Below are 144,179 nucleotides of genomic sequence, written 5' to 3'. Positions count from 1 at the left end.
ACAGCCTCTCAATAAATTTTTACGTACTACCAAACATTGGTGGGCAAGGAAATATTGTTGGGATGAGCCATCCAATTTATTTATTTTTAATGTGATGTTGACTATGAGACCCAATGCATCTAGCTTTCTCTAGCAAATGCTATGTTGGGGGTAAAGGCGTCTCCGCCGTGCCGCCCCGTGTATTACTACACTGACAGTACCCGCCACTGCACACTGCAGGTGGCGGGCGCCCGTCACGTCACTTTATTCTTTATTCTTTTAGTGACAGTTTGAATAAAGGAAGGCCCAGTCACACATTGTGACTGTTGGAGTTCCCATTTCTTGTCTCTCTCTTTCTTGCTCTTGCTCTCCCGCCATAGCTCGCGTGCAAGCTTCGATCCTTCTCACCTTTCAACTGGTATCAGAGCTTGGCATTCTCTTGCTCGAGCTCGACTCGGTGCTTCCCGACCTTCGCATCGACTCGCTTCACGCATTGGGTCTCCATCCCGGCAGCCATAGCCGACCTCTTGAGCTCCCGACTCTCCCCGGCTTCCCGAGCTCCATCCTGGCCTTCTTGAGCTTCATCAGGGCCTTGCCCTTGAGGTATTGCTTCATGGTTAATACGACCGGTGCTTCATGTATGTCATGCTCTCTCGGATGCGCTTGATGCATTGACAGGGTCACTTATCACTGGTGCTTTCTCTTGGGTTGTTTGAGCTTCTGAGCTCGCTTTGTACGCCTTTTGTGCTAGTGGGAGCATTTTACATGCTTTCTTGACCTTTGACAGTTGCATGCTATTGGAGCACTTACATGTATTTGGAGCAGTTTATGTCTTGAGCAGCTACATACACATTGAGACTTTGGGATCATACTCCGATCTTTATGGATATGCATTGATGTACTCTTGGTTCACAGGATGCTTATGAGCTGAGTCTCATATTTGGATCTTTCTCTTTGAGAAGATACCTATTTGTGTCAGGTTTTGGCAGTTACAGGAACACTTTGCCTAGAGTGTCTGGGGGTGTGCCTTTCACTGGCAGATGTTATTTTGACATGCTTGGTGTTGAGCTCATGTTCTTTTCACTGTCATTGGCCTTGCTTATGTCCGTTTCATGCCGGCTTTGGACCTAGCATTGTTTGCTTGACATTGGATCCTATTTTGGGACAGTTTGCTCTCTAGACTGCATACCTGCAATTTATTACAGCAAGCAGTTATTGGTGGACTGAGGTGTACTTTTCATGCTGAAATATCCTGATTTGGTGTACCGCACCTAGTACTAAGTGGGCAGCAACTTTTGGCACACTTTGCTCACCCTTTGGACCCCGTTTTGGTCATTTTTTGGGCAGTTTCTGCAGTAAAACAGCAAGCAGTTTTGGACTGTTTGGGCATTTCCAGCCTGCATAATGGCGTCATCTTCGCATGATAGTGCCATCTTTAACATTACAAAGTTGGATGGTACCAACTACTCTTACTGGAAGAGTCAAATATGGCAGGTTTTGGTGCAGAAATCTCAGATTAAGCCACTTCGGTTGAGTGGGGAGCAGCCTGAAACTATGGACATTGACGACTGGCTTGAACTTGATGAGCTATGCAAGTCCACGATTGTATTGTCTCTCACTGAACAGGTACATTATAATGTATTTGAGGAAGCACAGAGTGCATGGGATCTATGGAATAAGATCAAGAATCTTTATGATAAGAAAAGTCCGGCGAGTCAGATGTACTGGTTGAAGCAGCTTATGGATCTGCACATGAAGGATAATGCGACTATGTCTGCTCACTTGAGCCAGTTCCATGCTATACTGAAGAACCTGACTTCGCAAGATATCACCTTTGGAGAGGAAGTAACTCCTCTTTTCTTGCTTGGAACTCTGAATGAGTCATGGGATGTATTCCGCACTGCTCTTTGTGCCTCTAGTGCTACTCTAAAATTGGCAGATGTTGAGAGTGCTCTTCTTCAGGAAGAGGTGAATCGCAAAAACTTGGATGCCTCTCGTGGTAGTCATGCTTTGACAGTTAGAGGCAGGAATGACAGGTATGACCGTGGTAATGGCCGAGGCCGTGACTCGCAGAAGGGTCGGTCTAAATCTCGTGGTGGCAAGTCGCGTAGTAAGTCGCGTGGACGCAATGCAAATGTCACTTGTCATCATTGTGGGAAAAAGGGCCATATTAGACCACAGTGTCATGAGTTGCGCAATGAGAAGCGCAAGGATAAGGGGAAAGATAAAGTGCAGGAGAAGTCCTCTGATCGCAGCATAGTACCTGCGAAGTCCAACGTCAAGATTGAGGAAATTAATGTCACGCAGACTGAAGAGTCCGATGGTGGTGATGAGTTTATACTTGCAGCTAGTTCTTCTGATGCTTCACACTTGACTGAGACACCTAGTATGTATGCACAGTGCTGGTTATTGGATTCAGGTGCGTCCTTCCATGTGACGCCTTACCGTGAGTGGTTTCACTCTTACCGTACTGTATCTGGATCAGTCAGACTTGGAGATGACAGGTCTCTTGATATTGTGGGCTGTGGAGATATTCAGTTGCAATTTTCCACTGGCAGTTCCTTTTTGCTCAGGGATGTACGTCATGTACCTACGCTTACGCGTAGTCTTATGTCTGCAGGACAGTTGGATGATGCAGGATTTCATGTCTGTTTTGGGGATTCTGCCTGGAAGATTACCAAAGGCAGACTTGTGCTTGCTAGAGGCGCCAAGGCTGGCAGCCTCTATCCTCTTGTTGTATCTGGGTCTTCTGTAGACCATGTTTTGGCAGTGGGCTCTATCCCACATGTATCACTTTGGCATGCCCGTTTGGGGCATATGTCTTTGAAAGGAATGAAAATGTTATCTAGTTTGCAGTATCTTCTGCCTTTGGATTATGCATGTTTTGACTCATGTGATCATTGTCTTTATGGTAAGCAGAATAGGTCTACGCATAAGAAATCGGGTAGGCCACGCATGAGTGAGCCCTTGGCATTGGTGCATTCCGATGTTTGTGGGCCTATGCCTTGCATGTCTATGGGTGGCGCGAAGTACTTCGTTACCTTCATTGATGATTTTTCTAGGAAAGTGTGGGCTTATCCCATAAAGCAGAAGTCTGATGTCTTGGCAGTTTTTCAGAGATGGCTTGCTCTTGTTGAGAACCAGACTGGGTATAGGCTGAAATGCCTTAGGACAGATAATGGGGGAGAATATGTCTCGCATGCTTTTGAGCAGTTTTGTGATGACAGGGGTATTAAGCGTCAGTTGACCGCCCCTTACACCCCACCCCAGAATGGTTTGGCTGAGCGCATGAACAGGACTATTCAGGAGCGTGTGCGCTCTATGCTTAGCCATGCAGGCCTACCCCCGAGTTTTTGAGCTGAGGCAGTTAGTACGTCAGTGCATGTCATAAACCGATCGCCTTCCAGTGGATTGGATTTCCAGGTTGCAGAGGAAGTTTGGGCTGGTAAGCCACCCTCTTATGCGCATCTCCGTGTCTTTGGATGTGAGGCATTCTGCCATGTGCCCAAGGACAAGAGGAGTAAATTGGATCCAAAGAGCATTAAATGCATATTCCTTGGCTATGGTGAGTCAGGAGAGATGGGCTATCGCCTATGGGATCCGCAGGCGCGGAAAATAGTACGCAGCCATGATGTCGTCTTCCATGAAGACAAGATGCACAGGCAGCCTGAGAAGGTGGTTGAGATCCGCAGAGTGATCTTTCAGGAGGAGCCTAAAGCTCCAGCACAGCCAGTAGTACAGCCTGCAGCAGTTCCTCCACAAGGCCAGGATGTTGGACAGGTAGTTAGACAGGCAGCAGAGCCTGCGGTGAGACGGTCTGCTAGAGATAGACGTCCACCTGACAGATTTCAGCCCTCTATGCATTATGTTTTGGTTACAGATGCAGGAGAGCCTTTCACTTATGATGAGGCTATGCGCAGGGGTGACAGTCACTCCTGGGAGAGGGCTATGCAGTCTGAGATAGACTCCCTGCATAAGAATGAGACTTGGGATTTGGTTGCCTTGCCTAAGGGCAAGAAGGCTTTGCCATGCAAGTGGGTGTACAAGCTGAAAAGTACCCCTGGACACCCCAAGCCGGCATACAAGGCTAGATTGGTAGCAAAGGGTTTTAAGCAGGAACATGGTGTGGACTTTGATGAGGTCTTCTCTCCTGTGGTTAAGATGACCACCCTGCGCTTAGTCTTGGCTTTGGTTGCACAGCTTGACTTAGATCTATATCAGATGGATGTCAAGACGGCTTTTCTACATGGGGACTTGCATGATGAGATCTATATGGATCAGCCTAAGGGCTTTGCAGAACCTGGCAGGGAGCACCTAGTGTGCAAGTTGAAGAAGAGCTTGTATGGCTTGAAGCAGGCACCTAGGGAATGGTATCATAAGTTTGATGCCTTTATGCAGTCACAGGGCTACAGCAGGAGTGCTATGGATCCGTGTCTTTACACGAAGAAAGCCCGTGATGGCAGTTTGCTTATCTTGGTACTCTATGTTGATGATATGCTGATAGTAGGGAAAGCTCATGATGAGCTAGATGCTCTTAAATCTCAGCTAAAGAAGAGCTTTGAGATGAAGGATTTGGGACAGGCCTCACATATACTTGGGATGCGCATTAAGCGCGATAGGCATCAGGGACTTTTGTATCTCTCACAGCGGGAGTACATTCATAAAGTCCTTGAGCGCTTCCGCATGCAGGACGTAAAGCCTATTGGCTGTCCATTACCTTCTTATGTGAAGGTATCACAGGCCGATTGTCCGCAGACAGATGAGCAGAGGACCGAGATGGCCAAGATCCCTTATGCATCAGCCGTGGGCAGTTTGATGTATGCCATGATAGCCACTCGTCCAGATATTGCACATGCAGTTGGTGTTGTGGCACGCTATATGGCTACACCTGGCAGCAGACATTGGGATGCCGTGAAGGGTATCATGAGGTACCTGAAGGGCACAGCAAATATGTGTATTTGCTATGGCAGCCAGGATACAGGGATCGTGGGGTACACTGACTCCGATTATGCAGGACATGCAGATAGTAGGAAGTCCACTTCTGGCTATGTATTCACCTATGCTGGAGGGGCTATCTCTTGGATGTCCAGTTTTCAGAAGTGTACGGCTTTGTCTACCACTGAGGCCGAGTATGTTGCAGCCACTGAGGCTTGCAAGGAGGCCATATGGTTAGGCCGTCTAGTTGCTGACCTTGTTGTTGGGGGTAAAGGCGCCTCCGCCGTGCCGCCCCGTGTATTACTACACTGACAGTACCCGCCACTGCACACTGCAGGTGGCGGGCGCCCGTCACGTCACTTTATTCTTTATTCTTTTAGTGACAGTTTGAATAAAGGAAGGCCCGGTCACACATTGTGACTGTTGGAGTTCCCATTTCTTGTCTCTCTCTTTCTTGCTCTTGCTCTCCCGCCATAGCTCGCGTGCAAGCTTCGATCCTTCTCACCTTTCATGCTATGATCGTAGCAGCTTTCAACAAGGGCACTCAAGCTTCTACAATGCATGTACTACCACCGATGTCCACATCTCACACCAACTCTAGTAAGGGGGCACAAAATTGCTAAATGATATAAAACAAACTGAGAAGAATACACAAGAACCAATGAATAAGTTGGCCACCATAGCACTAAACCAAATGGGTCCTCAAGGGCAAGTCTAATCCTTTTGAAGCTCAGTCTACAAGGAGATCCAAACCTCAAACCTCCTACTATAAACCCAAAGGAAAGAGTTGGGATTATGGTAAATGAGCAAATGCAAAGTTGCAATGGATCTCCAAAGCCCTACTGCAACCACAAGGATAGTACGAGGGTAATCACCAAATTTTGCTTCCTAAGTGTCCCACAAGACTTACCGGCAAGACCACACACATCACAATGTCCATCTTGACACCATCCATATAGTAAGAGAGCTCACTCTAATAGCCCTACTAAATCTATTGTTGAACTCACTACTATGCTCTCCTCTAGCAAAAGACAACACAACACACTAACTAGTCTCTCACCATCAAAATGTATTTCCATGCCATCACAATCAAGCACAATAGTGCATCAACACCATCAAATACCACTATTTTGTCAAAAATGGGAGCTTAAGCACTATGAACCTATGACCTCCACAACGACCTCAAGCTACTCAAGAAGTTAATGTGAATCAAGCATCCACTTCTTCTCAAGCCCCAAGGGGCTAGCGTGCCATCTCCATTTCAAATTGACTCCCATCTAGGACCAAATCGCCAATGCTACCATCATGCACACCATAAAGCCTAATGTGACATTGAGTAACAACCATTGAGTAACAACCAAGCAAATCCTCCACCAAGGTTAGGTAAAAGTATGATGCAAGTATGCCACACTAAACTAGAAGCATCCTCAAAATTATTGCCCATGTACTTTAGGCCTTCCATAGTAGATCTTGCTTTGCAGACATGGATATCAATATGGATGATAGTATAGTCAACAATATCCACTGTCTTGATGATACTTTCACCTTGTTTGCTCACAGCTCTAATTGGATTGACTTGGGTTTGTTAGATGATGACACAATAATGGCAATTAGAATCCTTCCTTGTTCTTGGGAAGAATTCAATTAATCTTCACTAAGCATGCTTCTATCACCAAAGAGTTAATTACCACACAAGTAAGCAAAGAGCAAGCAATTAACCTCCTATAATAGCTACTTAATCACATCCTCCAAGGGTAGCTAAATAGAAACCACAAGGGAAGAAATAACAAACTTAGAGAACCTAGCTAAATCCAAATACACATTTTTGCATAAGTGGTTCACTCTTCGTGCAAAGTGGGAATGACTCGGTTGTTAGATAATGATAAATGCCAAACAATGTCACCATCAAAACAACTGAGGATGACTCCACTTATACTACTCCAACATCATTCTACGTGTTAGCCATCACATAGAAGTCACCATTAGAGGACTATATTCTATTATATCCATATTTGGATCAAATACTCAATGTAGAGGAACTTCACATTGCTAGCTACCTTGGCACAAGGGATTTCCTCATAGTGGATGTTCTCACATACATCACTCGTGTGGGCATTAGGTCAAGTGGTATGGACCATTACACTATCTTGGATTAAATTCTAACTTTTATGATTGGCTTCTATAGCAGCAAGGCCCTACATCATTCAATTAGTCTAAATTTACTTATACTTACATTGTATTCACATTGTAAATGTAGTTCATTCAATGATTTTTCTTTTTTTTAATTTTCATTATTTGATAAGAAATAGAAATCCTTTTCCTTTAAGAATTAGGCAACAAACCATTTTTAAGAAAATGAAGTATGCTAAGTTATGTACTTTGAACTTGCTCTCTCATCACATGCCTTCTTTTTTCTTCTAGATACATTGGGAAATGGCAGGAGTTGATGAGAAGGTCATCCAGAAAAGGCATGGGAAGCCTCACATTCCCTTCATAGAAGCTCAACTAGCAAAGTACAATACAAACACAAACATCCTAAGGAATGGAAATCTAAGGTACAAGAAAATCAAGGACCTTAGATAGATTGTAGATGGACAAAAAAAAGGCCAAGAACTCTTGGAAATGTGCTCCCTAGTCAAATATATGGAAAAGTTTGCAAGCATGATAAACCAATACATGTATAGAGTTTCTGACAAACTACAATCCTAACAAGAGGATAGAGAAAATCACATTGAAAACAAGAGAAGGCATATAGAGAGGAGATTCCCTTTTCTATAGAGTTGGTGCACATGGCTTTAGACTTACCAGAGTGCTTGTTTGCAAAGAGAGCAACTTGGGAGAAAACTAATATTGTAGCAAAATTCCTAATTACAAAGCAAGAAATGGGTAACGACAAGATTAATCTTGAGGAAATCCTTGACCCAAACTTGAAATTGCAGGTTCAGTTTTGATACACACATTGTTCTCTAGTACCCACCACAACTTAGCAATGAACAAGATCCACTTGGGCATGTTTGATTATTTGGTTGTAGAACACCTGAGGAATGTGGATCTTAATGCTTATACAAGGAGCACAATCCATCTAGGCCAAAGCTCAATTATGCTACTAAGCTTGATGAGATCATGATGGGGAGTGTGAGATTTTGAGTGCTAGAATGATGCTATGACAAACCAAAGGGACAATACTAGTTAACCTAGGAAAGAGTAAAATCAATAACCTTAAGATGGAGTAAAGGGCAACTATAACCATGGTCTTCATTGAGCATACTCCAAGCACCAAGCACTCGGCATTTTAAGTGCATTTCTTGATTGGGTGACATGTGGAAAAGTGGTTGTGAGTGTTAGGTGCTTTGTGTGGATTCATTGTTAGTTTATATACATAGGACACTCATGCACATTCATTATAGTCATCATCTACGGATTTATTGATGATTGTTTTCATACAAGTTGAGTTCAATGGCCTGGAAGTGAAAGAGATAAACAAAGGAAACAATTGCAAATGGAGGCAATTGTAGCAAGTGTATGGACTAAAGCATGCAATTTTCTTGATAGTTTCCTTTCATTGATGTGTCAATTTCTTACAAGAGTTCAAGCTCAGGAACAAAGTGGATCTAGTCCTATGTCTCTTGATGATGACAATGATGATTTCATTGACAGTCAGGTATCAACTAATTTGATCTATCACTTGCAATTTTTGTTTTACATTGAAGTTTGTTTTTATTCCACTAAGGAGGCACTTGTGTGTTGGGTGATAGAGTTGGTTTTGCAAGTGGTTTGGGCAACCACAACCAATGACTTCATGCATAGTACCCTTGAGTAAGTAGGAGGGATCAAGGAACCCATCATTGCATACTAGCTCTCCATCGATGGCTTTTCCCACAAGGCTCGGGTCGTTTTTATGGTTTCTCATGAGTTTTGAAACTCCATCTTGCATGCTTGGTATTGCTTTCTAAACTTCTTGGTTGAAGAATGGACATACTAATAGATTCTCTTTCTTCAATGTGCACTTGAAGCAACTCCTCAATCATTTCCCTACTTCTCTCACTAGCTAGTATCTCTTTTGAGTTGGGAATTTACTCCATGCCTTTTCTTATTGAGGATTGGCAAGATCACCCTTGTTGAACATTGTAAGTATCCTCCCATTCAAGTGTGTCACATGTATTCGTTGCTCTACATAATCGACCTTGCATTTTGTTGCTCTTTTGAAAGCTCTACCTGTAATTCTTTCATTTCCTACATGAGCATGGTTTGGGAGTATATGGAATAAGATGGGTAGACTTTTAGTCTCCATACTTGTGAAAATTATACATTTTCCTACGAGAAAATATGGGTTTCCACTCCTTCATTGATGAGAGTGTCAACAACAAGCTCTCTTTTTGTAGTAAGCTTGACCCTAAGATAGGCAAGAGGTATTATCGCATTGTCTTCCTGGTCTAGTCTACAACCCCGACCTTTGCTACTTTTATCACATTCAAGGTCAAAGTTGTTGACTTGATTCATCTTCATATTGTTCTTATGATGGTGTTACATTCTGTTCAAATTGAGTGTAATTTGATTGTAATGTAGGGGTGTTCCTATGGGGCCTAGTTGCCCTTGATGGTTAGCATGGCCTATTGAAGTTCTATGGTCTCCATTTTTCCCTTGTTTGGGTGTGGGTTTTCCTTGTTTCATCCCCATGATTCTTTACTGATATCTATTGCTCTTGGGTATAGCCACTTCTTATTTTGATCTCCTACAAGTTCTCAATTTAATTCGTCTTCCTTTGAGTAGCTATCTTAGTCCCTAATGTGGCTCGTTATTTCTTTATACCATTTTACACGTGCAATTCTTGTGCCTCTTGTTTACTTATCAAGTGAGTCATAGTTTGTTTTCCTCCTCTTGTATCTCTTTTTGAGCTCTTTCCTAAGTGTGTTTGTTGTTGGATTAGTAGTGCATGTGCCTCTCTTCCCAAGATTTTGACATAGTGAGCATATATGCAAATTGGGTTGATCTTTTCTAGAAAATGTATTCACTTACAACTGCGCTTCTATTAGGCTTTAGACTTTCCAATGAACATCATGTTAACATCATACAACTCCCTTAGTGCCAGTGATGTTCAAACACATTGCTCGCTTCTAACCCCTTTGTTATGCTTTTCTCATCTTGTTTTCTTCTATCACTCTTCCCACTCATTCTTAGTGGTCTTTCTCTTGCTAATGACAATGTAGGTTCTCTTTTTCCTTTCAACCTACCTCTATGTTTGTCATGGATGTTGGAAATGTCAATTCAATCTCTTTCGCATCCCTACAATGCCCTCCACACACTTGACATTAATCTTACCAATATGAGTTTTCTAGTTTTCTACCCTAAATCCTCGGTTGCTCCCTTATCTTGTCAAGTCTCAACTATTTGTTGGGTCTAGCCCTATGCAATCTATTTGATAGGATATTCTACTAGCACATGAATCCAAAGGATTGTGATTCAAAGGTGTAAGTGATTAGTGTGGCAATGCCTTGTTGATTGCCTTGAGTGGTTTTGATGGGTTGTTGCCTCCTCTTTATTTCTGATAATGTTGGTTCTCAAGATAGAATTATGAACTATGGTATAAGGGCACACAACCTTAGGGCATTGTTGGCGTTAGTATCCCGAGGAATTTGTTCCCTTAATTATCACATGAGTTTGAGTGGGGCATCCACCAAGGTAGTTTTTTGTGTGCTCTTGAGAGGATTTAGTGGCATGTGTATTTGATGGAAGTGGCATTTCACTCATGTAGCCTAGGGATAGACTCATTTGTAAAGCTTGTCTCCTTGAGGCGATCTTGTCTATGACCAATTGTGTGGCAAAGGGTTGTAATGCCATGATGAATTGTGTCTTGGTCATCTCGAGATGAGTACTAGTCTTATGTTGGCATTGAGGGATGTGATTATAAAATGCATGTGAGTTGACACCTATAGTATCAAATACCCACCATGGTCATGTTGGCATCATTATTGTGTTGGATGCTAGTAATCCTGCTCCGGATGAGCAACTCTTTGGAACAATTGGCACAATGATCCATCCTTTTATGGGACTCCTTTAGGCACAAGCCTCTTGTGGCCAAGGGGCTAGTTCAATGGTCTAAGTGGACTTAATTATCTATCGTAAAGTGAAGGATCATGGTTAAGGCCTCTTGTTCTAGCATGGTATTTTCTCTATTCTAGGCATCATGTAGCCATCGAATTGTAGTTAGGATGTGATCCGATACAGCAAGTACGCATGGAATAGCATCAATGGTGCCCCATTATCGTTGAAGATGAGACAACAATCAAATGTCCTGTAAGATAAGCTAATAGATCTAATGTCTTGTATCTTACACCATTTTTTGCTTTCACTCATGTAAAAAAAGTGTGCAAGAGATAGAAAATAAGAGAGAATTTCTATTTATGTAGAATGTGAAGGACAATACTCTTATTGGGCTCTATGGAAGTAAAGGAGAACATCACTAGTGCCTTTCAAGTGACACAATCCTTAAGGGGTACACACCAAAAAGAGGCCAAACGCAGGCCAAAAACTTCCCAGGCCAGGAAAACAAAGGCTCAAAGGAATGCCCAGGGGGTAGCAACCCTGGCCGTGCAGACCCTCACCAGACGCTCGGGCACTAGGTGCTCGAAAGAGGATAAGGCAGCTAGAAATAATAGGGAATTTGATGAATTATTTAAAAGCATTCTTGAAACAATTGCGGCCATGGACAACACCATTCGGGTCCTAGTCGATATCTTCCCCGCCCAGCCTAACAGAAGCCCACCACCGGCACAACCCCAGTCGTCTGATCACCCAAATTCACCACGCCTCATACGTCTTTAACAAGCGTCGAGGATATGCATCGCAGTCTCAGCACCATAGGATTTTGATAAAGTAATATCTTTTTGTGTTGCATCTGTTCATTATAATTGATGCATGTGACTTGCATATACTCTCATGAAATCTCAAGTGGATGTAGGACGACACGGGTCTTTGTACGAAAGTGTTCAATGCCCAAGTCACCGCAAGACCACCAACCTCACAAAGACCCATGACGAAGCCACACTGCCAAAAGTAAAAATCACCCTTGCATGATCAGTGGCCACTTACTCTGTCTGGGTCAAACTCTACACCTAGCACTCACAGCAGTTGTTACCTCAATTGTACCAACATCGCACGTTACAAAGAGGTTTTGCAAATCTCCAGTGTATCTCCCCATCTCAACAACTATTCCTCTAGCAACGAGGCTGGGACACAATCATTGCTATAATATCCAATTTCGTAGCCTTTGAATCTCAACATTTTCCAATCCAATTAAAAGGTTGTGGCCTCAACGTATTGCAATGGTTGTACTCATGTTATTCTTTTTATTTTAAAAAATTTTAAAAAGGAGAAGTGTGGAAAAGAAAAGGAATGGAAAAGAAAAGGAAAGAAAAAGAAAAAGAAAAAAGCACTCACAATCACAACACGACGCCTAGGGGTCCTCAAATTAGGTACGCCCAATGACCTTGGTTGGCTGTCCCTAGTCCCCTAGTCCTCTACACATCCCCCACAATTGTTTAGGGCACATCAAGGGTAAGACATACCTAGGGAGCTTGTCTCGCCTATGGTTAGACCTGTCACCCTGACCCATTTGCACGATTTCTTTTTGCACTCCACCTTAGTATCATTGCAATCGATCATGGTAAGCACCACACAAATGGCCATGAAAAGTACACCGTACTTGTCGAGCAAGCCCAATAGTTTCCAACTACTGAAAGTTTGGTGTCAATGTGTTCGATTATGCTACATCATGATGTCACAACACAAAGGATGTCTCATACACCTTCACATGTACTTCTCAACATGGACAACTTTGCTTCATCCACACGTTGTTACGAGGAACCAGCCCGCGGTCTTCTAACTACGTAATATCTAAGTATGCACGAGCACTCATATAATATCTGCACCAAAATATATACACATTTTGGGTCCTCAAGTGCAAGACAATACTCTCAGCTTGCTTAGAGTTCGATTTGTCTCCCAAACTAGTTGAACTACGTCTTGTGCACGATAAAAAAGACTAGCACTACCCCTAGGGAGAGACCACATATGAGAGGTTTTCAATCACAGGTATTGAAGTCTCCATCAAATGCATTGTCAGCTCTTCATCATCACTCGATTCTCACCTCTTGACCATTCCTATCATGCAAGCCCACCAAACAATCGGCCTGTGCAGAATCCCCACAAAACACCACATGTACCAATCCCTAGCACAATTCCCAGCAACGAACAGATCTATCCCCAACTCCAACCACCCTACCACCAGCCACCCACACCAACAACGTGGCCCCAACGACCTTCATTGGCCCACCACCAAAAATCCTTTAAGGCAACCACAAACATCCTTGCCACCCATGTCTTCGATGCATGCTAAAGCCTGCTACCTACGACGGTGAGTGCCATGGGACTGGCACTCATCTAGGAGGAGGTAATGCTAACCCTCAGACGAACAAGGTGAAAATTTTGGAAAATCTAAAGGATAAGACAAATACCAGGGCAAAAGTAAATGGAAGATGAAGGCGCACCATGAAAAATATGGAAACACAAGAAGTGCAGAGAAGTCCTAAATAAAGAAAAAAGACGCACAAGAAAAAGCGCAAGTCGATACTTTTGTAAAAGAGCGCAAGCGCATCATGATTTGATTTAAAGAGCGCCAAGCTCTCACCCGTGCAATTTGTAAAGGTAGATGGGTGGTAGGAAGGAAGCTAGGAAGATAGGAGGACAATGGGAAAAAGGGCCCTAGGCCACGGCCATGTAAGAAAGGGGATAAGGGGATGACCGCCCAAAAGGGATTTAGGGTTTTGTATATAAAGTTGAAAAGTGAATGAGAAGCTCATTCTTGTGTGTGGCCAAAAGTGGCTCTCCTCTTCTTCTTCTGCTTCTTCTTACTAGCTTGAGCTTGTGCTTGAGAGAGGGAGTGAGTGTGTGACGATGAGGGATCGGGGAGGAGAAGCTCTCCATCTTCTCCTCTCCTCTCCTCTCCTCTCCTCTCCTCTCCTCTCCTCTCCTCTCCTCTTCTCTTCTCTTGTCTTCTCTTGCTCGCGGCAATGGAGCTTGGAGCGTGGAGCTTGAGGATGGAGCTTGCTTGAAGCTTGCACTTGGATCGTGGAGCTACCGGAGTGCACAGGAGAGGAGGTAGCTCGATCGGCATGGAGGTAAGCTCACTACACTCGTAGATATGGATGGCGCATCGGCTATGTGAGAGGTAGCCATTAGTGCTCAGCTTGGAATGCTTGAAGCAATAAGCGGTCTGTGGGTCTTGGCGGTTAAGCAAGAGCTCCCACAATGCATCAAAACATAGAAGATAGTAGATAAACTCAAATCTCAGATCTAGAAGTATATGACAGGTTGAAAACTATCATAAAACTGTGGACAGCAAGCACTCATTGCTCTGAGCATACATCACCTCTTTGCACACTGTCCACCTGATCTTATCCTTCTTCGAAAATAGATACAATGAATGTTTCACCTATAGCTTTAAAAATGTACATAGGACAAGGATGCAAATTAGTAGCCTTGAAAATATGCAGCAGAAAACATGAATGGAGAGTTCCATGGATCTTGAAGCTTTAGATAACTTCATGGGGCTATGAATATCATTTCACATTTTTGTTACCAAGAGTTGCATGCCACTGATCGAGGATTGGCCACTCGATTGAGTCAAATGGCAGGCAAAAAAGAAGAACAAGAGCACCATATGGATTTATAGATGTAAGTACCAAGTACTTATAATCATAAAAGAAAATTTTCGAGTAGAGAAGGCTTTGCAAAGACTTTCTAGCCATCAAATTTTTGCCTACATCAACATGCAAAGCTTCATAGGTTCCATTTAGGCTCCTCAAAGGTTGTTCCTCTATTAAATTTAATGGAAAAATATTTGCAAGGAGAGACTATACATGTAAGTAGACGAAGTTCATGACTACAAAGAAACTAAACCAAGAAAAAAGGTATTACCATGGAGACTTACAATTACATGGGAAGATATGATGTGAATTAGGAGGAGCCAAGTTTCAAATCCTTTACTATGTAAACATGTTGTACTATTGCAACTTAACCTCTCTCTCAAATCTTCTTAAACTCAAGCAATCTACATTTCTAGTGATTCTTTAATAAATCACGACATCTACTTAATGAGGGTGTGTTTCTCTTGATTGCATGTACACCCATAAGCTTTTTTTGAATGTTTCTCTTATCCATTGTCCATGCTCATCCTTTGTATTATGAACATAGAAAACTTTGATCGAATCTCAAGGATGCCATTGATGATGTGCAGATGCCGTTAGAATAATTCGATATGAAGAAACTTGTAGTTCTTGTGAGGAAGGCAAGGAGTTAATTGTAAGGTGAAGGGAGAAATGGTGACTCTTGAGTGCCAACTAATAATGAAGGATACATGTCATCTGTCATCAGTAGTCATATACCTCAATGTTTGCTTGAGATCGACAGTATTCTTTCGATTAGGTGTTGCACTCATGAAAAACTACCCATAGTTTACTATGGAGGAAGATGTGGATAATGTCGTCCACAAGGCCCTTATGAGCTGGCCTAGTTTTTTAAACTTAATCACTATTTTATTATCTCTAATATGAGATTTCATGCTATAACTATGATTTGTATCCTATTTTTTATCGACGATATTGGAAAATATGCTTAAATAGGATTGCATATTGTCTACTAGTAGAAATCAATTGAGGCCCATTTGATCCACCAGAAGTTGAGGCAGAACTTTGCAAAGCTAAGCAAAAAGAAGCAAAGCAAAACAAGAAAGAAAGTCTATAAAAAATCAATAAAAATAGCATAACAAATGAGGGATATGACAAAAGGTTGGCCCTTCAAAACTCGACTAATGCTTATAGAAAATGTTTGCAATGCCCAGACAATACATTGATGCCTCGAAACACTTTTGGGTTGATTGAAGCTTGATCAACTCAATTATTGAAGTGTTTATTGTTCTAATTAAAGTTCGGAAAGCAAGCATACAATAGTGAGCTTCATGCTTTGAATGTCAATTATGCCTACATAATATTTCAGATATGCTACATGTCTACGGTGATGTCCACCATTGATATATGAGGCTAGATATGGTTATGACATACTTTAGCACTTCGATTTAAGCTACATTTGATGTAATTGGGCTTCGGTCAGTGCTTTGAGATTTCATACTTATTACTTACAAGTATTGAAGCTTCATTGGACACTTATACTTCCGGATGTATTTGTGATATGCTTCAACTTCTTGGATACTTTAATGTATATGTCTTGAGCTTTGCTTGCTCACTTTGCATTCTAGATTTGCTTCTAATGGGAGACTCTTGTACTCACTTGGCAAAGCTTAGTTCTTTCAGATAATGGAACTCTTAGTTTATATATATGCTCTCATGTATGCTATTGGATGCAGTTCCTCCAGCTTATGGGCTGATTTGATTCCGTATGCTTTGGACAACAACACTTACCTCTATCAATAGTTTGTCAATGACATATATGCTTATGGGATGTATGCTTTATTGACACTTTGACTTTGTGACATTCTTTGGTACCGGTGATCTATACTTAGTCATTGCTAGTTGCATTGACATATACTACTATCTTTATTTCAACATTGTTGTAATTATAGTTTTTAGCATTGTCTTGGAGAGCATACATTGTACTTTGGCAGCCTATTGCTTGCAATTGGTGCACAGTTCTATACTTTGGTATTCTCTCTAGTTTTTCCCTTATTTTGGTTGAGCTTTGGGTCTTGATTTGTAGTCATTTACAACAACAAATTCACTTGGATTTTGCATTGGTATACTATCATTATGGCTAGTTCTTCAAATGATAATGATATTTTCAATATTGAAAAGCATGGTAGCACAAATTTCACCTATTAGAAGACATAGATATTGCAAGTATTGTTTCAAAAAAAGCATGTTAGGTTGTTGAAAACTAAGAGTGTAAAGCCTAAAGGTATAGATCAAGATGATTAGGATGAGTTGGATGAGCTATGTAAATCCACCCTTATACTATCATTGTCTTAACAAGTTTACTTCAATGTTGTTGCACTTAAGGATAATGCATGGAACCATGCGAAAAGATATACAATATTTATGACAAGCAAAGTCTTGCATCATAGGTGTATTGGTTGAAATAGCTTATGGATCTTCACATGAAGAAAGGGACTAGTGTGTCCACGCATTTGAATGAATTTCATTTGATTTTCAACCAATTGACTTTTTAGGGCATGGAGTTCAAGGATAACGTGCCTCCCTTGTTCTTGCTTCTTGTGATATTTTCTAAATTATGGGACACTTTTCATATGGTCGTGTGTGCTAATATGCTTAAAGATGGCTTGAAACTCCAGGATGTTGAGGATGCTTTACTCACAAAGGAAATAAATAGAAAGAATGTGGATGCCTCTTATACTTCTCATGCATTGATTGTTAGGGGCAAACATGATCGTAAGAGTGGCAATGACTGCCAGAGTAAAGACTCACAAAGGTCTCTATCTTGTGAGCAGTCTCCTAATACATCCCATGGTCATAAGTCCTCTCTTACATGTCATTATTATAGGAAGCAAGGTCATATTCAACCACATTGCCATAAGATACATGATGAGAAGCGCAAAGAGAAAGGCAATGGTAAAGTGCATGAAAAGTCTAATGACCGCAGCGTTGTCCTTAGTAAGTCAAGTATAAAGATTGAAGAGATAAGTGTAGTGCAACTTGATTCAAATGATAAGTACATCTTAGCAACTTCCTCTCTTGATGCTTCTCAGTTGACCAATACTTTGTCTACATATTCTTAGTATTGGTTGCTTGATTCTTTGGCTTCCTTTCATGTTATCCCACATAGGGATTTGTTTCAGACCTATCACAGCATATCACATTATGTGAAACTAGGAAATAACTTAGCATTGGACATTATTGGCATTGGGAATGTATGTATGTATGCAATTTCCTTTAGGCAGCTCTTTTACTCTGTATAATGTATGTCATGTACTAGCTTTGACTAAAAGCCTTCTATCTACTAGACAATTGGACGATAGAGGCTATTATGTATCTTTTGGGGATTCTATATGAAAGATTACACATGGAAATCTCGTCTTTACTTGAGATACCAAGCCTAGCATCCTCTATCCTTTATTTGTATATGGGTCTCTTGACCATGTTTTGGCTATGGCTAATATACACCTTGGATAAATTCCTTAAAGGGAATGAAAAAGCTTACTTGTTTGCAATATCTTCTACATCTTGATTGCAAAAGTTTTGATTCTTGTGGCCATTGTCGTTATGGCAAGTAGACACACATTTCTCATATAAGAAGTCTGGCATTACATGCATGGATAAGCCTTTGGCTCTTGTGCATTCTAATGTCTGTGGTCCCATGTCCTTTCAGTCATTGGGTGGTGCGAAGTACTTTCTTATAACATTCATTGATGATTATTCACATAAGGTCTAGGCATGTCCTATGAAGTAGAAATCGGATATCTTATCTACCTTTCACATATGGTCTAGAAAACCTCCCTCATAAGTGCATCTTAGGGTCTTTGGATGTGAGGTTTTCTGCCATGTACCCAAGAGACAAATGCAATAAACTAGATCATAAGTTAGTGAAATGCATCTTTCTTGGTTATGGGGATGCATGTGAGGTAGAATATTGCCTATGAGATTCATAGGCTTGAAAAATCATCCATAGCCATGATGTTGTCTTCCATGAGTAGAAGATGCATAAGCAACTTGAGCATATACTTGAGGTATGCAAGGTGATCCTTCAAGAGGAGTCTCTTATTATCATATAGCCAGCTAGAGACCCTATAGCTAATGTTTCAATAGCCCATGATCATGAGACTAGATAGGATATACGGGCTCCACATCCTGTTTTGAGATGGTCTAATAGAGATAGACATTAGCTTGATTGGTTTGTACCCTCCATGGACTACATTATGGTGAAAAATTCTAGTTGAGTCCCTTACTTATAAGGAGGCCATGCACAGAGGTGATAGACACTCTTGGGAGAGGGCCATGCAGTCTAAATTTGATTCATTGCAAAAAAAAAAAGGGATTTGATGTCTTTGCCCAAGGAAAAACATACATTGCCATGCAAGTGGGTATAAAAGTTGAAGAGTACCCTTGGATGCCTCAAGCAAATATATAAGGCCAAATTGGATGCTAAGGGTTTTAGGCAGAAGCATGGTGTTGACTTTGATAAAGTATTTTGTCATGTGGTTAATATGGCAACCCTATGATTAGTTTGACCTTGGTTGTGTTTACGGACGGAAATGGATGTCCGAAACTGCGCATAATCCTTTCCTAGACCATTCAAGGTCACAGAAACTAAATCATCATCTTCCACTGGTGACCCAATGGAAGCAAGTGCATCTGCAATCTTCTTCACCTTCATATGGTAGTCGTTGATGCTCATATTTTCTCTTTGCACATTGTGCAACTCTTGCTTGAGCTGCATTTTCCTGGCTTGCGTATTTGTGCTATACATCTTTGACAGAGTATCCCATGCCTCCTTTGGCGTACTTGCATCCTGAATATGCACAATCATAGAGTCTGAAATGCTGATAGACAGTCAGTACATAACTTTCCTGGCTCTCTCATGCCATGCTTTGAATGCCTGCATTTGTTGTTGATTGGGAACATCAGGAAGAACTGGTTCTTCTTCATTTCCTGCAACAAATTCCCAATATCCTTTTCCCATAAGCTAAGAGTAACATTTCACTTTTATGCCTAGGGCCATCTGCCTACTCGACTAGTTATTCAAAAAAGTGTCACAATCAACAATCAACTACAAAATAGAGTAGTAGGCAACCATCGATCAATCTATGGACTTGTCTACATGTAAGTCAGTTGTGTATATTGATGTAATATTATACTATGTGAGAGGATGCATAAAGGATTGTTGGCAACACATGCAAAGCTGCAGAAAAACAATAAGGTTTCTATAGAAAAAGTAATCATTTTCAGCATGTGTAAAAATTCTATAATATATTCTAGTGTTTTGTTTTGCTAGCATATACCTTATAAATATTTTTAGGTTGTTGGTATTATAACTTCACGTGATGAAAAGACATAATCAAATTCTTTGGCTCATCCACTTGAATGCATGTTGGACATCCCAACGCCTGCAACAATCATCGTAGACATTCCTATCCGCCACCATCACATGCTTTCCCCCCAAATGATCCAAGAGATGTAGCTCCTTTCATAGTTGTCATAGTCCATAGTAGATAGCCATTTGCTACATCATATAGTCACTTCTTGTTTGCCATGCAATAGGCTTCGTAGTCATGGTACATTTCAACCTCTATCTTGACTTTGCAATGATCTTTCAAAGGGACCAAGTCAAACCTTCTAGTTGATCAACATTGGAGATATGATGTATATATTGTCGATATCCATGATGCTATTGGATGGCTATTGAAACAATGCTAATAGTGATGTGATTGTCAAGATCTAAAATAGACCTAACAACGACTCTCCTACTCTAAAGCTCGCTCTTGAGCCTCACAACCCAACCTCCCACAGCCCTATGGCCATGAGTGATTGGTTGTAACTTAGAGGGATACCTTTAATACTCCAAGAGACTTGGCATTTGTGTAGTCCACTTAACTTATTGCCTAGTCCTAAAACTCCAAGTAAGAGCTACCTCACAAATTGGTGTACACATATGTACACACATTCACCTCCCTAACTAATTGTCATGGCCTTTATCATGGGTGTCCTCAAACTAGCTAGGGTTGGTTCCCACCAAGTCTCATATTTTATTCACCTGAGTGTAACACGTGTATCATCTCTTCCTCACTATGACCCACTTAACATCCATGATCCTACTTCTGGCTTGGATCTCCTTGCATACACTTAGTAAAAAAGAAGACAACTGTTATGCATTGGTATATGCAAAAATAATGGTTTAACACATGCAATTATAGTTTTTTCTTTAAAATCTCTAAAAAACTAGCATGTGTACCAAACATGTCTATCATTAAGCATATATTTCCATAATGTGAAACTATGTAACAATGCAGTGTTGAAATATCATGTCATCAAGCCCACCAATCTCATGCTTTGATCTTCTTATCTCAACATTAGAAAAGAAGTCAACAAATATATTAATAGGCATGAACAAAGTAACTTTGCTTAGCCTACTTGAGATATTAGGTTTTAATACTCTCTGTATCTCACAAAATATTTTACATCTATAGCCCTCACTAGTAGCTGGACTTGGCAAAGGCCACTCAAAGCTTGAAAAATCGGCAAACCGGTTAATGAGGTTAATTGGTTATCTCCTATTGTTGTGGTGCCCAAGAAGAATGGGAAGATTCGAGTCTGTGTGGATTACAAGAAGTTAAATGTAGCTACCATTACAGATCCCTTCCCAATTCCTTTTACTAACTCTCTCCTTGATGATGTGGCAAGCCATGAGATGTACAATTTTTTGGATGGGTTTTTAGGATACAATCAAATTAGGATGCATCTAGAAGATATGGATAATACAAATAGCAATGTGCTAGCCTGGTAACAATAATTCGGACTTTCATATGACCTTCTCTAGTTGCTTGCTCAAGAGCGTTGTAGTGATCTACTCAACTATTGGAAGAAAAGGCTTGGGAATGGTGTATGCTATTAAGAAAATTTCATACTATTTGTGGAACAGTTCATTCATCTTTTTTTTTTTTAAAGGTCTACTTTGCATTTTAAATCAACCTTGTGTGGTAAGACAAATAGCACAATGGCCACTTTTTTGCTTGAGTTTTATATTTTAGCAATGGTATAGAAGGGAAAACAACAGTATATGACTAACCATATGACTTGAGTGAAGTAGAGAACCCCCAACTATCAATGTTAACCTTATTGACACTCACCTATTTCAATTTGATGATTGAGAGACTTAGTTGTTTAGGGCCAAAAATGTCACCTCATATTGGATAGATGACATGGTGGATGAACATGAGGGGAGATAGTAAGGATATAAATAATGATGGTTTTCTCTTGCACACGTGAGGGTCACATCTTAGATCATGCATACCATGTTCATGTATACCTAGCTTGATGTGAAAGATAGAGCATGAGTGGAAGCATATAAGCAAAAGCAAGAGCAATGGCAGATGGAGCAAGAGAGAGAGACATTGTATGTGGGAACTCCATTAGACACAATGTGTGACTTGTCTTCCCTTATTCAATAGTCATTGAAAGAATAAAGAATAAAGTGACAATAATGAGACGCTCACCACTTGCAATAATGTATAGGTGTGTGGTTGAGTGTGTGTAGCAAATACAGGGCGGCATAGGCATATGCACCTTTACTCCCAACAACCTCCCACTTAAAGGGTGAATGTGCTTTTGAGTGAGGAGAGAATAATAAAGTGACAAAGTGTAAATATACATAAAGTATAATAAGATGAGGAATAGACATCATCTCATCCTACACCCTTAATCTTCTTAATGAAGGTAAAATGTTCCGTTTAGAGACTTTTAGTGAGTAGATTTGTAGGATTCTCATGAGTTGAGATATTGACAAAATCTCAATAGACTTGTCCTCTACCACCTCCCTAATGAAGTGATAGGACCCCTCAATGTGCTTTGTCTTTGCATATAGAAGACTAGATTCTTGGCCAACTAAATAGCACTCATAGAACTCAAATGCAATGTAGGAATAACAATAATACCAAGGTCTACTACCACTAGCTAGTCTAGGTATATGGCCTCCTTGCAAGCCTTGGTGGCTGCAATATACTCTACCTCAATAGCAGACAAGGCCTTGCATTTTTGCACCTTGGACATTCAAAAAATAGAGAACCTTCAACAAAAGTGAAGATATACCTAGAGGTGGACTTCCTACTATCTGCATATCTTACATAGTCAAAGTCTGTGTAATCCACAATTATAGTTGGTGATGCTAATATAAAGGTTTGGAGACTTGACATTGGTCATTGTTCTAAAGATGACCCAAGTGATGGTCATTGTGGTCACATGTGGATAACACTTCCCACATAATAAAAAATGCAACATGGTGGGTAGTCGTTTGCTTCAGGGGTAATGGGCACCCCCGAGGCATACGTACCCTAGCAAAGCTAGAGAGGTGGTGTTTATTAATCATCCTAGACATCTATCCTAAGTAGTATTTTGGATCCCACGAAAGCATAGAATTAGCTAGTTATAGGAAGATTCTAACCCAAATGTAAGTATTGTATCATAGGAGCAGCTTTTGTCTTGACCCACAATGACTGCCTAAAAAGGTTCCTAATGACTTTCTATGTCTAGTAATGGCTTTTTAGCACGTAGCTGCCCAAGAAGGATCGTGTTGAAATCAATCAAGGCTACAAGTAGGCTACTACCCCACTTGGTTCAAAGAGAGTGATTGATGTGGGGGAGTAGAATTTTGACCCCCTTGACAATTATAATAGGCATTATCTCACTCTGATTTGTTAAGGTAGGACTAAGTCTAGATCTATGACAAAAACCCTAGTTAAGTCAATGTTTATCCCTTATCCAAACCACATTGAGAAGCCACTTGATTAATCAGGTCTGCCCTTTCATACAGTATTACTGTCAAAGGAGCATTGTTCCTTCACATAACTTAAGTGATGAACACGAAAACAAAAGTCAAACAGTCCTTTTAAAACAATTGTAAACATATGTATAATCTATACATTCTCCAAGGTACAATGCCTCATCGACAACCATACCTACACCAAGACATGTATCTATAAACATAAATACTGGGATCCAAAACATGTGGATACTATTAGCCTATCCCTTTATTAGTATAGGAGCCTTTCAGTTGTGGTCCCCATGTGCCTCAATATTAGCGTACAACATTGCAAAGAGATCTCTCATAATTGGCACCTGTCCTAGCATCCAAGACAAGCTTTGATTCCTTTAATGAAGGAATCATGGTATGAAACTCGGGGTTAGTCAAACTCACCCCTTGTAATTGCTTGTACACAAATATTTTTTCTTTCTGGTAGTAAACAATTCTAAGGAAACCAACCCTCTTCTTATCTAGAAAATAGTTCCTTTATAAGCAAATTTGGCAACTCTTCAAATATTCCATTAGCCCATGATAAATAATCCATGCATATGCCCCTTAGAAGGGATATTTCAAATCATAAAATCCTTCTTTAAGAGAGTAACAACTTAAGAACTCAATTCTTTCTAGTAGAAAACAATTCTAAGGAAATCAAGCCTATTCTTATCGATGAAATAATTTATTTGCAAAGCAAATCTAGCACAGTTGTTTTGAAGCTCATATAACCTCTCTTTTTTATATGCAGGTGATGCTTTTTTGCTTGAAGATGACTCCTAACATGGAATTTTGGGACATTTGCATATCTTACTTTGTATAAGAAAATTTACATGTGGACTATGTGACTCATCCAATGTCAAAAGACAATAGTTAAACTTCTAGCATGCACTTGATAGAGCTTCAAGGTAGTAGCTTCTTTTTGTAGTACGAATAAACCTACCTTGTATGATTCATTCGCTCTCTCTTTATTATCTTGGATCCATGCTTGTCATTGAGAATGCCAACTATAATACAAAAACACAGCCACCTTGTATGATTCATTTGCTCTCTCTCTCTCTCTCTCTCTATTATCTTAGATCCTTGTTTGTCATTGAGAATGCCAACTATAATACAAAAACACCTCATTTTGTGATAAGCTCTAGCTTGCAAATTAAAATTTTTAGAATGCAAGATTATTTAGTACAAGGTTGATGATAGTTAGGTTATGAACTTGAATGTAAAATACCTTAAACTTTTAAGTAATAAATGTGTGAAATATAAATATTTATGAATGTCTACTCAATATTTATATTTCACACATTTTAAAACATGTCTAAAGGTTTTTGTGTTGCCTATAAAAAATGTTTTTAGTGAACACGTACCCTATACGACCTTGCCCAAAGGTTTTCGTTGCATTGACCACCAAAATTGTGTTTTGTCAAGAGTACCCTCCGTGTTCAAGGCCCAACAGGCCCCACAGGGTACATCAAATGCTACGACATCACACACGACCTCCCGTCCTGTGTCCTCTCTCTTCATCGGAAGGAGACTGCAACTCCCGATTCTCAGCAGGATCTCATTCATTATCATATCATGAATAATCTTACAATCATCTGACCGATCAGCACACACAGAGCGAGAGAGAGAGAGAGAGAGAGGGGGGGGGGGGGGGGGGTTGGGGGAGCAGGGAAGCACAAGCAAGCTTGATGCCACCATATCATGACTTCCTTCCTTCTGCAGCATTCTCTCAAGAACTTTCAAGGAAACATTGGAAGTCCTTAGTGGGCATCAATATAAAAGCACGATCATTGGAATTTTGGCATAATAATTAATCAAGTTGATAGGAAATACTCACTTGGGTTGGCCTTCATACACTGGGGCATCACGCAATTCTCAAATTCCAACTCCATCAGGATGACTGTGAGATCCGGCAACAGCAGCAAGCTTGTGGATGCCACTCTTAGCAGCACCACGCTTGGGGTGCGGCTGTCCGAGCATTCGCGGGCTTTCCAGCTTATTTTCTGCTGCGCCATTATTTTTGTTGGGTTTCTTGTAAATGGCATTTGTGAGGTGAGTTGGGAATCAGAAACTTGGTATGTTTGTCTCTGTTTCACAGAAGGTTTTGACATTTCACCATGTGGCAAAAGGGACTCTTTTCCCTTGTTTTCCCCTATAGTGTTCAACATCACGAGCTTCTGCGCAGAGGGTTCAAGGTTGGCAGCCCCCCACGGCACCGAGCTAGGTGCCTGGTGCCTCCCTAGCAGAAATACATGATGTTGTTGTAACTCACAAGTTGGGAATTACTGTGGGAAGTTGTCTAAAACTTCTTGTGTTATTGAATCAGGGGAACATGCTCACAGTAACTTATGATTGCTATTTGGATTGTTACAGGAGTATGTATTCCGCCAGCTACAGTTCAGGTACATCACATGCCATTAAGCAAGACAGATACAGGGATGGACATCTCGAAGTGGTCTAAGTCAATATAAATCATTCACTGTCTTTGGTGGTGTGGTTATATTCTATTAATACTGGTTTGGAGATTCTTCACAGCTAACTTGGTCAATTCACCTGATGCAGTTATGCTTGGTATTTCACTTTGGTGCAGTGCTCTGTATACGTCATCTTGGCATTCTTGCAAGGGGGATGGCAAAGAAAAATGACTGCTCCATGGAGAACGTACTTTTTATTATCTTTTGTGTGGGTTGGAAGTGTTGGTCTAACTAAAGCATCACTCAGATACATCAATTATCCAGCCCAAATTATGTTCAAATCATCCAAGGTGAGTTTTTTTTTTCAATCATGGAATGGGTTTTGGGGATTTAATGGTTTATGTGCCATGTCTAGATCTCAGTATTTGAGGCACAAATTGATCAATGATATCATGCTCAAAGTCTTCTAGCAGTATTTGTCTATGTGCATGTAATCAAAACAAGGTTTTGATGAAGTTCAAGTCAACAGGAGCCGTTTTGACTTTTAGGTTGTGTAAAAATTGTTTTTCTAGGTTTTTTGTGTGTGGTAAACACATAGAACATGATAAACAGGACCTGCTATTGAAGGTCAATGGTCCTTCTTAATGTTTGGCATGAGCTTTGACTAGCTTGTGGTATAGGTTGCCTTCTTGAGGAGAGACAACACTGAAGTAGTGTGGCACATTGTTAAATACCAAAAATCGTACATGTTATGTAAAGTACTTCAGCAATTTTTGTGATTGATTGGGAAGGCTACAAGATGAATGAGGAAAAGTGTCATAAGTTTGTATTATGAGAGTAGAATGGGCTAGCTAGTTCTTCTTGTATATGGCTTTTTTGTAAGGTGCAGTAGTGGGTTTCACTTAGACTATGATTAAAGCATAATAAATTGAAATCTTATCAATATCATAATAATAAGAATTGAATAATAAGGGTGAAAAGTCTTCTCATCACTCATTTGAAAGTGGTTGGGGGAATTGGCTAAAACAAAAGGCATGGCCACAAACTAAGGTAGTAAAGAGTGTATTGGAGTGTCTCGTGGATTTCAATAGGGATGGTGAAGACATGGGCTGTCCAAATTGTATTATTGAAAGGTTTGATAATCATTATTGTGTCTTTTTCAAACTTTGTAATAGATAGCCAAAATTTCACAAATTTGTTTACTACCTTTTTATACTTGGATGCATCATCAAAGAAGATAGTGACTAGTTTACTTTGCATGTTACATGTAGTCAAGATACTCTCTTTTGTGTCCAAGGTTATGCCTTAGAAGCATAACATTTTACTAGAATGATAGAGCTTTAGAAGTGGGAATAGAGAAAGTAGTGGGTTTTGAGACTATTTGATTAGAAGGATTACTTTGTTAACTTTGGATCCTTAGAACAACCCTACTTTTTGTGGCCACTTTGTTGTATTGGAATCATTTGCTCCCTATCTTTTGAGCTTCGACATTGTCATGAGGACATGTATTTTTGAAACCTCACTTAACATGTGGATTAATTTTTAATCATATGATTAAGTAAATGTTGTACATGTGAGGTGCAACTGGGATTAGAGTAAATTTACGAGCCCGGGACTCGAGAAAATCACGGGATGTCAAAGTAAAAAGTTGCTATAAGTTATGCTTCATAGGTACTTGGTGGTATCTGGTGTCAATTGTTGGCCTAAGTCATTCATTTGGCCATAAGTGTCAATTGGTGACATTAGAGATGTGGTGTTTCATGGTACCTAATACCGATCTAATGGTCAAAGACAAATATAGCACAGAGAGACTCCGGAGTGGAAGATGCCTAGCTAATTTAATTATTGGGTAGTCATATTATTTTTTTGGCATGGAAATAATTATTAGATTAGTTTTTCAGTAATTAAAGGTTGAAAATTAATATTTAATGATGGATAATGTTGGAAAAACCATTTGGGAAGCTTGCTACTTGGCAAACTTGCCCGTACAGGCCGGTAAAAGGCTGAAGAAGAGGAAAAATGAGAGGATTCTTGCTATAGCAAATGTGGGAGAGTTGTGAGCAGCCATGGCCAGTCTTTTCAGCCAGCCACGAGTGAGTTTTGAGGAGGCGATTGCAAATTTGGACCCTCCACAGCTGGGCGATAGCATCCAAGTATAAGGTGACAGCTGATTTGGATGTCTCAGTTGTAGGCGACATCAATTAATGTTGTTGTGGCAAGGCAACAACTTCATTTGACTGATTTTCAGTCATTCTTCGTGAGACAAAACTCTGAATTTTCTCTCTCATCTCCCAGCCATTTCACAACCTTGATCTGAAGATCTCAGCATTTGGACCCTTGGAGGCTGAGAAATTGCAAATATCTTTGCTGTAAACCCTAATTTACAGTAGAAATTAGGATTTAGCAGTAGCCTCGGGAAGCGTGCCAAAATTGGAAGCTCCAAGATTTGGATTTTTTAGGGCTGAAGGTGAATTTCAACTAAATTCAGGTGGAAGACTAACCAGCTATTGAATTTGGGGCATTTCCATCGTCTATGAAGTGGGTGAAGGCCAATTAAGTGCTCGAATCAAGGGGCGAAACAGATTGAAGACTTGCTGGTCACTTTGGATAGCAAGGGGAGTTTGGATTGCGAAGGGGATCGGGAGAATCCCATTGTAAATCAACTTCTTCTTTAATAAAGCTAAAGAAATACTGAAAGGGGCGCCAATTTGGAGCCAATTGGGTGTGCATTGCCCAAGATCAGTAGGTAAATTTGTATTTTCATATTTACATTTATTGTTTGCTGCTGTAATTAAGTTGTAATCAGGGATTTACCACCCATCCACGAAAGGAAGGCTGGTTTCAGACATATTTACAACTAGACATCTAGCTTGCTTCTCTACAACAGTCGGAAAAGTCTCCTTTTTGTTGTTTTGGGTCTTTTGATCCTTGACTCCTTGTTTGCCTTCGAAATCTCCACCTTTCTAGTTCTTGGAAAGGATTCTCCTTTGTGGCTTTACAATACTTGGAAAAGTCTTGTTGTTTTGGGTGTTTTCATCCTTGACTTCTATTTTGCCTTGTAGATGTCTATCTTTCTAATTCTTGGAAATGATCCTTCTTTGTGGCATTTTTCCAAGAAGAGAGATTTTATAAAAAACACACGGTTAAAAGGCAGTTTGGAGCTATTTTAGAATAGAGAAGAAAAACATATAAAGGGATGACATATCCTTGACTCTTTGCACAAGGGCCTAGGGGTGGGTGTCAAGTGTAAGCTCGATAGAACAACCAAGGAAGTCCTTAATTACAATAAAATTATCATGCATTTTGGCATAATTTAATTCCCAAAAAATAGCCCCCATTTTTTTCTAAAAGAAAAAAGATATTTTGTTTTGTGGTACGACAAAATGCTTAAAGATCTCCTATAAAAGGACATGTTGTGGGGAGTCCCTGTTTCCACATTTTGTGCAAGCTCTCCATATTCATTACCATCGTTAATTTCTCCACTAGCATCGCCTCGTTGAGCCACTAGTATTAGGGTTTGCACTAATGCTTAATTCCAAAAATAAATCGCTTTATTTTCGAATAGTAGGACAAATCCTCTGTATGTTAGTTGCTTATGCATCCTTCATCCCTTATTCATTACACTCAACCCTCAACCATCAGCCCTCACATTGATGCCCACACCCAATTTGGAGGAGCTGCTGGTTGTTCTTCAGCCTATCTTCATTATCTACTTGCTGCTGCCTGCATGGAGATATCATGATTACTGGAGGATTCACTCTAGCTGCTGCCACACTTACCTAGGAGCTGTTTGAGCCTGCCATGACCTTTTTTGGGGGCATTCTACAGCAGGCGACTTCACGTCTGCAGCTAGTGACATCAGTATTCAGCAAGCGATTTCATTCCTTTCCACTTAGTTTTGTGTTTCATCATCTAGAAGCTGCCTTGCTGATTTGGGGCCTTCACAACCTATTGTAAAGAAATGCTGGATTACAGAATACAAACACAGTCATATGACAAACACACAAACTGATAAAGAAACACAATTAGCGTTAAGGTAAGGGTAACACAGAAAGAATGAATACAAAGATGAAAAAATCTAAATAATGAATTAATACGATGCTTAATGCAGCAAATATACCATGCAAAAGCTTTTGATCCTTGATTTGATTTAGCATTTAGTGTGGGTTTTCAATTAGTGTTCGTCCTATTGAGTAAGTTGTGCCTCTAGGGGAGAATAAAAGGGATGGTTAGATCCAAGACCTTCACAAGACAGACAAGCTATCCCAATGACCACTAGGTGTCAATGACCAGGGAAAAAGCTGTGAAGAAGCTATGGGATGTAAGGGAAGAAGCAAAAAAGAAGGATGGAAGCAAGCAAAGGAAGATTGCCCTAGGAGATTGCCAATTGAGTTGTTGCGAAAATGGTGGATCTAGAATCGACGACTCTTTGATTGACAAGGGGGTAAATATGCATAGATGCATTCTTACAAGAACAAAATGCCAATGCATGTGGCAATGCAAAGGGTATTGCAAATTGTTATGCTCATGAAATATGCTATGCAACGATGCCACTTAGACAATGCTCTTGCAGCGAAGCAAGGGAATTGTTCACTTGCCTAAGTGTCCTTTTACAATCATAGTCATCCGAAGGATGCGAATAATGATACAATATATAAAAAGTAATTGCCTGTTAAGCAAAAATGAACCAAAATCGTGTCATTCTCAAGAGAAGAAAGCCGTCTCTCTCAAAGTAAAAGGGAAAACTAGAGGGAATCACCCTCTCCTTGTCAATTTGAAGTAATAGAGGAGGGGGCACCCACACCGATCTTAGGTAGAAGATATTGAAGGATTGAATGCTTGAGCTACTTGGTCAAGTTTTTTGCAAAATTGTCCGATGAAGGCACAAACTTTAGGTGAATGGTGCCTACCCTAACTTGCTCTCTGGTGAAGTGGTAGTGTTATAGTTGCTGGGGTTTTCAAAAATGGGAGGTATGAATTGGGTTTTCAAGGTTCCATATGAGTTTCCTAAAACATAAGAAACAGGTTCCATTCAAGATGAACACTTTAAATTATATGTGTGTGTGTGTATGTGTATGTGTGTGTGTGTGTGTGTGTGTACTTTAAGTCCCATGGCCCATAACAAAACACATATTGCACATGATTCAAGAAGAGCCACTTGCTAACTCTTTGGCTCAGAGCTATGTAATTTGTTGTAAATATAGATGCAGAATGTGGCATAAGATGCAAGGTGGGCAAATCTTCGAGGGCCCTCCTAAGTGGAATTTGGTGGAAGAATCCTCAAATCCCACATGGTTTGCTATTACTAGCAAGATAACGGGTCTCGGAGAGGGGGCTTGGGTGTTGAAGATTTTGTAGGTGGGTCAGGAGTGGATAGCAAACTCGACTTAGATGACACTATCTCGGATATAGTATGGGGAGGATTCGGTTCAGAGGCCAGTGTATGGGGTTGCGCAATCTCTCTCTTAGAAAAAACAACCTCTCTTTGAACAATCAATTTGTTTGTCCAAGGATCAAAGAAATGATAGGCCATTGCCTTAGAGGAATATTCAACAAAGATCGGAAGCTTAGGTCGGGGAGTGAGTTTGCCTATCTTATTGTTAGGAGTGTGCATGTAAGCACAACACCCGAAAAATTTGAAGAGGAAAATCATAGGCCGAGTGCCAAAAAATGTCTCGAAAGGGGTCTTTTGAGGGATTGCCATAGTTGGGCATTGGTTGAGTATGTATACTAAGTGTTAATAACCTTGACCCAAAGGTGCTTGGGGAGCTTTGTTGCGATTAACATAGAGCATGCTATGTTCACCACAGTCTAGTTTCTATGCTCCATGAATCCATTCTAAGAGGAGGAGTTGGTAGAGGCAAGTTGGCGAGAAGTGCCATTGTTGTGCGGTATCATGTCTAATGGATGAAACAGTGAAAGAGTCTACCTTTATGGGGAGTTCAATTATACACCTACTGACAGTTGTTGGATTGTTTGCATAAGGAGTTGAGTTAGTTCTTTGATTGGACATGGAGATTCAACAAGTGGCTTATATGCTTGGTGCAACTTTAGTCTTCTTTATGTTACTTGACAAGTTCATGTTGTTCATGCTTAAGTTTATATGCCTATAGGATATTTTACACACAAAGAGTTTTATCTAGCCTCAATGCACGCTTTTGGAGAGTCTAGGAAGGGCTTTTTGGGTTAAAATTGGATGTGAATAAGGGGAAGGAATTGAGGGCAACTGTCATGAGGACATGCATTTTTGAAACCTCACTTAACATGTGGATTAATTTTTAATCACATGGTTAAGTAAATGTTGCACATGTGAGGTGTAACTACGGTTAGAGCAAATTAACGAGCTTGGGACCTGAGAAAATCACAGGATATCAAAGGCAAAAGTTGCTATAAGTTATGCTGCACTGGTACTTGGTGGTATCCGGTGCTAGTTGTTGGCCTAGGTCATTTATTTCGCCATAAGTGTCAATTGGTGACATTAGAGAAGTGGTGTTTAATGGTACTTAATGCCAATCTGACGGTCAAAGATGGCGCAAAGACATTGGATAATGGAAGTTGCCTAGTCAATTTAATTATTAGCCAGTCGGATTTCAAGGCACCAAAATAATTATTAGATTAATTTTCAGTATTTAAAGACTAAAAAGTAATATTTAATTATATTTAATTATGGATAATGTTGGAAAAACCATTTGGGAAGGTTGCCACTTATCAAAAATGCCCATGCAAGACTGAAAAGCGTCTTTAGAGGTTGAAGAGAGGCATTTTAGTGGGTTTAGCCTACAAGAGAGGGGGAGGAGATGCTCCTGGTCTGATTTGTAGCCATTGGAGGATCTTCTGAGGCAACTAAGGGTAGGAGAAGACCAATCAACGGCAGATGACAACATCTACAGGTTGTTGAGACAAGGCAATAACAGTAAATGACTGATTTTCTTCAGTTCTTTGGATCTACAAGTTGTTAAGACAGGACAGTAGTAGCAAATGACATCTCTTCATTTCTTTACGAAGAAAGTCTGAAATTTCTCTCTTCTCAGCATTCTCTCTCATCTCCAGCCTTTCTATAGCCTTGCTTCGAAGATTACAATATTGAGATCACTAAAGTCTGAAAAATTTCAGATTTCTCTGCTGTAAACCCAATTTGCAAGCAGAAATTAGGGTTTAGCAGCAGCCTCAGGAAGTTTGCCAGAAATTGGAAGCTCCAAGACTTGGATTCAACAAGGCTGAAGCTGTTTTTAGCATTTTCAAGTGGAGGGACCAGCAAATCATTGAATTTGGGGCATTTTCCATCTCCATCAAAGCGGGTGAAGGCCAATTGATTGCCTGAATCAAGGGGCAAATCAGATTGAAGAATTGCTGGTCATTTTGGACAGCAAAGGGAGTTGGAATACTGAAAGGGATTGGGAGAATCCCATTGTACATCAACTTCTTCTTCAATTAAGTTAAATAAATATCGAAAGGGGCACTAGTTTTGGGGCCAACAGGGTGTCCAATGTCCAAGATTATATGGTAAAGTGTGCATTTCAGTTTTGTGAATTTGTTAATTGCTGTAAATAGTCCTTAATGAGGTTATTTACCACCCTATCTGAGGAGGAAGGCTGGTTATAGCAACTTCAAGGAGAACAAGGGTGCCATCTGCAAAGAATTTGGTGATAAAAAATGTGAAGGAAAAGAAAGATATCTCATTCTTTTTATTCATGAAGATAAGCAACTCATAGCAAGGTAACACCAAGAGAGAGCAAAGCTTGAAGAGAGTTTTTGGAGGTCTTTTATGGATTGGTTTACATCAGATCACTATTATAATACAAAGTATATAGGCTGAGTATTGTAGTCCATAGCTTTGGTAGTCAGAGCTCTCTTGATCTAGGTGCCTTCTCTTACCTATAGCTATCCTAGTGAGACATAGTATGGATAGATTTGAAGATTTCTTTATTTACTATTGAAGGTCTTGATGTAAGGGTTTCCTTTGGGCTGAAAAAAATGTCTTTTGAAAGCTCCAACACAGAGTAGTTGGATTTATGTAGGCTGCTTTGTCTTGAATGAAATCTATGCATATACGGGTTTTGTTCCTGGCAAAGGGGTCTTTGTTTTGATTTTGGATCATGTGTACAACAATTGGATTGATGTATATGGGGTATTTTTGAGCTATTGTCTTAGTGAAATTATCTTGAGCTATTGCCTCAAACTTGTTTGAATTGGATTTATGTCTATTTAATAAAATTTGAATCAGACTCTTCTATATTTGGGTTTTTGATATTTCTTATGTCTCTATTGGAGAAGACATTCTTTCTTTTAGATATTTATTATTTTTCCTCTCTATGATCTCTTCTTACTAATCCTTGTGATTTAAGGCCTTTCATTTAAAACTTGTTGACATTTGGTGAACTTGATGTAAAAGCCATTTGAAGAGTTACTAGATGAGTGATGCTATGGGATCTTTACGAGGTTCTTTTGATGAAGTAATATAAATATTGTAGACCTTTAATACGTATTTGCAGTAGCAGCAACAACAGTTGCAAACATTTAGAAAGCATGAATTTGTTGTCACTAAAGGTTTGCAGACTGTTGAAAGTCAGTTGAAATTGTTTGATGGTTGGAATGTTTCAGCCTACTTAAAGATGTATGCAAAAAAGATAGATCTTTTTGGGATAGCTAAAATTAATTAGATTTAGTATTTTGTATGGCTCATAGTGCGTGAACTAAAGCCTTGTATCAGTGCGTTTGAAAGACGTAGGCTGGGGTGAGTTTAAGAAAGCATTAGGGAATAATTTTTTATTGAGGACATAGGTTTGGTCACTTATCAAACTTTAATAGAATGGATTACTAAGCTTATTAAATGTCTTGTAGCTAGAGTTATTATGCGAGTTTGAGTGTAGGTTTGATTAGTTGGATGTTGTTGAGCAACAAGCTATGAGACGGAAAAGATAGAGTTATTTTTGCAGGTTGTAGATCCTGCTTTGTAGTTGAGCTTGGAACAACTTTGTGACAGCTTCAATGGTTGTTTGAGCAAGGCAACATTGGTTTTTTAGTCTCTCTCTTGATGAAACTCTCAAATTTCTCTCTCTACAGTATTTTCTCTCATTTTCCTGCCATTTCTCAAGTCTCGTTAGCATTTTCTAGTAGTTCGAGTCATCAGAGGAAGAGATTTTAGTCAATCTTTGCTGTAAATCCTAATTTATAGCAGAAATTAGAGTTTGAACAGCCAACTTGGGATGCATGCTCAAAATTGAGAGCCTAGGACGGGAATTCCAATAGCTGAAATTCAAGAATTTTAGGGAGATTCAAGAGGCCAACCAGCCAATATCGGATTTGAGGCTGAATTTGTCTTTCAAGGAGTAGGATGAAGATCAATCTCCAAGCAAACCAAGGGGAAAATTCGTTTGAAGGCTTGGATTAGTGGAGGAGACCCATCCATGTGCAATAAAAGTTAAAGAAATACCGTAAGGAATGCCAATTTTGGGCCAAGAGGTTGTCCATTGTTCAAGATTAAAGTGGTAAATTGTGCATTTTTAGTTTATGTGAATTCTATGCTTGCTATAATTATTGACTAATCAGGTTATTTACCACCCTCTTTGAGAAGGAAGGTTGGTTTCAAAGAATGCATGTTGGGATCTTCTCTCTTGGGTGGTCATCCCCTTTTTTACATGGCTAGTAGACCCTTTTTCCTATTGTCCTCCTATCTTCATGGCTTCCTCCCGAGCATACATGTGAGTTCTCATCTGTATTGTGTTCTTCAATGTTCTTTCTTTCCCTTTCTCTTTTGTCTTGTGTTTCAATAGTTTATTACAGCATATGTTCACGCTTCCATTGTTGCTCCACTTTTGATATGGTATCAAATTTCAGGTTCTGTCCTCTTGCTGTGTTTTCTTTGCTGATTTTAGGATTGTTTTGACCAATAATAATCAGGCGATTGCTGCTCCAACCAAGCAACCTGTTTTTCCTGCATTTTTGTTGACGTCAACATTTGTACCACCTACGTCAGCCCCTCTCCTACCTGCATGTCAGTTCTAGCCTATGATTGGTGTTTCTACATCTCCTCCTAGAAACAATGTGATGGATGAATTGGTGAAGAGTATGCAAGATTTGCAACTTAAGGTTGCAAAGCTTGATGAAAAGGGGTGGGTTGTAGCTCCTAAGGCTTCAACTCGAGAGGGATTTGTTTGTCATTGCATTTGGTGTGATAGTCCTTTGCATGAGCAGAGAGACTGTGATACGTATTGGGATGCTTTAGAAAGAAAGTTGATTTTTTGGGAAGAGGAAAAAATTCATTTGCAAGAAACATGTCTTCTACTTGACTTGAATTTTGGGTAAGGTGAGATGCAAAAATTACTTGAGGATATGGTTACTAGGAATGTATATGTAGCAGTGGAAGTTGCCACTTTTGGGCTGCAAATCGAAAAAGCTCCTAGATATGGTATGTCTAGTAATAAAGTAGAGATTTGGACTCATGTAATGCACATAGCTGAAAAGGGTAAGATATCTATGCTTGAATTAATTAGTGCCAGTAAGAGCATTCGTGAGATGATGGGTTGGGATGCGCTACTAGATTCATTTTCAGCTTAGGCTTATCTTGCCAGGACTTAGACATGGATGTGATTGTGGAAGAGACAAAGAAAGGGTGAGGATAATGCAGGTACTTCTAAGAGAGTGACTCATGGAAATCCGGATCAGCCTAGGGGTTCTGCGAGGCTTACTCCATAGCATGTGATGCAAGATGTGTCTTAAGAGAAAAAGCAAGATGGGAAGAAAATGGAAAAACAGCTAGGGTACAAACGACAATCAGATATTGAGATTGCAATTGATTTGAAGAAAGTTCTTGAGGAGCGGATCTTGAACAATAGGGTTGAGTTTACTCTTGGAGAAGTACTTGGAATTACGAAAAGAGAATTTCATGAAGAAATTATTGATATCATTAAAAGAAAATGACAATTTCTCGGGGAACCAACAAATGTGATGGTGTAGGAAGAAAAAGAGCTTGATTTCCAGGGCATATAGGTGGATTATGAGGATGATACAAGTGTTGTTTTAGATATTGTTGATGTTGTAAATGTGGTGGTTGAAGGTGCAAAAGCTGATACATTGGCTGAAAAATCAGTAAATTGCAGCAATATATAAAGGGGAATGAGTTAGATGCATTATAATGATGATGAGACTCCAAGTTTGATTCCTAGAAGTCATTACACTTGAAATCATTAGGCTTGAGTGATGGCAGAGATAGTTGTGAAGATTGGGGAGCTTGAGACTCCATGTATTGTACTTATGGACCATGGGTTATAGATCAATGTAATAGTTAGAAGTTTGTATGAAAATGACGAATGGCTAGTTGATGTTGATCATGGATGTAGGATATGGGTAGTAAACATTTCTTTAGGGGATATTAATGTAGCTTGTGTGAATGTGAGGGTTACCACTAGTGATGTGCATGATGATCAATATTTCTTTGTACAAGATACTTTCACTTATCCGATTATTTTGGGAGAGCCATATATCATTGTTGTCCACATGGAGGAAAAAGTGTTGGTGGATGATGGGTTAGCTTATGCACGAGTCAAACATAGAGATGGGAAAAGAGGTGTCAAGTTCTTGACTGTGTGTGAATTGTGCCAAAAATAGAGACAGCTAAGGGACTCTCTGCTGCCACCAAATGTGAAAAAGTTTAGGGATGTGGGTTTTCAATGAGCGTTCCTATAAGGCAGGACTACATGGTACTGCATTGAGAAAGCTCTCGCCTCCTATTGTAGGTACAAGTGCTTTTTTGGTAGGATTTACTGAATTTACAGTAGCAAGTTCCGTATGTTTTCAAAGAATTTAGTCTATGAAGAGGGTTGAAAGACTAAATATATGCAGGGCTGAAAAAGACATGAAAAAGCATGGATTATTGGCAGTAGATGAGAGCATCTATGGCATGTATGATGGATTGATTTTTGTGGACACAATAGCTGAAATTTCAGCAATCCTGAAATGTGAAAATATGGTTGAAAAGAGCATGATATAAGAGGCATTTCCCAACTCATAAGAAAATTCATAGACAAAGTGCATTCAAGTTAAAGCAAGCAAACTTGGAGAAGAATTCCAACCTTCTCTTCTCATTGGATATGTTTCAAGTGTTAGAGGAGTTTGTCAAGCAGGAAGGGTTATGTTTGAATAAATGGGCTGAAGGTGTGGTAGAGACAAAGTACAAAATTGTGGATAAGAAAGTTAAACTTGTTGCAATGTCACTACCACCAGAAATTGAAGAAATATATGATTTGGTGTCTAGACAGCCAAGCTTAAGGGATCAAAAGGGAATTGGTCACAAATTTATTGTGGAATCACTCAAAGAGGTAAGCATTGGTTGTAATGAATTTCTCTTACCTGCAGAGAGGAAATGCTTCGAGGAGATGATATCTAGGCATGGTAATTTTTTTTAAAAATAATGTGAAGTTAATATAATGTAAAGATATGTACATCAGCCTAAAGAGGCGACTGGTCAATTGTTGAAACAGTTACTGCTTTTTAACAAAAAACTTGGAGTAAGCCTTAAAGATAGGGTTCTTCTTCCCTAAACCCTTAAAAATAGTCAACACTTCCTCCTTACATCTCATTACATCAAAGCCACTAATAGAATGCTTATTAAATATCTGCTTATTTCTAAAGCTCCATATATTCCGAATTATCACAGCCCTCAACACATCCCACAGCTCTGCTATTGCCTCATTAAGGTGCCCATAATTGCCAAACAGAGCTACTTTAAAACTAATTTTGCTAAAGAAACCAGCCCTCTCAACCCAATTCATAATCACCCTCCAAATACTTTGGATTTCAGGACACTCCTAGAAAAGATGTTGGACTGATTCCACATGATATTTGCAGAGAACACAAAGAGGAGAACATCTGCCAGACTTGGAAAGATGCTCCTATGTCAGCCATTTGTTCACTGTTGTTTTCCAAAGGACCATGTTCAGCCTATGGGAAGGAGTACTTCCCCAAACCCTCCCGACTCTTCTTTTCCAAGTTCTAATCTTGGTTCTGGGACAAATCCTCTTCCAATACGCATACACCTTGCGAATGTGTCTTATGTCTCTTCCTTTGAAGTCACTTCTCCTGTCAATCCAAAAGCATTTCAGCAGGCTAACATCTTGTGGGGTGTAGGAGGTAGGCCATGATTACTTAAGTGTTGAGAATATTATTTTCAACAACATCACCTCTTTGTCAGTGTGCCGAAACAGGCTTTTAGCTTCAACCTCAGAATACCAGTGAGATTCATTCTTCTCCCATAGGTGTCCCCAGCAATGCAAGCCCTTGCTGAACATATGCTTAGCAAGTCTGGGTTGACCAGCAACTGGCAGATAATCTCCTTTAAAGGCTTTAGGGGAGAGCCAAATAACTCTCAGTAGACTAGGGTCACCACACCCATCCTGTATCCCACACCAATCAGCCTCACTAAGCAATGACTTCGACTCCTTAATCATGCTCTGAAAAAGTTCCGATGCATCAACTTGGATGTGGAGTCTTGAAAAGGACATTGGACCACCTGAGACCTTCCCATTGGCCACTGGGGATCTTGCTGTGAGAGAGCCAATACCTTATCACAACAGCCCATGGCTGGGGGCAATCAATTCTCTTTACCAACTTAAAGAGGAGTCTCTTTGCCTTATCTCTCAAGAACTCAACATCGAGACCACCTTCAGCTTTTTCTGCTGTTACAAGCTCCTGAGAAATGGAATGCCATTGATGCTTGTCACCAAAAGAAGATAAAAAATTGCAAAAGATTCTTTCCAGCGAATTCCAGCATTGGGCACTAAAGGCCAGAACAGCTGCTATACACAATAGTGGGCACAAGCATTGAGCTCAAAATTACCAACCTACCTCCAAAGGTTGTCTTTTTAGATGCCCATTTGACAACCTTCCCTTGAACCTTGGAGAGAAACCAGTTGAACCTTTGTTGTTGTGTCAAGCCAAGCCCTAATGGACATCCTAAGTACTTGAAAATTTCCTCTTTCCTGGACTCTGAAGCCAAAGTGATGAATCCAATTAGGTGGATCGTCAGCTCCTAAATATAGTAATTCTGTCTTGGTGCGGCTCACTTGAGATCCAGACACTTCTGAGAACAGCTGATACACTTCAAGGAGGAGCTCAACCTGATTCTTATCAGCTGAGACAACATTGGAGTTGTCATCTGCAAACAAGTGTGCCACCAGGTAATTGTCTTCAGGAAGCTGCAATGGCTTGAGAGATCCTCTCTGCACCAACCAGTACAGCCTCCTTAAAAGAGGGTCAATCACAATAGCATAAAGGAGGGGTGCCCCTGCCTAATGGATCTCTTAAGATCAAAGGATTTAGTTGAAGAGCCATTGATAGAAATCTGAGCAGAAGCATTACTAAACAAGGTACAAACCATAGCAGTGCAGCTTGAGCCGAAGCCTAAGGCCTCCATGGTAGCCGAGATAAAGTCCCAAGAAATGCAGTCGTGAGCTTGTCAAAGTCTATGTTGACTAGTGACAAGTTCATGTTGACAAGGATGGATGTTTGACCATTGGAAATTGCCCAATCCACTGCAGAGGCCAGATTGAGGGATTGAGGATGGCATCTTGTATTTTCCGCCTGTAAAGAAATCCAAATTGATTGTGATGTATGACCCTAGCCAAGATGTACTTGAGTCGCAAGGTTATCACCTTTGCCATCAGCTTATAGGACATGCTCAGCATTGTGAGGGGATGCCACTGCCCCATCTTCATTCTGTCAATAGACTTCGGAATAAGCTTGATCAGTCCTGCATTAATTACAACAGGGATAGAGCCAGCCTTCATGCATGCATCGAGGAAAGTTGTGAAGTCTTTGCCATATGTGTCCCATATAGACTTGTAAAACTCTACAGGTAGCCCGTCAGGGCTGGGTGATTTCCCATCCTTCAAACTGTGTAAGGCAAACTCCACTTCTTGTTCAGAGAAGGGCTTCCCAAGGTGTCATTTGTCCATCTCCGTCAAGAGCACTTCACTCCCCTCAAAGGTTACTAGTTTCTGTTTGTAATCGAACAAGCCATCATGGGGCTGTCCCCGACTATAGCAGACAGGTGACCATAGAATGCTTGTTGGATTTATTTAGTGGACGTGAGTTTAGCACTATCTGTAGCTTCAATGCAAGTAATGAATTCCCTTTGCCCCTTCTTTTTAAGTGCTTGAAAGAAAAAATCAGTTGGTGCATCCCCTAGAGTCATCCAGCTAGCTTTTAGCTGGATTTTGGCTGCCTGCACTCTCTTGGTCTCCTGCATTTGCATGTACTGTTCAACTTCCTGCAGTAGAGTAACCAGAATAAAATCATTGTTTACATAGCTAAGGGCAGCTAGAAGAGATAGTCTTATTTTGGCTGTGTTATCCATATTAGTCCTCCTTTCCCAGCAGCAGCCCTTCCATAAGCTTTGGAGGCTGCAACAACTGCTGCATTGCAAGATACCCAAGAGGAAATGGGATCAGTGCTGCAACTCCTTGTTGAGGACCATGTAGAGCAGACCTTGCTCAGAAACTTCAGGTCAGCCAGAAATGAGGTGTTTAGTCTGAAGGGCGGGGGCCCATCATGTGCATCTCCATCTCCTTGGATCTTGAAAGTAAGAAGTACAGGGGAACGATCCGAAGAAATAATGTCAGGAATGACTAAGATTTTGGTGTCAAGTGATAGCCATCATCCTCCATTATTCACATAAATCCGATCTAGGTGAGCAGCTCTCCAGTAGAAGTCTTTTTGATGGTTGTGCCAGGTATACAAAGATTGCCCTCCCCCATAGCTGACAGCAACATCAGCCCGGCCATGAATCGTGATAAGTCTGTCCCAAGCATTTCTTTCCACCAACATCATTTGGCTTGATCCATGGGAGTGGTCTCCAATCTCCACTGTCATGTTCCAGTCCCCCAACATGACTGTGGGAGTTGTCTGAATCTTGTCAGCAATCATTGTTCACTGTTGGGCTCTCCTATTTGAGATGTTGGCTGCATAGATAGAGATAAAGGTTATCAGCTCTCCTTCAATAGTCTCTTCAATTCCCAGGAGTGCTTTGAGTCTTCAGCCCACAAAAGCTTAAGGACAAAGGAGTCCTTGATCAAGATCATCGAACCCCCTCGGCCCCTCTTACAACCTTGAGCCAGAGCCAAATATCCAGGAAATGAAAGCCCTTGAGCCTCTTCAGCATCAATCTTAATCTCTTGTAAGGCCATGACATCTAGCTCTTTTCTTCAAAATGCCATGCAGATTTTTTCCACGATTAAATCTTGGACAGCACGTATAGGAGCCACATGGCAGTTACTTGTAGGAGTCCTACTTGGAGCAGAGACTAATCTTGGAGCTCTGATAAAGATCTTGGAGAGATTTGGCCAAACTGTGGCTAAAATGGCAGGTTGTGTATCCATTACAAGCTATTTCGAAGGTAGCTTGGTGAAATAGGGTTTAACTGGACTTAGAAGAAAAACAAACTATGGTTACTTTTCAAAGAGAGGGTTCTCTTTCCTCTTTCTCGAAGCTTCCCTGCAGTCCATGGGCAGCCATGAAAGCTTCAGTCCAAGCTTCAACTTCTCTCAAATTTCTTGAAGATTCTTAATCATTTTAGCCTTGGGATTCATTCCAGTAAAGATTTCTTAAAGAAATTGCCAGGATTGAGTAAGATTGGCCCAAATTCAACCTCAAGAGCTTCCATACGGTCAAGATTTAGGGGAAACGGGTCCAATGCTTCAATCTTGAGCTTCTGAGGTTTCAAGATTGCTTCCAAGCATCCAGGGAACAAGGATTGAAGGTTATTTCAACAACATTGAGCAACTGGAGGCTTAATCAAGCATTTGGGGATCATTCAAGCCTTCATCAAGCTATACAAGATCTATTTCTCTTCAATTCTTGCTCTCTCTCATTTATCCAATTGTTGAGTTTCATCCATTTGGTTTAGAGATTAAAGAATTGAAAATTTCCCATTAAATTTCAGCCCATCATTGGTTAAATCAGCCCATTCATGGAGTGCATTGCTTACTTGACTCAAGAAGTGAATTAGAAGCTCTTGCTTGAGTTTTCAGCATTACATTCAATCCTATTTGTCAAAGATCAACTGATTGGTTAAATTGCTTACTCTAATCCAATGATTTGCTGATGACTTTGATTCATGGCAAAATATATATTAATCCATTGTAAAGGATAAGTTAGTAGTGAGTCGCTCCGTGGTAAGACCCTCTCCCTATTCATTTTTCCAATTTCAATCCTATTGCATCTTATGGAATGAGCTGAATGGAAATTTCAGTAATGTATATCATGTTGATTGATTAGAGTAGCATGTCATTGCCATGTTGAGATTCCCACCGAGGAAAAAGGTGGATGCTGGGGGAGATAGTGGAACAATGGAGAGGTGACCCTCCCCCACTATCAAAGATCCCGAAGGGGTGTAACCAAGTGACCTGGGAGGGAACTTCATCCACCTCTCGATCATTTGGAGCTCATGTAGGGAGCCTAGCTTGTCTTACCGTTTTATCCCTCACACAGGTACCGTGAGCGGAGAATTGAATATTCAAGTATTCTCAAAGATTCAAGTATCTTGAGATCAAAACAAGGTGAAACAGGGCTTTTATAGGACACTGCAGGGTATAGATAAGTTACTACAGGTACTATTTTCATCATTGGGATATATGTGCAGGTACTACAGGTTGCCCATAGGTCCTATTCAGCTCCCCATAGGGTTTGGAAGCCCTTAGGTACAACCATTTTGCTCTCATAGGTGGAAATAGGGCACTTACAGGTTAAAATAAGGTATAGGTGTAACAAACCTTTTGTATATAAATTATTACCAAGACATATTGGCTCAATGATTCCAAATTAATTTGATACTTGAAACCAACCTTCCTTCTCGGATAGGGTGGTAAATAACTTGATTAAGCACTATTTACAACAATGAATAAATTCACAAAACTGAACTGTATACTTTACCATATAATCTTGGACATTGAACACCTTGTTGGCCCCAAAACTAGTGTTCCTTTCGGTATTTATTTAACTTAATTGAAGAAGAAGTTGATGTACAAATGGGATTCTTCCAATCTCCTCGGTATTTCAATTTCCCTTGTTGTCCAAAGTGACCAGGAAGTCTCAATCTAATTTGTCTCTTGATTTGCGTAGTCAATTGCCTTCACCTGCTTTGATGGAGATGGAAAATGCCCCAAATTCATTGATTTGCTGGGCCCTCCACTTGAATTTGACTAAAAACAGCTTCAGCCCTATTGAATCCAAGTCTTGGAGCTTTCAATTTTTGGCATGCTTCTTAAGGCTGCTGCTAAACCCTAATTTCTACTGCAGATTAGGGTTTACATAAAAGAAATCTGAAATTTCTGAGCCTTTGGTGATCTCAATGTTGTAGTCTTTGGAGCAAGGTTGTAGAAAGGTTGGGAGATGAGAGAGAATGTTGAGGAGAGAGAAAATTCAGACTTTCTTCGTGGAGAAATTTGAAATTTCTCAGCCTCTTGTGATCTCAATGCTGTATCTTTGGAACAAGGTTGTAGAAAGATTGGGAGATGAGAGAGAATATTGAGGAGAGAGAAAATTTAGACTTTCTTCGCAAAGAACTGAAGAAAATTTGTCATTTACTGCTGTTGCATTGTCTTAAGAGCTTGTAGATGCAAAGAACTGAAGAAACTCAGTCATTCACTGTTGGTGCCGTGTCTCAATAGTCTATAGATGCTGTCACTTTGCTGTTGATTGGTCTTCTCCTACCCTTGGCTGCCTCAGAAGATCCTCAATGGTTGCAAATTAGACCAACAACATCTCCTCTCTCTCTGTTGCAGGCTGAATATACTAAAATGTCTCTCTCTAGCCTCTAAAGACGTTTTTCAGTCTTGCATGGGCAGCTTGTAGATGTTGTCACTTGTTATTGATTGGTTTTCTCCTGTTTCCCCTGGCTGCCTCAAAAGGTCCTCTAGTGGCTGCAAATCAGACTAGCAGCATCTCCTCCCTCTCTCTTGCAGGTTGAATACACTAAAATGCCTCTCTCCAAACTCTAAAGATGTTTTTCAGTCTTGCATGGTCATTTTTAACAAGTGATAGCCTTTTCAAATGGTTTTTCTAGCATTATCCATAATTAAATATTAATTTTCAGTCTTTAAATAATTAATCTAATAATTATTTTAGTGTCCTAAAAAATAATGTGACTTGCCAATAATTAAATTGGCTAGGCAACTTCTATTCTCGAGTGTCTCTGCACCATCTTTGACCATCAGATTGACGTTAGATACCATTAAACGTCACTTCTCTAGTATCACCGACAATTGATACTTCTAGTCAAATGAATGACCTAGGCCAACAAATGACATGAGATACCACTAAGTACCTGTGCACTATAACTTATAGCAACTTTTACCTTTGACATCCCGTGATTTCCTCAGGTTCTGGGATCATAAATTTACTCTAATTTCAATTACACCTTACACGTGTAACATTTACTTAATCTCATGATTAAAAATTAATCCACATGTTAAGTGAGATTTAAAAAATACATGTCCTCATGTAACTTGAAAGACGATTTGTATTATTTAAGTATTTTAAAATATGATTAAATGTTTATCTTTTTATTTAATGGTGGCCAATGGTTAGAACGCCCTATAATTATACTTGGGTTATCATTGACAAGATACCCAATAGAAATTACAAGTTTTAGTCTAGCGGTCAGATTGACTAAAAAGCTCAGATGACTAAGATTTTTATACTCAGATAGTCACATTTACTAGAAGCCTATATAATGAGCGGTTTCAGAAAGTGAAACCAAATGCTCATGATATACGAAACAAACCATGAACCAGTGAATCTATTTAATGAAGCTCTCTAAAAGCTAAATTTGGGAACTCCTAAAATTTAGGAGGTTACTATTTTTTGGAAGTTGCTTAAATGGAAATTTTGTTCAAGTCAAAGGCTTTGGAATTTTGCAAGAAACAATTTTGTCTTCAACAGTTATCTCAAATTCTTAACCATTTGAGAGATTTTTAGAGTTTGCTAAATGACAGTCTTCTCAAATGGTTTTTTCAGCATTATCCATAATTAAATATTAAATTTCAGTCTTTAAATACAAAAAATTAATCTAATAATTATTTTGGTATCTATAAAAATAATCTGACCAGTGAATAATTAAATTGGCTAGGCAACTTCCATTTTCAAGTGTCTTTGCGTCATCTTTGACCATTAGATTGGCGTTAGGTATCATTAAATGTCACTTCTCTAGTGTCACCAATTGACATTTCTGGCCAAACGAATGACCTAGACTAACAACTGGCACTAGATACCATCGAATACCTGTGCAACATAACTTATTGCAACTTTTGCCTTTGATATCCCGTGATTTCCTCAGGTCCCAGGCTCATAAATTTACTCTAACTGTAGTTATACCTCACATGTGTAACATTTACTTAACCACATGATTAAAAATTAATCCATATGTTAAGTGAGGTTTCAAAAATACATGTTCTCATGATAATGCTTATGTATCTTGAAAGACGATTTGTATTATTTAAGTGTTTTAAAATATGATTAAATGTTCATATTTCTATTTAAGGGTGGCCAATGACTAGAATGCCCTATAATTATACTTGGGTCGTCATTGATAAGATACCCAAGAGAAATTAAAAGTTTTAGTCGGGTGGTCACATTGACTAGAAGCCTATATAGTGAGTGGTTTCAGAAAGTGAAACTAGATACTCATGATATACGAAACAAATTATGAACCGGTGAATCTATATAATGAAGCTTTCCAAAAGCTAAATTTGAAAACTCCTAAAATTTAGGAGGTTACTATTTTTGGAAGTTTCTCAAATGGAAATTTTGTTCGTGTTAAAGGCTTCGAATTTCTCTAGGAACAATTTTGTCTTCAGCGGCTATCTCAAATTCTTAACCATTTGAGAGATTTTTAGAGTAGAAGGTTTGGAAGCTTCTTTCTCTAGAAAAGTGACATGTGGAATCTAGAAAAGGACATGTGTTATTTTGAAGAGAGTGTCCTTACATTTGTCATTTTCAGCAAACACTTATCATTTGTAGCCTTTACTTTTCAATTTTGAGCATCCAAGCCCTACACCTGTATATTGGAGGCCTCTCTCTTCATTTAAAATAAGATCTCGTACTGAAATTTCAGTCGCATGCCTTGTATTCTCCTATCTATCTCTCATTGAAGGAACACTTTCTACTTAGCTTGATCTAATCCAAGCACTGAAGAAGAAAATCAACTTGCTGCTCGGAGTTTGCAAAAATTAGAGTTTCAAAACCCTAATTTTTAGAATTACAGTAAATTAGCCCTTTTGTATATGGCTTAGGCACTTGGAGCCCGTGATTTTGTTTCAATAAATTCCTAAAAAGGGGGAGGGGCCGGTTCCCCTCTTAATGTAGTGTCGACTCTTTGAAAGTCGCGAGCTTACAGATAAGGAAATGGCTATGAATATCTATGACCAAGAGATGTCGGCTATTTTACATGCAATAAAGAAATGACACCATTACTTGTACGGTAGCCGGTTTAGAGTTCAAAGCGATCACAAGGTTCTAAAGTATCTCCTCACTCAGTTAAATCTCACTCCTAAGCCATGTAGATGGGTAGCTAATCTACAAAATTATGATTTTGACATCACTTATACGAGGAGTAAAGACAATGTGGTAGTTGATTCTCTTTCTCGCATGTGGGCATGTAAAGTTTTAGCTATGATCGAGCTACATAGTGATTGGATTGAAGAATTATAAGAAGCCTATCTTTTGGATGATGAACTCAACCATGTTTTTCAAAAATTACAGCAAGGTCTCATGGAGAAAAGCTGACATTATCAACTTAAAAATAGCCTAATTTGGTTTAATACCAAGATTGCTATTCTCTCTACTTCTTCTTTCGCACTGAAAATTATAGAGAAGTTACATTCTTTGCTTTTAGCTGGACATCTTGGAGTTTTTACAACCTATGATAGGATCAACAAAAGCTTTTATTGAAAAGGACTATGGAAAGATGTTAAGGATTTTGTTATGAAGTGTATGCCTTGTTAGTAGCATAAGGAGAACACCCATAAGCCAAGTGGTTTGTTGCAATCACTACCTATTCCTAAGGGCAAGTGGACGCACATTACCATGGACTTCATTATTGGTTTACCTACTACCAAAAGGAGATGGAATAGTGCTATGGTAGTGGATAGACTCATCAAGGCAACCTACTTTATTTCTACCAAGACATATTTTACTCGCATAGGTGGCTAATCAATTTATGGAGCATGTCTTAAGATTACATAGATTATTGCAGGTGATTGTACATGACAGGGATTCAAAGTTCATGAGTAACTTTTGGCAGACATTATTCACCTCCATGGGTACTAAATTGGCTTCTTCTACATCCTATCATCCACAGACTGATGGCTAGATAGAAAGGGCAAATAGGTGGTTGGAGACTTACCTTCACCATTTCTGTCATGATGTGTAGCACGCCTGGGATTCTTGGTTGCATTTGGCTAAGTTTGCCTATAATAACTCCACTCATGCTAGTATTGGAGTTTCCTCCTTTGAGACTATGAGGCTATGTATGGTTATAAGGTGCCCTTATCCACAATCATTTTCAATGAGAAAATCAATCCTCATGGGAAAGAAAAATTGGAAATAATGCAAACCCTTCTTCAATAGTTTAAGATGAATCTTAGGAAGGCCCAAGATCAAATGAAGATGTATGCAGATGAGAAGAGACGACCTTTAGATTTCCAAGAAGAAGAATTAGTTTTGTTGAAAGTACTCGAGTCTTGTTACTCTACCTTGAAGGATGGATCTAGTAATAAGCTTGCTCATAGGCTTTATGGACCCTACAGGATCTTGAAGCGCATTGGATACTTGACATATAGATTGGAACTACTCTCTTGTACTAAGATTCATAATGTATTCCATATTAGTCAGCTTAACCTCTTCTATGGTACTCTTGTGGATATAGTTGATGAGCTGCCACCTATAGACAAAGAAGGTCTTATTCAGTACATCCTTGAGGTGATCATAGGTTGGAATGAGAAGAAACTTCGCTCTCGTTCTATCATTGAATATTTGATTAGATGGAGAGGTTTACCACTCGAAGAAGCTTCTTGGAGGCCTAAATCTATATTAGATGAGTTTCCTTATCTATGGGTGTTAGCTAGTCATTTCCTGGACAGTGCGGACATCAGTGCCACATCAGCAGGTGCCACGTCAACACCTGCAGTCGGATAGTATTTACTGCAGTCAGCTGCATTTAATGTAGCCGACCTGCTACAATTATTTTCTATTTTTCGGCTATTTATAGCCGGTTTTGTGGCACACTTCAACATTTATTATTCAGATTTTGATCTTGAGATCTGTTGGCTGAGACAGATGTGCTCGGGCTGACGGAGATCAAGGTCATCAAGTTGGAGACATACGCAGATATTTCCTTTGCCCCCTTGTGTATTTCTGCACTCTTATACAGCATACTACACCGCAGATTTTCTGTGTTTACACTGTCTCCTTTTCTCTCTCTCTCTCTCTCTCTCTTCTCTCTGTGTTCACTCTCTCTTCGTCTTTGTCCTATGCTTCTGCATCGCTGCACTCTAACATGGTATCAGAGCGGTGAAGATGGACTGGCTGAGGGCTGAACCTATCTGAAGAGGAGATTTCAGCGCGACACAAGGCTGCGTTTCCAGGTTTCAAGGGCGAGCGGGAGGGTTGCGTATCGGATCAGGGCTAAAGTGAGCGTGGGTGTGCGGGAAAGGAGTCTAATCGGTGAATTTGCTGCAGGCTATTGCTATTCGAAGGGGAGGAAGGCTGCGTTTCAAGCCTTCCATTGCAGATTTTACTTTTTCATCACCTCCGGCAGGTGAAGAAGGTTTGGGCAGCGGAGAAATCAGTCCTAGAAGGCTGCGTTTTCACAGTTAGAGGGGGGCTGCTTTTGTGTTTGTGCAGGTATTGCAGGTTAACATGTCTACAGAGACTGATTTGGAGTTCCAGGCGATCATGGACAAGAAGGTGCCTGCCCTACCAGCTCTTCCAACGGATCAAAAGCTTGATGGTGACAATTACCGCATTTGGTGGGTCATGATGTTGGCCATTTTAGAGTCTTATGATTTGGCAGAACTAGCGATGAAGGAGATTAATAGGCCCTCGGTGAGGGATGAGTCTAACTCTCTTCCAATGCTCGTGCGGAGTTGACCAAGGCCCAGTCTCATTGGGACAAACTGAATGTCAGGATTCGATCTTTTCTGTTTCTGTCTTGCACCATAGCCGTGATAGCTCACATAGAGCACTTGATGATGGCTCGTGAGATATGGTTGGAGCTCGACCAGATGTACAACCGGATGATTCTGATGAAGAGGGTTTCTTTGGAGGTGCAGATGCGGACTTTGTCCATGAATAAGTCTTCTTTGCTTCAGGAATACATCAATAAGCTTTGATAGCTTTAGATGCAGGTTCAAAATGCGGGGAAGTCTATTTCCTCCGAAGATATGGTGATCACTTTACTATCCCAGTTGCCGCCACGATACGGTACTTTTTATTCCGCTCTTATTGCTTCAGGGCAGGAGTCGACTCTTCGGTGGGAAGAGTTGGTTCCTATGGTCTTCGACCAGGAGGAACAATTGAAGGGATAGAATGCTTCCAAGTCGGAGGCATTGGTTGGTCAAGCCTCTCAGAAGAAGGGGAAGGACCAAAAGAAGAAGAAGAAGGAGGACAACAAATCCAAGAAGGACAAGGAGAAGGAATCAACTTGCCATATTTGTGGTAAGACAGGTCATTGGAAGAAGGATTGCCCCGACAAAGACAAGAAGGATACCAAGAAGGACACGAAGGACTTTGGAGCGGTGGCTGCACCCTCATTAACTGCTTTTCTACACTTAGCAGTCATTGAGGACTCTACACCGACAACTTTTGATGTTGCGATGACAGCTCCCCAGGCTCGAGAGTGGATTGTGGACAGTGGTGCCTCACGGCACATGACTCCTTCTTCCGTTGGTGTTGCCCATTTGCGACCTTCGCGTGGGCAGATTCTCATTGGAGGCAGCTCTTCTGTGTCTATTGCTGCGCGGGGTGAGATGCAGCTTATTCCAGATGGACGTGGTGGTACCCACACCTCTGAAGTGTTGCATGTGCTAGGATTGGGGTATCATTTACTTTTGGTTCATAAGATTTGTGCTCTTGGTCTCTTGGTGGAGTTTGACAGTGATTTTGTTCGAGTCCTTGATCGTGGATCGAGGAAGGTTCTCTCTGCCAGGTATGAGGAGAATGGAGTCTACAAATTGAAGTCTTCTTCAGCTCTTACTTCTCTTCTTCTTACTTCAGACACAGTCCGAGCTATGGCATCCTCGGTTTGGCCACCTGAACTACGAGTACCTTCGGAAGGCATCGCGAGGGTCCTTTGTCTGAGGCTTTCCGGACATAGCGGTGAGCCATCAGCCATGTGTCTCTTGCATTCGTGGGAAACTACATCTGGACGCGATTCCCAACAAAGCTTCTAGGCGGTCTACTTCACCTGTGGAGCTTGTATCTACGGATCTTTGTGGCAGATGAGGACCGAGTCCCTGAAGGGGAGCTTGTACTTCATGTTGATCGTAGATGACTACAATAGGATGACTTGGGCCTATATCTTGACTTTGAAGTCGGAGGCTTTCTCTCATTTCAAGGATTGGCTTCTTTTTTAGGAGAACCATTCTGGCTGGCGAGTGAAGACCTTGCGTTCAGACAAGGGAGGTGAATTTATGTCTAATGAGTTTGCTCATTTTTGTGCAGATAGGGGCATTCATCAGGAGTTTGCTAACACCAACACACCCCAAGAGAATGGCATTTTGGAGCGGAAGAACCGAAGTGTGATTGAGACGGTACACACCATGATGGAGCACCAACAGACATCTCAGTTTCTGTGGGCTGAGGCAGTGGCTACCGCAGTTCACATCCTTAATCGATCTCCCACTTCGGCCGTTGACAAGATGACACCTTTTGAGGCTTACTTCGGGACTAAGCCTGATGTCTATTATTTTAGGATCTTTGGGTGTGACGCTTATGTGCACATTCCGAAGGCGTAGCGTGATAAGTTCGAGGTGGCTTCTCGACGATAGGTTTTTGTTGGCTATAGCTCCCAATCCCAAGGTTATTGTTTGTTTGATCCCGTTAAGCGGGATGTCTACATGAGCTGAGATGTGCGGTTCGTGGAAGTACCGGCCACAGAGGGGGGTGAGGAGCACCTTATCCTTGGAGATCCAGGGGAGAGTTGGGCTCCCGAGACAGTTTCTTTGGAGCCAGATCCTCTTGATGCAGATTCTTTTTCGGATTTAGAGTCTTCTCTTCCACCGGGCACCCTCGAGGAGCTTCCGCCGGTGGAGGTTTCTGAGTCTTCAGCAGATGGAGAGTGATGGGGAGAGGTTCGTCCTCCTCCTCAGGCCCGTGACACCCTCCGAGATTCAGGGATCGAGGGGGTTCCTAAGGAGTGGGCACTGTAGGATGGACCGTGGAGGTCACGGAGGAACCAAGCACATTCTTCGGAGCTTGTTTGCTCCAACTATTGTTTGCTGACCCGTGTTATGCAGGATCGAGAGCCCACTTCCGTGAAGGAGGCTTTGCAGTTTGATCATTGGCAGAAGGACATGGAAGCCGAGTTGGAGGCTATTGAGAGGAATGGCACTTGGTCTCTTGTGCCTCGTCCCTCTCACAAGAAGGTGATTGGTATCAAGTGAGTCTTCAAGACCAAGTACCTTAGCGATGGTTCCTTGGACAAGCACAAGGCTCGCCTTGTTGCTAAAGGTTTTGCTCAGCGCCCAAGCATTGATTTCCATGATACTTTTTCCCCCACTGCTCGTATGGCGACTATTCGAGCTGTTCTTGCCTTGGCTGGCCATAGGAGATGGCCTGTTTATCAGTTGGATGTGAAGTCCGCCTTTCTTAATGGTGACTTGCAAGAGGAGATCTATGTTGAGCAGCCTCTTGGCTTTGGATCCTCGGATGGGAAAGTTTACAGATTGAAGAAGGCCTTGTATGGCCTCAAGCAGGCTCCGCGTGCATGGAATGAGAAGATCGACTCATTTCTTTAGTCGAAGTTGGGATATCGGCGCTCCAAGGCCGATCCACAGCTTTATGTGCACACTTCCAAGGTTGGTCGTGTGCTGTTCGTGTTGTATGTTGATGATTTGATTTTGACAGGGGATCATGTATAGAAGGTCCGAGAGACCAAGACAACTTTACATCAAGCATTTGAGATGAGGGATTTGGGGCTTCTTCATTTTTTCTTGGGTCACGAGATTTATCAGTCTCAGAAGGGGGTTTTCATCTCTCAACAGATGTACATTCAGGAGCTCTTGGTGACTTTTGAGAAGGAGACTTGTCAGCCCATTACTACTCTTATGGATCCGAATTGGAAGGCCACTTCACACTCAGATTCTCCCGTGATAGATGCTTCTCGCTACCTCAGTTGATTGGATCCTTGATTTGGCTTCTCAACACTCGTGTTGATCTTTGTTTTGGTGTGGGTCTTTTGGCAGGGTTCATGACGGAACCCAAACAAGTGCATTGGCAGGCTGCCCTGAGGATTCTTCGGTATTTGAGGGGGACCTCTGAATAGGGATTTCTTCTCCCGCAGGTACAGATGCTTCCGATCTGGTTCTTGCATGTTGGAGTGACTCAGATTGGGGGTTGGAGATGTGGACCACCGACGGTTTACTACAGGCTACTGTTTTATCTTGGGTACATGTGTTATCTCTTGGAGTAGCAAGAAGTAGCCCACGGTAGCCCTTTCTTCTACTGAGGCGGAGTATCGAGCTACGTCTTCCACCACATGCGAGGTTGTGTGGCTTCAGAGATTGTTGGAGGAGCTTGGCTGCCCCCAGACTTGTCCTACTCTTCTGCGGTGCGACAATGAGAGTTGTATTGCCTTGGTACGGAATCCACTATTCCATGTCCGGATGAAGCACATTGAGATCCAGTATCACTTCATTCGGGAGAAGCTTTTGGATGGGACCATTGATATGGAGTACTGCAAGACTGAGGATAATCTTGCAGATTTGTTCACGAAGGCGCTTCCCCAGGCTCTTCTTCGGCAGCATTCCAGATCCCTCAGCCTTTTCAGCCGTCCAGGATCTGAGAGGGGGTATTAGCCAGTCATTTCTTGGACAGTGCGGACATCAGTGTCACGTCAGTAGGTGCCACGTCAGCACCTGCAGTCGGACAGGTTGCTGCAGTCAGACAGTATTTACTGCAGATGCAGCCGACCTGCTGCAATTATTTCCTATTTTTCGGCTATTAATAGCCAGTTTTGTGGCACACTTCAGCATTTATTATTCAGATTCTGATCTTGAGATTTGTTGGCTGAGACTGACTGTGCTCGGGCTGACGGATATCGAGGTCCTCAAGTCGGAGGCATACGCAGACATTTCCTCTGCCCCCTTGTGTATTTCTGCACTCTTATACAGCATACTACACTGCAGATTTTCTGCGTTTACACTGTCTCCTTTTCTCTCTCTCTCTCTCTCCTCTCTGTGTTCACTCTCAGTCTTTGTCCTACGCTTCCGTATCGCTGCACTTTGACAATAGGATGCATTGATGGCTGAAGGATAACTATAGTGGAGCCAATTATGGAGGAGATAGGGTCGTGACAGCAGTTTGTTTTAGAACAGTTTTTATTTTGCCAAATTTTCGGACGTATGCCACCTACATAGATCAAAGTACTCTTCAAAAGCTACGTTTTGACATGTGGCACGCTTCATTTGGACAATTCTACTGGAAGTTATGGTAGATTTTGTTCAGCAAGGTTTGTTTTTACAACAAGCTATCCTCTCATTCTTGAGCTTATTTCTCGAAGACTTATAGGCTCCAAACTCTTTTAAAGACATCGAGATCATGTATACAGCTGAGGCTTACCTTCACGTCTTCATTTCAATCAATATATCTTCAATCTTTCATTCATTTTCAAACTTTGTATAGCTAAAATCAGAGTAGTACTCGATTTCATCTATCCTTCCCAACCATTATAAGTTTGTTTTTGTAGGCAAAAATCTTTGGGAAGGATGGATTGTAAGAAGTTGGAAAGAATATATATTTTAGTGTGGAATTATTAATAATACCTTATCACACTGACATAGGTATAAAATGGGTGAGACATGTAAATTTTCACATCTTTGAAACATCAATACATTTATTGTCTCTTACCTCACCTTCTTGTTCACATCCTCTATAGCTTCTCTCTTCTTTCCTAACTTTCTAGTCTTTCTCTCTTGTCGTCACTCATTTCTTCCTCCTATGTTATTCTTTCTCTCATCTCTCAGTTCTCTCCTTGACTCTCAATATCTTGTAGATACTGCCGCCTGCTCTTGAGGACCCTCTCCTTGTTGTCACTTGCAATAAATGCTGCTGCCACAGCCCAGATGCTGTCGCCTGTAGTTTGGGGGTCCCCAGAAGCTATCGCCTACAACCAACCTGCTTTTTCCTGCTAGAAAATGGAGGAAAAACAGTCCCAATCAACTTCAATAGCTCCCCACAATTCACAATAGCCAAAAGGTCACGTTTTTTCTCTTTTTCAGCCTTCCACTAGTCTTCATGGGCAAGTTTGCCAAATGGCAGCCTTCCCAATTTTTTTTTCTAGCATTATTCATAATTAAAGATTAATTTTCAGTCTTTAAATATTGAAAATTAATCTAATAATTATTTTGGTGTCTAGAAAAATAATTTGACCGGCCAATAATTAAAATGGCTAGGCAACTTCCATTCTCGAGTGTCTCTGCACTATCTTTGACCATTAGATTGGCGTCAGGTACCATTAAACGTTACTTCTTTAGCGTCACCAACACTTTTGGCTAAATGAATGACCTAGGTCTACAAATGGCACTAGATATTGTCAGAAGTGGAGCAGCGGTGGAAGCATAAACATGTGCTGAAATAAACTACTGAAACACAAGAACAAAAAAGAGAAAAGAAAGAACACGATACAGATGAGAACTCAGATGTATGCACGGGAAATGGAATCCATATATCTGAACACAAGACAGTCGCATACAACAGTGAGTCACTGGCTGCGTGGGCACTGGCACTGGCTCCTCTCTCCACAGAGTCTGCAGATGGTGAAATGAAGTGACTGACTGAGGAGGAGCCACTGAGTATAAATAGGCTGAAAAAGTGGGGAGCAATAATGCTGGTCGGACAGCATTTAATGCTGGCCGACTGGTGCATAAAATGCCCCAATGGCATAAAATGCCACACCAGAAAAATACCTAAAATACCTAATAAAAATGCCCAGCTCAGATCAAGCTCAGACTCACACATGAGCTGACAAATACTCTGCTAACACCCTCTCTCAGATCATGAGTGATCTGATACAATACAATAGTACAATGAAAAGGGATCAGAAACTATATAACATAGAACCACCAAGTAGAACCATGGATACCCAAGCAGTGGGTGATCAAGCCACCACCAAGGTGTCTCGGAGAGAACTTGATGTCGATGTCGATTGTACCAAACACCTGAAAAATAGAGAAGATCATAGCATGTCTCTGTGTCCATCACTAATGTCTCGCAGTAGCATACAAGACCATCCTGTCAAAAATGCCCCTGAACATAGGTGACCACGGATTCCCCGCCTTCGGCCAGACCGCCAAAGTGTCCCCTCATGTGAGCTCCAGACGAAAGCCTCCCGCTCTCTGTCAGATAACCAGCTCAGCATGAACCTGGATGTCAATCCCAGCTCCAGGATTTGATTCCACCAAACTGAAGTCGATGTGTCAGGGACGTCCCTCTCTGGAATCTGTGCACCTGTATAAAAGTATAGATGAGGCGCGGTTGCCCCATCTAAACACCCGCTCACACTCCCTCTCTGGCACAAGAGAGTCGTGAGGGATGACCTCATCACCACCACTAGAAAGCAGCCGAGGAAGGGGCCACCAAGCCCTTCTTGCGATCCAAAGAAGAGGATCCCTTCCGCGCCTTGGACTTCACCTTGGTTGGAGGATCGGAGTCGGAGTCTGATGAAGGAGAGGACTCATCGGTAGAGTCAGCATCCCGCTTCGTCTTCTGCTCCTTCTTCCTGGAAGCCGCTAACTTCTTGCAGTCCTTCTGCAAATGTCCCTTCTTGCCATAGTGGTAACACTGGGCCTTCGACTTCTTCTTCCCGTCACCCCTCTCTGAAGCTACATAAGCCTCACCTCCATAATGTGCCGGAAGCCGCCCCTGTAATCTCAAGGATGCCTCATGCTCAAGAAGCATCGAGGTCATATGTGTAAAACTGACAGGAGTCGATGATGTCTGCGCCCGCAAAGCATTGGCCACTCCATCAAACTCCGGGGGGAGCTTGTAGAGAACCGTCCCGACAAGATGCACCTCGGGAAGAGCAGATTGCGTGTGCCGAAGCTGGTCCTGTACCTGCGTAACACGAAGAAGAAAAGACTGAATAGTATCTTTCGGCTCAAACTTCATCTGCTGGAGCTGGCCATAAAGTGTGACGGCCCGCATGGTGGAAGGTGCCTCGTACATCTGCTGCAACTTCTGCCATACTTCAGGAGATGTCCTACAAGAGGTAACCGCCGGTAAGACCGCTTTAGAAATACACCGAAGCAACGCCGAGTAAGCACGGGCATCGTCCGAGTCCCATGTGAGCACCGCTTCCTCATGGTTGTCCTCATCAAAGTCTTCAGGAAGAGGAAAAGGACGGAGAGGTCGAGCAATAGCTCCACAGACGATGTACCATAGCCGCTTCTGCACAAACCAAGCTTTCATGACAGCACTCCATGTGAGATAATCAGGTCCATGTAACTTATCATCAGTGGAAGTGCACGGAGGAGCCATATGGAGAGGATAAGAAGAGAAGTAGAGAAGAGATGGAATTTAGAGAGGAAACACAGCCAAAACACAAGCACAGACTACAGAAAATGAGAGTTCACATGCAATATAGAACCCAAAATCTGATCAATAGAAGACAAAATCTGTTGCAGAAAGTTAAAAAATCAGTCAAAAACTGCCAAAAACAGCAAAAACGGCCTGAATTAACAATCACCCAGCCACAAGAGACGCTGAATCAGCAAAACGCAGGCTGTAAACAGGAGAAAAAACAGGTAGAAAACTGTCGCCAGCAGCTGCTGATGAAAAACGCAGGCAGCAGAGGGTGCGGAGGCAGCAGGCGATGGCAAAACTGCAAAAAACGCAGGCTGAAAACAGCCCCAAAACAGGTCGCCTGGCTGAAAACAGCCCCAAAACAGCCCCAAAAAACGCAGGCTGAAAACAGCCCCAAAACAGTCCTGAAATCAGCAAGAAAACACAGCAGAAACACAAATCCTGAAAACTGATACCATGTCAGAAGTGGAGCAGCGGTGGAAGCATAAACATGTGCTGAAATAAACTACTGAAACACAAGACAAAAAAGAGAAAAGAAAGAACACGATACAGATGAGAACTCAGATGTATGCACGGGAAATGGAATCCATATATTTGAACACGAGACAGTCGCATACAACAGTGAGTCACTGGCTGCGTGGGCACTGGCACTGGCTCCTCTCTCCACAGAGTCTGCAGATGGTGAAATGAAGTGACTGACTGAGGAGGAGCCACTGAGTATAAATAGGCTGAAAAAGTGGGGAGCAATAATGCTGGTCGGACAGCATTTAATGCTGGCCGACTGGTGCATAAAATGCCCCAATGGCATAAAATGCCACACCAGAAAAATACCTAAAATACCTAATAAAAATGCCCAGCTCAGATCAAGCTCAGACTCACACATGAGCTGACAAATACTCTGCTAACAGATACCACCAAGGACCTATGCAACATAACTTATAGCAACTTTTGCCTTTGACATCCTGTGATTTTCTCAGGTCCCGAGCTCATAAATTTACTCTAACCCTAGTTATACCTCATATGTGCAACATTTACTTAACCACGTGATTAAAAATTAATCCACATGTTAAGTGAGGTTTCAAGAATACATGTCCTCATGATAGTCCTATCCCTTAAAATCCTTGGAATTGTCCTCGATTGCATTGCCAAATGTATCAAAAGCAAAATAGTGGACTAGAATTTCCACAAGGCATCATTGCGCACTATTGGTCAACCATTCCATATGCCCAACACATACTGAAAATTACCAGCCAACATAACATAACATAAGACTCACAAAGAATCTCAAAAACATTACAAGATTATAATGTGACATGTCTATTTCTCATGAGCTTAACTCATGTGGCAAAACAAAACCATAGCATAGCATAAACCGTGGCTAAAATATCAATGGCATTATAACATATGCTGTTGTCCACAAAACCAGCTGAATACCACTGAATATTAGTGAACATACACTGAAAACCAACATTCATTAATTAGTCCTTGATGATCATTATTAATACAAATGTATAGTTTCAGAGCTGTAGTGAAAAATAATACCCATCTGCATATTAAACATAGTGACTAGTACACTGAATAGTGATCTTTTGGCAAACATACTGTCATCTATAATACCTTGAATGTATGCTGAATACATCTGAGATCCACTACATCTAGAGCTGTCCATCCACTGAGGAGCGGAGGTGCTAGCTCTCTCACGAGCATTAGGTAATACTTTGGACCCCTGCTTTGTTGAACTTGATTGAGCCCAAGCTAAAGTCGGCTCTAACTGGAAAGGATCAAGGTAAAGCTGCAACAACTGAGGATGGTCTACTAAGTAATCCTCTCTATCCATTTGGCATCCATTGGTGAATAATTGTGAAATTTCACCAAGTATCTTTTGGAAACCTTACTCCTGATCTTGTGCTCTTTGTGTGCCAAAATCTGCTTTGATTTTCAGCTTTACCCTTTTTCTCAGCCTTGGCCTTAGTGACATATGGCTTGGTACCACTATCTTGGAATGCTGCATCCTTTCCTTGCAGCAATGTGTTGGCTGTAGTAGCAGTTTCTATAAGCCGAGACATGCTGGAAATAGTGGACTTGATGCAAAAAACTTGAATACCCTTTGGTAAACCACAAATATACTTTTCCACCTGCTCATGGAGGGGTACTCTGTGATAAGAAGTAATTGGCAGCAATGTATTCCAAAACTTCTTATTATACTGATCCAAGTTCTTGCAATCTTTGGAATTCAACTGATTCCAAGTTGTCATAATGTCTACTTCAAAGGTACTTGTCAACCAATTTGAAGCAAACATTTGCTTGAAGTGGACCCAAGTGGTAGGTGACTTCCCTTGAATAAGAAGTGTAGACCACCACTACAATCCATTTCCCTTCAGAAATGTGGCTACCTTTCACATCTTAGATGCTTGTGTGAAGTTGCCCCTGGAGTAGGTTGCATCAAACTGCTTAATAAAAACAAGTGCTTTCAGCCTATCTTGTGCACTATTGAAAGGTTCAAACTTCACACTTTTACCACCTTCATCATAGTCCTCTTTGGCTGACCTATGGGAGCCAAGTTATCATAAATAGACTGCTACAAAAAGGGTGCATTTGCTGTATTTACATGATAACCAACACTATCAGATTCTCCTACACGACCAGCACCAAATCCTTGTGCTCCAACAGTCCGTGGGAATGCAGATACATATCCATATGGCCCGCTTTGTGCCCCAAGCATCATGCCTATGCTGCCATACAAGGGATTAGGCAAGGATGCCCCCTCTCACTTTTTCCATTGCCTTCCGGAGTATAAGCTGATGTCAGTGCAAGTTTAATCCCTAGAAGGCTCTTTCTTCAACTTGATTAATAAGGTCCTCATGAGCAAGAACAATGTACCTTATCTGCCAAAGTCCCATAGGCATAGTCATCGAATCAACAACCACATTTATAATGCATAGAAAGAGAGTATATAGGATTCAAACCATCTTTGTGTCTCATAGCAGAATACTTCTGACATGTGCTGCAATTCTCTACAAAGTGTGAAACATCTCTATACATAGCTTTCCACCAATATCTCTCTTTGAACTCCTCAAAACTAGGCATGATGGAATAACTACATGGTCCACTAGGAATTTCTATGTGAGCAAACTGTGGAATCAACTAGTGCATCTACACCTGGGAAAGCTTAGGTAGGTACTCCATGTAGTGAATATCCTGAAGATGTAGGTGGAGGATAAATCTCCCACATAGGTATGTATACACCACTTGGAAGTTTGGGTATAGGTCCTAAGGGTCGTGCTTATATTTAAAGAATCCCTTGGTATGGTATTGTAATGTGACATGCGGTGCTTGAAAGGGAAAAGTGAACGGTGTGAATGGAAAGAGAGATGGAGTGGAAGAAATGGGTGGGTTTTAAAATTGAAGTATGAATGATATAGATATGGATTTATCGAATTGATTTTGTTGATTTAATGATGGAAATTGAAATGAAGATGCACATTGCAATGAAGATGATTTGGCAAAATCTTTTTGAATACAAGAAGCAAAATTCAACGAAGAAAAAGGGAAAGAAGAGTAACTCAACTTTTTTTAATAATCCCCTCTATATATGTTAATATTCAAGAATTGATTGCAAAGGAGTAGAAGTAAAAGAAGAAAAAGGAACATAAGTTGACACTTGTGTACCTTGCACAAGAGTGGAAGGAAGAGTTTGAAGAAAAGGAATACACTCTAGATCTCTTTCTCCAACAAGGGGCCCATTCTTGATGGAGGTCTCAACGGCCCTGCAACATCATTAAATTTATGTGTAATATTTGAAGAGAAAGAATCACAAATACCTTGACTAAGTATCTATTCTTAAAGTCTAATTCTTTTGTCAAGCTCTTCGATCTTATTTGCTTTGTGAGCACTGATCAGCTCAAGCTCCTCGTCTGTAATTAGATATGGGCTAGTTTCTCCAAGATAGTTAATAGTATCTCCACTTGTGTCGGAACATTGTGGGGTAGGCTATGGAGCCCGCTCTTGTTTTATTCTTGGCATAGGTTGCTTTGGAGATTGAGTTGGTTTGGAAGTGTTCAATATCATCTTCCCTTTGTTGTTCTCGTTTTTTAAAGATCAGCTTTTTGATTAAGGGTCGAGGTTTCTTCAATGAGTACTTAGCTCTAATAAATAGGTAATGAAATGCTCAACTATAGAATACAAACACATTGGCACGACAAATGCACAAACCGATAAAGAAACATAGTTAGGGTTAGGGTTAGGGTTAGGGTAATATAGAGACAATAAGTATAGAAGATAAAAGAATGTGAATAATGAATAAATACAATGCTCAATGCAGCAGACACACTATGCAAGGTTTGTAGTTGGAGTGACAGCCTCCTCTCTCTGTCTCTCTCATACAGCTTACACAAGGCTGGAATGATTCTCTCTTAGCCTCCAAAATCGTTTTTTCCACTTGCATGAGCAAGTTTTGCCAAATGGCAGCCTTCCAAAACAATTTCTAGTATTATCAAGCTTTATTAAATGAATTTTTGAACTTTTAATTGTGAAAATAAACTTAATAATGATTTATGCCTTAAAAAACTAATCTGATTGACCAATAATTAAATTAGCTAGGCCAATTTATCACCCAAGTGATACTAAGCCTCCTCCTCCTCCTCCTCCTCTCTCTCTCTCTTTCTCTCTCATACAACTTGCACAAGGTTGGAATGACCCTCTCTCAGCCTCCAAAAACGGTTTTTTCACTTGCATTGGCAAGTTTTGCCAAATAGTAGCCTTCCAAAACAATTTCCAGCATTATTAAGCTTTATTAAATGAATTTTTAAAGTATTAATTTTGGAAATCAACTTAATAATGATTTATGGCTTAGAAAACTAATCTGATTGGCCAATAATTAAATTGGCTAGGTCAATTTATTAAGTGATCCTAAGCACTCATTAGTTTGAAATTGGTATTAATTAATCAATTAATACCAATTCTCTAGTGTCACCACACTGAGACTCAGGGCTAATTGAATGGTCTAGGATAAATTTGGACACCAGGTACTATCTAAAACTCGTCTAATATAATTTGTTACAACTTTTGCTTTTGACACTCATCGATATTTGGGGGTTCCAAGTTCCACATTGTGAAATAACTAACGTGCATCTCACATGTGCAAGCAACCTGGATATTGCACTGCAATGTGCCAAAGCAAAACATATTGCATTGGATTTTTCCAAAAAGCATCATAGTCAGGTGCATTGGCCACTATTGTTTAACCATGCTAAAGCCAATTACTTTGCTGAAAAATTTCAGCCAGCAAAACCATAATGCAAGAGTTATAAAGAATCCAAAACTACTACCAGAAACCCATAAAACACAAAATCAATCGTATGATAAAGCACAAATTGATAACACAGTACAATTACGGTTAGGGTAACTTAAAGATAGTGAACACAATGAATAATGAAGTGAATGACTATTGAATATATAGTGCTCATGCCGTAAATATACTTTGCAGTGAATGCTGAACCTCGAACTCATATCTTTGGGATCAAGATAGAGGTTATGAGATGGAATGTATTGTACTCCAAAATAGATCCTGAAATGTAGCAAGGTAGCCTTTGTGTATCAAACACTAGCAAACGCAGCCAGAGAGGTTGGATTTGATGCAAACAGGTACTGAGGAGAGAGAAAGATAAAAACCGTAGGTACTTAAGGAGAGATAAAAATTGGGCAATAGCTGGAGGTAGTAGACAACTGTGCAAGAAGTGTAGGCGACGGCTAGAGGAGAGAGAAACTCAGCAAACTCAAGAATATGATGATGGTGACAGTGTCTGAGTAATAGTGATAGCTCTAGCTGATAATGTTAGCAGCAAACACAAGCTTTAGACTGTAGGCGATAGCTCCAAGATACTAGGTGATAGCTCCTAGATACATGCAAAAAATAATAAGGTTTATTCGTTAATTAAGCGTGTTTTGGAGTTGTTTAAGTTACGCTAACGCATTGTTAGCTTAACACCCCCTTTTAAGCCCAAAACTGAGCAATGAGAAATAAGCCCTTTCGTTTATTTTCTTTTATCCCAAGGCATCCCACCCCAAAGTAGCTATATCATTGGGTAAAGGTTGTACGTCGGTCGCCTAGTGACCCACCAAGACTACAGAGGTGGTGGTTATCTTACCAAGGGAGCCCAAGTGATTACCTAGAGAGACCAGGGCATTGAACCAAGGGTGCTCATCGGCTACTTGGAGGCCTACCAAGTCTTGCAAAGGTAGATGAAATTAATAATGGACCTTTTTTTTTGGATTGTTGAGATTTTCTTCGAAGGGATTTGTTTTAGTTTGTCACAAGATTAAGCATTAAGTGAGAGTCTCAAATCAGTGTTTGTCCCATTGAGTCACTGTGCCTCGAAGTACGGGCAATAAGGATGGATGGCCCCAAGACCTCATAAAACAGACAAAAGAATTCCACACACTACTAGGATAAGTGCCTAGGGATTACCTAAGGGTGTGTGCATGCCAATCATATGGAGAATATGAAGAGAGACAAGCAATATGACAGATGAGCAAGCAAGACTGGCAAAGCTATTATACAAGCAAATGTTAAAAAAATTGCCTTTGGAGACTACTATGAGCAATGCTACGAGTATGGTGGGTTTGGAGTCGACCACTCCAAGGGTAATTGAAAATGGATAAATACGCATAGATACATGTTTACATGAATAGAATACCAATGCATGGGGTAATGCAAAGGAAGATGTAGGTACTCATGCAAAATGCGATGCAATGGTGTCACTTGGATAGTGCCATCGCATGGGAATTGTTTACTTATCCAAGTGTCCTTTTACAATCATGTCATCTTGATAGTGTGGATGAAGTTACAAATGTCCATAATGTACAATACAAAATAAATAAATATTCGAGAGTGAAAAACTGTAAGCATCATCATTGTTACTATTAGGAGAAGGAAATCACTCCCTCTCAAACTAGAAGAAAAGGCTTCCTCTTTTCCTTTTTTTTAAATAATCCTCTCGTCCTTTGTCATTCCCGGTCTCTCCTCTAGCCCTAATAGCCTATTGTCTCTCTCTTTCGATCCTTCTTTTTGGTCCCCTTCAAAGGGATTCGCTATTGTCGTTTGATTTTTTTTAGTATAGAGAGTCCCGTCGGATATCTTAAGGTCTTGGTCCCCTTCAAAGGGATTTTCTATTGTTGTTTAAATTTTTTTGGTATAGAGAGTCCCGTCAGATAAGTGGCACAAAACGACAATGCGCCTAGTGGGGCAATATTACTAGGTTCCTCTCGTTGGGAAATATGGGCGCATGGAAGGCGCTCAGTTGTCAGACATTTTTTTTTCTGTGAGCCTTATATCCAAAGACTTTCCCAAGGCAACCAAATTCTTTCGGTTAGTGAGAAAATATTCCATTAGAACAACCGGAATAGGCAAGGCAGTATGCTGAACCATTTGAACAACAACTTGTTAATGTAGATTTGCAGGCTGAACAACTAGTAAACATTGATCATTGGGTCCCTAGGTCGACCAGAAATATCAAACAGCCAGATAGGTTTGTTCGTGGTGCAAATTATGTTGCTAATTATGTCATGTTGACATATTGTGGTGAACCATCATGCTTCAAGGAAGCAATGGACAAAGAGGATAGTAAGAAATGGCATAAAGCTATGCTGTCAAAGATGGAATCTCTAAAGAAGAATGGTACTTGGGATTTGGAGCATTTGCTCAAGGAACAGAAAGTATTACCATGCAAATGGGTTTACAAAATAAAGGTCACTTTTGGTTCCTCGCCTGAGTACAAAACACGATTTATTGTAGAGGGGTATAAGCAAGAGCACGGGATTGATTTTGACGAAATCTTTTCTCGTGTAGTCAAGATGACTACTTTGAGAACCATATTGGGCTTGGTTGCATGTGAGGATATGGAACTCATATAGATGGATGTAAAGACTGCTTTCTTACATGGTAGTCTGCACGAGGACATATATGTTTAACAGTTAGAAGGCTTTGTGGCCAAAGGGCAGGAAAAGATGGTATGTAAACTTAATAAAAGCTTGTATGGGCTGAAACATGCAATGTGTGAATGGTATCATAAGTTTCATACATTCATACAATCTCAAGGATTCAAAAGGGGTCAAGTGGATCATTGCTTGTATACCAAGAAGGCAGCAGATAGCAGCCTTATTATGTTGGTCTTATATGTGATTGACATGCTAATTGGTGGTAGGGATGTTCATGCTTTGGACACATTGAAGTATAATCTATATAGCAGTTTTGACATAAAGGATCTTGGTGAGGCAAATCACATTCTTGGCATACGTATACTTAGGGACAGATCGAAAGGTCTTCTTTATCTGTTACAGCTGGAGTATGTATCCAAGATTTTCAGTGTTTCAATATGGAGGGGGGGAAAGCAATTGGCATACCATTTCTTCCATATGTGAAACATAGTGCAGAGGACAGCCCTATATCTGATGATGAAAAGGCTAAAATGACCAAGATTTCGTATGCTTTAGCTTTGGGTTGCTTGGTGTATACTATGGTTGCTACACACCTTGACCTAGCATTTGCGATGGGAGTAGCTAGCAGGTATATGACACATCTTGGTAGAAAGCATTACGAAGTAGTGAAATGTATCATGAGATATCTTATCCTTTGTGCATCTGCTTTGGAAAGCAGGAGGCATTTGTCGTTGGCTTTACGGATGCAGACTATGCTTGTCATGTTGACTGTATGAAGTCTACTTCAGGGTATGTATTCACCTTCAGAGGGGGAGCAGTTTCTTGGATTTCCAGGCTACAAAAGTGCATTGCATTGTCTACTATAGACGCAGAATGTATGGCTGCCATTGAGGCATGCAAGGAGGCTTTATGGCTTTCACGTTTGGTGGAAGAGCTTGGCACTACCGAGACCCCAGTCCTCCATTGTGATAGTTAGTGTGTTATCATGCTAGCACAGAATCTTGGCTTTCATGCAAAGACAAAGCACATACATGTGAAGTATCACTTTATTAGGGATATACTTAATATCAAAAGCATTGAGCTTGTCAAGGTACAGACAGATAATAATCTTGCAAATCTTCTCAGGAAGGGTCTTCCAGCAGAGCAGTTTGCTCATTGCCGATAGACGATGGGAGTTGGATAGTATATATATTTCAGCTTTGTACATACTTAGACTTAGCTGATTCTTTTCTTCAATCTCAAGGCATGTTGCCTTTAGGTGGGAGGTTGTTGGGAATAAAGGGCCACTGTGCCTTTTATACATGCTCGGGTGTGAACGCACCCTTAGCACTTGTACTTCACATATCTATCACAAAAACCTAAAAGAGGTACAACTCATTGTACCCACACATCGTATATCTCTCACACACTCTACTCTCTATTGTTGCTCATATCTCTCTCTCTCTCTCTCTCTCTCTCTCTCTGTGATTGTCATTGCTGACCATCGCATCTCCATTGTGCATCCGACACTTCACTCAAAAGATTCAACATTGTAGGGTTTGCCTCTTCAAACTGATTATTTGTCTATGGATGGAAAATTGAAGAGAGTTTCGACGTAGTATCTATATTCTCAAACAACCCCTTTCAAAACAAATTGGTCATCTGTGGATTTTGATCACTCATGATCAACTTAGGCATGCTATGGTGCTTAAAGATATGTTGCATAAACAATCGTGTAATATGATCAACCTTGATCTTCTTCTATTTGGGAATAAGGTTTGCTTATTGAATATTAAATGATAGCTCAAATCCCATCATTTCTTGTAGAAGCCCTCAGAAGATCAAAAATAAAATCTATAGTAATGCTCTACCAAGGCCTATCAAATATAGGTAAAGGATGCATCAAGCATGCAACCTTTTGCCTATTATACTTGACCTTCTGACACACAATGTATGCACAAACATACTGCTCTAAATGATGTCTCAAAGCCAGCCAATAGAAAAAGTTCTCTGTTGCCTTCATTGTAACATCAATGCCTTTATGCTTTGTGTATGGAGGAGCATGACTTTCTATCATTACTTTTGGACTCAATTGCTTTGTGACACATAGCTGCCCATGCATTTTGAGAGCCATCTCTAAGCGTAAAATGTTCATACGTCTGGCCGCTACATAGCTGCTCATACATATTGGCAAAATCTAAATCAGCAGCGAACTAATCTTTCATGGCATCCGACTCAGTTTGGATAAACCATGGTAATTGCTAAAATCCGAGGCTTCCTTGATAGTGCATCTGCCACTACATTTTTCTTACCATCAATATGTATTGTCTGAAAGTGAATAATAGAAGGTAAGTTCGCCCATCTTATATGCTTCTTTTCTTAGATAACTTGGCTCGAGTAAGAAAGTAAAGCAATGTCTAATTATCTGTTTGCACAATGAAATCAGCCCCTAAAAGAGAGTGTTTCCATGTGGAAAGTGCATGAATTACAACAAGTAAAACTCTCTCATAAACTTGCAATTCTTTTCAGCACCATGGAGAACATGGCTCTCAAAGGCCACAATACAATCATCTTGCTATAAAACAGCCCCAATGTTGTTATCACATGCATCACATTGCACTACAAAAGACTCCTTGATATTGGCCAACATTAGCATTGCATCTGAAGTCATCTTTTCTTTCATCTTTTAAAATGCTGAAAATTCTATTGCTATCCACTTCAAAGGCACTTCCTTCTTTTGCAAAGCATGCAATGGAGATGCATTTTCAGCAAAGTTGTGAGTATCATCTAATAAAAACATAAGCCCAAGAAGCTACGGATCGCACGTATAGTTTGCAAGTGTGGCTTTGACCGTATTTACTATTGCCTCAACCTTTATGGGATCCATACGAGCGAAAAAGTGGATTTCATGCAAAAAGAACTCACTTTTCTTGTCATTGATGACCAACCGATGCTTACACACACTATGTTAAAATTCCTTTTGTGCTCCTTATTCTTTGAATGTACTACTATGTCATCAAAGAATGTGCTCATAGAAGCTCTATGTGATTTGGTTCATCATGTGATTGAATGTGGTAGGGCACTTTAAGCCCAAATGGTATGACAAGAAACTCCAAAAGTCCAAATGATGTCCTAAAAGCTATCTTTGGTACATCCTCTAGCCTTATGCACATGTCTGATGGTATCCACTTTTCAAATCAATACAACTGAAAATAGTTGACCCTTGCAATCTATCCATGGTATCATTGATCCTAGGAATTAGAAATGGATTCTTGATTGTGATCTTATTCAATGCATGGTAGTCAATGCACGAATGCCATGCAGTATCCTTATTTTGCACCAAAAGTATTGGTAAACAGAAAGGAAATGAGCTAGGCTGAATTAGCTCCTTTTCCAACGGCTCATTCACTCGGCTAGTTGAGTGTGAGTGAGAGTATTCCTCATTTTTGGCTTTGTTTCAAGCATGTAGAACTATAGGCTGTAAGTTTGGAAACACTTGCTTAAGTGTGAAGAGATAAATTGGAACTCAAACAGCTCATTTACTTTGCTAGTTGAGTGTGAGTGAGAGTAGTCCTCATTTTTGGCTTTGTTTCAAGCATGTAGAACTATAGGCTGTAACTTTGGAAACACCTACTTATGCGTGAAGAGATAAATTGGAATGAGTTTATAGAGTATGTATTATTTGCTTGCATGTTGAATTTCTTAAGTCTCTAGCAGCATGTCAACTTCTAAAAATTGGTAATAGAATTGGCTAGAGTAGACATCGAGTTCCACACATATCCTTGAAGTATTGAGTATACTCTTTGTGTGTGATTTTGTCCAGATAATCCCTGTCATGATTATGGGAGCTGTCATTCCAGGTCTCAGGCGCACTTATTCCATGTTTGAATACCTTTCAGCTGTAACCCTCGTGATTGGTTTGATCATATTCACACTTGCAGATGTGTCAGTGACCCCAACTTTTGAAATAACTGGAATTCTCATGATAATTGGGGCATTGATTTTTGATGCTTTTCTGGGGAACATTCAGGAAGCTTTGTTTGTATCGTATCCAAACGTATCTCAGGTCCAGTTCAATTCTGATACCTACTTGCGTAGTACTTTAATTTACCAAATATTGCAGCATCCCTATTTATTGTCTCATGCTTTGAATCTGCTTATAAGTTGATTCAACTGATCTATTAACTTATTGAATATATCTTGTTGTGCTTCCTCAGGAAGAAGTCTTATTCTGTACAAATTTTCTGAGCATTCCTCTTCTTTTTATTCCAATGGTTGGAACGGGAGAAATATGGAGTGCATGGCAAAGTGGGATTGAGGTGTGTGTGTGTCCTGCCAGCCGTCGCCCCCCCCCCCCCCCCCCCCCCCCCCCCCAAAAACAAAAGAAAAAAGAAAAAAGAAAAAACCAAGCAGTTTCTTTTCTTGCTCAGTTTGGTATGAATCACAAAAGTTCTCAATGTGCACCATACTGCAAGTCTCAGTTTCATGCTTGTCTGGAGCACAAAATGCACACTTTATATGTTCTACTTCTCATCTGTTTCTTTTCATATACTAAATCCTCATTTCAGTTAGAGGCCCAAATGCTTACAGTAACATGCTTGGGGTTACAAAGTAAGTCCATGTCTTGGCTATCATGTTGAAACTAAGAAGAAGCTTATTCTAGTCAAATGCATCCTATGATTAGTCCATATCTAGCATGCTATGAGAGTAGAATCTGTGAGAGTGCATAATAGAAGAGAATCACGAACACAGAGAGAGAAGGAAAGAGTGAGAAGAAAGGACACATAGAATGAAGAAATGGGACTCCATGACTTGGATATCATGTATAAACCAAAAATAAACTAATTATATTTAGTGCATCCTATGCCTAGTCCATATTTATCATGCTATAAGAGTAGAATTTGTGAGAGTGTGCAATGGAAGAGAATCATGAACGTGGACAGAGAAGGGAGAAGAGCGAAGAATGAACATAGAGAATGAAGGAATGGGATTGAATTGTCTGAAAATGAATGCTTAATACAAGGCTGGCCTGATCAGCCCCTACACACAGCTGGTATGCATCAGTGAGGTTGCGGGAATGGGCAGATAGAAGATGAACAGAAGGCTGGAAACTGAGGGATTGCTGGTGACTGATGGGATGTGTGCTGCCTGGCAGGCGGCAGCTATAAATAGCTGAGAAAGGAAAAACTGGCCAACCAACCATTAGGGAGGGTGAAAATGCTGGCTGACCTACAGCTGGCCGTGAATCTGGCTGACCAGCTGGTAATAAATGCTGCCCAGCCTGTCGTGTGTCAAAACTGCAATGCACTCAGCCCTAGAGGTGTGAACGGTACTGACTGACTGACAAACCTGCAAACGGAAATGCAAAGCATTGAGTTCCTTGGTTTCTGTCAGCCTCTGATGGAGCTCACAACTAGGAGATGACCAGCAAGAAATTCTAACACTCCCTCTCAGATCTTGGAAGTGGCTGAAGGCCTAAAGTGTGCATATGCTAAAGCATGGAAACTCGAGAAAATGGCTTTGTGAAGATGTTTGCTGCATTGTCCGCTGTAGGACAGTAGATCACCTCTAACTCCGACTCCAAAGTCTATTCTCGAACATAGTGATATTGCGCTTCATGCGAGCATGAAACACCAGGTTCTTCATAAGAGCAAGAGCACTTTGGTTGTCGACTTGTAGTAAGGTAGGTCTCACCGGAGGGAAACCAATCTTCACAAGCATGTGATGGAGCCACATTGCCTTTTGAGTGGTGGAGCACAATGCTTGACACTTGCCCTGCATCAATGAAAGAGCCACACTAGGCTTCTTCTTATTGCTCCAAGAATTTGCACTGGGTCCAAGGGAGAAGGCAAATCCTATAGTTGAACATTGAGAATTGCTTTCTTTAGCTGAATCAGAGTCACTACAGTTGTTTAGAGTAGCTCCCTCTCAATACATGATCTTGTAGGATTGTATCCCATGTAAGTACAGCAAGAGGGGGAGAGCGGCTCACCAGGGAGCCTGAAGAGGAGTCTTCATGAAAGAAGACAATAAGGCTACCATGTATGAAATGCTGGGCTGAGTATGGATAAGCTAGATGAGAGATCCAATGAGGTACCAATAGTGGGCACCAGGTAGTGTTTGGAAGGTGATTGCTTGTTGAAGTAAGTTTAGACTTGGGGAGCAAGAGATAGGCTTACAAGAAGTTATGCAAACTTCATTAAAAGCTTGGAGAAGTCCTTGTGTTGTGAAATGAAGATGTTGTAAGGAAGTTGATAGGCCTTAAGTCCGAGGAAGAAGTGGAGCAAATTGAGATCGACCATGCCAAACTCTTGGTTGAGTATCTTTCCCATATGCTCCACCTCTTGTTTATGGCTTCCCATCAGAATAAGATCATCTAAATGAGGATGATGAGAACACACTCTTGACCTTCCAATTGAAAGTAGAGATTGGGGTCATGATCCAAATAGTGAAAGCCATGCTCAAGGAAGAAGCAATATTTGTGATGCCAAGCTCTTGGTGCTTGCTTCATGCCATAAAGGCCCTTAGGAAAGTGGTACACATGATCATCCTTACTAGACACATTGAAACTTGGAGGTTGAGATGAGTATGTTATCTTGCTATTTGCACTTCATGGCTGACTTGATTTGACACACTGATGTGATACCATGGCTCAAAGTGTTGACACAATAGGTTGATTGCTAGTGGAGTACTTTGAAACATCCTAACAAACGTTTAATATATACATTTCGAAAGTGGTAATTACAACATTTAAAAAAAAGATGTGGTAGTAAAACAAAATACCTTTGATGTTCTTCACGTAGTTGTTAAAGACTTTATAGTCACTAGCATTAAGTACATATTTCTTTGTTGTGGGATCGTATTTCAAATGCACCCTTGTGATACTGATACCAAGGGTATTGGTTGATCATCCACAAGATTGTACGTGTAACTTCTTGTACCCTTGACTACTTGATACCATGATAGATAAACCTTCACATTTGGAGGATGATCCAGAAGATCAAAAGGACCATATGCCTCGTTCAAACTACCTCCCAACTTTCTCCTCACGCTTACTACTCTTCCCAAGTACCATATCAGTTTGCATACTCCTTGACTTGTATTTGCAAATTTACCTCTTTTTTTTTTCTTTTTTTTTTGCGTCTTTTGATGATGTCTTGTCAAACAAAATGGCACAATTTGACTCTACTTTAAGACGATAGCCACATGACAATAGTACATTGATGCAACGCTTGGTTGTGACACCCCATTGCTTGTTTAGCCCTGTTGACATCTTCCTAGCTTGGTCACTATCATTGTGCTCGCTTGCCTACTTGCGCGCTTGCTGCCTCCTTGCATGCCACCATTGCTAGCTTGTCGCCTTTTTGCCCACTACTGCCTGCTCGCCATCTACTTGCCTACCACCACCCTAGTCATCGTCTCTGCTATGCCACTGTTACCCTCATTCTACCCAATACTTTGCTTGTTTACCCACCACCACCCTGCTTGTCAGCTTGCCATCATCTTTCTTTGCTCGTTGCCATCTCTCTCCAGCTTGCCATCAGTCTACTTATCCAACAAGCTACTTTGCTTTGCCCCACTATCCCATTAGTTGTGCCCTCTGCAAAAAAAAAAAAAAAGGAAAAGAAAAAGAAAAAAGCTCTGGCCATAGGTATCCTCTTTCATCAAAGCCTTGTTCACATTTTACACATGGACACGTCTTCATGTTCTCCATTCACTTTGGCAGCTTTTGTTTGGTTCCTCCCCAAGTTGCATCCATCTCCCATAGGTAGGCGAAACCCACTTATGCGTTGGAATCACCATAGTAGAGCTTTGTACCAATTGTCAAGATAGCACCAATACCTTAGACACATAGAGCTCGCGAGTCACATGAGATTGTAGTTGGTCCACCAACATTGAGGGACTCAAATGCAGCCCCTCGAACAACAGAGCTGAGAGTGAGAGTGAGAGAATCCCAAGATGAGTGTACCAGTTAGTGTTTCAGTACACAAAGAACAAAATGTGTTTATATGTTAGGGTACAAAATAAGGGCGTGTTCACACCCATAAATTTATACACATGGAGATTAATGGAACTTTACACCTGAAGGGACTTTACACCCAACAACCTCCCACTTAAAGGCCTGAAGTGGTACCTTTTAAGCTAGCCAACTCCCACTAATCGAATGCAATGCTCGTGCTGAGCCTTTGCAAGATTTTTAGTGAGAACATTTGTAGGGTTATCTTGGGTTTTGACCTTAGTCAGTGTGACAAGACCATCATCTAGGACTTGTCGAATGAAGTGATACTGAACATCGATGTGTTTGGTAGATGCATGAAACATGGCATTCTTAGCCAGATATACGACACTTTGGCCATCATAACCAAGTACTAGAGTATGTGAAGAAAGATCAAAATCCTTGACCAAATGGCCAAGCCAAATAGCTTCCTTAGAAGCTTCTGTGGTTGAAATATATTCGGCCTCTGTAGTACCGAGTGCTACAATTTTTTGCAACCTTGAACACCAAGAAATAGCCCCACCATCCAAAGCAAAGACATATCCATTGGTAGATTTTCTAGTGTCAAGATCTATTGCCATTTCTGAATCACATAATCCCTGCAACTCTAGTGTACCCTTCCCATAGCATATATACTTTTCTTGTGTACCTTTTAAATATCTAAAGATACGTTTCACTGCTTCCCCATGTGGTTGCCAATGTTAGACATGAATTTACTAACAACTCCCACTGCATAAGCAATGTGAGGGTGAGTTGCAACCATGGCATATATCAAAGAACCACAAGCTGATGCATAAGGTATGCTCTTCATAGCAGTAACAGTTGCATCATCTTTTGGGCAATCAGCTTTTCTAAGCTTTGCATATGGTGGTAAAGGCGCACCAAGAGGCTCAGCATCAGTCATATTAAATTTGTCAAGTACTTTGCTAATGTACTTGTCTTGTGAGAGAAACAACATGCTATTCTCTATCTCTTTTAATGCGCACACCCAAAATGTGTTCAGCTGCTCCCAAATCCTTCATTGAGAAGGCTGAACTTAGCTTCCTTTTAGGAGCATTTAAAGTATTCTTATGCTTTCCTGCTATCAGCATGTCATCCACATATAAGACCAGCACAATAAGGCTTCCATCATCAGCTCTTTTAGTGTATAAGTAGTGATATGCATGATTGCGTTTAAATCCATAGTTGAGCATAAAAATATCAAACTTTTTATACCACTGTCTAGGGGCTTGTTTCTGCCCATACAAGCTGCGTTTCAGCTTACAAACTAAATGCTCTTTCCTTGGAATAGAAAAACCTTCAGGCTGTTTCATGTATAGCTCTTCATCTAGGTCACCATGAAGAAAAGCTGTCTTCACATCCATTTGATCCAACTCTAAATCCAAGGATACAATGAGAGCAAATAAAACATGGAGTGTAGTTATCTTCACCATCGGTGAAAAAACCTCCTGGAAGTCTATGCCTTTTTTTTGTGTATAGCCCTTAGCAACCAAATGTGCCTTGTACTTGGGCTTTCCATCAATACATTCACCTTGTAAACCCATTTATTAGGAATGGCTTTCCTATCATTGGGCAAAGATACAAGCTCCCATGTGTTATTTGCATATAGAGACTTTATCTCTTCTTGCATAGCAAGCTCCCACTTTCTCTTGTTTTCACATGACTGTGCCTCTCTAAATGTTAGAGGCTCACCTTCATTAGTCAATAAAATGCAATCCAAAGATGGCTGAAACCTTTGTGGCTTCCTTCTGACACGTGTAGACCTTCTTACCCAATGATCTGTATTGATAGGCAATGGACCTACATCCTTAGGTATGTGCACACCATCACTTGGTGGCTGATTTTCAGCATTTTCTTGCTGTTGTAACCCGTTTTCAGCATGTTCTTCTTGCTGTCCTATTCCATCATGTGCACCTATTTGCTGTCCATTATCTTCTGGTTGTAGCACAATAGGTAGCTGCTCATTTTCAGCATCAAAAGGGATAGAATCTTCAGCTAATGGTTGCTGAATGGTTGGTTGTTCATGCTGAAATTTGACATTTTTTTTGTCAAGGTCACCATGTGTAGCATTTTTCAGCAACTTTGCCTCATTAAATACTATGTCTCGGGTGCATACTATATTCCTATCCTGAGGAAGCCAAACTCTATCCTATGAAGATACCCTTGATGGATTTCACGTCTAGTTTAGTTCTCTGATTTACAAGAGTATGCACAAAGGCATAAAAAATGGTCATATGAAACGGGTTTGCTAGACCAAACCTCTTTAGGAATGCTAGTTTCCAATGCAGTATTGGGAGAGTGATTGCATACATGAACTGCAGTTTTAAGAGCCTCTTTCCAAAACTGTTGCGGGAGATTAGTTGTGGACAACATGTATCTAACTCTCTCACAAAGTATGTGATTATATCTTTTAGCCACGCCATTTGATGTAGGATTGTAAGGGGTTGTTAACTCCCTCTTAATGCTATACATCTCACAAAACTTTTTGAACTCATTAGAAATATACTCGCCCCCATTATCCGTTCTTATAGCTTTTAACTTAAGCCCTTTCTGTGTGGTAACAAAAGCATGAAACCTTTAAAGGTATCCAACACTTCCTTTTTTGCTCTTTAACACATATACCCATGAATTTCTATTGAAATCATCAATGAAAGTGACAAAGTACTGTGCATCCCCATGTGAATTAACAAGCATAGTGCACACATTAGGGTGTACTAAGTCAAGAGCATTGGACTTCTTAACGACTCTAGAGTAATAAGGAGACTTCACATGTTTTCCATATGCAATCATTACAAAAGTCGAGACCAGAGTCTTTTATATCAAATCTCCCTAAAGAGAGAGAACCTGAAGGCCTTTCTGGTTCATATGGCCAAGTCTTTTGCGCCAAAGTTTCATTTGTGATGAACTTCAGCTATAGCCAAAAACTTGCCAAATAATGCTTTACAGTGCAAATAAAACAAAGTCCCCTTTCTGCTACCTTTAACAATCAACATAGAGCCCTTGTGGACCTTCCAAGATCCACCACCAAAGGTAGTAAAATATCCTCTTGCATCAAGCTATCCAACTGACAATAAACTTTTCTTTATGCCAGCTACATATTTGATATCTTGCAAAATCAGCTCTTGGCCATTCTCAAGGGCCAAGTGAATGGTACCTACACCCTCTATTTCACATACATAATTATTGCCCAAGTAAACCTTGCCCAGGGAATCTACAGTGTATTTAGAAAATGACTCCTAAGAGGGAGTAGCATGAAAAGAGGCACCGCTGTCCACTATCCATGATTGGGATAGCCCATCATGAGCTAAAAGTAAGGCATCAATTATCTCCTTTTTAGTGATGTGCATATCATATGCTGCTGCCATAACATCTACATCATTACATGACGTTGCAACAAGTATCTCTCCAGTATCAGAGAGCTCTTCAATGACCACACTAGATGCAATATTTGTCTTTGTAACTTCTTTTGAGGGAGAGTTGTCATCATCTTTCTTGTCATTCTTTTTTTTCTTTCCTTGCCGTTTCTTTCTTTCTTGCTCTTTCTTGTAGTACTGACAATCGAGCTTTTTATGCCCTTTAAGTCCACATTGATAGCAAGTAACATCTTGCTATTTGCCCTTGCTTTTACTCTTGCTTTTGTCTTTATTTCTTGCATTACCCCTATTTTTTGACCTGCCTTTAAGATGATAGGTTGAACCACTGCTTTCTCCACTGGACTTTTTTCTAATCTTCTCATTGAGAATAGAGCCCTTAAAACTGTCAAAGGTTAAAGCAGGGTTGTTGCTTAGTGAAAGAACCAAAGAATCCCAGCTACTAGGCAAAGTCATCAATAAGAAAATAGGTGATAAATTGAAGGGCTGCAAACTAGTCCTGCAACAGACTCAAAATCCCTATGAAAGCACTTAAATGCTCCGATGCTTGCTTAGACTCATCCAACTCCATGTTTACAAGCTTACGTATGAGATGCACTTGATTTACTGGAGTTGTATTTTCATAAGTGTCCATCAACTTTTTCCATATGGCATAAGCCCTATCAAGATGCTCAATGTTTGTAAGTACATCATCAGATACAACCATTTTAATGTATGCAATAGCCTTCTTGTTGAGTCTAGCCTAATCCTCATGTGTCATAGCTGCATGCTTGATTCCCAAGAGAGCATCATCACAATCCTTGAGAAACAAAATGCCTTGCATCCTATCCTTACACAAGTCAAAGCCAATGCCATCAAACTTCTTGATTTCAAGAAGGGATTTAGTGTCACTATTGCTAGAAGCATTAGTGGCCATTATTTAGCAATGTGCCAAGTACCAATGCTGTATTTTATGACATATCACCAAACAACAATACACCACTGCAAAGTGACTCCCACCTCAGCAATATCACCAAACATACATTTGCAACAATCCCAGATCTACAAGTGATCACTAAAACTGCTGCACCATGAATATTCAACAATACATCAACTCAATGGGAGTTGCCAAACATGTGTATTGTATACATATGTGCCCAAAAGCACTTTTGATACACAAAAAACACCAGAATTCTTTCACACTTATAAGTTTATACACACGGAGATTAATGGGACTTTACACCCAACACTCTATAGCCTCTATAGATACTCCTCCCACCACCACACTTCTACTGGCTAATATAGTGGTATGAATAGGGATACATTTATAGACCTTGTGGTCACTAGACATTGTTCAAGCCATAATAGAGAATGCTAGATATGGCCTCAATGTTGTTATAGAAGTTTACATAGGTTCTATCCAACATGTATTGAGGATACAGGGATCAGTTCTTTCTTCAGGGAGGTGGCCATGAGTTGGAGACAAGGTTCTCTAGAGAAGTAGAGGACTGCTACAACATCATTGACTGCACTACTAAGGGAGGATGAGAGATGTTGAGAGGATGCATATTGGGAGAGTAGAGATTGATGCCATGAAGGAAGCTAGATTAGAGAACAACTTTCATGCAAGAGTATCCTTCTAGACATAGTTTGGGGACATGGCTAACAAAGACTTCTTTCACACTACAAGGCCTTTTGGAGGGGGATAGACCTACATAGCCTTGCTAGGTTCTACGACTAGACCCCCTGACTATGAAAAGGGGTTTTCACGAATAGGATGAGTAGACATTTGATAGCCTTTTTCACGAAGAAGTTGGAGGATGCACTTTTGGCATCGTTTATGAGCTACTTTGGATCTCATCAATGCAAGCCTCATCTTAGCTTTCCAAGAGATTACAGCATCAAGGGTTTTGCCAATGGGACTTTTTGTGGGATTGATTCATCTCATGTCCTAGGGAAGTGGAGATAGATTGGAGACCACAAAGTGGAGATTGATCACTTTGCTTGGAGCTGTCTACAAGATCCTTGTGAAGGTGATTAGTCTCAGACTAGCCCCATTGATGCAAGATATTATCCACCCCACCTAGATTGGCATTGTTCTAGAGTATAGCATCTTGGACATCTTCAGCTTTTGGGAGTCCATTGTGCTTGCTCATTTCAGAACCATGAACTTATTGTGCTTCTTCTTGACTTTGAGAAGGCATATGACTGTGTGGATTGAGAGTTCTTGGAGGGTATATGATGTTGAGGATGGGATTCTTAGAGCAGTGGGTTAGGGGAGTAGTTGCTCTCTATTCCTTAGTACACAACCGGGTTATGATTGGTGAGGTGAGAGGAGAGAGATTCAACATCTAGAGATTAGTGAGACAAGGCTGCCCATTAGCCCCAACCCCCTTTCTTGTTCTTATTTGTAGTAAAGGCCATGAGCTCCTTGAGAGAGAAATCTGGTGGTAATTGCTTGGTAGATCTGGTTAGGTCTAATGTGTGAGTCATGGTTTGTGAGAGCAATTGGTGGCCAAGAGATAAGGCAATGCAGGGTTGACTGTGAGAGTTGATACTAAAGAACAAGTTGTTGATTAGGGAATCCTATTGGTTGAAAACATTTTAGAGCAGAATTAGATGCTTTGTATCCAATTGGAACAACTCAAATATCTTAAAGAAATACTAGAAGGGGTGGGCTTTGGGGCCAATTTGATTTTGTGACTTTGAGTTGGTCATAGCTAAAACAAGAACGGGGAACACGATGGTAACACCAAGGCTCCATTTTGAGAACTCTTAGGTTAATAGTAAAGTGTCGCCCTTTACGTTTTGAAGGCTATCACAAGGATGTGAAATTTTGATGCTTTGCTTAGCATTTGATTAAGTGTTGATCAAATGTGCAAATGTGAGGTGTAAGTAAGTTATTTCACAATGACTGTTGGCCAAGGACCCCTTGATATCAGTGGTGGGTTTCAAAGGAAAAAGTTGTAATAAGTTATACTTGACAAGTACTAAGTGGTATTTGGTTACAAAATTTGGCCTAGATCATTTTATTAGCCATTAATGTCAGTGGACATTAGGAACTAGACATTAATTACTTAATTAATGCCAATTCAAGGGCTAATAAACGCTCAAGAATACTTGGATGAGAAAGTAGCCTAGTCAATTTAATTGTTGGTTGGCATAGCTATTTTTAAGAGCAAGAATTAATTATTGAATTAATTTTCAAAATAAATATTTTAAAAATTAATTTAATTGGGCTGGAAATCACTGAAAAATGCAATTAGAAGGCTGCCACTTGGCAAAACTTGCCCATGTAACTTAGGAAAGGGCTATTAGAGGCTGATGGAGCCTCATTTCATCATGGTGGAGGTTGGGAGAGGAAGAGAGAGAACTATTGTTGCAAAATTCCAGCCATTGGAGACTATTAGAGAGTTTCCCTAGCTAATCTAGGAGGCAATTGGAGGCAAGTGACAGCCCTTATAAGCTGTCTACTAGGTGACAACAAGTTTGGAGCCCACAAGGGCAGGTGATTGAATGTGGGGCTCATCTTAATGGTGGGCTGCAGTAAATCAGCCATTCATAGCAGGGCTGCATTAAATTTCAGCCAATTTTGGCGATGCAACTATGAAATTTCTCTCTCTAGCCTCCTACCTATTCCCTCAGGCAATTCACAGCTTCCCTCAAGAGATCTCAGCCAAATTCAGTCCCAAGAGGGTGCAATTGAAGAATTTCTGATGCTAAAACCCTAATTTACAGTAGAAATTAGGGTTTACCAATCACCCTGCAAAGAGTGCTCAAAATTGAGGGCTTAGTACTTGAAATTCAATAGCTGAAATATGGGGATTTCAGAGAATTTCAAGAGGGCAGTCAGGCAACATTAAGTTTGGGGCAAAATTTGTCATCCAAGGAGCAAATTGAAGGTCAATGCCCAAGCAAACCAAGGGGCAAATTGGTTTGAAGGCTTGCTGGTCATTTATGACAGCAAGAGTCAATTGGAGAGCGAAGGAGATTTAGGGAATCTCATCCTATTCCATCCAAATTGCAATTCAAGATAAAGACATACCACAAGGGGCACAAGTCTTGGGGCCAACAAGCTATCCATTGTCCAAGATTAAGTGGTAACATTTGCATTTTCAGTTTATGCGAATTTTATGCTTGTTGTAGTTGTTGATTAATGACGTTATTACCACCCTCTTCAAGAAGGAAGGCTTGTTTCAAAAGGTAGGTTTTATGATTCCAGTGTTAAGACATCACTATCTTCTCTAAGGAGGTGAGCTTGTGGTTGTATTTGGTGCGAGCACTTTAATTATATTTTGATATTACATTGGGCATAGTTCAAAAGACGTCTTAGAGTGATGATTTGTATGAGGATCTGATGTCATCCAAGCACGTGTAATCATAGCTCAATTTGTTTCTTTCAGTTTGTGTACGTGCAAGAGTACTCTCTCTCCCCCCACTGCACTCCCCCCCCCCCCCAAAAAAACCCTCTCTTTCTCTCTCTGTCTCACATCACCATGGGATTTCATCCACCATAGCTTGCCGGTCATATGTGAGCTCCATACCCAACAGTGGTATTAAAGCGGGTCAATAGGTCTATGCCAACAGCTTTGCCCTCGTAGCTAATAGCTCTGTAGATGTTGTTCCAACAGTTCCTATCACTACAGCCATTGCCAACACATACCAGGCTTTTATCTTGAAACAACTGAAGAAGAAGAAAATGAAGAAAATGAAGAAAGAGAGGCCTAATACAGTCGACCTGTTTGACCAGATTCACTTGAAGAAGTCTGCTGCCTTGTGAATCGGTTGTGTGTGACCTACAACATCTGCCACCAAACACCTGGAGACACCCCAAGTCAGCACCATTTTGTCCACTACTTGCAGTTTGCTGCTCTGTGCAACATGGCCTTTAGTTGTGCCCTATCTATCACACATAGCTTGCTGCCCTTCCTGGCTGCCTCCATCACTTGTCGCAAGCTCTAGCACTATGTGCAACATCTCCAACTTGTCTAGGTGCCTTCTCAACCTATGGTGGACAACCTCGTCACATCTACCTGCAACTTGCCTTGTTTTGCCACATGCCTACTCATATTCAACATTGTCAACTAGGCACACACATCCAGCCACACACCTTGATGCCATGGCATGATCGTCCATCTCTTGTTGACCTGCACACGAGTGTGATTGGCACTATGGTTGCCTTGCCATGTCTCGATTATCCATGTCTCGATTATCACCAATCCATCAAATCTGATTGAATAGATAAGCTCAAAATAAAATTCCAATCAAACTTTAATGATGGAAGTTCAAACATTGGATTGTTAGGGGTTGTTCACATCTATTTGTGGTTTTTCCAATGTGAGCTCAATTTTTGTAAATTTCTCTATCAAAATTTGGGGCTTTTATGTTGGAGCCTTTCAACATCTAGTAGAAGTGCCCAATGATACAATCAAGACCATCCGAGTGCTAGCTGTTGATTTCGCACGAAAAATGACTCACCAAGTGTCAAGTGCTTGTCAACATCGCCACAAGTGATTGACATCCACCGCATTACCTTCAACATCAACATCGAGGGGGATTTTTATCATGACAAAAAAATTTAAAAGTTAAAAAAAATCTAAAAATAAAAAAAACTTAAAATTAAAAAAATCCATCACTCATTAAATAATACCGTGTTTTTGGCCTTTGGTCATGTGTCTAGTGCCTCTTTGAGCCACACTTGCTTTTGATCGGTTTTTGAGCTAGGCACACACACCTCTGAACCATGTCTTACATCGGGTCCCTGAGCTTCTTGGTAGACTATGTCGTGACAATCCTTACATTGTATCTCTCTCACTTATGTATTTCCTTTTTCAGAATCATTGTATGGGATTAGACATTGCCTCTTTGAGGTAAGACCTTCCCTTTTTCTTTTTCGATTGTTTCATGTCACGGTTTCAATTATCCATGACCTGAAGGGGGGTTTGTTAACTTTATTAATCCTTGTGTGTGAACACATTATTGTGTGTAAAGTGCATTTTTAGGTGTAAACACCTTTTACACCACTTATTATTAAATGAGGGTCAAAAGGTTAGCTACACAACTTTGCCTATATATTCAAACCCTATTACTTGTACTTATCTCATCTATCATTATCGATCTATTTCTTTTAGTTTGTGTACGTGCGAGAGTACTCTCTCTCTCTCTCATAGGCACATGCACACACCTCCATGGAGTTCCATCCACATAGGCTGTTATTGGTCACACAGGAGTCCATAACCAACAAGCAAAAGCTCTAGACCAACGATGAGATCCCAAATACCTTGAGATTTAAGCACTTGTACTGCATGGAGTTTCACCAAGTGGTGAAATTAAACCCATTAAAACGAGTCTTATTCCTGAAGGCATTCTTGGCCATAGCAACATGAGTGGTGGTTCTATAGGATATGAAAGGTGGGTAGGGTGGGGGAGTGGAGTACACTTGGAAATTAATCTGAGAGTGCCCATGGTGCATGCATGAAGCATATAGTGGATCCAAGAGTGAGAACGAGTTGACTAGGCATGGGCATTGTGACCATATGAGTAGCCCTTGGAGGAGGGATAGGGACACGTGTGGTAGAGGGAAAAAATCCTAGCATGGGAGTGACCCATGCAGTGTGTGATGGTGCATCACAAGCAGAAGATGGGAATCCCTATGTCAAAGAGGTCAATAAATGAGGAGATGAGTGTCCAGGGAAGTGAGGGGGATACACATCACCGCTGTCCCACGGTAAAAGGATGCGCTCATTTGCAGAAATGTGGAAGGCACAATGTTAAAGGTTTACACATGAGGATAGGTGATATGGGTTGGGTAGAAAGAGAAGAAACTAGGAGCAGAGATGGATGACCCAATTGTTAGCAGTCCTATTTGTCATGCCTTATCATCTCCTGCCTATGAGTCTCAATCTAAGTCAGATGAGGACTTTTGGAGCTCTAACAAGTCTATCATGTGTTTTGATGGGGGAGGCTACTCATTCTAGAGTAGCTATTTGGGTGCATTTCTTTTGTTTGTTGGGTTCTAGTGTGTTTTCCATGAGCAGTTTTTGCATTTCTCAAGTTGTCCACATCTGCTGGACATTGTCCTTGCTAGTTGGATTTTTTGGTGGCCATTTTCTAGGCATTTACTATGCCACAACCAACATTAAATGCTGGCCGACCAACATTTATGACATTTCCAGATTTCAATAGGCTAGTTTAGGGGTTTTTTTCCTTCTTCCAATGCACACTTCAACTTTGTCATCTTCCTCCATCTCCGGTGCTGCCTCATCATCAGCATGATCTAGTGCCCTCATTGACGTCGTGGGCTGCGTGCAGGGAGCGATCAGCCCATCATCATTGTATCATCATTCTTCTTCACTTAGTGGAGTATTCTTTCCTCATCTTTTGCTTCCTTTCTCTCTCTCTCTCTCTCTCTCTCTCTCTCTTTCTGCTTCTCTCTGTGTTCATGTTTCTCTTCTGTTGCCCACTCACACCAATATACTCGAGTGTGGATCATTTGGTATTGCAATTCGCCTCTATGGTATTACCTAGTGGACCATCCGATCATCCTGTGGTGTCCTAGCCAACATTTGGACAAGGCTATTGTGTCCTAGTGCCTCCACCTACACCCATGGTATCCTATGGACTCGCGTTTGTTTTGGTACTTCCGTGGGAATTGGTACTCATTGGACATCAACAACCTATTTTTGCTTATTCACCTTTATCTCCTACTTCTTATCCACCACCACCACCACCATATTATCCTCCATCTTATCCCATTTATCCATCTTCACAGATACCTCATGGTTCTGGTTCCTCATCCACCAAGCATGCATTTAATGACAAGACTCGTTTCAATGGGTCAAACTACACCACCTTGTCAAATTTGATGAGGCATGTCTTAGACTCTCAAAACCTATGGGATCTAGTTCAAGGGTTGGAATCCCAACTTGATCTTGCCGTTGTTCCATACAAGGTTGTCCGCTCAATTTTGGGACCTTGAAGTTTCGCCACCTTACCAACTTGGAGAATATTGTCAACAGGTATCCTAAAATTGGGGAGTTGGTGGCTAAATGTGGGCTAATCGACTATATTAGAGTAATCAAGGTCTATTCACTGTGCCAATTGCTACAGCTTTATTCAAAACTACTATCCTAAGACTAAAACAAGTAAGATGAGTTACTGGGACGAATAAGGGCAGCAAATTGGGGAGGTAGCACTCACTTTCAAGCTGATAGAACAAGCCTTAGGTCTTTGTCGAGGGTCTCGTGGATCAACGGTGGAACGGTAAGCCTAATGTTACTACTGATGGAATATTGTTCTCTGCCATTGAGGAGTTGGATCTTAGAGCCACTGCACAGGAAGTGAATCCCAAGGAAACAATCAATCCATACTTAAACCAAAATGGCAAAATGTACCTAAAAAGAACAGGTATTGTCTACATTGTCAAAAGGTTGGCCATTATGATGATGAATGTCGATTTAAGGCAAGAGGCTTACAGCTCAAATCCAAGAATCAAACCCCCATACCCCAGTTGGGTAACCCCCAACAAGGGAAGCAAGGTGGTGGCAACCCTTAGGAGGGGCAATGATGAGGTCACACCCACACTGCCACCTGTCTGTCATCATAGTCAATGAACTACTCAACTTCAAAGGGTTTGTTTGATCGGTCTGCAAAGGTACACATCATCTCCTTAGAGACATCGGATACAAGTCTCGTTCATATTTGCGAGTTGCCTCTTGATGAGGTGCCTGCAAAGGCCCACTCGTCATAGCCGAACACATCAGCACTTGTTTGGCTTGTGGATAGTGGAGCTACCTATCACATGACTCCTAGAGCGGACATTTTTATTTCCCGAGTCCTTGCAGCTAGAAGTGTTCGCGTAGGAAATAACTCCTCAGTCACGATTTAGGCCTAGGGTCGCATCAGTTTTCCCACTAACGTGGGTTCAGATCTCGCTTTGCTAGATGATGTCTATCATGTCCCCCAACTTGGGGTGAACTTGTTGTCCGTTTAGTAGCTTTGCCAATTGGGACGAGCAGTTTTCTTCATAGTGACCACAGTCGAGGTCCTAGACTCTCAGGATGGTTTAGTGAGTGCTCGCGGCAAGGCACAACCTAATGGCCTTTACCACACGATCCACTTTCTTATCAAGCGAAGTGTCGATGATTTGGAGTTCCATCACTTCCAGGCTTTGGCCACTACACGGGAGTCCACGGACTTTGAGTGTCTTTGGTATTTTCGTTTAGAACATCTTTTCTATGACTCTCTTTATGAGTTGTCACATCAGGGGATGGTTGAGGGCCTTCCATGCCTAAAACTATCTCAAGAGGTCTATAAAGCATATTAACTAGATAAGCAACATTATACACCCTTTTCTCAGCAGTCTCTCACTCGTGCTGTTGAATCCCTTAGGCTCATTCATGTCGATCTTTGTGGTCCCATATCCACTGCTGCCTTAAGTGGCACACTATTCTTCTTTTTGATAGTGAACGATTTCTCTAGATACATATGGGTATACTTCCTCGAGCACACATCTGATGCTTTTACTCATTTTAGTGCTTGGGTGCTGTTGGTCCACAACCAAAAACTGGTTGTCGTGTGGATACTATGAGGAGTTATCTGGTGGCGAGTTTATCTCCCATAAGTTTTTGAGTTTCTATAGGAGTAGGCATTGCACATCAACTCACCTCTATGAACTCCCCTGCACAGAATGGAGTCATAGAGTGTAAGAACCAGACTGTCCTAAATATGACACGCTCTATGTTGTTCGCAACAAAGCTCCTTGAGCACCTTTGGTTCAAGGTTGTTAATACTTCAATGTACATCCATAATCGATGCCCGACTACGGTGATTCCTAAAAAGACTTTGTACGAGGTACTTTTTGGCTCTTGGCCTGTTATTTCGCACTTTAGATTTTTCGGTAGTCGTGCTTATACGCACACTCGTAATGACAAGATAAGAAAGCTCACCCCTAGAGTAGATCTTTTGATTTTTGTGGGCTATTCTTCCAAAGCAAAAGCCTATCGTTTGTTTGATTCTCAAAAGAACAAGGTGATTCTTAGGAGGGATGTCATCTTTGATGAGAGGGACATCATGTAGTCTTTTGCACTAGACTCTTTGTTCTCCCCTTTGCTCATATCATTTGAGATCGTGCCTATTGAGTCAGTTCTACCGCCCGCTCTTGATCTTCTTGCAGATACTTCAGCTCCCGAATGTCCTCCTCAAGACCTGTTACCTCACTGTACTAGTAGACCATGCGAGATTCAAGGATTCTTCCATCGGATTTTACTTTGAAGGGCCTTAGAAAGGTTGCTCGGCTCGCTCCTCATGCTTTATATGTATCGTTGTTTATAGTTGATTACATTGCACATTCTGAGTTGGACAATTGGTAGAAGGCTCTCCAGGATTGTTTATGGCATGAGACCATGGAGAAGGAACTGTATAGTATTGATCGAAATGGACTTGGACATTGGTGGATCGTCCTCATCACAAGCCGATCATTGGGATGAAGTCGATTTTAGGACCAAGCTAAAGGCTGATAGTACTTTAGACAAATATAAGGCTTGCTTTGTAGTGCAAGGTTTCCGACAAAAGCACAGCATTGACTATGAAGAAACTCTCGCACCTACTGCTCAACTAACATTATTTCGTTTGTTGGTTATACTTGCCACTCACCACAATTGGCTGATCTATCAAGTGGATGCCAAAAGTGTCTTTCTCAATGGTTATTAGGAGGAGGAAGTCTATATGGAGTAGCCTCATAACTTTTCTTCCGTTGACCGAGCTAACAAGGTATTTCGCTTGTGGAAAGCTCTTTATGGGCTGAAGCAAGCACCGAGATCTTGGTACCATAGGATGGATGAGTTCTTACGGACTCATGAATACCATTTTACCTCCTATGATCCAAATCTCTATGTGCACACTACTAGTGCGGGGATCAACTATATCCTGCTCTATGCTGATGATATACTACTCACTGGCTCAGATCTTGCACCTTTAGTAGAAATTAAGGTATAGCTTTACGCTATCTTCAAGATGACAAACTTAGAATTGTTGTCTTATTTCTTGGGAATTGAGATTGTTAGATCCAAGGGAAGTATCTTTCTACCACAACATAAGTATGGCCTATACCTGGTGGAACAATATTGCACTGGTCAGACACGGCCAGTGGGCATGCCTCTAGATCCCACTGTCTATCTGCATAAGGATCCCTCGGGTCAGCCTTTTAATGCTCATACTTATCGTTCTATTGTAGGGAAATTACTTTGGTTGATTCATACTAGGCCAAATGTTACGTTATTAGTTAGTTTGCTTAGTATTTTAATGTACCTAGAATGTCTCATTGGGTTGCTTGTCTTCGTGTGTTAAGATATTTAAGGTGTACTTATAATTTTGGACTAACTTATGGACATGGTTTATGCTTGCAGGGATACACTGATTCTGACTGGGTGGGAGACCCTAATACTCGGCGTTCTCATAGCGGCTACCTCTACACCTTGGGCACAACATCCATCTCTTGGACAAGCCGTAACCACAAGATGGTGGCAGCTTCTATGGTCAAGGTAGAGTATCGGGCTCTCTTCGATGGCACTACGGGGGCTATCTATTTAAGGAACTTGTTGGCTACACTTCAGTTCCCTTGTAAGTCACCTACATTTGTCTACTGCAACAATCAGAGTACCATTGTCCTTACGGGCAATCCTATCATCTCTCCTTGAACATGGCACGTGGCGGTTCACTACCATTTCACCAGAGAGTAGGTCGAGCTAGGCAGCATTCGCCTAGAGTTTGCGCTGTCAAGCAACGCTTTTGCATATATTTTGATCAAGGTGATCAACTAGCCGGTTCTATAGTATCTTCTACTGCGAATCGGCTCGGGTATACCCTCTTTTACTTCTCCAGATTGACGGGGAGAGGATACTTCTCTCTTACTTCTCCTTCCAGTTTGAGAGAAGGCGGTTTTTTTATCTTAATAGTGAGGGTAATGATGTTTACAGCTTTTTACTTTGTCATTTATTTCTTATGTGTTATATATTATGGATATTTGTAGCTTCATCAGTATCGTCAAGATGACATGATTGTAAAAGGGCGCTTGGATAAGTGAATTCTCCTCCAAGGACACTGTCCAAGTGACACCATTGCATCACATTCTACATGAGCATAAATATTTACATTTTTCTTTGCACTACCCTATGCATCGGCATTCTGTTCATGTAAACATACATCTGTGCGGATTTATCACTTTTAAGTCTCTCTTAGAGTGGTTGACTATGGATCCATCACCATTATCGTGGCATTGTACATGGTAGTCTTCGAAGACACTCTTTTCCTATGCTTCCATGTTGGCTTTGCTTGTTGTGCTTGCTTTCCCGTTTTGCCTCTCTCTCCACATACTCTCCATATGATCGGCACACACACATACACACTTAGAAATCCCTAGACACTTATCCTAGTAGTGTATGGGATTGTTTTGCTTGTTGTATGAAGGTCATGGGACAATCCATTCTTATATTTCCGTACTTCGGGGTATAGTGACTCAATGGGACGAATACTAATTTGAAATCTTCACTTAATGCTAAATCTTTTGAGCAAATCACACGAAAAGTCTTTTATTAAATTTTTTTAAAAAAAACACAAAATCCATCGTTGATTCCATCTACCTTTGTAGGACTTGATAGGCCCTTGGGTAACCAATGAGTATCCTTGGTCCGATACCTTGGCCTCTCTGGGGTGATCACTTGGGCTCCCTTGGTAAGATAACTATCGTCTCTATAGTTTTGGTAGGTCATTGTGGGCAATCAATATATACCCTTTGCTCGATACTTTGTTTTGGGCCTGGGATGTTGAGCTAAAAATATATTGGTGTGACTTAAGTAGCCCCAAAACATACTTAATCAATGAAAAAAACCTCTTATTTTAAAAAGAAATGTGATCCTAGAGAGTTATTGTGTCCCACATACAAAACCCTAATTTGGGTGCCTCAAACTTTCTATGAATAGGCATGCAATCCACTACCCTCGCTCAATCTTATTTTTGTAGGTTTCAACAGTCATATCTTTGCTGTCTACAACCTGTTCATAGAGGAGATCGTGGTCAGAGCTTCCACTAGCCACCTGCTACCGTCTAGCGCTTGATTCTAGCCTTCCTCCAGTTAGGTGCCACCGCCTACAATTGACAATTGTCGAGAAGTTCCAGGAGCTGTCGCCTACAATTGGTAGCTATCACCATCAGTTGGTTGTTGTCGCCATCATCTGCTTTCTTCTTTGAATGCTGCGTTTTGGTTTTCTGGCTGTCGCCCTTAACATTCTCTCATCACTATCTGTTGCGTATACACCTAACAGCTGTTATGTAGATTTTCTCTCTCCTCAAGTGCTTGCGTTTTTAGTCTCTCTCTCATGCACTGCTGTTTGTATTAGATCTAGCCTTCCTTGGCTATGTTTGCTAGTGTTCAACACTCAAAGACTGCCTTTGCTATGATTCGAGATCCGTTCGGAGTACATCACACTCTATAGCTCATAACCTCTACCTTGATCTTAGAGATACGAGAGTTTAAGGTTCAATATTAACTACATGGTATGTTTGCTACATGAGCATTGTATATTCATTATTCATTCACTTTATTATTCATTGTGTTCACTATCTCTAAGCTACCCTAACTGTGTTTTGAGTTTATTAATCTGTGCTTTGTCATACGATTGGTTTCATGCTTTTTGTGTTTAGAGTGTTTCTTCACATGGTAGCCACATCTAGGATATAAGAGGGGGTGTTAGCAATCATGTGTATCATGCATAATCATCTCGCCGATGAGCTTCAATCTAAGTTAGATGTAGATATTATGAGCTTTGACATTCAATTTGTCATGTGTTTTGATGAACGAGCAGCTCTAGTTAGAGCATGCATTATTTTTCAATCAGATTTAGGAGTGTTCACATTGGTTGGTAGTTTTCTACCTCAATGCATTTTTTTTTTAGTGGGTTTTGGACTACGCTCACACTAGTCAAGATGAGGCGACCAATTAATCCAGTAGGTGATAACATATTTATGGCCAATTTGACGAAGTTGTCCGAATTTGGCCATTATTGCTATTTATAGCAGGTCCAATCATTTGGCTGATTACTTTCAGGTTTTTCTTTGCAGTATGAGCACACTCCAACGTGTAGGGACTATTCTCTGTTTTCCGGTGCTACCTTTTGTCATCAGTTAGATTTGGTGTGCTCTCACTAACGCCTTGTTTTTATGTAGGGATTGATCAGTCCTCATTGTATTCAGCTTGCTTTCAGAGAACAGTGCATATTTTGTCCTTCCATTGGAATCTTTGTCTTCCCTTCTCTCTTTGTGTTCGTGTTTTCTCTTGTGTTTCACACTCTCACAGTAGAAGCCATGCAAGTTTGGCAATGGATTTCGAGCTACTGGAAAGAAAAGTCACCTAGACACTACTTGAAGATCTTATGAACAGAGAAAGGCTTTGTGGGCAAATAATAAATGCTTCATTTGTGGAGAGGATGGTCACATGGGTGATGAATGTTGTCATGAGGATGCAAAAATTTGATGCTTTGCTTTGCATTTGATTAAAGAGTTAATCAAATGTGCAAATGTGACTTGAACATGTGAGGTTCTGGTTAAGTTATTTCACAATGTGGGACTTGGGACCTCGAAATATCAATGACTCTTAAAGGCAAAAACTATAACAAGTTTTATTGGACAAGTATGAGGTGATGATTGGTGTTAGAATTTAGGCTAGACCATTTAATTAGCCATAAATATCAGTGTTGGTGACACTAGAGAATTGACATTAATTAATTAATTAATGCCAATTTTGAGCTAACGAGCACTTAGGACCACTTGGGTGATGAATTGGCCTAGCGAATTTAATTGTTGGTTGGTCAAATTGTTTTATTGAAACATGAATAATTATTAAATTAATTTTCAGAATTATTATTTTGAAAATTAATTCAGTAAAGTTGGATGACACTTGAAATTGTTTTGCAAGGCTACCACTCGGAAGACTTGCCCGTGCAAGTGGGAAAAATGTTTTTGGAGGTTGAAAGAGTGTCATTTCAATGTGGTGCAAGCTGAGAGAGAGAGGGAGGAGGCTGCCATTGCTACTGCAACACTTGACAGCCATTTCCAGCCAACAAGAGACCCTCCAAGAGTTGGTGACATGCCTAGAAGAGATTATAGCAATAGCGGTGACAATAGTTCGCGGGCTGTTTCAGCCAAGTAACATCATATTTGGGGTGTTTGACCAATGGAGACGGCTTTTTATGGATGTCTAGATAGGGCAATAGTTGATTTTTTCCATTTTCTCGCAATAGAAGTCTGAATTTTCTTCTTAGTATTCTCTCTCATCCTCTAGCCTATTCTCATCCTTTTTTAGCAATTTCCAGCAGATTCAACCATTGAAGGTGTGAATTTTGGCGAATCTCTATTGTAAACCCTAATTTATAGCAAAAATCAGGGTTTGATAGCCACCGCAAGAAGCATGCTCTAAAATTGAAGGCCTAGAGACTTGAATTTCAATCACCGAAATTGGGGCAATTTTAGGAGATTCAAGTGGCCATTCAGCCAAAAAACTTTGGGGATGAATTTATCATCCAAGGAGCATAATTGAAGGCCAATCCTTGACCAAACCATAGGGCAAATTGGTTTGAAGGTTTGCTGGTAATTTATGATAGCAAGAGACACTTGGAGAGCAGAGGAGATTGAAGAATTTGTGTACTCCAATCTCCACCCATTTGCAACAAGTGATAATGAAAGACCACAAGGGGCGCCAATTCTTAGTGCCAACAAGCTGTCCATTGTCCAAGATTAAGTGGTAACATTTGCATTTTCAGTTCATGTGAATTTTATGCTTATTGTCATTGTTGATTAATTAGGTCATTACCACCCTCTAAGAGTGAAGGCTGGTTTTAAATGTCCCAAGAGAAACCAAACAAGTGATGATAATGAGGTGCAGAAGGGCAAGAAGGAAAAACCATTAGTTGGATTAGTGCATGGTTTGGTGGGCGAGAAATCCGATGGAAATCCAATGGAGTTATGCAGAGCATGGAGCAAAGTTAGGGATCACCCATTGATTTTCTTAACCTTGGTACTAAGGAAATTTGATTTCCTCAAAGTTAGCAGACAAGCTAGGCATCTACTATTTGTGTAGAAGAAATACAGCTTGAGAGTGAGGTATATGCATATCTTGCCTTTGTCATACTTTGCCAAATACTACTATGATTGCAAGTTGCATGCATATGTTTTTATGTTTGAGCAGTTTTATATCATGCCGCTTGAGGGCTTTGATGTTTTGTTGGGTGTGCCTTAGTGTCTTAGGGTTTGGGTTGTTGTGGACACTTTTAGTGGGAAGATCACTTTGCTATTTCCTGAATTTGCAACCAAGTTAATGGCTCGCAGATTTATATTAGATTGTTGCTCTTTGCATTTGTGAAGGTAGGTTTAAGGTCTATCAAGAAGAATGCTTGGCTAGCACGCAGCTATTCCCAAGCCTTTAGTGGTTGGCACATCTTTGGGTTATGGTGTGTATTTCTCACCACATTATCCATAGTGTTCATTGTGGCACGTGTCTTGGATTTCTTTGTTAAAGATTGTGTTTTATCCTTTATTTGGATACTGCTCACTATGTGACCTGCTTGATCCACAATTGAAACACTTCCATTCTTTCATGCAATGTTAGTTTTATTCTTTGGAAAATCGCTTTTCTTATGGATACATGTTGGAGGAGAATTGGGAAGCATTATGAGCTCATAAGACTTTATCGTGTTTTAGCAACGGCTGCTTTTGCTGCTATGTGTGTGCTTCTTTAGGGGCTGAGTATTACTCTTGTCAACCACTCACTTTTTATCATTATTTTGGCATTATTTGTTGCCATCAGGCTCCATTTTCCATGTCTCAGCATGGTTGATAAGTTTCTAGAGACAATAAAAATCATGATAATTGAGAGTGGCTGCCAGCTCAAACTTTGAAATGTTAACCACCTTGAAATTCCCTCAACTTCTTGAAGATGATGATTCTCTTAAAGTGTTGAAGCTTCAAGAGTAGCTCCCAAAATCCATTTGTGTAGTTGTCAAATGATTCATTCTTCTGTTACCAAAGCCAACCCCATTCCATCTTTACACGTCTTTTGAATTCGACATGGAGATATCGGTCTTGTAACATGTAAATGAAGGACCTCCAAGACTTTAGAGCATCTTGATCATACAACCTTATTCGCTAAGTGTGGCCTAGGTTGGTCAAATGTAGAGATACAAACTTGAGCTTTTCTTTTCTTTATCATTATCACAACAGTATAGTATTTGCGATTAACAAATAAACTCAAGCAAAGATCAAGATTATATTAATTATCATATGTACTAAATTTAATCTTCTTGTCAAGTTGGCATAGTGACCTAGTCTTCTTCTTATTATTATGAGGTTGAAGATGTTAGAGATTTAGTCAACCCTTGGACTAGCATTGTCAGGCCACAATTGTAATGTTAGCTTTCTTGAGCACAGTCTTGATGGCATGCAACTTTGCTGGAGGAAGCCCTAGCAAGCACTGTTTGTAGAGTCAAAGGGGGCTGCTCTTGTTTTTGTGTAGGTGATTCAATTGACAACGTCTCTTGAGATTGACGTGGAGCTTTAGGCTATTATGGACCATAAGGTCCCGGTGTTATCAACTCTTTTTTCAGATCTAAAGCTCGATGGGGAGAATTACCACATATGGTGGGTAATGATGTATGCCATCTTGGAGTCCTATGATTGGTGGAGCTCGTAACCGAGGCTATAGACCATTCTATAGCTCATGATGCCTCCAAGCTTTCTACTGATGATAAAGTTGAGTTGCTCAAGGTACAGGCACATTGGGATAAACTAAATACCCACATCTATTCTTTTTTCATCTCTCTTGCACTCTAGTCGGTATTGCTCACATCAACCACTTGGCCGTGTCTCTAGAGATATGGTTGGAGTTGGATCTAATGTACAATTGGATGATTGTTATAAAGTGTATGTCTTGAGAGGTTTAGATGTAGACTTTAAGTCCCAACAAGTCTTTTTCTATGTGGGAACATGTTAATAAGCTTCGATGTTGGAGTGGATTGTGGATAGTAGCCCTTCTCACCACATGACTCCTCCTTCAAATGGTATTACCCGTATGCTTCCGATGCATGGGAAATTTCTCATAGGTGATAGCTCTTTAGTCCCAATCAAAGCCAAAGGTGATATGCAACCGATTTTGGATGGGCAAGGTAGTGCCCACACATAAGAGATTCTCTATGTGTAAGGTTTAGGGTATTATCTTTCACTGAGCTAGATTTTTGCTCTTGGCCTTAACAATTGAGTTTGACAAGGACTCCTTCCGAGTTCTTGATGGAGCTTCTCGATGGGTTCTTTGTGCATCATGAGAAAAATGGAGCGTATAAGATGTGGACTTCATCAACATTTTTTTCTTTTATTCTTTTTTCTCAAACTTAATCTACCTATGGCATGGTCCGTTTGGCGATCTCAACTATGAGTACCTTTGGAAGGTAGCTCATGGTCAACTTGCATGTGGATTGCCAAAGATTGGGGTGAGCCACTGGCCATGTGTATCTTGCATTCATGGGGCAAGCAACATAGAGATGCTATTTTCAAAAGGCTTCACGTAGGGCTTTGGAGCTCTTGGAGCTTGTTTCGACGGACTTATGTGTCACCTTTGCACCTACAACTCAGATGGCGACCATTAGGGTTGTTCTTGCCTTAGCTAGCCATAGGAGATACCCAATTTATTAGATTGATATGAAGTTTGCTTTCCTTAATGGAAATTTGAAGGAGAAAATCTATGATGATTGTCCATATGGCTTTCCCTCATCTATAGGTTAAAGAAGCTCCTTTACGGCCTCAAAAAGGCTCCATGTGCTTGGAACGAGAATATAGACTTGTTCCTCCAAGGAAAGTTAGGCTATCAACATTTTGCTTTCAATTCCCAATTGTATGTTGACACCTCCATTGGAGGGCACACATTGTTTGTGCTTTATGTGGATGATCTCATCTTGACAGGTAACCATGCAAAAGGTCAAGTAGACAAAGGATGCACTATATGAGGTGTTTGAGATGATACATATGTGCCTTCTCCACTTCTTTCTAGGTCATGAGATTTGACAGACTTTGGGGGGGATTTTCATCTCCCAACAACAGTACATGTAGGAGCTTTTGACTACATTTGAGATGGAGGAGTGTAAGGCTATTTCTACTTCTATGGATCCACACTGGAAGGCTATGGCCCATGCAAATTCACGGGTGGCGAATGCTACGCACTAAAGGTAGTTGATTGGGTCATTAATATGACTCCTTAACACTTTGATTGATTTGTATTTTCTTATAGGTTTGCTTACAGGGTTTATGAGTGGACCCAAGTCGGTTCATTGGAAGGTTGCTTTGAGGATTTTGCAGTTTCTAAGGGGGACTCCTGATCTTGGTATTCATTATCCAGTAGGTATTGGAGATTTGCATTTGGTTCTAAAGCTAGATGGATTCAGATTGGCCCGAAATGTTGACCACAGGAGGTCAACGACATCATATTGCTTTACTTCGAGTGCAGGTGTTATCTCGTGGAGTAGCAAGAAACAGTCAATAGATACCCTTTCTTCTACAAGGCAGAGTATAGAGCAATGTCTTCTACCACATGTGAGACAGTGTGGTTTTAAAGTTACTAGGAGAGCTTAGTTGGCATGGTGACAAGGAGAGTTGCATTGCTTTGGCATAGAACCGTGTATTTCATGCAAGGTTGGAGTACATTGAGATCCAATACCATTTTTTAGGAGAAGATATTGGGTGAGACCATTGATGTATCATGTGGTATGCTGGAAGACAGAGGATGGTTTAGTAGATTTGTTTACGAAGGTGCTTCCTCAGGTTGTTCTTTGACATCACTCCATATCCCTGAGCCTTATGCCCCATCCAAGATCTAAGAGGGGGTGTTAGAGATTTAGTCATCCCCTGGATTGGCATTGTCGAGCTATAGTTGTATAGTTAGTTCTATCAGGCACAATTATGCATTTCCTGTTAGTTTGGGCATTTTCCAGTAGTCACCAAGAGTAGGCACCTTATGTCGGGCAGGTCAGGCAGGCGGCAGTGCCACATGGCACACCTGGGGCAAATCACAGTTTTTCTGCATTTTTAATGTGCAGTCAGCCATTTTCAGCAGCTGGTTGGCCAGATTTAGCTGGCTGACCTGGTCATTTTAGTGGCCTATTTTTAGCTATTTATTGGCAGCCTTTAGCCAGCCCACTTCACTTGTCTGCTTTTAGGTGGAGAGAAAGATTGGCTTGCAGAGATACTTAGACAACCCATTTGTACATCCGCCTTCTTCATTTCAGCATTCATTTACTGCAGATGTCTGGTCCTACTGTCTCTTTTCTCTTTCCCTCTTCTCTCGTGTTCATTGTCTTTCAGTCTTGTCCATATGCTTTTGCATTTGCTGCACTCTAACAGGAGAAGTGGCAAATGGGGATAATTGCAAAGAACACTAATTCCTTTGTCGATGATGAGATCTTCCATGAGAAGGGTGGGACTCTTTGTTACTTGATGATGATCCATCAGAAAAAGGCACTGAAGAAGAGTATGGACATTAGCAGTACCTTTTTCTATTGAAATATGACGAGCCCTTTCATTTGACCCACTTCGCCTCATGGAAGTTATTGCAATGAGATCATATTCAGGATTTTGGCTAACTTATTTAGGACTTCCACATGATATCGTATTCATGTTGCATGCATGGGGGAAGGATGGGAAAATTTTTCAGGATTTTGGCTAAGTTATTGTTGTATGGGGTAGAGACATATGGCACACACTAGCTCTATGGGAATGAGATAAGGTGGTGTGAGTGCGACAAGACCTCAAGGGAATTGAAACTTTAAAGCTACTTTTTGGTTTGACTGTACTATTGCTGCAAGTAGCTTTAGGTTGAGGAGGCAATTGAGAGTCCATCACCATTTCCCTAGGCCTAGGTCAGCTAACAGAGTTGTGCATCTTTCAAGGTTAGCCGTACATAAATAGGAACCTTGAGGTTATTTGTAAGGGAGGACTCTTCACTCTTAAATTAAAATTCGAGAATCCAAGCCTTGGGTTAGCTCGATGCCTACAACTGAGGGGTGCGGACTGGTGGTATGGTGATGTGATGGTACTACCCTAGGCTCAAAGGAGAGCCAGAGAGTTTCTGCAGTTTGGACATGAGTTGAGATGGCAATCGCTCTGTCTTTTCAGCTGTGCTTGTTTGCCGTCATGTTAGGGTCTTGAAGGCTGGCTAATCTTGGAGGCGAGGCCTCTCTGGCTTCCACAGCCTACAAACCCCTAATACCATAAAAAACAAACACAATGCTCAAAATCATAGGACTATCTATCTTGCTCATGAACTGTAGAGCCTCTTTGACTCACCCATGAGCCTGAGGTTAGCATTATGATTGGGCCTCGGATTTCAAAACTCAAAGTGGTCTCTCATGCCACAATCCCATACAATTGACCTCCTCAACTTTGGGGCACCATCCAAAGTTCACTGACATTGGCTGCTCATTGCCAACCTCAGTAGATGCACAACTCTTGTGAGGCTCACCTATGGATGGCCATTGGTGGTGGGAAAAAATGATGTTCTGGGTGTTTAAATGCACTAATAGTGCCTTATGGCTAGTCCTCCTTTCAGGAATTTCTGTATTGGACTTCTTGAAAGTAATGTTACTTTACTATAGTAGATGACAGTTTCATACTTTTCACCTTTGCATTAGTGTCTTCAAAGAGGAAGGTGTCTGCCATGTAAATTTCCAAGTTTGGTTTGCAGTCTCTAATGGTGAGCACAAGTAAAAGTTGACTTCTCTTCTTATTTGTACAACTATTTTTGTATTTGTGTAGTACCCAAGAGTGTATATTATAATCGGGTTAGCTGCAATAGCCACATATGTTGGACAGCTCGCCATTCTTGCTTTGATAGCTCTTTTTGGTGCGGCCACAGCCTACATGGTATCCTCTTGTTACACGCATCAGAGATGTATGCTAAATAAATTTTCCAGTTCCGTATGCTTAGTACTGAATGTAATTTTTGTTTGCAGGCTACTTCACTTCGGAAAGTGTTCACTCTTTGCCTTTCTTATTTGATTTTTACAAAGCCATTCCAGAGTGACCATCTACTGGGAATGTTGCTAATTTTTGTCTCTATAGGCATGAAAATGCTTTTCAAGACTCAGAAAACTAGCACCACAATAAGGCATGATGTAATGACACCAACAACAGCAGATGAGGAGCAGATTGAATTCAACCCATCAGCATCCGGAGAGTTCAATTTAAAGGACAGAAGATAAAATAGGGTGTCTTTTTGTATCAATAGCCAATCTTCATTGTATCCTTATGTGAGAGGGCTTTGAAAAAAGTCAGGTTGTATTACCACATACAATACGTGAATGATGAGTTACACAAAATTCTTCCTGCTCTAGAGCTTCGAGGTAGTAGGATCTACTGTAATGGTTCAGTAGTTTTATCTAACATGGCTGCTAGACGTGTCTCAAAGAGCCATCATCAATGGCAGGGTTCATTGGAACAAACTTATCTACTGTTTCACATAGGCTCATGTCACCAACTGGTGCATTTACATTGTAAGACTCATGAATGTAGATTCAAATAGGCACAAGCTATTGCTCAAGTGCATGCTCAGAGATGCAACTTCCTTGAGCTCCTACACTTGGCTGAGAAATGATAAAAGTAACTGTGGGTTTGTACAGCTTTGGTTTCTTCAATTTATTCGTCTTGAGAAACTCTTAGGGCTCGGAGTGTTTTTTCGCTAATAGCCCAAGGTATGCCTTTGCTTGTTTAGTGAGAATTGATTCTATGATCATTGAGAGAGAACTTGCATACCAGATGAAGCGGAAGTGACATCTAATTAGGTGCACGTTCATGAGAAAGCTGTGCATGTTCATGCTTTAATAATACTCCAAGAAAATGCATCAAGAGGCAATACCAGGAAGGCACAAATGTTATATTTCATTACAATATGCGAAACTGATGCAAACAAGGCTGAGAAAGGAGAGGCTGCGCTTTAAAATCACTGTTTTTGACAGTAGTAAGCTCCAGGCAACCCCAAAATCTTTGAGGAGGGATCAAGAAAGCTTGCTATGCAAAGCTTAATGCAGTAACAATAGGGATGGTGACAATTGGAAGTCGTGTCTTTTGTTCAAATCTCTGAGGAAATGATGTATTTATAACCAAAGGCAGCTTGCCCCAACACAAAGGAATCCAGCTCCATTCCAAATGGAAAGCTTGTCAAGTTGCACATTCCAAGACAACAATTGATGAAAACTTGATAAACTTGCCAGATGTGGTTTTGGATTTGCAATGAATCAACAAGACATGATACTGACATACTTGTGTTCCGATGGTCCATAGAACATCCATTTTGATGCTTGAGAAATATATCTTGGCCAAAATGAGTATCTTACCCCAACATTCTTGGCTTCCTGTCCATTTGGATATTCTCTTAAATGACTGAAATTCTCCCAGAAAGCAAAAGGCATACCAAAAGGAAAATCTACGGTCTAAATAGTTGTGTTTGATCTGTGGACCACAAAAAGTACATCAAAAGGGCTCTGTTTAGTGGCTAGATAGGATTGAATTGCAAATGAAATATATGAGCGAGCTAGCTTAAATTGATAAGCAAAATGTCAAAATTCTCTCTCAGATGTGTAAACAACCATTTTAATTTGAAGCATGAATAGACTTGTTCATTTTGGTTGGGCACTAGAAGTCTATGAACTACTTAAATCTTAGAAATGGTATTGAATTTGGTCAAACAATTTTATAGGTCCATGCCCATTTCAAAAGTTCATACCTCGATCTAGATCTAGATATTTTGGACATGCAGATTATGTTTTTCTTGTGAGTTTCATTTGTCAAAGATTGTTCTTCTCTTGATGTGCCATATTATTGGTTGGTTTGCTGTTGCCTCATTCATGTTTGGCTATGGAGGGATTTGAAAAGAGACATTAATGGCACTATGCACAAGGTTGGTCCATCAATTTATAGCCTTATGAGAAAGCAAATATAATTTTGATACACAATTTAAAATGAAAATCAAAGTTTCTCTATTTTGAATCTTAATGTGGGAGAATTCAATAGTTGGCTCACTAGGGCATAATAGTAAGCAATATTATTGATTGAGGAATAGAAGTGGTATAGTGGAGTCAAGATTCATGCAAAACAAGTGTCTATGCATGAATGTTGTGTGTCAAGTGGATAGAAATATAATATGCAAAGTAATAAATGAGTATATCAATCTCTTGGTTATGTCATCTTTTTCCACCATTGTCACTTTGTGTAAATTGCCTAGAATCACCTCTAAGTTTCTCCATGAGTTGATGACATACCTTGTGAGATCTTACAACATGTATTTTAGAAAGGTTAGTTATTGTAGACAATGCTCCTAATAAGATCTTTTTCCAATTGGATGGTAGTAGTAGATTATATTTCCACATTTGTTGAGAAAATCTTAGACACCATTTTGATATGGTAGGTAGTTATTCGTTTTAACAAAACTTTAATTGTACTTTATTGAAGAGATTTGAGTACAAAGTAATTGTATTATCTTTGCAAAATCAGAGCTTGAATTCGGCTCTAGGTCACTCAATGGAAGAATGAACACATAAGCTTTAATTGTTCTACCATTAGATAATGTCTAGATAGCATAAGTGGTAATAATCCTAGGACATGAGTAAGATAATTTTGATAGGGAGGTTTCACCTTTCTAGATGTATAGTCCATAGGAAATCTAAATCATAGCTAGTGTCAACCACAATGTGTAGGTAACCTAAGGAGTGAGCTTGAATCTAGTCCTTAACCCATACACTTCAAGAAAGTGGGCAAGGGTCACAATTCAATTGTTCATAAGCATGTAAAGAATATTTTGGAAGCCAAATAAACAATGGAGGTTGATTGCACTTGAACCCTCTTCCTTAGGTGACCCTATTACGAGGATGAGAACTGAATAAGAGTTTGAGTACGAACCTTGCTTGGGTTGGTATTCAAACACTAGCTCAAAGGCCAAATGAACAAATATTTGAGTGGGCAAGGGCCCAAACTTCCACAAACACTCAAATAATTTGAGGAAAGATGTTTCTTTTCATTCAATAGCAACATCAATATCTTAGAAATTTCAATTATGCAAAAGGTGGTCAAAGAGGAGTTGGTCATGTTGTTGTACGTGGTTTATTTCCATGTGGATAAAGCACCGTAGCTACCATTGATTGTGGTCATGGAAAAGACAAATGTATTGCAATGGGGTTGTAGCCCAAGTAGTTTGACTATGTGGGTGTGTACATGGGTGTTGTAGGCGAGCTCACGCTTAACCGCCAAGACCCACAAATCGCTTATTGTTCAAGCGTTTCAAGCAAACACCTATGGCTCTCTCACCTAGCCGACACACCTTTGGTCCTATGAGGTATAGAGAGCTTGCCTTGATGCCCAAACGAGTTGCCTTCTCCCTCAAGCACACCGATAGCTCCACGATTCATGATACGAGCTTAAGCAACCTCGGGCCTCTACCTTCAAGCTCCATCCTTCATAGCCGCATGTGAGACAAGAGAAGAAAGAGAAAAGAAAAAGAGAGGAGATGATGGAGAGCTTCTTCTCCTTGATCCCTCACCCTCACACACTCACTCCCTCACACTCTCACACTTCCTCTCTCAAGCACACACAAGCAAGTAAGAAGGAGAGAAGAAGACGAGTCCACTTTGCCACACACCAAAGAATGAGCTCCTCGTTCACTTTTCAACTTTATATACAAAACCCTAAATCCCTTTTGAGCGGTCATCCCCTTATCCCCCTTTTTACATGGTCGGATGCCATTTTTTCCATTGTTATCCTCTCTTACTAGCTTTCTTTCTGCCGCCCATCTACCTTTACAATTTGCACAAGAAGGAGCTTGGCGCTCTTTTACAAAAAGTTTTAGGGACACCTTGTATTTAAAAATGTGCTTTTGCCTTTTGACTTAGCTTTTGAGGCCGCCCTTGCTCTTTTAGTCGTTTTCCTTCTTACTTCTTCCATTGTGTTTAATTTCCTTCTGGGCCGCCTTTTTAGCTCCCAACTTGCACTTTTCCTTTTTTTTTTTTTGCTTTCTTCTTATGTTGAGGTTAACATTACCCCCCTCCTAGCCTAGTGCAAGTCCCATGGCACTGATGGGTAGTAGTTAGAAGGTGGAATGTGTGTAACCATATGGCTTTTTTGAGTTTTTATACAAGCCCTTGCGGGGGATGGTGTTGGATGGATCGGCCCTTGAAATTGAATATGGTGTTGGGATTGATCCCTCTTGATGCTCACGGTGGGTAGATTGGTCCTTTGAAATTTAAGATGGTGTTGGACGGATTCTCTCTCAATTCCGAGGTCATGACACCACGAGCTTAACATGGCTTTTCATTATTCCCTTCAAGTTGCCTTATTCCTTCACCTATGTCCGCTGAGACTTTACCACTTGCACAAGAGGAAGTCTGTACTTCTTATAAATGAATTACATTGTGCCTCGTGTTTTCCCTGCAAGAGTTGTTAGAGGTTCTTCCTAATCCTTGAGAGAGCCTTGCAAGAATATTCAGTGCTTACCTTCATCCTGGAGAGAGCATCCTTCATCCTTGAGAGGACCTCAGTAAAGTAGTTGAAGCTCCCCTACGTTTTTTCTAAGATTGCCATCTCTTGCACTGTTCCGAATGAGCTTCTTCATTCACTTTTTGATTGGGGCTTCCTTGGTCTTCCTCTGCTTCGTTTTGGCTATAGGGTGACATGTGCAACAATGGTACTGTAAGTTGATGATGATGTGGTTGCGTGGGGATTGGTCTTTACAAGAAACGGATCAACCAATTGAAATGGTGGGGGCCAAGAGTGTATTGCAATGGATGATGGTGTCTCCGAAGGTGATGGGTTGCAGCATTTGTATTTACCTGAAAATAAAATAAGATGCACTACATGGGGGTGTGTCTACCTTACCGTGTGGTGCATTGTGCTTGTGCTAATGGAATTGGGAGTTGGGTCAGGACCACAGGAAAGCTTGGGTGATGTCCCACGCTTGAGAACCTAGTTTGTGCATTGTTGGAGGTGCGGTGTGTGGCTTAGGGAGACAGGTCTAACCATAGGCGAATGTGACCTCCCTCGGTATGTCCTGCCCTCGATGTGCCCTAAGCATGACGTGGGCAATCAAAATGGGCTAGGGGGTTAGAGACAGAGCCGGCCGACTGAAGCCATCGAACGTTTCTAACTTGAGAACCCCTAGGTATAGTGACTGTGACCTTCGTGCGTTTTTTTTTTTTTTACACATTGATCCAACCATAGAATAAATATATTGGCTGCCATTGGAGGTCAATAAGAGTGGTGGGGGTATCCTTCTTATAAAAACATCCCTCTAAGGAGCCGCTTGTTGAGATGTTTGCAATCACACCTACTTCAGTCTCTTTGGATGGAGCAGTGAGGGCTCAGGACAAGAATCCCATAAGCACAGTAGGAGGATGTGCTGCCTAGACTTTCCTATAAAGCATTGTACTTGCTTCCTTTTTTCAATGAAATGATAGTACTCTTTTATTTTCAATAAAGTGTATATGTCATTGTCCATACACAAGATTGTGTTTATGAGTCCAAGTCTCAATCTTGGAACCTAATTCACTTGTGTGATAGTTGGTCTTGTATGTGTCTATGTCTTCATGAGTTTGGTCTTTATCTTTCAACCTCCATAGCTTTAGCATTGCTATCAGAGCCCAATCGGGCATAGCCTAGCTCAGCTTAGCTCATGACTTCACTTACAGCTTCATTCTCACTCCTCTCAACTTAGGCCCAACTTATGAGTGCATCTCTTCACTCCATCTTCACTACACTCTCTTGACAGCCATAGCCAGTCAGCACCCTGGCTTGTTGGAGATCCTGGATCTCTCCATCCAAGCAATATTTTCACAAGCTCTCTTTTAAGAAAACATTTATTTACTTCTGGCACAACTCCCTGTCACGTCACAGCCCACCGACATTGGCCAACCATAGCTCCATCATTTTAGAAATTCATTGTCGCGTTCTTTGAACAGGTACAGCATGTTCATACCATCCCTCGCTACGCGCTGCAATCTGAGCCACCACCATGGGGCTTTAAAAGCCCATGAGATAGGCTTTCTACCCATATGAAAAGGTTGGGAAATGAAAAGTCAACAATGCACAGTGAACAAAAAACCAGGCCAGCACAAAAACTAATGAAGACTCCATAGCCATTTCATTTCAAGCTCTCTTTTTTACTTAAGTTCCTTACTGTTCCCGTCAACTTAAGTTCCAGCCTACTAAATCTAAAGTTCTGAGCATCAAATCAAGGAGGGGAAGATTTGGATTTGGAAGATCTTGATGTTTTTGGAAGATCCAAGCAGATGCAAGCATAGTGTCTATTGGCACTCATTCAGTGACTTTTGCCACTTGTGTCCTTTGACACAACCAGCTCATTTTCTGATGTGATCTAAGAATTTTTGTGATGATTTGCTACCTCTCTAGCCATCCAACATGGGAAAAGACTCTCCAACAACTCATTCAAAGGAGTTCAATTTCACACAAACCCGCATCAAACTCATCCTAATGAAGAAGGGCCTATGGGCCATTACCACTAGACAAGAAAAGAAGCCTCAGGATGCAACTCTTGCAGTTACTTGGCATAATAATGATGACAAAGCACAAGCCATCATCAAATTGGAGTTGGATGATAGCTATATCCATCATGTAGATGCTTATGACATGTCCCATGACACTTCGGATAGATTAGATACATAGTTTGGTGCACAATCCAAGTCGTGTCGAATACATCCTTGGCATCTCATCTGAACTACATGGAAAGTCTTCTAACCCAACTTGCAGGGATAAATCTCAAAATGGATGAAGATATTTGTATGCCTTCTGATTATGATAATGTTTCAACCACCTTAATCAATATGACAAACCTTAAATTGATTGACTTTAAAGCTTCTTTGCTAGAGGAGGAAAAGAAGATAAAGGTCGAATGAAGAACCAAGCACCTCTAAAGATGAACAAATGATGCATGTCAGTACAGGAACAAAGGAAGAAAGGACCAGCTATTTTGTGACTTCTGCATAAGGACTGGACACACTGAGAAGTTATGTCATGCCAAGAAGAGGTCCCAAAAGGCCTATCTAGTTGATGTTAAAGAAGAAGAAGACCATGGAGCAAAAGAATAAGAATAAGAATAAGAATAAGAAGACCACCAGGAGAAGAACCTCATCAATTCTTCTATTCTGATAGACTTTGTTAGCCTTGTATTGCCTAGCCCTAATGCTTCTAACATAAGCTTGTAAACTCCTCATGTAACCTTGTTCTACAGCCTCTGTACACTTTGTGAGGCCCCTGTTATAGCCTCTAGATGTCCACCATGTCTTTGGTACCCACACTTAGCCTTTTTTGCGATAGCCTCTAGTTTTTACCAAGTTTGTGGTGTGCCCACACTTTTCAGGTGGTTGCTTACTAAAGCCTCTACACACTTTGTACTTCTGGTTGTGATTGAGGAGGGGTGTTGAGATTGCAATCACACCTACTTCAATCTCTTTGGATGGAGTAGTAAGGGCTCAAGACAAGAATCCTATAAGCATGGTAGGAAGATGTGTTGCCTAGACTTTCCTATAAAGCATTGTACTTGCTTCCTTTTTTCAATGAAATGATAGTACTCTTTTCTTTTCACTAAAGTGTCTATGTCATTTTCCACTCACAAGATTGTGTTTATGAGTCCAAGTCTCAATCTTGGGACCTAATTCACTTGTGTGACAATTGATCTTATCTGTGTCTACGTCTTCATGAGTTTGGTCTTCATCTTTCAACCTCCATAGCTTCCGCATTGCCATGTCCTAGATCCATGTTTCAACAACACTGCTTGCTGCCCCCTTTCAAAACTCGGTTATGTGTCTTTGGTCGGCCCTCACCTCTCTTTTGTCCTAGGTTGTGGTGGCTCTACTTCTGTGGGCCCTGCAATTTGTGTTTGAATGTGTAGCCCGTGCCTTAGAGCTATGCGGGTGATCTCCAACTTTTTCTTTAAGGACTCAACGGCCTCCTCTTCCTCAGATTGTGTGGCGTCCAAGAGAGTGCAAAGGAAGGCGCGTTGTTGGGCTTTCAAGGTCACCTGTGCGGCCTCTGCCCTATTCTCTGCTAGCACTTTGTCGCCTTTTGCAAGGGCTAGTTGGTGCGCTAAGGTGCTCACTTTTTCTTCGCTTCTGTTCACCCATTCATCTGCTTTTTTTCTCATATCTTGCTAGCTTTCATAGTGCTTGTAGGCTAACGCTCTTAGCCGTTTCTCCTATTCTTCGATTTCTCTTTCCACGCACTATTGTTCTTTAAGCTCTGAGGCTAGCCTTTGTTCTAGATTTCCTATATGCTTTAGGTGTTGTCGGTTACTTTCTTCTTCTATTGCTGCTAGCTGCTTTGCGGCATCTCGGATTTTTTCATTTTCTTTTTGCAAATCCTTGTACAGCATCACCAACTCATTAAAATTGCCTTGTAGGCTCATGAGGTTGTGTGTTTCTACCACGAATTTTGCTTGCCATCTCTCGTCTTCTCCTCCTTTGGCCTCGAGCTTTGCTTCTACTCCTTGATCTCTCTTATAGATGACCACTTAACGGGTTCTCTCTAGTTGAGAGGCTACCATTAGCTCCCTTTCAACCTCAAGCTCAACTAGGGCTATCTTCTTATCTTCCTTTTCTTATTCCTGTTGTGATCAAAGTTCTTGCACATAGGCATCGTGGGTTGTGGACAATGACAGTGCAGAGGGACCCATGGTTATAGATGCCTCTATCTTCAACCGTTTGAAGTCCCATATGGATTCCACGTCTGTAGAGTTGCTTGTCTTCTTGCTCCCGTCACAAGGGTTCCTGCACTCGCACCTTGGGTTGCCTCTTTGTTGATCAAGAACTGCACCCATGCCACAAGGTTGCTAGCATCTACTGTGGTAGAGGAGTCTCGGGTGGGTGTAGTGACTGGGGTGGTGGGTAGTAGGACAATTGGGATAGGGTGGATCAAACCCTTTCCCTTTCCCTCACTCACTGGGGGTGGCAAGTTTTTGGATGTCTTGCAGCTTGTGCTTGGACCTTCATGTCGGGGTGGGCTCATGGCCACCAACTCTTCTTGTTTTGAAGGTTGCTCCACTGAGAGGCGGATAGCAAGAGCTATGTCTTCTTCCTCCTTCTTCTTGAGCTCCGCCTCTTCCTCCTCAGCTCTTCTCTTTCTTTCGTCCTCAGCTCTTCAGCGACCCTCTTTTATTCTCTTCTCCTTGTCCCTTTCTGCTTTCCTTCATCATTCTTGCATGCTTTTGGACACACTTTGTGGTTTGTGTAGGTCTGTTTTCTCCTTCTTCTCCCTCTCTTCTTGGGCCTTCTTCTACGGAGTCTCTTTCTTTGGCTTCTTGGCCCTTCCTTGGCCAAATTGTGCTTCTTGCTCTCCTTTGTCCTCACTCACGGTCCTTTCGTTAGATTGCTTATCCTTGGTGCTAAAGGGACATGTTGGCATCTCACCAACTGCCTCACTGTCTTGTACGGTCCCTAGTGCCTCTCTTATGATGGCTGTCAAGATTCTTTCGAAGCCAATAGTGGAGGCCTTTGAGGATGACGATTTCCTAGCTTTGGACGCTAAGGATTCTCCCATCGCAGGTCTTCCATCGGTGGCTAATGCCTTTGCCAACGTCTCTATCGTCTTCCTCATGAATCCATTGAGGTTTACTTCGTCGAAGGACCGAGTAGCAATGCTCTCCAGCATTGATACGCTAATTCTGTTCATTAATGCATTATACCGCTCACTGGAGAATAGAGCGTGCACCATTTTGGTCTGGATTTGAACCTTGAGGTCGGGGATGTCGGCTAGACTGATGCGATTGTTGGTGTGGACTATCACTTTGTCCATCTTTAGCATGTCATGCACATCTCATTTTGGCAGTCTCTCCACTTTGTTTGGTAGGCCCAATGCTTTCTGTGCTAGCTTAGGGCTCAACTTGGCAGGATTCATTTTCTAGATGCACATGACAGTGCCTCAATTTCTATTGAAGGTCCAAAGGAACTCAACACACTTCTCATAGTCAATGGCTTGATTGACTACCTCTATGTACTTCGGAAGCTTGCATTACTTTACCAGTTGCTGGATGGTTGCTTCTTCCATGATTATGTCTTCTAGATTCAGGATATACTTGAATTTGAATCGATTATAAGCCCTCATCTCCAACGAGAGGCCGTACTTTACCTGCTTCTCTTCTAAACATGGGAGTTTGCTGCTTTTATCTTGGCATGCCATAGTGGGTACTTGTCATAATGCTGCCATAGTTCACCATTAGTGCCCTTCAAGGTAATTTCTTGCAGAAAGGCGACTAGGAATTGATTATGCTTTCTAGGGAAGAATAACATGCTTAATACAAAGAAGTGAATTTTTTTTCCTTCAATCAGTCCATTTATTCCAAAGATTTTATGACTTTTCATCAGCTAGTCACACGTGGTTTCATTCACCTTGCATGTTCACATATTTGATTCCACCTTGCCCCAGAATCCTTCCTAGCATTAAGGTTTGAGGGGTCAAGGGCATTCACCGCTGGCTTGCGGTGTTTTACTTCCGCATGAGCCAATCATAGAATTTCGCATTGTATTCAAGATTAGCATGGTGGTCCATGTCGGAAGGGTGGATGCCTATTTGAGTGATGTAAGTGAGAACATCTGTGAGGAAGTCACCGGAGTCGATCTTGCTAGCAATGTGTAACTCTTCCTCCTTAAGGACTTGATCTAGGTAAGGGTGGCTCATGACATGTTCTTCCAGTGATGATTGCAAGCAATGGCCAATACCCTAAAAGAGGTAGGAGCTACGTAAGTGGGGTCATACTCGGAGGTCTTAATGTGGTGCATCGCCGCTCAAAATTAGTCATGATTTGGCATCCTTCTTGTTCCCACTGGAGTCTGAGAGCATACCACTTCGTCAAGAAAGATCAGTCATTATCAGCGGAGTTCATTTGGCTTTTGGTAGTAACTCTGCTCTTGCTGTAGGAGGTGACTAGCCCGTTGTTTGAGGGCTTGGTCTCAAGATATATTGGCATTGGCGATCAATTCCTCTGTGACCGTGGGGGTTTTTACCGTCACAAATTCATATTCCTTCCAAGTGCATGGCATGGCACAGACTTCCAATGCTAAGGATGGGTTAAGTAGACCTAGGTCTAAGCACTCATAGATCTTAAAAGTGGCATCTAAGCGCTTAATGTAGGTGATCAGGTCATCTCCTGTGTTTTCAGCTAGGTCCTTAGCCAATGTGAGGATCAATTATCGTTCGTAGGATGGTTTAAGACTTGTGGGCAGGTAGGGTTGAGATAGGCTAGACAAGTTGGTAGCTAATGGTTGCGTCTTTGGTTGTTCCTGAGAGTGTGGTTGGGCTTCTTGTGTGATGGGCTTAGCTAGAGTCGAGGATGCTATGCTACTAGGCACTAGCGAGGTTGTAGGGGCACTAGTAGGACTGGTGGGTTGGATTGAGGCAGTGTGCGAGTAGTAGGGTGTGGCTTTGGTCGATATACTTGTTTAGTCTTTGCCAGCTTCTGTATTTGAGGCTCTGTGGGTTTTGCATTTTGAGTCGTTTGTGGCATTGGTGCCTTGTCTGTCACGTGGCTTTGTGTGGTTAAGTTTGGGAGTAGCGTTAGAGTAGGATCCTTGGCCATTCTGGTTTTAGATACCCAAATCTAGGTGTTACCCTTGTAGTAGTGTTGAGCTTGCAATAAGGTTTTGGGGATCCATCACGGCTTGACTGTTCGTCTTCACCTATATCACCTACTCTACGACCTCCTAGTTCTTGGGCGTGATTCTTTTGCGTTGTGAGGTCATGTGTGCCTGCTTCTAGGAGGTGGGCCTTTGTGCTTAGGCATCCAATTGAGGTGTGGTTCCTAGGCCTTGGTTTTGATTTCTATGGTTTGTTGGGATTGAGGTGTGGCAGGTTGTGACAAGTCGCGATCTCCCTTCTTAGGCTTGGTAGTGGGTTGCTCTATCAATGTCTTGGTAGGTTGTAATGGAGCTGAGCTGCCCTTGTTGAAAATTGTTACTATCCTAACATTGCCAATGGCAAGATGAATGCATTGTGAGTCATATTTGACCTTGCAGTGCGCTTGTTTCTTGAATACATGTCCTAGTAGGCAGCGATTCCTTACCGATGGTCTTAGTGTTAGGCATCACATAGAATATCCCAGATAGACTTTTAGTCCAATAGAGACCGTTATTTTGCATTTTCCTAATAGTGAGTAGGACCATCCTCCAAATGGATTAAGCTTAGTGTCGATAGGATGCAGTTGGGGTTGACTAATGAGAATCCAATGATCATACACTAGGATGTTACAGTCAACTCCCTTGTCAATGAGTACATAAAATACGTGTGTCTTTTGGTCAGTTCATTGCTAAGTATAGGTAGGTAGGTGCCACCACTTCCTCGTCTTCATCTTCAATTTCTGTGATGGTGGCCACTCATACCTTGACAGGGTTGGATTGTCTATGCAAGCTTTTGGCCATCATGCAGACTGTCATAAAGGGTGTATCTCCAAGCTTATTAGTTTTCTTAGCATCTTCTCGTACTCCTTGCTATCCGAGAATGGCAGATCTATTGTGACAAGCATGTGCATCCAATCTCGATCATCTTCGGGACAGGGGATATATTTGGTCAGTGGCCCATAAGACTTCCTAATCTGTGTGTCACCCTTCAGCATGGTGGAGATGGCATCCAAGTCAACTGGTGTGGTCTTCCATGTATACATATCTACTCTTACTATTCGATTTCCTAAGAAGATGAACAAACCGTTGCCCTTGTCTTCTATGACCCGTGCATTACGCATCCAGGGTCGCATCCAAGGCGGGCCTAACAGGATGTCATAATCCACTCCCTTCATGACTATAAAGTCAACGGAGAATTGGATTCCTGCAATCTTCAAGGGCTAGTTCTTTAACACTTCAAACGGCTGCACTTTCATTCCATTGGCTAGGGTAACATTGAACCTAGCATTCTCAACAGGGGTTACCCAGTCCTGGAGTACTGCATGGCTCAGCACACTAAGTCTTGCTCCTGTATCTACAATTCTCTTTCTCGTGGTGTCCCCCAAAGCGAAGATCGGTAAGACTGCATGCCTTTCGATGCCTTTCCAAAAATCATTGATGTGCAAGGACTTGGGCACCGAGTGCAGCGTCACAATGGGTATCTAAGTTACTGCCTCATGATTGTGTAGATCAGTTGCCCCTTGCTCCATTGGTCCTTCAACCCACTGTTTTAGTTCTTGCCATAGCGTCGGATGCTACCTAAGCAGATCTCCTAGGCTTACAGTCACTGGGGTGGTCACTGGGGTGGTGAGGAGGTCGTTGATTGCTTGCCTCCCTCCTAACTCTATGTTTCTTAGCCAATGGCCCTGACTAGTTTATTGACCCACAGTGTGTAGGCTCAGTTTAAGCAGCACTACTTGTGGTATAGCCGCATTCCTCGACCTTGGTCCCGGAGGCGAGACTGTTGTGCTTACACTTGAGAGATAATTGATCTCATCTTCCAATATGGGCTTAGCATCTTGTAGGTGCTCCTAAGCTTCTTTTACCCACTCCTTGACCTTTTCAATAGCCTCAAGTTGGTGCTTCGGGTTGGGTTACTCCCCGACCTTTGCACTTCCCTTCTCACCTATTTTTGGGGCTGACATTTTTGCCTCTGCATCTGTCATCTTTTTTTCGGTAGGTAGTGTCATGGCACTCTCAGTTTTTAGCGTGACCTTGGCATCATCTTTCTTTCTCCTTTGCCTACGGCTCTTCTTTCTAATTGAGGCTGCATCTAAGTTGCTAGGTCCTCATAATGATGTGCCGGCCCCTGTTTTGTCTGCACGCAGGTCATGACATGCAATGGGATGGGTGTGTCCTCTCCGTTAAATGTCTCAACCCCAAACAACCCCAATGGTACATATGGCTCATTTGTAGCACTAGAGGGTGGTCTTTGTCTAGGACATTCGACAAATAGTTGAGTGATTCCACGCTTTGGGCATCTAAGATTAGCCTTTTCTTGATTAGCCTGCTCACGTTCAAGGGAGTGTGAGGAGATATGTCTTGGGTGTCCACAAGTCCAACATGAGATTGGTTCTTGGGTCTGCCCTCCAAAGCCTCTGCCTCTACCTCTACCTAATGCCATCACTAGTACATGTTGGTAATCCATAAGGATTGCATTGCCCTCTTGGCCATATGATACATAGAGGTGCACATAAGACTCTTTGTCATTCGGATCCTCCACATACTGGACTGGCATGGCTTGATGGATGGGTTACCTAGGGTCTAGGTGGCCTAGGTATGTCTTTGGGATTTATCTCCATCCTAGAAATGGTTGGTTTGGCATCATTAGGTGCCGGGAGAGCCACTAGGACTCCCCTCTCAAAAAAGTGTTGCGGCCTATTTCCTACTAGGTAAGTCTATTCGTATAGTTGCGAGTATGGGAGTCTCCTCATCAGTAGTTTGCATAGTGCATGACATCGTGACTAAACCTACCATAGTTGGCACAAGTTCGGGACCTCTGTCCTGACACTCGACTAGCAAGGGGTTTTTGCCACAATACATGCATTGGACATGAGGGCATGTTAGTTGTCTCATCATTTCTTGTAATTTGGCTAGCTCCATCTTCATCTTTGCTAGCTTGTGTGCCCTTCCCTTTATCCTGAGTACTTGGGCCTGATCTTTCACTTGACATTGAAACTCTCTCAGAGTTTCTAGCATTTTTCTCCTCTCGAGTTGAGCTCTTGGAGCTTCTCTCTTTGAGCTAGTCGTCCACTCTAATCACCTCTTCAAAGACCCTAGCTAGTGCATCTCACTACAAGCTTGAATTGCCTACCAAGGCATTATAGAGTTCCTCACTTCTTATCCCATTGATGATTGATGAGTATGGAGACCGCTCTTTCAGTGGGTTGCTCACCAGTCAGGATCCTCTTGAAAAAACTTTACATGTGGGTGATGTAGTCTCTTATGTTCTCCTTGTCTTTTTGCTTAACGTTCATCAGCCTTACTAGAAAGTACACAGGCTTAGAGAATCTCTTAATGAAGAGACTCTTGAGGTTGTTGAAGTCAGTCCACTCATCAGTGTCTAGATTCGTGTACCAAATCCTATCCTTGTCTCCTAGTCATAGATCGAAAGCTTGTGAGCACAGAGTAAGATTTGTGAGGCCATTGGCCTTGCAAACTTGCTCGAAGTGCTCTACAAAACTATATGGGTCATCGTTTGGCTAGTACTTGTCTGTCTGCTTAGCCACTACATGAATTCTTGATTGGCTCCTAGAGCCCTGGTTGACTCCTAAACCTGCAAGCAACGAGGTTGCCATTGCAATGGCGCTCCTTGCTCTACTGACGATTTGTTTAGCAGTTGCTTCGTAAGAAGCTTGCTCAACATGAGATTGCCTTCCAACACTCTTTCCCTTTCTACGTCAGGTCCTATCCTATTTATGCTTACTAGGGCTAGCACTTACTGAATCTCACACATTTCTATGTTCTGTCACAAGCTTCTAGCTTGTTGTTCCTGATTGTAGGTCACTATGTCCGGCAAAGCTTCTTGCACTAGTCTCTTCTCCTCTTCCAGGTCCGCTATGATATCCTTGGACCTCCTACCTTGGTGGTCTGTGCGGGCACGTAGGTCGTAATTCGTGACTAGCCGCTAGATTTCTATTGGGAAACCACCTAGGTCAAGCTCTTCGCCATGTCTATGGTTAGTGCTTAACTCTGCCAATGTCATGGTCTCGTACTCCACTAGGTTGTCAATGAGATCGATCAAGTTGGGTAGATCCACTCCTCCAATCGTGTCAGTCCTTACAGCATCTGACTCCTAGGTCGCGTCCGTGTTTGGTCCTATATTTGGGGTTCTCAATCACTCGACTATGTCTTAGGGTCTTCTCCTACTAGTGGGTTCATTCTGATTGTTAGGTCTAAGTGAGTTCTTTATTATGTACAAACAATCCTTAATTAAACTCACTCGATGTGTGTGCGTGCTCACTTCTGTGCACCATGCAAAATCAAGCTTTCAGCTTTTCTTATGTGCACTTCAAGTGTTGGAAAACAATGTGGGTGCGAATACAAGGTGATAATTACGGCTCTCGTACTCTCATCTATGTACTCGGCCTAATGGGACTCTAAACTCCATTCCTAGCTATTTCCTCTGGTCTCTAGGGTGGTCTATGCTATGACGTTCAGCTTGCTTAGGGTCCAATGGGATCTACTGGTTAGCCTATGGCTCCAAGTGTATGGAATATGCTGATATGAGTGTCAGCACTGTGCCTAGTCGTTTGGCTATGATTTCTAGGGTTAAATTTGCCTATAAGGCTTTCGATGAATTCCCCTCTTGTGGGTTGTATTCTCTATCGTTCCGGATGCGCTAATTTTGCCAATTTTGATGTGTCAGATTCTATAGAGTCCAATTTTGCAATGTCCCCTTCCAAGAATCGAACGTCCAATTTGACAGGTGTTTGATTCTGTATGGTTTGATTTTTGTGTCCGATTCTAGGATGTCCGATTCTGGATGTCCGATCAGACAGATCATGCTAGTTTGAGTATGTCTAATTCTGAAAATTGGACAAGGTCAAGTCCAAGTGATCCTAGGATTGAACACGTGGCAGTGGTCCAATCAATCGATCGGACGAGTCCGAGTGGTCATGGTCTAATTGTAGGCTGTCCAATTCTAGGAATTGGACGAACCTAGGGCGTCCGAGTGTCCGATTCTGGGAATTGGATGCCTATAGATCGCATCCAATTCTGTCAGTACGTAAATTGTGGGAATGAAAATCGCTTCGTGCCACTGATTTCTGGTCACGGGTGCTAGCAAGATTCACCAAGATCAAAGGTTAGATGCACAAAAAGGTTTCTACACACTAATCCAAGCAATAAACTCATGTGGCCTTCGATTGATTCGCTAGAAGCACCAAGGTCCTACACAATCTCTCTCTCTCTCTCTCTCTCTCTCTCTCTCTCTCTCTCTCTCTCTCTCTCTCTCTCTCTCTCTCTCTCTCTCTCTCTCTCTCTCTCTCTATTGCAGAACCTAAAAATGAGGTCTCCCTTTGCTAGAAAGGGTCCTAAACCCTTGTTGGACTCAACCTTAATCCCCGTGCGATTCCAACACCTCCAAGCACTCCTTTTTTCCATTTTTCTCCCTATTTGTGCCCTGTTTAGGCATGTTCAATAGCAGAAATCCTAAAGCATTTTCCTTCAATTTATTGGTTCCTATCCTACTCTAAATGCAACAAAAATCAAAAATTAAAAATTAAAATGCTTCCTCCTACTTGCCTAATCATCAAAAAACCAAAATACTTAATGGTTGCAGAGATTAGAAACCCAAAACCTTCTACCTATCTCAAGCTCCGGTTTGGGGAAGAAACCCTTACTTCGTTGCTTGATTTGAGATGCACAAGTACTCAAGCTTGAATTCGTTGGTTCTGGCAATAGAACCAAAATGTATAGGTGAGCTCACGCTCAACCACCAAGACCCATGGACCGCTTACTGTTCACGTGTATCAAGCGAATACCTATGGCTATCTCTCACCTAGCTAATGCACCTTTGATCCTACTAGGGTATAGTGAGCTTGCCTTGATGCCCAAACAAGTTCCCTCCTTCCTCAAGCACACTAGTAGCTCCACAATTCGTGATGTGAGCTCAAGAAACCTCAAGCCTCCACCTTCAAGCTCCATCCTCCATAGCTGTGCGCAAGACAAAAGAAGAGAAGAGAAGAGAAGAAGAGAGGAGATGATGGAGAGCTTCTTCTCCTTAATCCCTCACCCTCACACACTCACTCTCTCACATTCTCACACTCCCTCTCTCAAGCACACATAAGCAAGCAAGAATGAGTGAAGAAGAGAAGAAGATGAGTCCACTTTGCCACACACCAAAGAATGAGCTCCTCATTCACTTTTCAACTTGATATACAAAACCTTAAATCCCTTTTGGATGGTCATCCCCTTATTCCCCTTTTTACATGGCCTGCTAGCCTAAGCCCTTTTTCCCATTATCCCCCTCTCTTTCTAATTTTATTTCTACATTTAAAAATGCGCTTTTTCCTTTTGACTTAGCTTTTGAGGCTACCCTTGCTCTTTCGATCATTTCCCTTCTTACTTCTTCCTTGTGTCTAATTTCCTTCTCGGCTACCTCTTTTAGCTCTCGACTTGTGCTTTTCCACTTTTTTCGCTTTCTTCTTGTGCTGAGGTTAACAAGTGTGGAGGCTATGGTGTTCAACTCTATTTGTGGTTTAATAATTTTCTCTAAGAGAGTAACTTATTAGAAATCAAACACTTTGGAGTTATTCACAAAAAAATAACATCATCTTTGTTCTCCCCTTTTCCAAATGGCTTTAAATATAAGCATTGTATATTTTTTTCATAGGTCTTCAATGCACACACATGGGCATAGTAGGTTTGTAGCTCCCAATTGTAGGTTCAAAACCTAGGTACATAAGCAAGTTTTCCCAAATTTAGGGTCATTTTTATTAAGCATCCCTTTTCCATCAGCAGGAACAGGTTCAACCCATTATGAGTAGTGGGGTGATATTAATAAGCATTCTTGTTGTAGAAAATTGCCTTTGTGTGATTGAATGGAGCACATGACATATCTATATGTAATGTGATATAAGTGTTGGGGGCAAAAGGCACATGTTCTTACACTACCCCATATTTACTACACACACCATGACCACACACCTATACACTACAAGTGGTGGTGGGCACCCATCACCATCACTTTATTCTTTATTCTTTCAGTGACTATTGAATAAGGGAAGGCCAGTCACACATTGTGACTATTGGAGTTCCCACATACTCTCTCTCTCTCTCTCTCTCTCTCTCTCTCTCTCTCTCTCTCTCTCTCTCTCTCTCTCTCTCTCTCTCTCTCTCTCTACATCGATAGCAGACTGAGATCCGACGACACTCGACACATTGGATCTCAGATCTCCAGTTTGCTCTTTCTCCGCCGCCGATGTACCACATCCTGCATCCAAGAGGGATCACCTGCTATTAGCGACTTCGACGACTGCTACTACATCCCAGGATAGTATATCTCCCTACATCTGTTACATATACACATTGCACCACTTTATCACAGCCGACAATTGTTCCCCTATCACAGCCGACATTTATTCCCCTTTTGTAGCCATTATCTGGAGTACCAGAGCTACATACACACATACACATACACGACACTTATCACACTCACAGCACCGTATTTTCAATTTCCAGTTTTTAGCTTTTCATTCAGCACTTTTATTTTGGATAGCTGGACCTCATCAGTTGTATCACAGTTTGTCTCATAGGCCAGTTTTGGTCTTTAGAAGACGTTAATATAACTTTCTTTCTTTCTTTCTTTTCTCTCTTTCTCTCTCTCTTTGCCATAGCTTTTGCTTTCACTTGTGTGCTTCCATCATGCTCTATCTTTCAATTGGTATCAAAGTGGATATTCAAGGAGCTTCTTCATCCTTTGCTTCAACCCAAATTCAAAGCTTCACCTCAATATTTCATGGTAGCCATTGTTTTTTCCTCCTAAGGTATGCATTGAGTCTTCCCTTCTTTCAGCTTATTCTATCTTGCTCTCCCAACTTGCCGAGGAGCTTCCCACAGCTTAATTGAGCCTTGTTGAGTGCTTATTGAGTTGTGAAGCAACCATTCTATCCACTGAGTGGATATAGAGTATGATGCAAAAGTTGTGGACAACTATGGCGGCTTGATAGCACTTTCATTTTTTGGCCATAACTTTTGTATATGATATCGATGGATGCAAGTATTCTGTAGCTAGAAACAAAGAATGCAATGAAACTATAGATTTCAGTACTTGCATATTTAACTCTATATAGTTTTTAGTTCTCTATTTTACACAAAACAAAACAGTTTCGGTTTGGATAGTAAACATTTGATTAGTTTATGCTCTATTAATACTTATTTGGAATGTTTGTAATGCCCAAATGATACATTGATGCTTTGCAAAGGATTTTGGAATGATTAGAGCTTGATTAGCTCAATTTTAGAGGTTTATTGCTATCATAACAATTTGGATAAGCATACAATAGTGAGCTTCGTGGTTTGAATGCATATTGTGCCTACATGGTATTACAAGTATACTACATGTCTATGGTGATGTCTAGAATTGGTGTATGAGCCCAGATTTACTTATGACATGCTTTGGCACTTGGATTTGAGCTACATTTTACATACTTGGACTTTGGTTAGTTGCTTTGAGCTTCCATGCTTACTCACTTATGGGGTATTGAATCTTCATTAAATACTTATGATGTGCTTGGGCTTCCTAAATGCTTTGATGTACATGCCTTAAGCTTTGTTTGCTCACTTTGCATTCCGAATCTTCTTCCCGTGTAAGATATTTGTAGTTACTTGGTAGAACTTGGTTCTTTGAGACAATGGGACTCTTGATTCATGCATACCCTCTCATGTATGCTATTGGATGTAGTTACTTCCGCTTGTGGGCTGATTTCATTCTGTATGCTTTGGACACCAGCACTTATCTCTATTAGTGATTTGTTAGTGATGTATATGCTTATGGGATGCATGGTTTATTGACACTTTGAGTTTGTGATAGTCTTTGGTATCAATGGTTTATGTTTAGTGACTATACTAGTTGCATTCTTTGTATCTTGGTTACCAATCAAATATCCCTAGTAGTGGGACCTTGCTTTCTTGGCTATTTTTCCACAATTGGATTTACATATATTGCTACCTTTATTTCAGCATTGTTGTAATTATAATTTTTAACATTCTCTTAGAGAGTAGACATTGTACTTTGGGAGATTATTGCTTGCAGTCGGTGGATAGCTGTATACTTTGGTATTCCCTCTTATTTTGCACTTATTTTGGTTGAGTTTTGGGGACTAATTTGTAGAAAATTACAACAATCCATTCTCTTTGGTTTTGCATTGGTATACTATCATTATGGTTGATTCTTCAAATGATAGTGCTATTTTCAATATTGCAAAGCTTGATGGCATAAATTTCACATATTTGAAGATGCATATATTATAAAAATTGGTTTAAAAGAAATAGGTTAGGCCATTGAAAACCAAGAGTGTAAAGCTCGAAGGTATGGATCAAGATGATTGGGATGAGTTGGATGAGTTATGTAGATCCACCCTTATACTATCATTGTCTAAACATGTGTACTTCAATGTTGTTGCACCTGAGGATAATGCCTGGCAGTTATGGAAAAAGATAACATCCTAGATCACACATCTATTGGTTGAAATAGCTCTAATAAACCTTCGCATGAAGGATGGGACTAGTGTATCCATGCATTTGAATAAATTTCATTCAATTTTCAACCAGTTGAATTTGCATGGCATTGAGTTCAAGGATAACCTGTGTCCCTTGTTCTTGCTTGTGACACTTTTTGAGTTATGGGACAATTTATGTATAGCCATGTGTGCCAATATGCCTAGGGTTGGCGTGAAAGTCCAAAATGTTGAGGATAGTTTACTCACAGAGAAAATAAATAAAAAGAATGTAGATACCTCCTGCATTTCTTATGCATTGACTATTAGGGGACATTCACATAGCTCTTAGTCTTGCAGGAAATCTCGTAGTAAGTCTTGTGGTCGTAAGGCCTCAATTGCATGTCACTAGTATGGAAAGCAGGATCATATTTGGTCACAGCGCCATAAGATACATGACGATAAGCACAAAGAGAAAGGCAAGGACAAAGTGCAGGAAACGTCTAATGATTGTAGTATTGTCCCTAATAATTTCAGTGTAAAGATTGAAGAGATAAATATAGTGCAACTAGAGTAAGATAATGAGTACATCTTAGCACCTTCCTCTCTTGATACTTCTTACTTGATCGATGCTTTGTCTACATATTCTCAGTGTTGGGCTACTTGCTTTTGGGGCTTCTTTCATGTTACCCTGCATAGGGATTGATTTTTGTCCTATCGCAACATGACAAGTTTTGTGAGATTGGAAAATGACTTGGCATTGGATATTATTAGCATTAGGGATGTACAACTACAATTTCCTTCATGTAGCTATTTTACTCTATATAATGTATGTTATATATCAACTTTGACCAAAAGCCTTCTATCTATTGGTTGGACAGTTGAATGATGCAAGCTATTGTGTATCTTTTGGTGATTTCACATGGAAGATTACTCGTGGGAATCTTGTCTTTACTTGAGGTGCCAAAGTTGGCAGCCTCTATCTTTTATTTTTATCTGGCCTCTTGACCATGTTTTGGTTGTGACTGACATACCGCATGTATCTTTATGGTGTTGTTACCTTGGGCAAATATCCTTAAAGGAATTGAAAATGCTTAGTTGTTTGCAATATCTTCTACCTCTTAATTACAAATGTTTTGATTCTTATGACCATTTTCTTTATGGCAAGCAAACATATAGTTCTCATAAGAAGTTTGGCATTGTGTGTATGGTGAGCCTAGAGGCTCTTGTGCATTCTGATGTTTGTGGCCCCATACCCTATTAGTCATTGGGTGGCACAAAGTACTTTGTTATGCTCATTGATGATTATTTGCATAAGATTTGGGTATATTCTATTAAACAAAAATTGAAAGATAGAGCTTGACTGGAAGCACACAAGCAGAAGCAAGAGCAAAACAAGAGCTATAGTGGATGGAGCAAGAGAGCAAGAAAGAGATATGATGTATGTGGAAACTCCAAAGTCACAATGTGTGTGACGATGGTCTTTCCTTATTTAACAGTCATTAAAATAATAAAAATAAAGTGATAATGATGAGCATCCACCACATATAGTGTACAAGTGTGTGGTCACGATGTATAAAGTAAATACAAAGTGATGTATGCACAGATGTCTTTACCCACAACAACCTCCCACTTAAAGGTAAATGTATCTCTACTGAGAAAAAAACAAGAAAAAGTAACAAATTATAAATATACATAAAGTACAATAGGATGAAGAATAGATATCATCTCATCATATGCCATCATCTTTCTAAGGAAGGTAAAATGTTCCATTGAGAGACTTTTAGTGAGCAGATATACACAATTCTTTTCAATCACAAGCTCAATACACTTGTCCTCTACCATCTCCCTAATGAAGTAACAGTGCATCTCAAAGTGCTTTGTCTTTGCATGGTAGACCAAATTCTTGGCTAATTGAATAGTGCCCATAGAGTCTGAATGTAGTGTAGGAGTAATAATAATACCAAGGTATGGTCACTTGATAGCCACTAACCATAGAGCCTCCTTGTTGCAAGCCTCAATAGTTGTAGCATACTTTGCTCCAATAATAGATAAGACCATGCATTTTTGTACCCTAAACATCAAAGAAACAACACCTCAAGCAAAAGTGAAGACATACCTAGAGGTGGAATTTCTACTATTTGCATGTCCTCCACAGTTAGAGTCATTGTAACCCATGATTCTAGTATCCTGACCACCATAGAAAATGCTCATATTTGCAATACCTTTTAGGTACCTCATGATACCCTTCACAGCATCCCAATATCACCAACCAGGTGTAGCCATATAGCATGCTACAACTCCCACTACAAAAGCTATGTTTGAATGAGTGGCTATCATGGTGATATACATAAAACTTCCCATTGTAGATATTTAAGGGATCTTGGCCATCTCATGCTTCTACTCATCTAATTAGAGACAATTTGCCTCACTGACCTTCACATGGGAAGGTAAAGGACAACTAATAGGTTTAACATCGTACATATGGAAGTACTCAAAGACCTTTTGTATATAGTCCTTCTATGATAAGTAAAGGAGTACCTTACAGCAATCATGTGTGATGCACATGCCAAGAATATGTGAGGCATGTCCCATGTCCTTTATCTCAAAACTCTTCTTGAGCTAACTTTTCAAGGCATCCAACTTATCATGAGCTCTCCCAACAATCAACATATCATCCACATAAAGAACCAAGATAATAAGATTGCCATCACGAGCCTTCTTTGTATAGAGACATAAATCCATATCACTATGTGTATATCCCTATGAATGTATGAAAGCATCAGACTTGTGATACCATTCCCTAGGTGTCTACTTAAGGCTATAATAGCTCTTTCTCAACTTGCACACTAGGTGTTCCCTGTCTTTTCCTCAAAGCGCTTAGGCTACTGCATATAAATTTCATCATGAATGTTCCTATGTAATGAAGCCATCTTTACATCCATCTAATAAAGTTCCAGATCTAGCTCCACAACCAAAGCTAGTACCAAGCATAGGATTGTCAAGAATCATGTGGTGGAGGGACTTGCTTGAGCTATTGCGCCAAATACACACCATACACACAAGAGAAAGCTCACTTAAGAACACAAGAAGAGAGATGGAGACCAAAACATTTTCTTGTTGGTTTTTTCTTCTTCTTTCACACACAATACAATGTACACAAAGTATAGATAAGATACAATATAAAGCAAAGTAGTCTATTAAGTCAAATAATGCATAATTGACTATACTAATCGATTGGTGCTATAACTATGCCAACTATAGATAGGTACAATAAACTGAATATAATAAGTGATAAGTTAGTGGCCATGTGAGGATTGTAATGACCACCGATGTGCTAAGTGTAGACATAAGGACCTATCTAACTAGGTAGTCCATTATCAATGTCCACACATGTTGAGATTGCCATCTCAATACTCTCCCTCAAGCTCAACTGTGTCTCTACAACTTCAAGTAAGCTTCAAAATTTTCAAAGGGGTTTGCACCCAATGCCTTTGTGAAAATGTCAATCATTTGATTCCAAGTCAACCTCTCCTGCAAGTACATTCTCTCTCACAAAGTGGTAATGCATATTAACGTGGTTTGTCCTAGCATGGAACATTGAGTTCCTAGTTAATTGTATGCTACTCATATTATCACAGTGAATGACAACTGGACTATCTCCAAGCATATCCAAATCACCCAATAACTTTTGCAGCCACACCACCTCACATACTACAACATCTCTGTACTCTACCTCTATACTTGCTAAAGCAACTATAGGTTGCTTTTTACTGCTCCATATAAGTACTACACTACCAAGAAAAACATGAATCCACTAATAGATCTTCTGTCCAACCCAATCTGCATCTATGTATCCAAACCCTTATATATCCTTATTTGTCTCATAAAGAAGTCCATAATGCAAAGTGGACTTCACATATCTCAATATGTGTCTAACTACATCCAAATGAGGCTTTATAGGAGTCTGCATAAACTAACTAACAAGGCCAAGATCATAACTCAAGTTTGGTCATGTGACAGTAATTTAAAGGAGACTCCCTACTATTCTCCTCAACATAGTAGAATATTCTATCTTATCCCCAACATCAACATCAACTTCACATTTTGCTCCAATGGCACTGAAAGAGGCTTACATGTTGTCATACATGCTTGGACAACATATCCAAGCCACACTATCTTTAGAACAGCCATATACTATCATCACATCTGAGCACTTTAGTATGCATGTAAATGCATCCAAATGAAGCTTTATAGGTGTTTTCATAAACTAACTAATAGAGCCAATAGCATAACTCAAGTTTGGCCTTATGACAGTCATGTAAAGGAGACTCTCTACTATCATGTTGAACATAGTAGAGTCTTCTATCTTATCCCTAACATCAGCACTCAACTTCACATTTTGCTCCAATGGCACTGAAAGAGGCTTATGTGCTGTCATACCATACTTGGATAACATATCTAAGCCATACTATCTTTGGGACATCATATACCATCATTACATCTAATCACTTCAATACCAACAAAGTATCTCACCTCACTCAGATCTTTCATCTCAAACTTCATCTTCAAAAGTTCCTTGACTTTAGCAATTCCACAGTCATTGTCACCTGTAATAATCAAGTCATCCACATATATGACTATGATAACCAAACATGCATCTTTCTTTCTCACATGAAGTGAGTGATTAGCATCAAAAACATAAAAGCTAATGTTGAAAAGACACTCTCCAATCTTGTCGAACCATGCTCTAGGTGCTTGCTTCAGCCCATAGAGTGCATTTTGTAACCTACGCATATATGTGGGATGCTCTAAATCCTCATAACTTGTTGCTTGCTCCATATACACCTCTTCTTGCAATTCACCATGTAAGAAGGCATTATTGACATCCATTTGCTATACAGACTCCGACCTTTAGCTAGTGCCAAAGCAATCACACATTTAATAGTTGCTATTCTAGCAATTAGACTAAATGTCTCTTCATAATATATCCCATATGTTTGCGCATAGCCTTTTGCAACCAACCTAGCCTTATACCTATTACCAGAACCACCTGTATTGTGCTTGATTTTGTAGATACACTTATATCCAATAGCTTTCTTGCCCTTAGGAAATGGTACTAGATCCCAAGTCTTATTGGCAACCTCTAGTGTAGCCATCTCATCATCCATTACTACATCCCAATGAGCATGACCAACAGCATCCTCAAAACAAGTGGGGTCAACATCCTCAACCACCTTTACCATATAAGTATAATGGTAAGTTGCATAACCTTTAAAACCAAATCTTTTAATAGGATATATGACCCTGCTAGACATGTGTACCACTGGATCACTTAGTGGAGCCTTTACATTACCATGTGCTCTTTGTACACCTAGTATCCAGACTAAAGGAATACCAAGCTCATCATCCAAACTCTTTGAACCATTGAAATCTCCATCAAACCCCAAATCTAGCAGATGCATTATTAGCATCTAACATTTTTTTCAAAATTTTCCTTTACCTACAACACTAGTAGATGCACATGAAGATATGGGACTGCTCCTAAGTCTCCTACATATAGTCATCATGATCATCATTATCATCTAATGCATCACCACTAGATGCATATCAATTGCTCATCTCACAAAAATAACATCCCTACTCACTTTGAACTCACTTGTAACAGGGTTATAACAACAATACCCTTTCTATTGTAAACAGTATCCAATGAAAATATATTTTTTAGCCTTTGGATCAAGGTTCTTTCTAGTGCATCTGGCACATGAACATATGTAATACAACCAAACACTTTCAAGTGTGACATATCGGGCTTCTTATCTATAATGCATTTTTTGAGGATCATCTTATGAACTGCAAATGTGGAAGTTCTATTCTTTTCAACCATCAATGCCCATGCAACTTCTACAATATGCATATTTTTTCTTTTTGCAACCTCGGTTTGTTGTAGGGTACACATGCAAGTAAACTATTCTTATCCCACGAGACCTCAAGAAGTCATTGAACTCATTAGAGAGGTACTCTCCCTCTCTATCTGACCTCAAGCACTTAATTTTCAAGTCTATTTTTATTTTAACAATAGCCTTGAAAGTTGCTCAAATACATCACTCTTTTCCTTCATGAATTACACCCATAGCTTTCTTAAATAATCATCAATAAACATGATAAAAATATTTATTAACACCAAAAGATATGTTTTGTGTAAGCCCCCAAACATCTATATGTACAACATCAAGAGAATATCTCTGCTCACATCTCTATCATGTGAAAAATGTTTTCTTGCTTGCTTATCAAATTAACATGCTTCACACACTTTATTAAATTTTGCAACTCTAAAATCAGGCAACCCTATAACCAACCCTTTGGACTAAATTAATTTTAGTCTTTGCATATTTGTATGTCCAATATGCTTGTGCCATATTTCAATATCTTCAATCACTTCTTTTTCTTTAGCATACATAGTAGCATTTATAGTAGGAATCCCATCATCTAAAGTGAACGTGTGGCTAACTCTACTTCCTTTTGTGGCTAACATGCACTTATCATTAAAATCTTCCACAAAGCAACATTTTTCATTAAATCAAACTTGCAACCCTTACTCTACCATTTGACCAATAGACCCTATATTCTTTGTGATGGATGACACATGTAATACATCTGACAAACTCTTTATTGCTGCCCTATCTATGTAGAATACATAACAAGACAAAGAATGCTTCATGGGGTAAATCCCAAATCTCATAACCAAAGCTCATAGAAACGTAGAACTAATCACATAGAGACATAGAAACACTAACTTCAGCACTATAAATCAAAGAATAAGAAGTGAATCACAGAGAATATGTTGCAAATAAGATAAAGATACAATAGATGACGGTGTCAACTGCCAAATCCTCAATATATCTGGATAAATCCATCATAGGTCAAGCGTGAACATCCAAGATTATCACATCCATGAAAATGACATGTAGAAATGCCTCATCAAGTCACATTTTCTAACTGCCTCAAAATTACCCTTCATGAGGCACTAAACTTCATACGACAAATAAAGACTGCCTCACACATAAGACTAACATAACTAAGGTCCAACCATGCTAAGGGTATAATACATGATCCATAAAGTGTGAGATCATGACCATGGCTAACACCTGACACAGCTCGATGGATGGCTGACAGTGGATGGCTGGCACAGCCATGACTCGAACCCTTGCATGATCCCTAAAGTCAAAATGCCTTATCCAAAACTTGACATATCTAATGAGAAAAATTATGCCTTACCCATAGCCTTGCACCATGAAGTAAGCCACAAAGAAAAACCATAAGTAGAGCCTCTCTAGTAGGATACTTATAGCCTTTTGAATGGTTGCATAATCCTCTCAAGAGACAGTCAAAACAAAACACAAAGACGTCACATAAAGGCATGCATATCAAGTATGAAATAAGTATGATGGAGAAACAAAGAAATAGATCTAATAGTGATACATCAAAGTAACTCATGAGCTAAGAGGATCATGAGCATCATGGCAGTCCGTAATAGACTACTCCTAGTCATGCTACTCATGTGATCCAAGAGGTGAAATAGCCATATCGTGAATCCTGTCAACTATGAGATCCCTTATCTTAACTTGCTAGTTAACATCATGCAAAACATCACTAATATCAGCCCTAACCACATCATCAACATGTGCAGGCCAATTTTCAGCACGATGAAGCTGCTTAACATGTTGTAATCCATCAAGCATATCCACAAGTCTATGGTACTTAGCATGTAGACCATCAAACAATGCTTCCATATTCTCAAACACAAAGGACTATTGTAATACTACATAGGGATGAGAAGGAGCAAGAAATTCATAAACTAGTAAAACTCCACTACTGCCTGCTCTATGAGGCAAAACTGCATTGCCTGCTCTATGGGGCAAAACTATAAAAAGTTGAGCCAAATTAACTACAATTGTGGATTTCTTTTGAAGTTCAAGAGGTGAATCATTATAATCTGGTTATACCAACCTCCTTAATCTGAACCCATTTACTGCTAGCTTGATTATTTCACCCTGCAAAGTAGCCAACACAAAAGTTCCTTGACCCACATCTTTGACAATCTCATACGGACCAATATACCTCAACTTCAACTTTCTTGGATGCTTTCCAAGATTTGGATTATAAACCATGACAATATCTCCCTCCTTAAATATCTTCTTCTTAATGTGTCGGTTTATCCATACCTGTCTTCTTGACTTTATTGGTTTAGGATGGGACTCGGCATCCAAATACACTTCATGAACATCATCTTCAAACACTCTAACTAACTTATTCATATTGTGTTCATATTTCAACTCTGCATCAATAATAGCTTGTTGACTTACTTTATCAAAATCCTCCTCTTTTTTTTATAAAGGCTTTTGCTACTTCTTGAGTGTCTCCATATCAGTTCTCTGACTCCCCTCAGGGTTACCATTGCTTTCTACAACCAAGGTGATGTCTGGCTATATGATATCACTGTCATGCTCTGTGGGGTAACTGTGTTGCTGTAGGGGATAACTGTGTTGCTGCATGGGGTAAGTGTTTACTAACAATGGTAAACTTGCTGCTTGAATTAGTAATCATGTTACCTGTAGTATTAACCTTTGTTTTCTGCTACAATAACCTTGTTTCTTGCTGCAATAACATTGTCTCTCACAGCAAGGTTACAATCACCTTCATCAAGATTGTAGTTTCCTGTAACATGAATGACATCTATTTTGTTCATACAAGACAAAAAAATACTACTGCCAACACTAAAATATCACCAACATAAGAATAATGAGATATTGTCAAAGTTTGAGAACTATTTATCTCATAAAACTGACAAATAACCATAATATCCATAGAATTCCACACTACTATTGAAGCACTACAGCAACATTGACTTGCATAAAATGGATTCCAACTACTTTCTAAACCTATGAATCCTTATGTAGCTCATCATAATCAACTTGAACAATGTCCCCTTTGCATTATAGCCAAAATGAAAGTCTCTGCAAACTTTTGACAGGAGAGGTAAGGAACCATAGTTCTATAATACAACCATTTCAATGAAATATGCCAGAGCTGAGAACTCATCATATACAATTACATCCATAGTATATCATAGCGAATGAAAATATAGAACCATAACAAAATAAGTAGATTACTGCTCTAGGTACAAAGAATAATTGCATTGACTTGAAAAGATATCAATGATGCTCTAGCATTTTCATCATAATAAATGTATGACAATGTACCACACAATTTGGATATTGAATAAGACATTGCATCCTGAAAGAAATATGTAAGATAATCCACATAGTCATCTTGACTATAGGAGAGAAGACCTTATCAAAGCCAATAACATACTCTTGCTTAAAACCCTTTGCAACCAATCTAGCCTTATTGCTAGGTTGGGACATTTAGGGGTACTTTTTAACTTGTACATCTACATGCATGGTAGAGCATGCTTTCCACTAGGAAAAGAAACCAAACCCCACGTATGATTTTTCTCCAATGAGTCATACTCAGACTACATGGACCTCTCCAACTGTAACTATCGTCTCTATGCATGGCTTTCTCATAAGTAAGGTATTCACCAAAATCTGTCACCACAGTATAGTCCATGGAGGGCTCAAACCAAACATGCTAATGTCTATTGCTAATAGACCGTCTCAAAATAGTAAATTGTGGGGTAGTCAATAGACATTTAATACCATTAAGTGTCTATTGACTACCCCTTAATCATTGGTCACTAGAACATTAGCTCATGGAAAATAACATTATGGCTATGAATGACCTTTTTAGCTTACAGAACCCATAGGCAATAGCCCATTTCACCTACATTCCCATAACCAAGAAATATGCATTTCACTTATTTAGAATCTAGCTTATTGTGTTTGTCATTGGAAACATAGTAAAAAGCCTCACATCTAAATATACGGAAATGAGCAAATGATGGACTTTTCCAAACCATACCTCCTCTACAACCTGACAACCAATAGCGATGCACGGAGATTTGTTTATCAAGTATGCAATAGTAGTAACTACCTCAACCCAAAAATGTTACTGTAAGCCTACCTAACTAAGCATACTATGGACTCTCCCTTGAATCATCCTATTCATGTGCTTGGCAATACCATTCTCAGGTGGGATGTAAGGGGTAATCAACAGATGCTTAATACCTCATTCATCCCAAAACTGCTCAAATGATTTAGAGACATATTCACCCCCATTATCTGACCTTAAGTATTTGAGCGTATGGCTAGACTAGTTTTCAACAAGAGTAAGCCAACACTGAAAGGTAGCCAATACATCCAATTTTCAATTTATGGGATATGCCCAAACTTTACATGAATAATCATCAATGAAAGCTACAAAGTACTTTGTTTCACCTAGTGATTAATAGAACATGGGGCCATATACATCAAAATGAACAAGAGCCAGAGGCTCACCCATGTGCATAATGCTAGACTTCTTATTAGAACTACATGTCTATCTACCATAAAGATAATAGTCACATGAATCAAAACATTTATAATTAAGAACAAAAGATATTGCAAATAAGATAGCATATTTATTCCTTTTGAGAACATGTGCTCAAAGTGATGATGCCATAAAGATACATGTAGTATATCATTCACAACCAAAATATTACCAATAGATCCAGATATAAGCAAGGGATAGAGGCTGCCAGCCTTTGCACCTTGAGCAAAGACAAGATTCCCATGGGTAATCTTTCATGCAAAATCACTAAAAGATACATGACATCCTGCATCATCGAACTATCTAATAGAGTAGGCTTTTAGTCAAAGTCGAAATATGGTGTACATCTTGCAAAACAAAGGTGCTACTTAAAGTAAATTGCAGTCGAAGATCACTAGTGCCAATGATATCCAATGCCGAGTCTATTTCTAGTCTCACAGAACATGTCATACTATGATAGGAATGAAACCAATCCTTATGTAGGGTAACATGAAAAAAGGGCATGAATCAAGCAACCAACATTGAGAAAAAGGGAACAAGGCATTTGCCAACTAACTAGCATCAAGAGAAGAAGCTCTTAGACTCGGGCTCCAAGGAATTTATCTCCTCAAATTTCATGCTAGACTTACTAGGAACAATGCTACAATCATTAGACTTATTCTGCACTTTTCCCTTTCCTTTCTCCTTATGATTATCGTCATGTAGTTTATGGCACTATGGCCTAGTATGACCTTGCTTTCCACAATACTGACATTAAGTGAGGCCTTATGACCATGGGACTTACTGTGAGACTTTCTCTCTAGGCATATTAACATACATGCTAGTACAAAAAGTGTCCCATGACTCAAGAACTATCACAAGCAAGAACAAGGGAGGAAGATTATCCTTAAACTCAATGGCCTATGAAGTCAACTGGCTGAAAATCAAGTGAAGCTCATTCAAATGCGCAAAAACACTAGCCCCTTCCTTCATGCGAAGGTCCATGATTTGTTTCAACCAATACATCTATGAAGTAGGACTTTGCTTATTACAAACATTATATATCATCTCCCATAACTACCAAATATTATCCTCAAGTGCCACAACAATGAAATAAATATGTTTTGATCATGACAATATAATCCAACTCATCCCAAGTATCTTGATCAATGTATTTGAGCTTTACACTCTTGGTTTTCAAAGGCCTAGCTTGCTTCTTTTAACCAATACTTGCCATATTTGCATCTTCCAATAGGTGAAGTTTTGTGCCATCAAGTTTTTCAATATTAAAAATAGCACTATCATTCGAAGAACTAGCTATAATGGCAATATACCAATGTAAAATCCAAGAGAATGGGCTATTATAAATTATTGCAAATCAACCCCCGAAACTTAGCCAAAACAAAGGCAAAATAAGACGAAATACCAAAGTATAGAGCTATCCACCAACTACAAGCAATAGACTACCAAAGTACAATATCTACTCTCTAAGACAATATTAAAAACTGTAATTACAACAATGGTAAAATAAAGACAACATATGTCAACCCAACTATAGGAAAATAGCAAAGAAAGCAAGTTCCCACTGCGAAGGATATCTGAGTAGTATTCAAGATACAAAGAATGTAACTAGCAATAATGCAATAAGCCATACATCCCATAAGCATATATATCACTACTAACAAATTGTTGACAAAGGGAAGTATTGATGTCCAACACATACGATATCAAATTGGCCGACAAGCAAAGGTAACTGCGTCCAATAGCATATAAGAGAGTATGTACATGAACAAAGAGTCCCACTGTCTCAAAAAACCAAGCTCTACCAAGTAAGTACAAGTATCTCCCACTAGAAGCAAATCTGGAATGCAAAGTGAGCAAGCAAAGCTCAATATATATACATCAAAGCATCCAAGAAGCCCAAGCACATCACAAATACATCCCAAAGTATAAGTATCCAATGAAGATTCAATACCCCATAAGTGAGTAAGCACTGAAGCTCAAAACAATTGCCCAAGTACATCAAATATAGCTCAAATCCAAGTGTCAAAGCATATCATAACCATATTTGGGCTCATACATCAATGCTAGATATCACCATAGACATGTAGCATACCTGAAATACCATGTAGACACAATAGGAATTTAAAGCATGCATATACTCAAGATGTTTTCCCTAAAGGCTAATGTATACACTCAATGCTAGATTGGAATTCAAGTTTTTGCAATCCATGTTGTAATTCTAACACTACCGAGCAAACATAAACACTCTCAAATTGCTAAAATCTATTGCAAATATGAAAAGCAAACCTTAAAAATGATATTATGGGTAAAGGACTTAAGCACTTCTGGATAGAAAAGATGGCAATACACTACCAATATTATCATCCAACTCATTAAGAATCACCACTATCATACTCAACAACTAACATGAACAATATCAACCATTTGTGTTATACAATGAACTTCATAGATAAATTGGGGCACTTGAGGATCCTTAGCTACTTTGGCTCTTGTTCTCTCTCACTCACTCAACCTCAATCTTTAGTAAATCCACAAGTAAAGGATAGGAACCATTATCATCACTTGAACTTGAATCCAAATGTGAAACCAAAACATATTTATATTTCTCCTTGGCCTTCTCAACTACTCTAAACAATCTTCGAACATGCTTTAAACATGACCAAGACTTAACTCTCCAGTCTGCATACCACAATCGAGGTTACTCTTATCATTTTTGCAAATCCTTGACACTTTTGCACTTTATCTTATTCCCTTAGGGTTCATTTCAATAAACCAAAATCGTTTTCTCTCCTTCTTTATCTTATCCTCTTTTATATCTTCCTGTACATCATCTTAGTCTAAGTATTTCTTACCAATCCATTCCTCATTATTGCATTTTCTTGAAGTTGCTTTTGATCCCCTTCTTTGTTGTTGGTAGCACCCTTTTTCCTTCTTCTTCTTTTTGTATTCTTTTTTGCCATATCCTAAACATCTATTTTGTAGGAAATCACCTAAATTGAATTTCAAGAAATTGTCTAAATTGCAGGAAACTATTTAAATTATAGGAATCTACCTAAGTTGCAGGAAACTACCTGAGCTACAAGAATCTGTCAACGTCGCAGGAAACCACCGAGATATAGGAATATGGTATCTTCTTCTATATTGACATTTTAGTTTTGAAGATGAAATATAAAGTCTTGAAATTAGGGCTTCATCTTGAAACTCCCAAAATAAACCCTTGAAACTATTGGCTATCACAAATCTAAAATTTCAACTTGAACCGAACTATTTTGAACCCACAGTATTTAGAACTCTTGAATAGATTGAGTTCTTCAACCTATCAACTAAACCATTGCAAGATTGCATTACTCCCATTGCATGAATCTTAAAATAAGAGCATCAGATAATAACTTACAACAATAACTTCAAGAAGGAAGATGAAACTTGAATGATGTACCTTGCATACATGAGTGAAATCTTCTTTGAACAAATTTGAATCCTTTGTTGCACCAGATCTTCAAATGTTATAGTCTTGTGCTTTCACACGGTGCTCCTACAAATTTATTCCTTCTAGGCCTCCTACCTAAATCATAAGCTTATTGCACCATGAAGTAGGTAGGATCGCCAAAGTGCATTTGCCTATTCCAGCACAATACAAATAAGAATAATAGCCAATACATAAATCTACCCTAAATACTCATAATTTAGCCATAGATTTCTTGAATTAAAAAATGATAGAAATCAACAAATAATCTTTAGGAAAATGATACGAAATTTCAAGCTGCACTGTAGATAATAGAAGGAAGACATTGTCCTAAAAATACTACAGTCTACATTCTTCTTGAATGGGAAAACAATAGAAAATAGCATTCAATTTTCTCAAAACTAGTATAGGAATCAGGTGACAGCCAAGAATAGTCATTGTCCTAAATATAATGATATGTGAGAAACTCCAAAAGGTATAATCCATGTTTTTACATCTAGAAAACTGACTTTTTGTTGAAGTCTATAGGCTATTTTATAGCAGACCATACATAAGCATCAAGACTAAGATCCTAAGGTAGTAATTTGATCCCTAACACTACCAAATATAATAGATATCCTCCATCTTCTTCAAGGTCACTCTCAAAAGGCTCCAAAATAGACATAGTTACAATGGAAAAGCTTGTCTAGCCATGATTATGGCTTGCAACTAAACTGTAACCAAAATTGTATCATCTGTAACCAACCTTTAGTGTGTGTATCAAGAAAATGACTTGAACCACACATCAACTAGGATCAAAGCAAAGCTCTAATACCAACTGAAAGAGAGGAACTACTAATAAAAGTAAAGTATTACTTGAAATAAGAAATACAAGTTACATCCAAGAAAAGCCATAGCCATGCCATATATTCACATGATGCATATGGCACAAGAAAGCCATAGTTGGAATAAAAGAGAAATATAAGAAAATCTAAATACCTTGATATACAACTCATGCAATGATATTCATGAGAACACACCCTCAATGGTGGTAGGAGGCGTAACTGATAACTACCGAACTCGTGCAAATAAAGATATAAAAATTTTCTCATTATAGAATATTTTGTATAATGACTCATTGTAATTGTAGTTCTTGTCAAAAATCATTTTTGAAGGAATGTAAAAGCATGGGCTCAAAGCTCATAAAATATTGTGAAAGAAAAAAGGAAGGTCAACACCTTTTGTCCCATTTCAAAATCGAAGGGTGCCTAAGACTTTAGTTATATGTATGTAAATTTGAATATCATAATTCAAAAAAGGAAAAGGAAAAAGTTTATGTCATGGGATTTAAGGAGGTGGGTTGTTGAGTTGGTTAAAACCCCTCTCTTCCTTTATCTTCTCTCCTCACGATTCATTTCCCTCTTTTGCTCATTTGGCATAACTCTTGTTCTTTCTCCCTTGCACTTTCTTATTCCATTTTTCATGGAAGAAGAGAGAGTGATGATAGTGATAGTGATAGTGAAAGATCTCTTGTATATTTTGAGATATGGTTTCTTGGTGAAGAGGAGTGTTTTCTTGTAGGTGTTATGGCTAGCAACAAGTATACTTGCTACCTCTACTTAGCCGATCCAAGCTTTGTTTTGGTGTTCATTGAGCCCACATTAGACTTTATTTAGATTAGTATTCTTGTGTAACATGCCTATTTTTCTTTAGCCAATGGTGCATGATCAGCCATATTTTCACCCCTTGGTCGCTCAAAATCATAATTTAATTATGTTTTTTTCAATTAAATTGAATTTTTTCATTTATTTTAAAAGTTCAAGATATATTTTGATTTTTCTTAAAGTGTAATGATTTATTATCAATTTTTGATAATTTATTCTCATTAATTACTATCTTTTCTAAATTATTATTAATTTTCTATTAACTTGACAAATTTTTAAGGTTTATTCTTAATTATTTAACACCCTAAGGGTTGTTAATTTATTGTGGATTTTATTCTAATTTTTGTTAGATTTTAAATTAGTTTTTTCCCATTTTTACTTAAAATTTTGATTTATTTGTAAAACACACACATGTACTTATGAATATAAATATTTTTTTAAAATAAAAATAATTAAAATTAAAAAGCCTTAGTATAAGGCTATAAGGGGCCTAAAGGGGGGCTCTAGGGGGCCTCAAGATTGCAAAAGTCCCCAAACCTGTTAGTCAATTGGGAGGTCCCCCTCTAATGCACTCACACACCATAACGCTCCCCTCCCCCAAATCTTATTTACCACCTCACCCTCCCCCCTTTTTTTTTTTAATCCCCTCTTTTTTTAAAGTAAAATTTTTTTATCTTAAATCAATAGATATTTTCTTTCATTTTAAACCTAGCTAAAAAATGAAAATTCATTCTTAAAGTAATAAGACGAAAAGAGTCACTTATTACTAAACGTTCATACAAAGACAACTCCGTCTCCCCCAAAAAATATATATATATTTAAAGGAGGGTCCCTTCTCACAATTTCAACTCACAATGAAGAGGATGCTACTTTTGGGAGAGTGCGAGTGAGAGTCAATGTTGAGTGAATTATCAAAAGAGGCAAGGTGAATTCTACAAGAGGAGGATAGTGCATGTTCGCACGTTAGCACCCATCCTTGGAATCTCTTCTTTTCTATCACAATTTTCCTATCCACCATGGTCCCACACAAGCGTATTCATGTGATGGGACCAATCACATGACCATTAACAAACCATGACGTCGAAACATAATCGTAAATACAATCGATGGATATTGTTTTATTTTCATGAATCATTCATGTTGTTCAAATTTCATTTATGAACATTGTACTAAAAGTTAAAAAAATTTAATTAAATGTAAAACTTATCTTTGCTAGATTTTTTAATATCGATAATTTCTTAAATTTTAAATAAAATTAAAATAATGATAAGTTTTTTAAAATTTTAAATTTTAAATTTGAAAATATATTTAATTTTCCAAAATTTTATAATTAATTAAGTAATAATTAAAATATATTTAAAAAATAAAATTATATTATATTAGTAATTATGGGCATACTCTTATTATGAAATTAGTCATATTGTTTATAAATATTTAAAAAAATAAGAAAAATTTATATTTTTACCTTATAATTTATCCCCAAAAAAATTAAATCTTTATTTTGAAATATTAAACTCTTAAACCATTTTTTGTTTAAGTAAATAGTTAATGAAAAATAATATTTATTACTAAAGCTTAGAAATCATATTTTCATGAGACATTTATATTTTTTGTGGTTAGTGAAAAATGTGTAATAAATTGTAGGTTATTTTTTTCATATTTACTTGATTTAGGTCCCTTAAAAATCTATTAAAGTGCATTCACCCACAATATTAAACTCAATTTTATGAGTTGAATTATTAGTAAATGAATGGAAATTGCTAAAATTTTACATTAGAAAGTTTTAGTTTACCAAAAATTTTATGAAAGTTTAGTTTGATCCTTGTTTGAAAAGGAGTACTTGTTGGGAATTTGTTAAATGATTATGGTTGCATTAAATTTATGAAAAAGTATTCTATTTACATCCATGCATCTAACAGTATAGCAGCCAAATGGGATTGAGGTGTGATGTACATCCATGCTTCTAGCAATAGACAGCAACCAGATGGGATTGAGGCGTGATGCCATCCTTAGCACTGCCTCAAGTACTCCTCACCCAAAGTTGTATATAGACTACTTGAGGCGACTAATCACCGCTTAGGTACGTCTTCTGTATAGGAAAGTTCCCTCTTACAACAAGTGAGAACCAATAGAGCTTTGGTCTAAGATTGCAATCTCAATCTTGGTCCTAAGATAGAGAAAAAAACATATACTAGCCCAATGTTGTTGAGCATTTGAAGGTCTAGGATGAATAGGACAGGGTAGGCCAATTGTGTTTTTGGTTTGGTTTGCTCCTTAGAGTAGTTATAAGTATGATAATAATATGAATTGTTATGTTTTTCAAAAAGGGTTGCTTTAGTATTCATATTTAAAGATGTTCCCACAAACCCCATGTAAATACTAATTAAGAAAGTTATTTTTATGTGTTCTCACAACATGAGAGCATTCTTGCTTAGATAATGAAAATGTAGCTCATCACTCATGGAAAGCGGGTAGATGGTATTCTTAATGAAAGTGCTATAAAATAGGTAGACCTTATTAGCTATGTGGCTTTTCTCAAGTTGGAAAAGGGCCAACAAATGTGACTATTCCTAAGATCGAGTGTAGAATCAACTAAGCATTGTTTTAGAGGGTTAATGTGAGACTATGCCTTATGGATAGAGGGGTTGATGGTCAACTCCCCCTCATTTTTCACTCTCATTAAATCAAGTGTAGTGCTTACTTTCCTTGAGTCTCTAATGGCTTGCAAAATTGTGACCATCTTAGCTCAATGCTAGAACTATTGTTACAAATCGTAGTTATGTCATTTGAAGCCCACAAGTTGATCCTCATAGAATGAGACTGGACACTTTGCATGCAAGGTAGACCTAGGGAAGACCTAGTCACATAAATTTGCATGTTGATGGTTAGCACTAATGGTGGCAATTAGGATTGAGTCCCTAGACCACTATCAAACTATCCTCCCTATGACTTAGGGTTGGGTATATTTCACCCGGTATCATAGCGTAAATTTTAGTATACTCCATCATTACTACGATGTTAATTATTACTAAATGTTAATTCTTGTAATACAAATAAACAAATTAACTTGACATTCGATACTTGTAAACATCTTATTAAAGCTTGGAATTTTTTTCTATAGGCATCCTTTAACCAACTCTTGAGCCATGAGGTGTTTCAAGTAATATATACCATGACTTGTGAATCCGATAGTTTTTGCTATAGACATAATGTTTCTTTGGTTACTTTTCAAGGCTATCCTTTGATTGGATTGGTCACCAATCTAGGATGAAAGTTGAAAATTGTGAAACGGAATTACTTATTGGGTGCTAATAAAGTTAAGCACATTTAGAATGATGTGATGAGAGCTCAAATCCTTGAAGAACTTAGTTTGGTCAAAGCTTGAAGCCAATGACTCAAAAGCTCTTATTTATGTAGATAGTTAACTAATTAATCAAAATTATATGTGTATTCATGACTCTCAAAAGTTGTAAATCTTAGATGCATTGAAATGCAACCCTAGACTCTTTCATTTTCCTAATATAAAGATATCAAGTCACCTTCTACATGGATCATATCAGCAACCTCAAGTATGAGCTATGGAGGATCTATTGAGCCAAGAGACTCAACATTGTTCAACTCTTTACTTTTCACCTTGGTTCTTTGAGTTCTATAAAGTATCATGAGGGTGAGACTATGACTCAAGCCTAGTGGGTTTATAGTTGGATTACCTAGGTCATGCAATCCAGTTGTGTTGTATTCACCCAAAGTTGATTTCTTTTAAGAATATTCTTCGTGATGCTTATGAATGGCATGTTGATCGTGAAGTCAAGAAAGTGAGGTCTTGTTCAAGTGTTAAGCATGTTGGGAGATTTCTTACAATAGTTGAAAAGCTCAAGGAAAGATATGAAGATGTTTTGGATTCACTTTTTGATTCAAGTTCAAGTGATGACAATGGTGATTGGTAATCTTTACCCATGGTTTTGTCAAAGATTGAGGTAAAGGGAGTGAGAGAGGACAAGAGGCAAAGAAGCCAAGGATCCTCAAGTGCCCCAAAACCACAAATGACCTTATCAATGGGAGAGTGGAATATTTCATACCTTGCATTAAAAACTTGAAGGTATTTTCCATATTTTGGTATCTTGTAAATTGTCATAATCAATCCTCAACCGGCTTTACTCAAGATGAAAGACAGTTATTTGTCAAGAGGATAAGTTATGCATTCAAGAAGATGATACTGTCATGGATGACAAGCTTGAGGATTATGTTTTTCTCAACAACGATGTTATTATGGATGACTTTCTTAGTTTCCTTATTGCTTTGGAGAAAGATAATGCAACTATTAAGTTAGATTTCAATGAAGAAGCTTTGCAAGCACTAGAAGTGTCGCTACCATTAGTGCAAAACACACCATTTTTGGATGTATTTATTTAGAATACATATGTTTCCAACACACAAAATACAATTTCAAGTTATTGCATTGTCCAATCAAAAGAACAATTGTTATGCTACATGAAACTGTAATTCCACTATAGAAAACTGCCAACCTGCTACATGAAACTATAAACCCAACGCAAGAAACTACAAAATTGATACATGAAAGTGGTAACCTAATGCAAGATAGTTGTGGTTTGGAGCAACTAACTAGTAATTCCATGCAAGAAATTCAAGATAGTGAGATGAAGAAGTTCAAAAAGTGCAAGATAAGCAACAAACAGAGGCTAAAGAGGTTGTAGCGGAGGCTAATCAACACGCAATTACAAAACTCAAATTTGAGCATACCATGATTGACACCATTTCCTTTGCATGAGTTAGTAGCTCAATGTCAAGAATTGGAGAGTTTAACTAGTTTACATGGTTTTCTGAAGTTTCACACGAGGTTTGTTCTATCAATTAATCTCCAACTGAGTTGATTCAATGGCTTTTTTTAAAGCTTGAAAATGAAATGAATGCAACAAAAACCAAAGCAATTGAAGCTTTATGTGTCATTAATTAACTTCAAAAAGAGAAAACATCTCTTCAATAAGAGGTTTCCCAAATAAATAGCATAATGGATTTGCAAGTTTCTCACTATGCTAAGGTTATTAATGGTTTTGAGGAAGTTGTTTTGCAGAAGGATAATGAAATTATCAATTACATGCTTAGTTGATATTTTCTCATATTCCAAGTTAGGATGTTATCGTTGAGGATTTATATACATCAAATGATGAGGTTATTGATATTTATGTTCAGATTGATATTTGTGAAATTCTTAAAGACTTTGATCAATCTATAACTGAAGTTGGAGTATGTGGAAGCAGGCAAGTACCTATAGTTGATATTTATGTCGATCATTGACTATCATAGATTGAATCTAGTAAGCATCAACCATAAATACCCCATCCCACGAATTGATAAGTTGCTTGAATGACTTCAAGGAGCAAAACTATTTTCAAAAATTGACCTAGGATTAAGTTACTATCAAATCCATATTAAAGAAGAAGATATTCCAAAGATTGCTCTTAATACTAGATGTGGCCATTTTGAATTTATCGTTATGTCATTTGGCTTTATTAATGCACCAGCTACTATCAACAAATTAGTACGTGACATTTTCAAGCTATACATTAACAAATTCTTGTATTCTTTGATGACATCCTGGTCTATTCCAAAAAAGAAGAAGAGCATCTGAACCACCTCTAAATCATACTTGAAACCTTGAAGGCAAATAAACTCTATGCAAACCAAAGTAAATGGGCCTTCTTCAAAAAGAAGATTGAGTACCTAGGCTTCATTGTCTCAGTTAAAGAAATGTCAATTTATTCAACTAAGGTAAAAGAAGGCCAAGATTGGCCACCTCTACAAACTATCTGTGAAATTTGAGGATTCCTAAGGCAAACCAAGCTATTATGAACTACTATGGAGCACACCAAGATAGTATGGACTATTGTGGAGCAACAGAGCTTTGACAAGCTAAAGGCATGCCTCACTACTTGCTAGTATTAAAGCTCTCTGACTTCTCTCAAGAATTTGAAGTCATCTCACTGATGCCAGCATTGTAGTACGCATTGTGTGCTTTCGCAACAAGAAGGTTTGTACTCTTCTCAAAAACTTGAGCCATACAAGAAGAATTATGCTATGCACGATTTGGAGCCATTAACAGTCATCCATGCTCTCAAACTACGGTGCCACCATCTACTTGGTTGTAGATTCACACTTATCACCAATCACAATAGCCTAAAATGGATCTTTACTCTAGTCAAATCTCAATATGAGGTAGCAAAGATGGATCGAAGACCTACAAGAATTTGACATCAAGATTAGGTATTGCCTTAGTAAGGAGAATGTGGTGGTTGATGGTCTCAATTACAAAGCCTTCCTGAATACCCTAATAATCGAATATCCTTCAAGATGAGGTACCCTCATAAGTCTCATTTTAATGCCTAGCAATCTCATTCTTGATGTAGTGTCTCTACTAAAGCCCCCAATGATCCACAATACCTAGAAATCAAAACGATTATCTGTCTAGAGAAAAAGACTCCAAAGGATAAGGCCAAGTTCAACTATCTTCTTTAAGATCATCAACTATTGTACTATCAACAAAGGTTTTATGTACCAAAGAGTTAGGAACTGGATAAGAAAATTTTATGGGAAGCACATGATATCAATGTGGCTAGATATCCAAGCTATGCTACCACTCTAAATGCAGTTAGAAAAATCTACTTGTTGTTAGGAATGAAGGCAGATTCCCTTAGGAATGTGACTCAATGCTTGAGCTATCAAAGGGTCAAGCTACCTAGCACATTATATCCTCTTAATATTCCTCAAATGAGATGGGAATATATTAGCATTGATTTTATAATAGGCCTACCCACTGTGCAAGGAGGGTATGATTCCATTCAACTGGTTGTGAATATATACACTAAGGTAGCTCATACCATCCCCATCAAATCAACTCATAAGGCTTCAAGCATTGCTAGAATCTTCATCATGGAGATATTTCAACTATGTGGGCTTCAAAAAAGGTTCATGAGTGATCATGACACCCTCTTTATCTCCAAATTCTAGACTAGCCTCTTTTAGGCTATCGAAACCTAGCTATGTTTCGGCACGACATATCACCCACAAATCGATGGGCAAACTGAAAGATTCAATTACGTCTTGGAGGATATTTTAAGATCCTATTATAGCAAGGAACCAAAGAAGTAGAGTGAATACCTCCCATTGGTAGAATACACCTATAATGCTTCATTTCAACAAAGCATTGGGATGACACAATCCCAACCATTATATGGGAAAGAGTGCTTATTTTCTCTAAGTTTCTTAGACCCTACCATACATGTTGAAGGCTCCAAAAGGATATTAGACAACATGCAGAAACAAGTTAAGACTATTCATTCTAGGCATAAAGGCAGCCAAGGCGGCAGAAGGCCTACAAAAACCCAAAGATGACAGATCAAATCTTTAAGGAATGTAACATGGTCTTCCTAAGGGTTCAACCCATAAAAGTCTCTTGTCTCTTGAGAAATTCAAGAAACTTAGTCCCAGATGTTGTGGGCCTTACAAAATCATAAAATACATGGGGACACGTGCATACAAGCTAGCCCTACCTCTCCATTTAAAGATCCATAATGTATTCCATGTAAGCTTGTTGAGATCCTATGTTCCATACCTCGAGTATCTCCTTGATTATGAGCAAGTTGTAATGCCAACCCAAGGGATCCTTGAATTTCAAAACCTAAGAGAATTCTAGAAATTAGAGATAAGCCTTTGAGAAATCGCACCTTATGAAAATATGCGATCCAATGGAAAGACTTCTTGGAGAATATGTGATTTGGATTAATGTCTATACTTTACAAAGATCACTCCAAGTTTCTCTTGAGATGAGGACATCTTGATTTCTTTAAGGGAAAAAGAATGTAACATATGTATTTTTCTTTTGCCAATGGCACATGTGATTGCTCTACTTTCATCCCTCAGTTGCTTGTTCATGAACTTTTGCATTTATATATATTCATACACCCTCATAGAAGCTTGAATTATTTTAAACTCTATTTAATTAACTTAAAATAGTTTTATCACAATTTAATTATGACTTTTTTCAATTGAATCAAATTAATCATATCTATCAAAAATTTTATTAGATGTATTTTGAATTCTCTTAAATTTTAATGATTTATTACCAAATTATTCTAGTTTATCCTCATTAATTACCAATTTTTCCCAATTATGATTATTTATTATAAATTTTATTTTACTTTTTAATAGATTTTAAAATAATCTTTTCAATATTTTTTCTTAGAAATTTGATTTGTTTTTACACATACACACTTTTTTTTTTTTTTTGGTAATATCACACACACACACACATATAATTTTTAAAAAATTTAAAAAAGCCTTAATATAAGGCTATAAAGAGCTTAAAGATGGGGCCCCAAGGGGGTTGTGAGATTGTGGCAAGTGCCCCCTTCCCCAAATCCACACCCCGCCCCCCCCCCCCCCCCCCCCCCCCGCCCCCCAAATCCACCCCCCACTCTTTT

The 144,179-nt window shown here is 40.0% G+C and overlaps 1 protein-coding gene across 4 annotated transcripts; it reads left to right on the top strand.

The window, feature by feature from the left end:
* The first annotated feature begins 25,114 nt into the window (after nucleotides 1-25,114).
* LOC148026901 (UDP-galactose/UDP-glucose transporter 4-like) lies at nucleotides 25,115-99,633 on the top strand. Of its 4 annotated transcripts, XM_087691423.1 has the most exons (9): nucleotides 25,115-25,497; nucleotides 25,819-25,847; nucleotides 26,008-26,209; nucleotides 69,388-69,424; nucleotides 69,506-69,630; nucleotides 69,782-69,883; nucleotides 88,316-88,450; nucleotides 98,754-98,861; nucleotides 98,951-99,633. In XM_087691423.1, the coding sequence occupies exons 1-9, from the start codon at nucleotides 25,342-25,344 to the stop codon at nucleotides 99,197-99,199; spliced, it is 1,143 nt and encodes a 380-aa protein (XP_087547549.1). In that variant the 5' UTR covers nucleotides 25,115-25,341; the 3' UTR covers nucleotides 99,200-99,633. The 4 variants fall into 4 exon arrangements, with proteins under 4 accessions (XP_087547549.1, XP_087547548.1, XP_087547550.1 ...); XM_087691422.1 differs by having other exon boundaries at nucleotides 69,388-69,630; nucleotides 98,951-99,632; XM_087691424.1 differs by lacking the exon at nucleotides 88,316-88,450 and having other exon boundaries at nucleotides 69,388-69,630; nucleotides 98,951-99,632.
* The last annotated feature ends 44,546 nt before the right edge of the window (nucleotides 99,634-144,179 follow it).

The sequence above is a fragment of the Lygodium microphyllum genome, chromosome 13 (genome assembly GCF_053477565.2).
Source record: "Lygodium microphyllum isolate KBCC chromosome 13, Lygodium_microphyllum_v1.1.10, whole genome shotgun sequence".
NCBI lineage: Eukaryota > Viridiplantae > Streptophyta > Polypodiopsida > Schizaeales > Lygodiaceae > Lygodium > Lygodium microphyllum.
Note: the sequence above shows the minus strand (reverse complement) of the source record. Positions and strands in the feature narration are given on the sequence as shown.

Bases quoted from the DNA above. Each gene is read 5' to 3' on its own strand.
- LOC148026901 (XM_087691422.1), top strand. From the start codon at position 25,342: ATGACTGTGAGATCCGGCAACAGCAGCAAGCTTGTGGATGCCACTCTT. The intron at 25,498-25,818 runs GTGAGTTGGGAA...GGATTGTTACAG, and splicing joins TTGTAAATGGCATTTGTGAG to GAGTATGTATTCCGCCAGCT. The intron at 88,451-98,753 runs GTAGAGTATCGG...GTATTTGTGTAG, and splicing joins TGGCAGCTTCTATGGTCAAG to TACCCAAGAGTGTATATTAT.